The sequence below is a fragment of the Peromyscus leucopus genome, chromosome 22, assembly GCF_004664715.2.
Source record: "Peromyscus leucopus breed LL Stock chromosome 22, UCI_PerLeu_2.1, whole genome shotgun sequence".
Classification (NCBI taxonomy): domain Eukaryota; kingdom Metazoa; phylum Chordata; class Mammalia; order Rodentia; family Cricetidae; genus Peromyscus; species Peromyscus leucopus.
The window spans coordinates 8,061,415-8,163,510 of record NC_051081.1 but is presented as its reverse complement, the minus strand read 5'-3'; the positions used below and the strand labels follow the sequence as shown (position 1 = coordinate 8,163,510).

Sequence of the window (102,096 nt, the reverse complement as noted above, 5' to 3'; positions counted from 1 at the left end):
TACACAACCCTTAGACCTTACTGTTGAACCCAGAGTCCCCCCAGACCACCAAGAGACCGAATCCAGTGCAAAAGCAAAGAGTCTTTTACTATTACGAGTTAACTTGGGACTCTCCGCACGTCTGACGCAGCAGCAGAGCAGGAGAGACCCTGAGCAGCAATGGGGCAGGATTTTTAAAGCAAGGGAGGCTTGGGGTCTACAGACTACATAGGAACAGATTCAGAACTGGTTTATGTGAGTGGCAATTATGTTAGTAATTAATTGCCTAGGGTTAGTTGGGGGTTACAATTATCCGTTTTGGGGCAGGTGTGGACAATTCCAGGCTTTGTCCTTGAGCTGCCATGGAGGCTGGCTGGCCTGGCATGTACTGACTGTGGGGTCTGCTCAGTGGCCCAGGCTTTCATATTGACCCATGCACGTAGCTCTAAGTTGGTGAGGGGTCCCAGACAGTAAACCACTGGCTGAACCTTGAGTAGTCAGAGCACGTGCAGAAAGGGAGCTACAGCAAGGACTAGGTCTTTTGTTCACGGCCCTCCCAGAAACTGCTTGCTCAAGTCTCAGGAAACTGAAATTGAGGCCTGATCTCTGAGAAAAGACTGAGCGGCCTGTTATGGCGTCTGCTTGGTCCTTTCATTCACTTTGACAGCGACAGCCCTATGTTGGTTCTTATTACTCAAAAGAAGTTTAGCAGCTTAGGGTTGGGGCTAGATAGGCTAGAAAGCGAGGACTGATCCGGCTCCAGAGGCATCTCTCCTCCAGGACACATACCCCAACCCTGTCTCCTTTCTTTCTTCTTCCTCTTCCTCTTCTTTTTTAAGACAGGGTCTCTCTGTGTAACCCTGGCTGACCTGGAGCTTGCTCTGTAGGCCAGGCTGGCCTCGAACTCAAGAGATCTACCTGCCTCTGCCTCTTGAGTGCTGGGATTAAATGTGTGCACCACCTTGCCCTTCCCAAAGTTTCTTTTTTTTTTTTTTTTTTTTTGGTTTTTTGAGACAGGGTTTCTCTGTGTAGCTTTGCGCCTTTCCTGGAGCTCACTTGGTAGCCCAGGCTGGCCTGGAACTCACAGAGATCTGCCTGGCTCTGCCTCCCGAGTGCTGGGATTAAAGGCATGTGCCACCACCGCCCGGCTCCCAAAGTTTCTTTTTGCTTCTACAGATGGTCATTCTATCTACTCAGGTCCCCCAAAAGAAAACCATTATTTTCCACTGCTATCCTGTAAACAAGGCTCCACAAGGAAAGACCAGAAGGGCTCCAGGAAGTATCTTCTTTACTCACAGTTCACAAGGAACCCCACACTTAGATCAGATATGCTCCTAAGTTTAAATACCACTTTCACTGTTCGTGTGCAGCCCAGGATACCTCGGTCCCAGGAAAGGAGGGAGGGAAACCAGAGGAGGCAGAAAATGTCATTCTGGGACTTCCACATCCCTAACTTTCCTCCTTCCAGTATGAAAATCTCCCTCCTCTACAGGCTCAATAGTGGACAAACCGTCACCACAGTCAATGGAACCTTTAACTTGTGGTGTCCTTCTGAGAGATCACCTCTGACATTAGCTATGTGGGTTTGCAGAACACCAATCAGTTTTCAAACACAAACCAGGTACCTTACAATTCAGTTCTGACAAAACCCAGATTTAAAACAACAACAAAATCATTAGGGTTCCACCACACTATTACTACTGCAGTCCAAAGCATGCTTTCCTGTGTCTAGACACCACAGCCTCCTGCCTCAAGGCACAGAAGGATGATGCCCTAGGTCAGAAAAATGGCTCGGCAAATGAAGACCCTTGCTGTGAAGGCTAACAACCTAATTCGACTCCCCGGGCCCACGCGGTAGAAGGGGGTTGATTCTCATGGTTGTCATCTGACCTTCATATGACCTTCACATGTGCTCTGTAGCATACGTGAACCCCCACCCCCAGTAAATTAAAACATAATAAATCTGAAAAGATGTATTCTTTTTTAAAATTTATGTGAGCATAGAGGTGTGCTTGTGTGCATTTCTGTGGACTACCTGTGGGCAAATGCCTGAGGCAGCCAGAGGGTATCTGATGCCCTGGAACTGGAGTTACAAGCAGTTGTTAGCCACCATGGGGTGCTAGGAACCAAATCCAGGTCTGCTTTTAAAAGATTCTTTTAACAGCTGACTCATCTCTCAAGTCCCAGTTAAAAAATTTTTTTGAAGATGGTATCCTGAATAACCTCATTGGTATATGGTCATCTTTGTCTGAAAGAAGCATACAATAGTCAAGATACTCCTTGGGAAATTCCACAAGTTTTGGTGCTCTATCCACCAGAAATTGGGACTAACACCAAGTATTATTATTTTTAACTATATTACCCAGATAAATTCTCAAAATCATTTTAGAACTCTGAGAGTTGGAAATTTAGACTACCTAAGTGAGTCTCTCTAATTTTGTTTATGTGTACAAGTTATAGACAAACCTCAGATTCTACAGGGGCAGTGCTGGCAAGTTTTATAACAACTTGACACAAGGCAGTGCTGTCCTTTTCTAAATGGTGGCTGCCTTTTACGCCACCGCTGTCTGAATCAGCAACTGCAACTCGGCCGTTACCAGCAGCAGTTAGGCTGCCAGGGCTGTAGCTGGAGGGAAATCTGTTCCCTCCGGCCGGCTCCAACTCCTCCAAAGCTATGAAGAGAGCTTAAGTAAACTTCTCCCTCTAAAGAACTCAAGATTCAAAGGTTAAGGTAGAATTCTGCTCTTCAGAGAGGCTGAATAGGAAGTAGCTCACCTGCTCTCCTTGCTCGTGTCCTCCAAAAAGCCCCCATGTTTCTCCTCACCTCTCTTTATAAATCCTTTTTCACCTAGCTCCTCCTGTCAGCTAGTTGCTGACTGAGCCTCCTGACTGAAGGGCAATTTTATGAAATCAAACACATCTTTGCATCATTAAACAAATGTTCCAGAGCATAAACAAAAGTAACACATCTTGAAATAATATTCTACAACATTTCCCCCTTTTTGTCTTAAAAAAATGAAAGGTTTTAATTTTAACATAGTAAGACTGTACACAATAAGAAAAACTATCAATAAGATTACATTCACAATGTAATAAATTCCAGTTAATTTGTATTTGGCAACTTAAAAGAAAGTACTCCATTATCTATCCTATCTTAATGAACTTAAAGTTTTATACCTAATTTACTCTCTATCATAACTAAGGAAAACTGCAACTTTAACTATCTAGTCTCCAACTGTATCAAAGACCCCAGAAGGATAATATTATTTGAGTAAACAAAAAGTGCATTGTAAACAACTTCCAAAATTCTAGTAACAACAGAGACATCGGACTTCCTTGACAATCAAAGTTCTTTCTGCAACATTGGGACGTCCATCCTCAGCCTATAGGCCTAGAGTATCTGTCAGAGATTTCTATGAAGCAGAAAATTTGGACTGTCTTGCCTTGTTTTGGCAAAGTTTGTCACTTTACTCTGTGTCCTGCAAAATATCTAATAGACTCTTCTGTGAAGCAGGAATTTTGAAGGACTGACCTGTCTTATTTTGGCAAAATTCAACAGTCTTTTCCCTTATGTGTCCTGCATGTCCAGTCTGCACAGCCCATTGTCAGCAGTCAAAGGCAAGAACAGTTTCTTTGCCTAGTGGCTAACCTTGCCACAATGAAAGCAAACTCCATAAGGAGTTTCTTCAATGCTCGTTATCTCTGAAGTAAATTGTTGCTGCCAGGAGCAGATGAGTCTCATTGTCATGAAAACCCCTAAGTTAACAAAACATTTTTTTTTTAAGATTTATTTATTTATCATGTATACAGAAGAGGGCGCCAGATCTCATTATTGATGGTTGTGAGCCACCATGTGGTTGCTGGGAATTGAACTCAGGACCTCTGGAAGAGCTGTCAGTGCTCTTAACCTCTGAGCCATCTCTCCAGCCCCTAACAAAACATTTTAAGTGCCATATTCTGTACATCTTTGAAAGATCTGAAGACCATCTACCTATCTAAAACACATCTCTATATGATCTGGAAAGCATATCTAACTTATCTACAAATTTGATTATTATAAATGGCTAACTACTAATCTATGTTTCCTGATTGTCCTATATAGTTTATAGTAACAGTTTTTTTTTTTTTTTTTTTTGGTTTTTCGAGACAGGGTTTCTCTGTGTAGCTTTGCGCCTTTCCTGGAGCTCACTTGGTAGCCCAGGCTGGCCTCGAACTCACAGAGATCCGCCTGCCTCTGCCTCCCGAGTGCTGGGATTAAAGGCGTGCGCCACCACCGCCCGGCCTATAGTAACAGTTTTTAAAAACAAGAATTTTACCTTACATTTTTAAATAAACTGATAGGTATAATACCATAAACAAGAATAGAAATATGTATACATTATATTATAGCAAAAACACCCTTAAATTTGCATCAATATACAACACCCCTTTAAACAAGAGTAAAAATTTATATACAGTGAAAGAAAAATAACTTAAAATTTGTATCAATAGACTATATTTCCCTAAATGATAACAAACATCCATAGCCCACCAAATAACCAACAGTAACCCACACCCAATTCTCAGGGGTGTGGGTGTAGTTTTCTCCGTACTTCTCCCTGCTGTTTGTGGACAAACTATCTTAGTTCCCAGAGAGAAAACTCTGAGATAATGACCAAATGTCCTGGGAAGACCAGCAGTAAGCTTTTCTGATAGATATCACCTGTCAAGTTGCAGGAGGTCTTGCCTGATCAAACCTGATCCATATTAACCCTGAGGGAATCCACAGCCTCTCATCTCCTGTGGAAGCAAATCTCCAAAGCATTTTTTATTTCCACTTGATAAATATATTCTTTGACTTTTTAAAAGTTAAGGCATTCCTAAAGTATATATGCTAATTTATTTCAACATTCCCTCTTTCAATTCCAGGTCTCTTTGCATCTGTCCTTTGCTTTCCAACAATCAAAAAATTTAGCTGGGCGGTGGTGGCGCACGCCTTTAATCCCAGCACTCGGGAGGCAGAGCCAGGCGGATCTCTGTGAGTTCGAGGCCAGCCTGGGCTACCAAGTGAGTTCCAGGAAAGGCGCAAAGCTACACAGAGAAACCCTGTCTCGAAAAACCAGGAAAAAAAAAAAATTCAAAATCAACACAAAACCATACAGGATCCAAACTACCTGTGTATTTCCCATCTCACGTGGCTTTTACTTTGATTCTCTCTTTAAAGACTTCATTTTATAAACTATTCATTTTTCTTTTCTATGACTATACCCTTTTCCTTTTCTTCAGCCTACGCACATTGTTAAATACACTGTAACTTACTTAGAGGTTTTTCCATCTGTACCTCTTTTATTATGTATCTTCAGCTGTTTTAAACTGCTAACCTACACCTAGATTCTCCTGGAGTGGCTCTCAGCTGGCTCCGCCCACTTCTTGGGTCTGAAAGCCAAGCCTGAAACTCTGCCAGTCTGGGGTTTGTCTGACTAGGAACTACATTCAGCCTTCCTAAATCTCTAGAATGCTGATGCTTGCACGGTGGCAGGTGTTTTTACTTACTTTTTTGTTTCTGCTTAACATACTCGCTGCTCACGGGCTTACTGACTGGCAGAAACTGTCTGGCAGAAACTCTTAAAGGAGCTGTATACTCTTTTTTTTTTTTTTTTTTTTAATTCAGCTTTCTTAAGCCCTGAATGGAAATAAGAGCCCAAGTTGGAACACCGTAACATTGTTATTTGCTTTTTATTCTTTGGGGGAGGGGGGACCTGCCACCCAGCTCCCAAATAAATCCCACACAGAGGCTTATTATTTATGAACACCTGGCCTTAGCTTCCTTACCTTAAATTACCCCATCTACCTTTCCCATTCTCTAACTTCTGTAAATCTTACTCTTACTTTGTGGCTTGCTATGTAGCTGGAATCCTCCTCCTTGTCGGGCTACTTCTCGATCTCCTTTTCCAGATTTCTCCCTCTATATATTCTCTCTGCCTGCCAACCCCACCTATCCTTTCTCCTGCCTTGCTATTGGCCAGTTCTTTATTAGACCATCAGGTGTTTTACACAGGCACAATAATACAGCATCACGGAGGTAAACAAATGCAACATAAACAAAAGTAACACACCTTAAAATAGTCTACTACAAGGTAGAGTCATCTGAAAGGAGGGAACTTCATTTGAGAAAAATGCCTCCATAATTCCAGCTGTAAGAAATTTTCTTAATTAGTGACTGATGGGGGAGGGTCCAGCTCTGGGCTGCTCAAGAAAGCAGGCTGAGCAAATCAGTAAGCAGCACTCCTCCATGGCCTCTGCATCAGCTTTCGCCTCCAAGTTCAAGCCCTGCTTGAGTTCCTATTCTGACTTCCTTTGATGATGAACAGCAATGTGGAGGTGTAAGCCAAATAAACCCTTTGCTCCCCAACTTACTTTTTCGTCATGGTGTTTCATCACAGCAATCGTAACCCTAACTAGGACAGTTACCAAATAAAGACTATCCAGCAAACATCCCCAATGGCAAGCAGAGCCACAACCACGGAAACTATAGCATCTCTAAGTACACCTGCATGCTACTCTCATTCTCCCCAGTGCTGTGTAGCTTTTCTGGGCTCTCAACACTCCTGTGGTTGTTCCAAGCAGCTGGAGGTCACATGCATGGGAGGGCAGCTCCATACTTTTTTGCTTTGTTTCTTCTTTTATATATTATGTATACAGTGGTCTGTCTGCATGTCTGCCTGCAGGCCAGAAGAGGGCACCAGATCTCATCATAGGTGGTTGTGAGCCACCATGGGTTGCTGAGAACTGAACTCAGGACCTCTGGAAGAGCAGTCAGTGCTCTTAACCACTGAGCCATCTCTCCAGCCCTATGCTTTATTTCTTACAAAGTTTCTCCTTGAACTTGGAACTCACATTTTTTTTTTTTTCAACTGGGTTGGCAAGCCCGCAAGCCTCAGAGATCCTCCTATCTCTACATCCACAAGTGCTCTGGCTATGGGCTTGCATGAATGTCAGGGGGTTTTGTTATTATTTTTAGATTTATTTATTTTATCTTATGTGTATGAGTTATTTTTTGTTTCTGTTTTTTGTTTGTTTGTTTGGTTGGTTGGTTTTTTTGTGTGCGGTTTTTTGTTTGTTTGTTTGTTTTTGTTTTTCAAGACAGAGTTCCTCTGTATAGCTTTGTGCCTTTCCTGGAACTCACTCTGTAGCTCAGGCTGGCCTTGAACTCACAGAGATCCGCTTGCCTCTGTCTCCCAAGTGCTGGGATTAAAGATGTGCACCACCACTGCCTGGTTGTATATCAGTGTTTTGCCTGCATGTATGTATGAGCACTTTGTGCATGCCTGGTGCCCATCGAGGTCAGAAGAGAGTGTTGAACCCCCTAGAACTGGAGTTATAGATTGTTGTGAGCCTTCATCTGGGTGTTGGAAACCAAACCTGGGTCCTCTGCAAGAGTAAAAAGAGCTCTTAACTGTTGAGTCATCTCTCTGACTTCCCTGACTTTTTTGTTTGTTTGTTTCTTTTTTAAGTGTGAGTTGTTACCTAAGCTTATTGGGCAAGTTATCCTCTTAACCCTCTACACTTCTTTCTAAGACATTTTATAGAGATTAAAGTTTTTGAGGGGCTCCTGTGCAACGTGAAGTGACTAGATCAGATCGAATTGGCAGCAAAAAAAAGCTCAGGTTTATTGGTGCTGCTATGGGGCGGGCGAGGTTCTCAGGTCCTAGTGCACTGGCCCAGAGAAGTCAATTGTGAGACCCAAGAAGTCAATTGTGAGACCTTACACTCCTGGGCAAAGGGACAGGTGATGTGTCAGGTAAGAGCTGGATTTTTTTTTTTTTTCACATAAGATTCTTGTTCGAGTGCCTGGTGGTCGTTCAGGAGGGAGACTGGAGCCATAAAGAACTCAGTTTTGACCCCATTTAGGTAATGGGGGCTTCACAATGGGGGAGGGGCTGTAGTGATGGGGAGTGTGGGTCTTTCCAGCCTGTTTCATGCTTGTCTTTTCCCCTAGCTGTCCCAGCCTAACATTTTGCCAACCATTAATCTTTTAAGAAAGCAAAGGTGCCACCAAACTGTGATGAACAAAGGCTTAAGAAATGTGAACTGCCCTTCCCATCGGAGGTCTGTGATTTCCTAGTTCGTGATTCCCAACAGGTACTCTGTGCGTTAGAGATTTATGTAGTCTCTTCACTTTTTCCTTTTCATACAGTGCACACTGGCCAGAGGAAACAGATAAAAATTATTCAGATGCTTTCTCTGAGGGGCATCTCCCAAGAGCTTCTCTCTTTAAGAGCAACCAGGAAAAGCCATCTTGGATTTCCTAGAGTCTTCCTCGGTCAAGTACAAAAACAGACTGCGTTACAGTGAATGATTTCAGGCTTACTAGGAGAAGAATGCCAGGCTGGAGAGATGGCTCAGCGTCTTAAGAGTGCTGGCTGCTCTTTCAGAGGTTCTGAGTTCAATTCCCAGCAGTCACATGGCAGGTCACAACTGCCTATAACTCCAGTTTCAGTGAATCCAACACCCTTACAGAGACATATGCACAGGAAAACACTAATGCACATAAAATAAATTTTTTAAAAAAGGAGAAAACTGCCTACAGAACAATGTTTGAGGCTGTATGTAAGATTTTGTCAGATCATTTACCATTTATTTATTATGTCTAGTATTTCCCCTATTTGGAGTTGAATATGGATTGCATACATAAACATCAACTATGTTTCTATCTCCTAACTGAACAATTGAAAAGGAAATTAGTAAAACAAAAATGTTTGCATTCCTAAATCATTTTCTTCTTGCACCACTGCTGTTGGGAGCTGACCAACCCAAGAACTTCTGTTACAGGCGGCTGTCTAACCTGGGTGCTGGGAACTGAGCTCGGGTCCTCTGGAAGGGCAGCACATGTTCCCTACCACTGAGATCTCTCTCCAGCCCCTGATCTGTGGCCTTTAGCGTTATGTGCTCTCTTTCTTCTTGATCCTTCCCCTCTCTACTTCTGGCTCTTTCTTGTGAGTGGTATTTATTTCAAGTTTCAGATCCAGTTGTTTATAGCTGATAGTTACTAAAAGACAACAGACTTTGCATCTTAAGTTGGGATTATACAGTCTTTTTTTGTGACTCAAAGAGTTGTTGCCTTGAATTTCAATATCTAATAATTGAGCTTTATTTCAATATTTAATAATTGGCCCCGATGTCTCCACCCCGCTGGCTTAGCTGGTTTTCTTTCCCTTTTGTTTTGTTTGTTTGTTTGTTTGCTTGCTTGCTTGCTTCTTCAAGACAGGGTTTCTCTGTGTAGCCCTGGTTGTCCTGGAACTCACTCTGTAAACCAGGTTGACCTTGAACTCACAGAGATCCTCCTGAGTGTTGAGATTTATACAGACCACGACGATGATGGACTGGCTTCTCCTCTGTAAATTAATAATCAAGATCCCAAGTCTACCTACCCACCACAGGCAAATTTGATCTGGACATTTCCTCAGTTGAGACTCTCCTCTCAGATGACCCTAGGCTTTGATGGGTCCTAGGTAGGACACATTCTTTTTCTGCAAACTGGCCTGTGCATCTCCGTTGTTTTGTATGGTGCCTGGGTGGAGAAAGAGATTTCACTCTTTTCTCTGCCAACTGGATTCTTTTTTTGTATTAATATCGATGTTTCAGTCTCCAGTCCTTATTCTCTGGCCATAGTCTCACTGGAAAAAAATCTCCTTTTACTGCTTTTCACTATTGCTTGTCTCTTTAGTTGGAGTACCGAGGACTAGTGGCCCAGGCTCCTACCTACCATAATGAGTCTAGTAACCACTGGAAAGGGGAGGCGCCTCCTGCAAATGCTGGCCACAAGCCGCCGCTCCACCCCCACCCCAATTTCCGGTCCTGCTCAAGGACACAGAGGCACTTGTCTGGCGTGGGGGGCAGAAAGGGAACGCAGGTGCCTGCAGGTGGCAGGCTCAAACAAGTACTGGTCACACAAGCAGACAGTAGACAGTCTGGTCCCAAAGACTATGATGGGAGCCCCACGCAGAGGCAGGCGCAGGAAACCACAGGCAAGTTCTAAGCATCCACCATGAGGATGGACTGGCTCCTCCTCTGTATGTGAGTCAAGCCGCACATTTGATTGTCCAGTCCCCACCAGGGAGAGGCGGAAGACTTGGGACTCGCTTTTACCCAAGCGTTGGCTTGGTGAATTTTAATCCTATTGTCTCGTCCTGTTTACTGGGGCAGCGGTTGTTGATTCCATCTGCTTCATCCTCGCTGCCAGAGAATGGCGACTGAGACACCATCTCTTTTTGTTCTAATAACTGCATTTAAACCCTGTAGATTTTATTTTGTTTTATTTTATTGTTTCAGGAGGGTCATGGAGGGAAATGGAAGGCTTCAACAACTTGGATAGTTTGGCGAATTTTACTGATGCTTCAAAGAAACCAGGAGAGATCAGGAGGTTCCTGAACATGCTCTGCGCTGTCAGCAGGGAGTTTGTTGTATGAGTTTTTTGTTTTTGTTTTCCCTGTAACGGGCTGGAGGAACCTAATGTTTCTCTGTGTAGATATATCTCCATGTATTATGTCATGACATTTTTCTTATGGCAGATAGCCTACAATCTCTTGTTTGCCTATCTCCTACCCATAAGGTTTTGTGAGTTCGGTCATTGAAAAGGAGAGCCAAAAATAGAAGTTAAAATGAACAAACAAACAAACCAGGTGAGGCTGGGTGTAGCGGCTGGTGCGCGCCTTTATCCCAGCATTTAGGAGGCAGAGGCAGCCTGGTCCACAGAGGGCGCACAAGACAGCCAGGACTACACAGAAAAAAACAAAACAAAACAAAAGCTCGTGTGTATGTGTAGTGGGGGTGGGGGGATGAGTTGAGGAGGGGGAGGGGTAAAGAGACGATTCGGATTAAAAGTGATTGCTGCTCTTGCAAAAGCTCTGAGTTTAGCTCCCAGCACCCGCATTGGACAGCTCAGTCACCTGTAGCTCCAGCTCCGTGGCATCTGATGCCTCTGGCCTTACATGCACAAACCTACACGCACACACACAGGATTTAAAAAAATATATAACAAAAAGCGGGCAGTGGTGGCGCACGCCTTTAATCCCAGCACTGGGAAGGCACAGGCAGACGTCTCTGTGAGTTCGAGGACAGCCTGGTCTACAGAACTCGTTTCTGTAGAGGTGGCTCAGCCGTTAAGTTCACCGTCTGCTCTTCCAGTGGACCCACACAGCAGTTCACAACTGTCTGTAACTACAGTTCCGATGGATCTGATTCTCACAGACAGAACACCACCACACATAAAATAAAAATTAGAAAAAAAAAAAAAAACTTTCTATCTCTGGGCTTTCTAAGTAAACTCTATTTAAAAAGAATAAATAAACCTAAAAAAAAAAAAAAGGCACCAAAGGGCCTGGTGAGAAGCTCAGAGGGTAAAGCTTTGGCATGCAGCCTGATGACTTGAGTTTCTTCTCTGTCACTCACATGACGGGGGAAGGAGAGAGCTGGCATCTGACCTCCACACACATGCCATAGCACACACATGTATCATACACAGTCACACAAAAATAATAATACAATTTTTTAAATAAAATATTTAAGGACACATGCCAAATTAAGAGACAGGAAGTTTGCCCAAGTCATAGAATTCTGGTCTCCTGGGCCCTGGAAAGACAGCTCAGTGGTAAGAGGACTGGGATTTAATCCCTAACACCAACATGGTAGTTCACACCTGTCTATAACTACAGTTCTAGGGGATCTGGCATCCTTACACAGACATACATGCAGGCAAAACATCAACACACATGAAGTAATAATAAATAAATTCATTTTTAAAAACAAGGAATTATGTTCTCCTGTGTCATGTTTGAGAGCTGTTCCTTTAATTTATAATCTGTAGCTAGTAAGGGGTCCCAGGAGGGGAGAGCTTTCAAATAATGTTATAAAGGGATAAGAGGGAAATTAGAGTAAGAGGATTAAATAGGATGAGGTAGGCCGAGAAATGGATGGAATACGGGAGGGAAAGCCAATGCTGAAGACCTTTTGAAGAGCCACATCAAAACTACTGCTATAGATGCTTCCTAAAATATATGTGCTGTGGGATGGTCTGTATGTCAAATCTATTGCTCTGATTGGTCAATAAATAAAACACTGATTGGCCAGTGGCCAGGCAGGAAGTATAGGTGGGACTAACAGAGAGGAGAATTAAGGGAACAGGAAAGGAAAGAGAGTCACTGCCAGCCGCCACCATGACCAGCAGCATGTGAAGATGCCGGTAAGCCACGAGACATGTGGCAAGGTATAGATTTATGGAAATGGATTCATTTAAGCTCTAAGAACAGTTAGCAAGAAGCCTGCCACGGCCATACAGTTTGTAACCAATATAAGTCTCTGTGTTTACTTGGTTGGGTCTGAGCGGCTGTGGGACTGGCGGGTGACAAAGATTTGTCTTGACTGTGGGCAAGGCGGTAAAACTCTAGCTACATATATACATATATAAGAGTCACTTAATAGAGTTAGCACATAAAAGACAATAGCCCAACTTAACATCATAATCTACCCCAGTACCAAGAATGAGTTACATCATTTTGAGCCATTGGCCAAAGGGGACCCACAGACATCATCCAAGGATGAAGTAAATTCTGAGTGCTTGTGAGAAAATTCTTAAAAAACAAGAGTCTTGTGACCTCAGTTTCTTCAAAACTCCAAAGTTGTTACTGGAATGTGTTTGTGTGTCCCTCCCAGGTGCAGCAGACAGGAGTGAGTTTACTTCAGGTTATTCATTGCAATTGGCTACAGTTATTTGTTTGTGTGACTCTATGGAAAAACATGCTTTTGCCATGTGCAGCGTGTCCTTGTGATTGTATACAACTAGATCTCCTGAGAACTTTGCTCACATTACTGCTCTTAACCCTCAGCATATAAATTATCTGATGCTCTGAATAAAGTTGGCTATTGTATGAGGCTTTAGTCTGACTCATTTTTAGGCTCCATTCTACCAGATTCCACTGCCTTTAGAGCAGTAAACAGAACCCTAAATGCTGCAGGCTCTTGCCAGTGCTACTGGTTACCCTCCTGATAAGACCTTATTGCTGAAGACATCACATACTATGTAAAGGAAGATGGAAAAATAAAACTGTTACTCAACCTGAAGCTTCATCCCCACTGGCTACTAGTGTTCATAGTGCTGTAAGATGTGATATATGCTGCTAAGGAAGAAATTAATCATCCATCTCACCCAGCTCTGCACCCTTTGAGCCACAATAGCGACCTGCTTACAAGGCATGTCTGCTGGTACAATAGTAGTGTGAATATCATAGGAGTAACCAACCATTTTTTGGTTGGATTTAAGTCATGCTTCATGAGATGGAACTCTTACCTGAAACCATAAATAAGGCCAAGAACCTGATACTAGATATGTCATAGGCTATATGAAGTAGTGGAAAACCACTACTATTATTCTGATAAATAAATATAGCCTAAGACATATTGTTATAACCATAGATCAGCTACACCCATAGCTCAACCCTCATCAGTGAAGATGGCAATTAACATAGAGATCCACAACTAGACAGTGTGCAGAAAATGTGAGACTTGACCCCTCAGCCCTAAGTGGGATGTTGTTGTCACACCCTGCCCTTAAAGATTATGGTGGTTTGAATAAGAATACCCCATATATTTGAATACTCCAGCTCATGGGAACTGTTTAGGAAGGATTAGGAGGTGTGACCTTGTTGGATGAGGTGTGACACTGGAGGTAGGCTTTGAGTTTCAAAAGACTTGCCCATTCCCAGTAATTCTCTGCCTTAGCTCCATCTTTCTTGAAACTCCTGAGCCATGAGAACAAAGTGGATGAAGAAGTGAATGTACAGCCTGAAGCACAAGACAAGAAGATGAACAGGTTCAAGCAGATTGGTGTGTGCTGAAGGAACAAAAATAAGGGATGCTGAAGGCTGGGATACTGGTACAAGTTGTTGGACTGTGTGCTACTGTTGGCAATAAGTCTCAGTGGATCTGAAACATCAGCACCTACTCTCAGAGACCACCTGAGAGACTGTGCGCCTTACAACTAAAACAGTTCTATTGGGGGATTTATTAAGGTAACTCCACGTAGTTAAAAGGAGGTTTGTTTTAGGGGTAACTTACAGCTAGTAAAGGGATTGGTTATAGGATCCAGGAGAGGTGAAGTGAAGTCCAGCTGGGTTCTCTGGAGAACTCCACTTGGTCTACCACCCAACATCCAGAATTACCAAGGACTAAGAGAGCTGGCACATCTGGATCTCGGGTCTTAAGGGCTCCTCTCTCAGCCCCACCTCTGGGTCAGTTACCAGAAGCCTCACTGGGAGTAGTACTTCCAGGTCAAAGCTGGAACAGCTACCTACTACATCTTCCCCTTTTGTCTAAATAAGAAAGTTCTAACCTAATACAAAACTATATACAATAGGAATGATTATCAAATATTGTCCAGGAGTAATAAGGGATAATGATATAGATAAGATGGAACTACAACCAACACGAACAATTATAAACAAGAGACACATACTAAAATCCAGAGAAGTCTGGAGTATAGGTAAATGGCATGTTACAAAGATCATTCCAAAAGGTGTCCTATCCTAAGGAACCTAAATCTAATTTAGAACTTATTATGTTCTAGCTAAGATACAAGTAGGTTGTAACAATAACTGTTAGTCTTCAGTTCCATCAAAGACCTGAGAAGGAATATAATAATACCTGAGAAATGGGAGAAGGATGCAAGCAACTTTTGGGAGTGTTGTGAGAGTAGACAGAGACAGCTGGCAGCCTGGACAGTCACCTGAAGTTTCTCAGCATCATTGGTACATTCAAATTGGCTACAGGCCTAGAGTATCTGTCAGATCATTTTACTGTCAGCAGTCGAGGCAAGGGCAGTTCTTTGGCCATTAGGCCATTTTGTGCCAAGGTGAAGACAAACTTCCAAACGGAAATGTCTCAGAAGCCCAACATTCTCTCAGGGTCAGATTGGTGCTACCAGGAGCAATTGTGTCTCATATCAACAGAATTCCAAGTTATCAAAACATTTAAATGCTATATTCTCCAGGTCTATGAGGTGTTTGAAGATTACCTATTCATCTGACATATGTTTCTGTAAGTCTGGAAAACCTAACTAACATAACTATAGAGATGACAAGCATCGGTGACTATAAATTTGTAAGTCTTATCTACCTAGATAACCTAAGGACTAAGGCTTCACATAAGGGTAAACAGTCTGTAAGCAAATGTACAGTAAAAGGACAATGACCTCAAAATTGTGACAATACACAAAATAGCTAAAGCAGAGGTAGGAATGTATAGTACAATATGCAATATGACAATAATCCTAAATATATATCAATATACAAAATATCCTAATCAGAGGTAGAACATACATACAGTATGACAAATGTAAGTTTATATTTGTATTAATATACAAAACATCTCAAATAAGAGTAGAAATATGTGTACACTACAACAAATATGGTTCTGTATTTGTATCAAATACAAATTATCTGGAATAAGAATATAGAAATAGTTTACATTTGTATCAACATATAAGAATCCATAACAGTGCAATTTTTCTAAGGCTGATATATATTTTTCTCTTTTTTAGCCTTACACAGCTGATCACTTCAATAGTTTATTTTTGTTAATGATAAGAATATTTTCTCGCTGGGCGGTGGTGGCGCACGCCTTTAATCCCAGCCCTCGGGAGGCAAAGCCAGGCGGATCTCTGTGAGTTCGAGGCCAGCCTGGGCTACCAAGTGAGTTCCAGGAAAGGTGCAAAGCTACACAGAGAAACCCTGTCTCGAAAAAACAAAAAAAAAACAAAACAAAAAAAAAAAAGAATATTTTCTCAGTAAAATCAGTCATTTAATTCTGTACCAGTGAATGATAAGATGGCATTCGTTCTAGAAAAGTGAACATTATCTTGGAATCTCAATAGGAAAGTTAGTTCACTGGAAATTCACTGATTTTTTTTAATAATAGAAAACTGCATCCAGTTCTTTCCTATTTCAAACATACCGGTACTTTAACACAGAAAATCCCGTTTTCACATCTCTTTGAAGGGTATTACAGTGAAAGGGGACACACGGATTGCAGGTGCACCTAGTGCAATGCTGAGTAGTGTGAATGTCAAGAGAAATCAGCTTTTGACACAAAGAGAATCAATGGTCACACTAATTCCACATGATTTAGATGACTAAAAGCAAAGCACAAAGTACAAGACTTCCCATTTCTTGTTTGGCACATATATTAATAAATTTTCAAACATCAAATAATTTAAGATAGATACTATAACCAATAGATACTAAAACCAACTAGCACAGTAATAAAATGCCTAACGGTTATGAACATCTTAAGTACTTAATTCCCACATGACTTCTGTAACCAAACCTATCTTCTGTGAGGTGTGACCTGTTCAAAGCATCATCTGTTTCAGGATTTCCCAGAATTCATTCAGTATCCCCCGAAAACCCATGTTGAAGCACAGTTCCTCACTAAATTTGGTGGGTCTTCTGATGGGCTTCACTTATGAGAATACATGTATATACCCTTCTCACAATTTTGAAAAGAATGGAAGGCCCTCGTACATGTCAGTTTTTAATTTTATCCAATCATTGATCTTTTGAAGAGTTGTTTTTTCTTGACTTAATATTTTTGCAACTTTTTTCATCTTTGGTCCATTTCTTTCTATATATTTCATCCCTTCAGCTGCAGCTGGTCCAGCTTTTCATTTCGACTTTCATCTAGGGGTATGTTTTCACACATGGCAGGATTGAATCTAAAATATGTATCAGGAGGTAAGAGACCATCCAGCATTATATGGAATATATATATTCCTCTGTATCTGTAGCACTGCTGATAACATTAGAGAGCTTGGTCTTCAGGCTTGTGTATGTTGAGGTATTTCTCACATCACTCTCATACCGTCCTGTGCCCAGGGATACTTATACACTCTAATGGTGCATTAGGCCAGATACATTTGCACTCATGCATGGCCAGAGCTGAAGGGTTATTCAGAAGCAAACCTCCATCTTGATGAAGATCATTCCCCAGCACGTATTCTGCAAAGTAGCCTGGAGCAGCTGAGGAGGCTCTAATGGCTTGCCACATTTTAACCTGACAGCCTCCTAAATAGTGAGAGTTGATGCCAGGAAAATGACCATAGTTTCTGAACACAAAGGCTTTGGGTGTTAGTCCTCTGTTTACTACGGTACTTACAGCAGCTACTTAGGACATTTTGGGTCTCTCGCTGTTTCAATCATTAGTGCAGATCCCATTCTATCACTGTGCTAACACCGCTGATGTAATCAAAGAGCTGATGAATTGGCTTCTGAGTAAGTTCAACCAACTTCCGCAGAGTCTGAAGAGCAACCACACCTCTTGTTCCTCCACTGTCAAACGTGAGGATGTGGATTCCTCTGCTAAGGCTGATATTTTAATTAATTAGTTTACTAGTATATACAATAAATCCAGGCATTTGGAGTTTGCACGTGAGTGCCAGATATTGGGGGATTTATTAAGGGAGTATATTTTGGAGGGTAACTTGCAGCTAGTAAAGGGATTAGTTACAGGATTTGGAAGAGGTGAGGTGCAGTCCAGCTGGGTTCTCTAGAGAACTCCATTCAGTCTACCATCCAGCATCCAGGATCACCAGGAACCAAGAGAGCTAGCACATCTGGATCTCAGGTCTTAAGGGCTCCCCTCTTGGCCCCACCTTAGGGGCAGGTCATAGGTAGGCATGACAGCTACTGGAAGCCTCACTGGGGGTAGTACTTCCAGGTCAAAGCTGGAGCAGCTACCCACTACACAGTTCCTGTTAGCCCTCTGGCCTGGGCCTGGGGCATTCCGAACTCGTTCTTTTCTCACTTGTGGCCAAGTACAACTCATGTACAATAAATCATCTTTCTTACTGTCTCAGCTGAAGAATCGAACAGGAAAAGAAAAGTAATTAAGGTAGAGATCTATACAGAAGAGGCAGTGGGGTGACTGTAAGAGCCAGAGGTGGTCAGTGACTTCAAGGAAACAGTTTTTCCAGACACAACAGGGCTGATGCACATAGGAACTCAGAGAGACTGTGACAACTTGCAAAAAAACCTGCATGAAAAAAAAAAAAAAAACAAAAAAAAAAACTGCATGAGCTCAATCAAGCCACACGAAAATCCCAGTACAGAGAAGGGGAAGTCGTCACAAAGTATCACCCTGTGCAAAGAAGCTATTTGCAATTAATAGTTGCTGGGAGAGGGAAAAATCGTATTTCTTTAATGGAGTGACACTGGGAATATCAATCACACTCCAGAGCAGACTCCATACATGGGAGCAATTGGCCCACACACATTGGACTCCGCCATTGATTGATTGTGTGTGTGTGTGTGTGTGTGTGTGTGTGTGTGTGTGTGTGTGTGTGTGTGTTGGGGCTGTTGGAAGAGGTGTACTTTTGAGGGGGAGGTTGGGTACTTTTATTTTTATTTATTTTTTATTTTATTATGTTTTGTGTGTGGGTGTGGTAATTTGAAAGAAAATGGCCTCCAAAGGGAGTGGCACTATTACGAGGTGTGGCTTTGTTGAAGTAGGAAGGGCCTTGTTGGAGGAAGCGTGTCATCATGGAGGTGGGCTTTAAGGTCTCATATATGCTTAAGCCATGCCCAGTGTCTCAGACCACTTCCTGTCTCCTGTGAATCAAGATGTAAGAACTCTCAGCTCCTTCTCCAGCACCATGTCTGCCTGCATGCTGCCTTGCTTCCCACCATGACTATAATGGACTAAACCTCTGAACTATAAGCGAGTCACCCCAATTAAACATTTTCTTTTATAAGAGTTGCCATGGTCATGGTGTCTCTTCACAGCAATAGAAACCCTAACTACGACAGTGGGGGGGGGGGTTGCCTGCATGTATGTTTGTGCACCAATTGCATGCTTGGTGCCCTTGAAGGCCAGAATAGGGCATCGGGCATCAGATCTCCTGGAACTGGACAACTGTGAACCTCCACATGGTTCTGGAAATCAAACCTGAGTACTCTAGAAGAGTGTCAAATGCTCTTTACTGAGCCATCTCCCCAGCCCCAATCCTTAAATATTTATCCATCTGGGGCCATCAGAATATCTTCTGTAGTGACATCAAAACATGGGCTGTAAATAAACTTACCAAAGAGGAAATGTAAAAGTAGAAAGTTTATTAAATATACTCTATGACATCCACAGCCAATTTGGTAAGCACAAATCATATTAAATGAGAGATGGTGGGGATCTTTTATAACAAGTTAAGGGGGATTATTTTATCTCATCTTATGGGTAACTTGATGGGCGTCCATACCTGAGGGGCCAGAATGACTTCTTTTTTTTAGATTTATTTATTTATTTATTTATTTATTTATTTATTTATTTATTTATTATGAACACAGAAGAGGGTGCCAGATCTCATTACAGATGGTTGTGAGCCACCATGCGGGTGCTGGGAATTGAACTCAGGACCTCTGGAAGAGCAGTCGGTGCTCTTAACCTCTGAGCCATCTCTCTAGCCCGACTTCTATTTTTAAATTTATTTATTTTTACTTTATGTGCATTGGTGTTTTGCCTACATGTATGTCTGTGTGAGGGTGTCAGATCTTGGAGTTACAGACAGTTGTTAGCTGCCATGTGGATGCCAGGAATTGAACCCAGATCAAAGTGTAACTGGCTCACGAAAATGTGACTGGAAGAACAGTCAGTACTCTTAACTGCTGAACCATCTCTCCAGCAGCCCCCAGAATGGCTTCCTAATATCTTATAAGTGGTAGGGTTTTCATACCCACCCATCTCTCTTGAGACTGCCCATTTGAGCAAGTTGCCATAGATCATTGAAAGTGAGGCTCAGTGGTTCTCAACCTTCCTAAGGCTGCGACCCTTTAATACAGTTTCTCATGCTGTGGTGACCCCAGCCAAAAAAATTATTTTCGTTGCTATTTCATAACTGTAATTTTGCTATTGTTAGGAGTTGGAATGGAAAGATCTGATGTGCAAGATATTTAATATATGACCCCCCCCCCCCAAGAGGTCTTGACCCGCAGGTTGGCAGGTTGAGAACCGCTGTTCTAGCTGTTTGGAGTAATATGTCACAAGTTGCTGAGTCAGGCTGCAAACACTGAGGAAACAGTTGTTAAAGTGGAGGAATTTTTCATTTTCTTTTTGGAGTTTTGTCTCTACAAATCTCACGTTCTCTGTGTCTTGAGTAATCTCATTCCTTTGTTCGTATTTATTGTTTGAAAACAGATTGAGAAATTATTTGTAAGAAAGACTTGGATATTTGCTTCATTCCCCACTTCTGAGAGGTGATAATATTAGGTCCTCTGGTCTATCCCAGAGATTTCTGAAGTGCCTTAGGCAGTCTTCTCTGAGGACATGAGCGGTCTCCAGAGACAATGTGAGATTCTTTAAGGTCACCGGCAACCCACTTTAAGGAAAAAGTAGCAGGACTTCTTCCCTGAATAAGTATCTGCAAAGCCAGGTTAATCTGCGCTTTAAATGCAGTTTTCCCCAGGTAGGGCCAGGTGCTCTCCAGAGTAGTAAGCAGGGCCAGCTGTGAAATCGTCTGCTGGGACTCTCAATGACTTCAACTTGCGAGGAAGGAGATGCTTCCCCTGCCACTCAGGATCCAGGAGGCGGGCGCACGGATTGTTGGCCTATCAGGGAGAACATTTGGTGGCTGTGTGAACTGTCCAATGAGGAGTTTTGGTCTTCGGTGACGGAGGCCGCACAACATTTGGGGTGCCATTGTGTGTCCCCGCCATATTGTCGTCCTGTGTCTTTGGCTGAGGCCCCCAGATTTCTTCCCTCGGTATCTGCATCCTCTTGTCTGACTGCAGGAGTCTCAGGAGGACATCAGAACTCCGGGTCTCTGAAAATGGTGCGTGCGGCAGGGCGTGAGGAGGAGGCTGCTGCCAGCGGAGGCGACAGTGGGGACGCGGCCTCCCGGGGCAGCCGAGTCTGCGTCTGTGACTCACCGGGCTCCGCTGGGCAGCGCTGCCCGGGTCCCGCTGGGTGGAGCTGGGTCAGCAGGCGCAGTCGCGGTCCTGTCCCTAGCTGAGCGCCCAGTGCCGCAGCGTCTCGGGTTACCTGGGCGTCCGCGTCTTTGCAGTCTGGGCGGTGTAGGCGGAGAGTCGTGGGGATACTTGGTTTAGGGCTCCTGTGCGCGAGGGGGTTTGGGGGAGGGGAACAGCCGCGGGGTGTGGTGATCCCAGGTTCTGTGCACGTTGTCAGAAAAGTAGGATACCATTATATCCCAATTTACTTAATAACCAGTCATTTCACAGCCTTTGTCGGTTTGTTTGGTTGGTTGGTTACGATTTGACGAGTACACGACTATCCTTGCGAGCTGGCCATTGGCAACCGCGATTCTTTTATCTCAATCTTAACCACTAATGTCAAGAGGCAGGCAGGTTACACATGAACATTTCTCACAATGATATACAAATGTGCAGGTTACTGAATGTCCAGGAAATGGTTAAAGAGACTGAAGACAATGAGAGGTTCTCCTCGGGTTGGAGGCAGTGAACTGATTAAGACTTAGCAAGGAGGATTCAGACAGAGATGTCCAATGCAGGTCCTGAGCGCAGGCTGTTGGATGGGCTGTTGGAAGTGAGCTGAGGTCCGTGGCAGGAGAAACTGCACTGGATCTGGAGTCCTGGTGCTGAGGCAGGGGTCCTTCCCTGTGATATGTTTCCTGTCCCTTGACATTTTTGTGAGCCAGTTACACTTTGGATAGTCTCAGGCAGGGTTTACATCTGATGACGTTGATGAATTAGTTTTAGTGGGCGTTTTTTTTTTTTAATGATTTGATTTATTTTCAGATGTCATTATTGAGATAAGTTATCAATTTGTGCCTTATGTGTTTTGTTGACATTGACACTCAGAATAAACCAGTGCCGAGCTGTCACTGTAGGCTTGGCACAGCCAGAAAGCTGGTAGTGCCCACAGTTCGCAGTAACTCAGAGCAGCCCCACTCAACCCTGTCTCTTTCATTTCACTGGCATCTGCTTTTCCTATGAGTCTCAGCTTCCTTTAAATCCCATGACCTCTCTCCTTGGTCTAAGGATTCTTACAACTCTAAACAAATGCCCAACTTTCCAAGTCCTTCTGACGTTGCCAGACTCACAAGAAAATTCAGACATCCATGTGCACAGGTTGTTCGAATTGATCCCTATCATAATGTTATTGGCCTGAGGTTGTTTTTAAACATTGTTTTGTTTGTAAGATTTTACTTATTTATTATGTATAGTGTTCTACCTGCATGTATGTCTGCATGCCAGAAGAGGGCACCAGATCTCATTGTAGATGGTTGTGAGCCACCATGTGGGTGCTGGGAATTCTTAACCTCTGAGCCATCTCTCCAGCCCCTCTAAATGTTGTTATCACATGAAGAATCTTCATCGAGTTAGGCCATGACTGTGTGTGAATGGAGTATTGCAATAGGATGAAGCCCTGCGTGGTAGGTTTACAAGCTTCCGGATGGTTGGGCTAAAGAGGAGTGTCTCTTGTAGGGAGTTAAAAACAGTGGTGAATAAGGACAAGCAGGAGCAAATGGAAGGTAGGAGAGCCTGGCAAAATGGAAGGTTCCACAGTTGGCTACTAGAGAAAAGTTTTTCTCTGAGGTCATCATGTCTTTAGGGTTAGAATCAGGAACTGGTGTGTGCTGGCCCAGGCTGGGGTAGGTCAATGATCACAGGCCTACAGCAAGGAGATACACTTAAGGAAAATCTACCCAGATGTTTCTACTGATAAATTCAGGTATACAGTGCTAAGGGAAAAAGTGGGAATTTTGAAGGCCTTGTTTGGATTAAAACTTGAGGGTGTTTCTAATAATGTAGTTCCCTAGATCACGAGCACAGTCAGTCATGCAGTAATAATCATAATAGAAGTAATAATGATGACAATTGTAATACGAAGAATTATGTGAATATAGCCCTTAACCAGGATTGCAATATTTGGGTCAAATTCAACCTTTTCATGTGCTCAATTTTGTACCCACAGTGCTGTTCTATTCAGAATATAATGTAGAAAAGGGCTTAAGTATTTGTGGTTCATATGTGTGTCCCATGTAATGGAGCATGTGGTCTTTGTCCTGTACTTTGGCACAGCACTTCAAGAACTCTTGGAGGTTCCTATGCAATCAGTGTAGATGTAACCAATCGTCTTATTAAAATAAGAAACACAGAGCCAATGTAAAAGAGAAAGCTGAGAGGTCAGAGCTCAGAGCTAAAATCTTACCTCCTGCAGTGCTCCTAGCTTCCCCGAGAGAGCTTCTTCCTGTTTGTCTGTCTTTAAATAGTCTTTCTGTTCTGCCTTCTCATTGGTTGTAAACCCAACCACATGACTGCCTCATCACTGCCTGTAAGTACTGCCCTCCAGGTCTTAAAGGCGTATGTCTCCAATACTGGCTGTATCCCTGAACACACAGAAATCTACCTAGCTCTTCTAACCACCACGCTTTTGCTATGGCTCTAATAGCTCTGACCCCAGGGCAACTTTATTTATTAACATACAATTAAAATCATATTTCAGTACAAATAAAATATCACCATAAATCAGAGTGTCTTTGTTTCTCCTAAGCCCCTGTCAGGCAGTTTCTGAATTTCCGTTGGCAGATGAGCATGTATGTAATAAGCTTAGTGTTTAACGTTTTCTCTATTAATGTGTATGGGTGTTTTGCCTGCCTGTTTGTCTGTGTACTACGTGTGTGGCTGCTGCTTGTGGAGTCCAGAAGAGGGCTTTGGATTCCTTAAGGTGGAGTTGCCACGGAGGTATTGGGAATTGAATCTAGCTGTTCAGGAACAGCCAGGGCTCTTGACCACTGAGCAATCCCGCCAGCCCCAGTATTTAGCTTTTTGATTGGAGGTTTCTTTGTGTAATTGTGAGCAAAACAGATTGCTTTGCCTGGATGCTTCCCTCTTGGTAGAGGTTTTTTTTTTTTTAAATAAAATATTGGGTTATTTAAACGTTCTAAAATTTTCTTTTGTGATTAAGTAGGTGATAGCAGTTTACGTGGTTTGTAGCTGAGTGGCTAGAATGATGAGGCCTGAAGAAACCAAGAGAAAGGTTGCAGCAAACCGTTTGTTTCACACTAAAATTCATTGTGCATATGCAGATCAGAGGAGTCACATTCGGGTGAGTGAATGTGCTGGGGTCTGCTGTGTCCTCATCCCCTTTGGATTTGCATCCAGAGGAACACAGTGGAGTGAGTATGTGCGTGTGAGCATGTGTGCATGAGTGTGTGTGCAAGTGTATATCTGTGTGTGTATGTGTATGTGTACACTCCTTTTAGATTTTCATGTGTTTATCACTAATCAGAGTATTACCTGCTTTGAATTTGGAGTGAATTAATATTGCCCTATACACAACACTAGTATAAGGTTGAAACTTGTGTGTTTGTGAGTTGTGGATTCTTTGCCTTAATCTCTTGTGCGTGTGGTGGAAGATAAAGTGAACTAGAAAACTGGTCCATGCTATGTATCACTTTCAAGATCCAGTGAACAGAGCTAGGAATTGAATCCAAAAACTGTGTCTTATTTAGAGAACCAGCAATCTGAGAAGACAACAGATTGACATCCCAAAGATCTGTCTTTCCCAGCAGGTTATGTAAGAGCAAGGAAAGAAAGGCAGTGGATGGTTTCATAGTTTACTCTTGCCCTTCTGGGCAAGGAGGTCAGAGTTGTCTCAGAGATTTATGGTGTTGGTGCTGTTTTCCATATCCCCTCCTCTCTCTGTGTATGAGGTTGTCTCTTACATCAAGGCCACCCAGTCTTGAATTCCTCATGTGTCACCCTCTGGATTACATCTAAATCAAAGGTTAACTCAGTACAGAAATGGTTAGCAGTGTGTAGTGTGTGTGTTCTGGGCTACTTACCTGTGCATGCACAGATTCCTTTTTGCAAAATGAAGTACAGGTGTGCTCTTCTAACACTCTATAAAGTGTCCCCATACTGCCCCCTGTTAGTAATAAGCCTTCTATCCTTAACAGCTGTTTCATATGGAAGATAGTTTCCTGCTGCTGTGAATCAGGTCAGCTGTTCGCTCAGCTTCTTAGCAATAAGGGATTCTTTGGCAGAAAGCTGAGCACATCAGAGTATGCCATATACAACAGCAGCCAAGAAGGATAAGAAATAGGAAGACTTGGAAGCCTTCTCTGAGGCAAATAATACTCCGGAGATAGGAAAAGACATGTTAACAGTGAAAAAACTCTCTTTTTTATATTAGAGACTACTAATTTAATTATTAATATATTAGAGTCAATTAACTGATTGATTAACATATTAGAGTTAATTAATATGTTAGAGTCTAAAGACTGCTTTAACTTTTGGTTTAATCAATCAAGTATTGTCTATCAAGTTAGAAGATTCTTTAAATTCTTCATGAGCATGGTATGTCTCAGTCAGTAACAAATAATCTATCAGAGTCTGCTTTCAAGCATATATTACTTATAAAAGACTATCTAACATGTGATTAAGCTTTAGATAAATTTAAAGTCTGCCCAAGTTGGGCATTGAATCCCAGTACTCAAGAAGCAGAGTCAGGTTGTTCGCTGTGAGTTCCAGGCCAGCCTGATCTACAAAGTGAGTTTCAGGCCAGCCAGAGCTACATAGTAAGACCCTGACTCAAAATAAATTCTGCCATACAGAGCAATCATAATTTCTAAAACAGTTCATTATTTCTTGTGCATGAGGAGGGGGTCTGTTTGTCATGGCATGTGTATGTAAGTTAGAGTAGAGCTCTCTGGAGTCCATTCTCTCCTCACATCATTTCCCAGGAACTAACTCGAGTGTTTACCCAGTGAAGCATCTCACTGGCCCATACCCAGATTTTTAACTTTTAATTCCTGTTCTATGATAGTACCATCAGTTTAAGTATAGTAGTGAGGGCTCAAACTAAACACACTTTGGGGGAACTTACTATTACTCTTAGCAGGACAGTGTGCAGGACTCGATCCTAATGAAGATCTCTCTGTTGGCACAGTACAGCCTCCGTATTTGATGAAGTGTGTTCATCCTTTACACATTGTCTAAGACTTGAGCCCTCCAAGCCCTGTGGAAGCATGAACCTGAAGGCAAGACTTGAAACAGAGGCCACAGAGTGCTGCTTACTGACTTGTTCATGGCTTGTTCAGCCTATTATACCACCAAGGACCACCTACTAAGGGTGGCATCACCCACAGTGAGCTGGACCCTAACATGGCAACCATTAATGAAGAAAATGCCCTAAGACTAGCCTATAGGCAAATTTTGTTGAGGCATTTTCTCAATTAAGATTTCCCTTCTGTGAGAGCCAAAGTTACATTTTACGGTTTTGTTTGTTTTTGTTTTTGTTTTCGAGACAGGGTTTCTCTGTGTAGTTTTGGTGCCTGTCCTGGATCTCACTCTGTAGACCAGGCTGGCTTCAAACTCACACAGATCCGCCTGGCTCTGCCTCCTGAGTGCTGGGATTAAAGGCGTGTGCCACCGCCACCCGGCTACATTTTACGTTTTAATTACTATGCCTTGGAGATTCATGAAACAAAAATGCTTCTGATTAGCAAGCCCCTTGCCCAAGGACAGGCAGTTCCTAAAATTCTGGAGGCTATTGTTTTGGGGAGGTATCAAGCCTAATGTTTTCACTCCCCTAAACGAGTTTGTTTGACCCATCTGTACCAGATGTGCTAGATCACATGTGGGCAGGAGGTATGTAAGCAGGAAATACGTCATGATGTATGCTTGCCCATAATTGGGCCTGATGGGAAATATAATGAATCTTAAGCCTTTGCAAAACTTGATTCTGGGCCATTTTCCAGGAATCTGGGTATGGACCTGGCCAGAGCCCATCTATGTGGCTTAATTAAAGCTTGCTTCAAATTTGGCTTCCAACAGTGGTAGCTGTCTTGCTCTCCATCGGTAGGTTTAACACTTCCCAAATGTGTCAAAATTTGCTAACCAGCACATTTAGCTTCACTGTTACCTGGATACTTTTCTGCATGCCATTTGGAGGGATAATCTCTCTCACAAGTGCTTCAATTACTTCTGTTGTCTTTGTAGTCAGACCGGGAAAGGCTTCAACCCACCCTGACTGAAAATGTCAGCCCAGATCAACATATATTTAACACCCTTGATCCTGGTATTTGAGGAAGGTTGACATGTCAAACCTTGAGTGGGTATTGACCCTGTTAAATGATTTTATCTTAAAGATTTTATTTTTAGTTTGAATCATGTGTATGAGTGTGTACACATGAATACGGGTGCCTGGGGGGGCCAGAGGTATCAGGTCTCCTGAAACTGGAGTTATAGGCCAGACATAGGTACTGGGAACTAAACTTAATATTGGATCTTCCTTCTTTTTCTCCTTCCTTCCTTCATTTCTTCCTTTCCTTTTTTTCCTCCTCCCAAGGCAGAATCTCTTTTTGTAATCCTGGCAGTTCTGGAACTCCCTGTGTGTAGACCAGGCTGACTGTTAACTCACAGAAATCCTCCTGCCTCTGTCTCCAGAGTTCTGGAATTAAAAGTGTGTGCCACCACTCCAGGTCGTTTTTAATGGAACCACCTCTCCATCTTTGTTTCAAATCCTTCTTCTTTTCTTTTTTTCATGAGTATCAGTCTTAGGACTGTTCTGTTCCTTTTGTACAACATCAGATACCCTTGGGCATGTGATCTGTGACTTAATGTAATTAGTTAGGGTGCCTCTCCCCAAAGTAGACTCATGAAATGGCCTAACTGCTGGTCTCACCAAGTGGGTGGAAGAAATACTGTTTCTTTCTGTTCTTATGTCTATAATCAGTGGGCTTTGGGCTTTATTTTATCTATTGCTGAGAACCCTAAAAGTAAAAGTTTGTTTTTCGGAGACAGGATTTCTTTGTGTAGCCCTAGCTGCCCTAGAAATATCTCTGTAGATCAGGCTAGCCTGGGACTCATAGAGATCCACCTGCCTCTGCTTCCCAAGTGCTGGGAGCAAAGGTGTGTGCCACCACTGCCTGGCTAACAGTGAAATTTTAAAGTGAAGTTGAAGCGTGCAAATACTCGCTGTATTCTTTTGTAGTTTTTCTTAGTGTGTGGAACAGACTGGCTGAGACGATGAACAGCTATCATTCTGACCCTGTGGAATTAGGAAGTAAACTTTAATTATAGTAAACCTAATCATATGTATGCCAGCTTTCTTTAAAGTTTTACTTGTAACAGCTCTGGCTGTCCTGGAACTGGATTTGTAGACCAGGCTGGCCTCGAACTCACAGAGATCTGCCTGCCTCTACCTTCTAAGTGCTGGGACTAAAGTCATGATCCATCACAGTTTGGCTAAAGTTTTACTCTTATAGATCTCTAAAAAAAAAAAAAAAGTTTATTTTATTTGTGTGTGTGCTCGCATGCGTGCGCGCGCGCACGCATGCATGCATTCATACATGGAGGCCAGAGAAGGGTCACTCAGAGCTGGAGTCCAGGCAGTTGTGAGCTGCCTGGCATGGGTGCTGAGAACTGAACTCGAGTCCTCTGAAAGAGCAGCAGTGCCCTCAATCACTGAGCCTTCTCTTCAGTTCCTCTTACAAATCGTTTTGGGAACTCAAGCCCTTGGTGACATATTTAAGCTTTGGTGTTTTCTCTCACTTTTTATTTCCATTTTGCCACAATCCTTTACATTGGAGATGGGGGTGTGGATACCACCTAAGCTCCTTTCCAATTTTAAAGCATTTCCCCCTTTCTCCCCTTCATAGTCTCTGTCTGCCTGTCTGTCTATCTGTCTGTCTATCTATCTATCTATCTATCTATCTATCTATCTATCTATCTATCTATCTCTATCTCGTCCTCGCTGTCTCTCACTCTTTCTGGCTCTCTGGCATTCTCTTTCTCTTATATGGGCAGAGATGCAGTTTTTTTCTCTCAGCATCTCTGATCAAATCCATGTATAAGGAATCCATAGATATGATGGCTGAAGGTATTGGAGATGGAAGGTCTGCTTATTAGAAGTGTTGGAGTTGTTGATAAAAGCTAGAGGAGGAACAAGCAGGACAGGAGGAGTCCTACTATAGTTTAGTGCCTTCTTATAGCTTTCCCACTATTTGAAGGTCGTGCTGGGGCCTGTCAGAGCTGACAACCAAGGAGCCGGTCAACTGCTGATACAAGGTTTTCACAAACTAATGAAATCTTCCCAGCTAGACTCTGTCTGGCCTCAAAATCTTATGGTCATAGTCATAAGGCAACAAAATGAGATGCAAAGAAGTCTGCATTAAAAAAATAGGGGTAGGGGGTTGTTTAAAAAATTGTACATCCCATTTTTCTTTAACTTTTACCAAAATATATATCATACCTGTAACTTAAAAAATTATTTGTGTTCATTTTATATGTATGGGTGCTTTGACTACATGTATGTCTGTTCACCATATGTGTGCCTAGTGCCTGTGGAGGCCAGAAGAAGGTGTTGGATCCCATGGAACTGGAGTTACAGGTGATTGTGAGCTGTCATGTGGTGCTGGGAACTGAACCCCGTCTTCTGGAAGAGTCGAAAGTGCTCTGAACCACTGAGCTATCCCCAGCCCCCGGTACCTATAAGTTTTAATAAGACTTTTTTTTGTAAACTTCATGGTTCCTTTTTTAAAATCTTATTTTTACAGATTTTAAAAGGCATTTCCCCTCTAATAAAACACCCTTATTTTGGGTAGATGGCTCAGCAGATGAAGTGTTTGCATACGTAGGACCTGAGTTCGGATCACCAGAAACTCAGGCACGTCTCAAGCCCCAGTGCTGGTGGGGTTGGTGTGGAGGATGGTAGAAGGGTAAATAAAGCAGGCAGTGGTGGAGAGACCCTGGACGCTTGGTGGATTCCAACTCTAGATGGAACTCGTGCTAGGTTTAGGGAGAAACCCCCTATTAAAAATGTAGAAAGTATTAGAGGAAAACAATCTAAGCCAGCTTCTGGTCTCTATACATGCATGCATGGGGCAAGTGCATTAACACATACATGTTCACATACATACATACACTACACCACACACACACACACACACACACACACACACACACACACACAAATTTAAAAGGTCAGAGTACAATTTTGGGGAGTCAGGTTTTGTTTTGTTTTGTTTTTCTAATATGGATTCTGGAGATTAAACTTGGGTTAACAGACTTCCATGGCAAGTGCATCTCTCCAGCCCATACATGAAACATTTTTTACCAAAGAAAAACAAGAATGAGCCAAGGTGAACCAGAGTTGGAGACTTATTTATTTATTTGTTTGTTTGTTTGTTCGTTTTTGTGATGGGGTCTCTCTATGTAACCCTGATTGTTCTAGGACTTGCTGTGAAGACCAGACTGGACTTGAATTCACCAAGATCTTCCTGCCTCTGCCTCCCAAGTGCTGGGGTTAAATGCATGCACCATAACACCCAGTTGGAGATTTATTAAGAGATAATTTAAAAAATAGAACACAGGGATTATTAGAAAGAGAGACTCCAAAGAAAGAATAAGACATGGCCAACTGTAGATACAAGCATCTCAAAGGAGAATGTCAATCAATTGCCTTTACAGTGGATATATGTAGAATTTTGGTGCTTTGAAGTTACATGTTAAGAAACCTGTACCTCCTCTTTATTAATACATTTTATCTTTGACAATTTCACATACCTAAATGATGTATTCTGGTTATTCTCCCCCACAGTGTCTCTTATTCCTTTTCTTCCTGCCATCCCTATTTCTTCCTTGCAAATCTCTTTTTCATAGGCATTGTTTTTTATTTGTTACTGCCCCACAGAGTTTAATTGAGGCCATCTGTGTGACTCTGAATTTGGAAATAACCATCTGGGTTTGGTGGGCTTACCAATGGGTATACAAGTAGACACAAATATGTTCCTCTTCTGAGAGTTCATGATTGCCATGGTCCACCATTTCTTAAATTGTATTTCTTATTTGTGTGTACTTATGTGTGTTTGCTTGTCTGGATATGCATGATGTGGGTACAGATGTCCACGGAGGCCAGAGAGATCCCCTGGGACAGGAGTTACTGGTAGTTCTGAGCTGTCTGATGTGGGTGTTCGACCCTCTGCAAGATCTACAGGTGCTCTTGACCACTGAGCTAACCTATTCCCCTAGCCCAGACCATTTTAATATTCCTAAACAAATGTAGTTTACAACAATGTTAAAAGTTTTTAAAACAATTCTTTTATAAATAAAGCTGTAAGGTGGATTTATGAAAGGTACTGTCTAGATTTGGGAACAAGAAGGAAGTACTAAAAACTGAAAATTATACATAATTTTTATCATTTTTGCACTAAGTAAGCACAATGTATTTATCGTCTTTGACAAGATTATCTTTAGATAAAAATATTGCCTCTGCATGCAAGTATGGCTTTATTAGTATTGCCTCTATTTTCATGTTTGTTTACTAGTACTGTGGATTATCTTTAATGAGTTCCATTCAATTTTTATTTTATTTATTTATTTTCTCTTTACTTATTTTTTGTTTGTTTTGAGACAGGATCTCACTATGTAGCTTTGGCTGTCCTGGAACTCACTATGTAGACCACACTGGCCTTGAACCCAGAGAAATACACCTTTGTCTCCCAAGTGCTGAAATTAAAGGTGTGCACCACCATGCCCAACTTTTAGTTTTTTAAATTAAGAGTGATCTATAAGAAGCCAGGTACATGCTCCCAAACATTTTTCAGTGCATTCACTAAAGATACACTAAGGTCCCTAACAAGTTGTGACAAGAGATTAAATTGTATCCACTAAGCCAGATTTTTTTTAAGACTCTTCATGCAAAGAATGTGTTTTCCAATCACTAATTTCTGATGACCACACAAAAATACTGCAAATTTTCCCTGCTAAATTTCTGTCTAGCCTCAAAATCTTATGGTCATAGTCCTAAGACAACAAAATTAGATGCAAAGAAGTCTGTATTTAAAAAACAAGGGGCTGGAGAGATGGCTCAGAAGTTAAGAGCATTGACTGTTCTTCCAGAAGTTCCTGAGTTCAATTCCCAGCAACCACATGGCAGTTCATAACTATCTATAATGAGATCTGATTCCCTCTTCTGGTGTACAGGCAACCATGCAGACAGAACACTGTCTACATAAAATAAATTAAAAAACAAAAGTAGCATATGGTTGGCATCAATTCTTTGGAAAAGCCATACCATTCTTTAGAGTTAGAGTAAAGAGGAATTCTTCCCAGTAGTAGTTTCCATACCACAGGAGAGATAGAACATTTTTTTTCCAGCCTGCATAAGATTATGTAGTCTCATGACAGTCATTGTTGACTCTCTTGTTGGGTATTAAGTAATGCAAAAGTTGCTATAAAAATGTAGGGGGATCTGTGTTGTAGAAATTTTCAGCACAAGAGGTAGTCTCATTCTGATTTTGCTTTACCAGATATCTCCAATCTGCTGTTAGAATTGCTGTATGAAAAATCAGCATGTATATGAAATTGTATGTATAAGGACGTGACTTGAATACATGTGGAACATAGCATCATATCAAGTTCTGATGAATTAAATCTAAATCTCTAATACTGTAAGACTCACCCTTTCTCTTGGAAATATATGTGTGTGTTTTTAGGAGTCAGTGACCTTTGAGGATGTGTCTGTGAACTTCACCCTGGAGGAGTGGGCTATGCTGGATTCATCTCAAAAGGATCTCTACAAAGATGTGATGCAGGAAAACTTGAGGAACCTGGCCTATATAGGTAAAGATGACATTATTTTCTTACTTAGTCAAAGAAAGAACAAGTGTTTTTTGCTTATCAGTCCTACTATATGAATTAGATTATGGAAAAAGAACACTGTGGGTGAATATGTCTGGTGGAATCACTTTATACTGTGAATTTGTGAATTTAGATAGAATCTTTTTTTCTCCTGTAGAAGTAATCCATTTTTCTTGGTTTGTATTCTAGGAAACAAATGGGAACACCAAAACATTGAAAATGAGTATGAAAATCTCTGGAGAAAACTAAGGTAATTTGTAAGGAAACAGCAGTGTTCCTCGGGACTCTTGGTGGGTTGGCACACTTTACAAAGCAGTAATAGATACAAATAAATCTTGTTCCAAACAGTTTTAATTTCAACAAATCTTCTCCAAAACTGCTTACACATTAACTTCAGCAATCAGAACATCCTAGTATTAGTAACAGCTGGAGCATCGTAATATCACAAATAATACTTTATCATATTCATATATACTATCTTTACTCTATATTATTTAAAATGTTATATTGATTTATCTCCAGGCTTTGGGTATGCATTGTATATGAAATAAAAAAATTTAGAATAGGATGAATGTCATAATAGATATATACAAGTATGTTAGAATCCAACATTATTTTAGTCACTAGTACATCAAAAATGTATACAGTATTAAGTATTGACAATGTATTTAAAGGTAATATAGACATTCAGCATTTGCCTGTAATGAAGACAGTGTTGCACAACTACACACAACTACCTCTGTTTTTATTGTAAATGTCCTTAAACCATGTTGCAGAACATTTAATTCAAACATTTTTGAAAATTATTACAGGGGATATAGTTAACACTTCTTGTGATAAATTATTAATAAACACGTTTTTAGTAATACACTTTTTATTTTTTGTAGTAACCAGTTGTTGGAAAGACTCTGTGAATATACAGAAGGTCATCAGTCTGCAGCAGAAATCTTTAACTGGACTCCAGAGTGTGTTCTGAACCAGAAATCGTGTCCAGGAGTTCCCACATATGAAAACCATGTATATGGAGAAGTGGTTATTGGCCACTTATCTCTAAATGTCCTTCCTCATCCTAACCCAGGACACAAATCATATGACACTCAGGAATATGGAAAGGAGTTGAATAAACATAGGGAATTTGGGAACAACATCTCCAGTTCTACCACAACCTTCCAGAAGCATAAAAGAATTCACACCAAGGAGAAACCTAAAACTAGTCACTGTAATGAAGACATTAACTGTCTCACATCAGGTCAAAATGATGAAAAGACTTCTACGGGAGAAAAACACTATGAATGTAAGCAATGTGGGAAAGTATTTACTTCTTCCAGTTCTTTTAGAAGGCATGAAGAATATCACAGCCGAGAAAAATCTTATGTTTGTAAGCAGTGTGGGAAAGCCTTCCCTTTTCCTAGTTCACTACAAATACATGAAAGAATCCACACAGGTGAGAAGCCCTATATGTGTAAACAGTGTGGGAAAACCTTTGCCCGTTCGAGTTCTCTTTTAACACATGAAAGAATTCATACTGGAGAAAAGCCCTATGTGTGTAAGCAGTGTGGGAAAGCCTTCACTGATCGTAGTTCACTCCGATTCCATGAAATGATGCACAGTGGAGAGAAACCCTATAAATGTACGAAATGTGGTAAGGCTTTTGCTTCTTCAGGTGCCTTTCGAAAACATGAACGGACTCACACAGGAGAGCAACTCTTTGTGTGTTTGCAATGTGAGAAAGTTTTCAGTTGTGAAAGTGCTTTTCGAACACATAAAATAATTCATTCTGGAGAATGTGTATGTAAGCAATGTGGTAAAGCCTTTACTAGTCACAGTTCAGTTAAATACCATGAATTGATGCATAGTGGAGAGAAACCCTATGTATGTAAGCAGTGTGGAAAAACCTTCAGATCTCCTAAACAAGTTCAAATTCATAAACGAACTCACACTGGAGAAAAACCTTATGTGTGCAAGGAATGTGGGAAAGCTTTTACTTTTCTCGGTTCCCTTCAATACCATGAATTGATTCATACTGGAGAGAAGCCCTATCTATGTAAACAATGTGGGAAAGCCTTCAGGTCTTCTCGTCAGGTTCAAATACATGAACGAACTCACACTGGAGAAAAACCATATGTATGTAAGCAATGTGGAAAAGCCTTCTTTTCTTTGTATCATTTAAGAAGACATGAAGTAATTCACAGTGGCATGAACCCCTACGTTTGTAAGCAATGTGGGAAAGCCTTCAGTTGGTTCAGTACCTTTCACAGTCATAAACAGACTCACACTGGAGAAAAACCCTATTTATGCAAGCAATGTGGCAAAGCCTTCTGTAGTCGCATATCATGGAGAAGACATGAGAAAGCTCATACTACAGTGAAGCCTTATGCATGTGTTCAATGTGGAAAAGCCTTTCGTTCTCCTAGTTACCTCAAAATACATGAAAGAATCCACACTGGAGAGAAACCCTTTATATGTTCACAATGTGGGAAACCCTTCCGTTCTTTTCGTTATGTTAAGTCACATGAAAGAAGTCACACTGGAGAGAAACCCTTTGTATGTACAGAATGTGGGAAAGCCTTCAGTTATTATAGCTCTTTCCACAGACATAGAAGAACTCACCAGACAGGAACCTTGAATTCAGAACTTGAAAAGTCTTCATAAGACTGCATTCAAAGAACTATAAAGTTAAACATGTGGAACATCTTTTGATCCTATTCATGGATTAAGAAAGAACATGTTTGGACAGGCATAGTGTGGCTTACCTTTAATCCCAAAATTTGAGAGACAGAGGCAGGGAATATCAGAGTTCAAGGCCAATCTGTTTTATATATTGATTTCCTAGTCACTCAGGGCTACATAGTAAAACTGTTTCAAAAAAAAAGAAAGAAAAGAAAAAACATATTTGTATGTTTGACTAGAAGAGATGTCCAAATATGAACACGTGTGCAAATACTTCCCCAATAAAATCTTTCCTTGTCAAAGCACAAGGAACTCAGTAGCAGCAAATAGTGGGACAGTCCTTTGAAAAAATTTCATACATTAATTTCCATAAATGTCAATTATGTGAAGGACTGAATACAAACTTTTGTTTGTTTTAGAAAATCCAATATCTAAAGAAAACTTTGTAAATATATTGTACTTATTGGAATTTATTAGCGATTTGTTTCTGTTTTTCAGAAATAGTCTTGCCATGTAATCCAGTCTGGCCTTGATCAAATTATCTTCCTGTTTCAACCTCTAGAATGTTTGAGTGAAAGATGTCTGCTTCCACATCCAGCATTGGTAGTTCATTCTTAAAAGAACCTTTTTGGACTCCATGCTTCACATTTTTGCTTTTAAAAAAAATCTCTTTTTAAAACTATATGTATATGCATGTTGTCTTTGTGTGAATTTGTGCACATTCATGTAGTGCCTGCAGAGACCAGAAGGAGATCTGATTCTCTGGGGCTAGAATTATAGGCAGCTGTGAGCTGTCTCATGTGGGTGCTCGGAACTGCTCGGAACTGAATCCTGTCCTCTGCAAGACTATTACACACTCTTAACCACTGAGCCATTTCTCCAGCCCCTGAAAATTATCTTTAAACTGAGTATGTGAAGTGAAGGATTGCTTAAGTACAGGAGATGGAAACCAAAAAGGAAAAAGAAAGAAAAGAAGGTAAAGGTACACTATCATTACATTAATTTAGTAAGGTTTCTTAGAGCAATAGTGCATACAAGTTTAATGGATGAAATCTTTTTGCATTAAATCAGGTGGTTTTTTCCTTTTATTTTAATTTCTGTACATTCACTGATGAGTTTATAGTTATTTGTAATGCCAGAAGGCTCAAAAGAAAGTCTTGTTTTCAAGCCCTTGAGATTATTGTATCATGGAAAAAAATGAGTTTTTGTGAATATTGAGATTTTTCCCTCTTAATTCATATGGCAAGCTCTTACCATTTTTTGTAGACTATCATTCTCTTCCATGAACAGAACTCATTTTCATATTATATATTTTTGTTTGTTAACTTTCTTCTCTACCTGATGTTTTTTTTCCTAACATTTCTTGTCTCCTTGTCCTTTAAATTATTTTCAAACCACTTGTAGATTAACAAGTGTTAATTCTTAGTCTACTTAGAAGGTAGGTATAAATGTCACTCTATAATCATAGATCACATCACATTTACAAGCTTTCCTAGTTTTTCATGTCACCAGCCACTTTTATTGTACATATATGACTAATGTTTTTTTTCTCATGTAAATGTTATTTTGATGTTTGTATTGTTGTACCATTGATTTTTATTGTAATTTCCCCTCCAGTCACTATACTAAGAGAGATGTTGGTATTTGTGGCCTTTTGCCAAAGACTGTTAGTACCATGTAATAAATTGTACTAAATCTGTTTGTGCACAGTAAGCCAGTATGTCTCATCAGTAAGAACATTCCATGGATATTCTGGCAGGATTGGTGTTTAACTTAAAGGGATTTATGGGGTTGCTTAGATATAGTTAGGTGCCTCTATGTTGGATGTACTGAGATGTGAGTAGAATTCTATATTTGGTAATCATAGGAATTATTACTTGGAAGGCCTCAAATAATGACATGAAGAAAATTTTAATTCATGGAAATTACTGCTCACATTAGTGAAGAGAGGTTGCTTGGCTCATTTTCACGATTCAGAATGTTTTATACTTGGTCAGTTTTACAGGCAGCCTTACAGAGTGTCCTTTCCTTTTGTCTTAGTTATAAAGGAGCAGTGTCCAGTGGTGTAAGCATGGGACACATGCCTTCACAGCAGCAGATTCGGCTTTGCTTTGAACACCAGTCTTCTGGGCCAGTTTTTACTTTTCTGAGTTACTGTAGCAGCACTACAGTATTTCCTCTAATATACTGTTTACTGCTCTTCACAAATACAGATGTTCTTAGTTACCCATTTGGTTATGTTCTGATAAACCCATAGGAAGGGGTAAATATAGCAAGAAATTATACTCAACCTAGTGAATGTTAAACCTTAGACTAGTCATTTTCAGGACTCTTATATTTAGTTCAGATTGGGGGAAGTAATTTCTGCATATTGTTTCTTCTTTTAAATTAAAAAAGGTATGTATTATGCAAAGTAATGGGTTTTGCTATGATACTTTGATACATGTATACTATGTACTTTGATTCTTTTCACCCATTTTTTACCTCTTTCCCTCTTCCCTCTGCCCAGTGGTTCTCATTGCCTCCAAAATAGAATCTTTTTTTTTTTTTTTTTTTTTTTTTTTTTTTTTTTTTTTTGAGACAGGGTTTCTCTGTGTAGCTCTGGCTGTCTTGGAACCCACTCTATAGACCAGGCTGGCCTTGAACTCAGAGATCTGCCTGCCTCTGCCTTCCAAGTGCTGGGATCAAAGGTGTGTGCCACCATACCTGGCTCCAAATAGACTTATAGTTTCATGTCTCTCTCTTGCTAAAATCTCTAGTCTGTATATGCTAAAACATACAAGCTGTTGGTTTGTGAAGTTCAAGGCCATTTGGTCTATAGAGTGAGTTCCAGGACAGCCAGTGTCATGCAGAAAAACCCTGTATTGAAAAACAAAAACAAAAAACCAAAATAAGAATTGAAAACAATTTAAGGAAGGAAGCCTGTGTTTTCCATCAAGATTTAAGAAGGCTTGTAGTCCCTAATGGAAGGAAAGCATGGTGAGAGGAGCCTTAGCTGTGTGACTAGAAACAAGACAACTGGCTGACCATATTGCCTCTATAGTCAGATTGGTGCTCATCTCATGTCCCCACCCTCCATCCCTTCATTCAGTCCTGAATCCCAGAGCTTGAAATGGTGCCACTTATATTCAGGATGGGTCTCCCTGAAAACACCCTTCATAGACAAAGAGGTATGTTTCCATGGTGATTCTGTATGCACTCAAACTAACTAATGAAGATTCACTATCACCAGAGGTGATATGTATGAGGAGGTACCAGAGGTGTGCCAGAAGATCGGTACTCATCTGTTTACTTCTGGCCCCAAACTCCTTACATCATCCACTATTGATATAAAAGAGACTTCAAGATCTAATGGCCTGGTGGCTATCTTGCCCCACTCCAGCAGGCTCCCCTCCTCTCTCACCTGGCTTGCTTCACGAGGCTCTTGCCTGTGTCCTGCTTCTGCACTGGCCTTGAACAATGCCTTCATCTCCCAGACTGCCTCTAAACCTGATCTCCTTGCTTCAAGAATTCTGTTATGGGGGCTGGAGAGATGACTCAGTGGTTAAGAGCACTGGCTGTTCTTCCAAAGGTCCTGAGTTCAATTCCCAACAACCATAGGGTGGCTCACAACCATCTGTAATGAGATCTGGTGCCCTCTTCTGGCCTGCAGGCATACATGTAGGCAGAACACTATACATAATAAATAAATCTTTTTAAAACAAATTCTGTTACACAGACAGAGTAGGTTTCTTACACTGGTGGCTCCGATGTCTACACACCCCTCTCTGCTACACCTTCCAGGCAGGACCTGCTGCTTGTCAGGAAGCCTCATCCTGGAACTGCTACATGGAGTTTCCAGGTGTGTCTTCGGGGGCCCAGAGCTACCTGGAGACCCGCCATCCCTGCTGCTTCCTAGTGACACTATCTGGAGCCTCAAGAGTGACTATAGAAAATGATTGAGAAACCAGGAGGGCAGGCGAGAGGAGTAAGACAGTCAGAGGTTCAAGGACATCATCCACTACAAAGCAAGCTCTGTCTGAAACCCAAGTGACCCCGGGAGTCAATGGTGGTGGGGGTGGATTCAAGAGATGCTTTCAAAGGGGTAAGCAGAATATGTAAATCCCCAGGTGGAGACCTGACAACCACCAGCTGGGGAAAAGGAAAACTAGAAGCTGAGCAGAACGGAGAGTTCTGTCCTTTTCCGTGCTGGCCTGCTTACCTAGAAATAGCTGCAATCTTTGCATTGCCAAAGAATAGGCTTCTGCCCCATTTTAAAATCCAAATGAAGTGTCTTAGCGCTTTCTCGATTTCGTACGCGAACACAGAAGTAGAATGGAGGAGCATCCTAGCAGTGAAAGGATTTTGAGTCACCATCCTTGTCTCATGACCCTGTGGATGTTGGCATGAAGCATGTCAATAAGCAAGTGGGCCGAGTGGGGGCACATTGTGACCCTTCAGTGGGGTGGCCTTGAAGTGTCCTTTGGTATGTTGCTCAGCTACCTCTTGGAAACACTCGACTTCCAGCTGGTCAGAATTGCTCCCCAAGAAGTGCTGATTGTGAGGAGCTGCAGAGCGTGAGGAGGAAAATGAAGCGGGAGGCCAGAGACAGGCGGAGCTTCTGGCCCCGCTGGGGCATAACCGTCTTAGAGGTGGTGTTTTGTGGAGAGTGTTTTTATCGTGCAAGGTCTTCCTGTATGCGTGAAGAAAAAAATCTATGAAGATCAGACTTAAAGTAAAACTCTTTGGGGATAGGTAGTTCCTTGGATAAAAGGTTTCTGTGAGTGACCATTTAGGTGAAAATCTTTTTTTTTTTTTTTTTTTTTTTTTTTTTTTTTTTGGTTTTTCGAGACAGGGTTTCTCTGTGTAGCTTTGCGCCTTTCCTGGGACTCACTTGGTAGTCCAGGCTGGCCTCGAACTCACAGAGACCCGCCTGGCTCTGCCTCCTGAGTGCTGGGATTAAAGGCGGGTGCCACCAACACCCGGCCTTAGGTGAAAATCTTCAGGTGACCTACAGAATAATGTCTCTTTGGCAAATTTGAAGGTTTGGGGAGTCACAGTTTCAAGTTTGGGGTTGCGCATAGCAGAGAATACCACCACCACCACCACCACCACCACCCCCACCCCACATTCTTATGTGTCCTTGACCACTTTCCAGTGACCTGCTCCTGCGCTCAATTTCAGTGTTAACTCTGGCTTTTGAACTTGAGAATGTGATCTTGAATTTCAACAGCCTGCTTATCTGAGTGTGTTCAAATGTTTCCTTTGTTTCCTCTTGATTCATTTTTTAACGCAGGCACCTTATAATTCTGCCAAAGGTAGACAGTGCTGACAGGCCAGTAACGCGCAGGCTGCAGATGAACTTACAAAAAAAAAAAAAAGAGACAGAAGTAGAAAAAGTTTGAAGTGTGCAGTGCTACAGCCACAGCCGGCTCCCTGATGTCATTGTGTTTGTGAAGGAATGCACCCCCCAACCTCAAGAACAAGGAGGAAAAGGAGAGAGAGAGTGTGAAGGAATGCACCCCAACCTCAAGAACAAGGAGGAAAAGGAGAGAGAGGGTGTGAAGGAATGGACCCCCAACCTCAAGAACAAGGAGGAAAGGGAGAGTGTGTGAAGGAATGCACCCCAACCTCAAGAACAAGGAGAAAAAGAGAGAGTGTGAAGGAATGCACCCCCCCCACCTCAAGAACAAGGAGGAAAGGGAGAGTATGTGAAGGAATGCACCCCAACCTCAAGAACAAGGAGAAAAAGGAGAGAGAGGGTGTGAAGGAATGCACCCCAACCTCAAGAACAAGGAGGAAAAGGAGAGAGTGTGAAGGAATGCACCCAACCTCAAGAACAAGGAGGAAAGGGAGAGAGTGTGTGAAGGAATGCACCCCAACCTCAAGAACAAGGAGGAAAAGGAGAGAGGGGGTGTGAAGGAATGCACCCCCCAACCTCAAGAACAAGGAGGAAAAGGAGAGAGAGAGTGTGAAGGAATGCACCCCAACCTCAAGAACAAGGAGGAAAAGGAGAGAGAGAGTGTGAAGGAATGCACCCCAACCTCAAGAACAAGGAGAAAAAGGAGAGAGAGAGAATAAGAGAGGAAAGGAAGGAAGGAAAAGGAGGGAGGAAGGGAGAGGAGAAGGAGGGAAGGGAGGAAGGAACCACTCACTTCATCTTTGGGCTGGAAAAATGACTCGTTGGTTAAGAACACTTTCTGCTCTTGCAGAGGACCAAAGTTCAGATCCCAGCACCCACATCAGGTTGCTCACAAACAACTGTAACTCCAGCCCAGGGGATGTGATACCCCCTTTGGGGCTCTGCACAATCCTACACACGTGTGCACATACCCACATACAGAAACACGCATACACTATACACATATGTAATTTTCTAGGCCTGGTGGTGAATGCCTTTAATCCCAGCATTGTGGAGGCACAGGTAAATGGATCTCTGAATTAGAGGCCAGCCTACTCCACATAGCAAGTTCAGGCCAGCAAGCGCTGTATAGTGAGACCCTGCTTCAAAAATATTTTATTTTCAATTCAAAAGAAGGAAAGAAGCCACACTGGAATTTGAATGTTCTAGAAAGGTGATTATAGCTTCAATGACTGGAGAGGTTAGAATGTTGCAGGTCCTAAAGCTTAATTATAATTTGTCTTGGACTGTCTTTAACCCTCTTGTTAGCCATTTTTTGCCCACTTCCGGGTTGGGCCTAATATTCTTGTGGTTATCAGGTAAAATCTTTTTAAGATATTAATTTAGCCCGCTACTTGCTTCTACCAACCAGAAGGCTAAGCATGTGGTCAGGGAGTCTGAGACATGTATTAGAAATGTCCCCATTTTCTGTAATCTGTCTATCCAATGTTTCCACCAATATATTTCAAGTCTCTTAACTTTGTAACTATAAAACATCACGATACTGTTACCACATTGGAACATACTGCTGGGGTAATTTATTTTCAGGTCATGGTCACTCATACTTGGCTCCAGAATAAATGATCTCTTATCCCCCCCCCCTTTTTTTTTTTTTTTTTTTTTTTTTTTTTTTGCCCTCACACATTGCTGAAAGGGGTGGAAGTCTTTTTTTGTCATTTTGTTTGTTTGTTTTTCGAGACAAGGTTTCTCTGTGTAACAGCCCTGGTTGTCCTGGAACTCCATCTGTAGACCAGGCTGGCCTCGAACTTGGAAATCTGCCTGTCTCTGCCTCCCAAGTGCTGGCTAGAAATCTTTTAATTAATTATTTTACTTTATGTGCATTGGTGTTTTGTCTGCGTGCACGTCTGTGTTAGGGTGTTGGATCCCCTGGAACTAGAGTTACAGACCGTTGTGAGCTGCCATGTGGGTGCTGGGAATTGAACTCAGGTCCTCTGGAAGCACAGCCAGTGCTCTTGACTGCTGAGCCATTTCTCCAGCCCCTTTTTGTTATTTTTGTCTCTTCCCCCACCCCCAGCTGAGGACTGAACCCAGAGACTTGCGCTTGCGCTTGCTAGGCAAGTGCTCTGCCACTGAGCTAAATCCCCAACCCCAGGAGAAGTCTTTTATAGCAATGGAGTGTGAATTTAGTCATCTCACAAACCACTTATGTAAGGTCCATATTGTTAGATATGACCAGATATCTCTGAGGTCCCACCCCTCTGCAGCCGCCTCTCTCTACCATCAATGCTGATGCTGTTCTCACTGCTACTGAGGCTTGTTTGACAAGCACCCAACTGTAATTCTGTGATTCTCAGTCCCTCAAGGGAGTTGAGGGAAACTGACAAGTAGCCTGATGTGATTCTGTAGTTCTCACTGTAAGGTCTTGATAGGATAGAGGACACTGGAAAAGTGATTGTTCCTTGAGACCACAAGATTTAGTGCCAGAGAGAATATGGTGTGGTCTGTCTCTAAGTTCCTTGGCCTGTCATTGTCTAATCCAGACACCTGGGAGTTTGAGTACAAACCCAGCCTAGCTGCTGAACTAACCCTGCGGCGGCACCAGGTACATCAGAATCAGCTCTGAGAAGCAGGTTATCCAAAATGGAGTTACTTTGTCTCCAGGACTTAGCACTTCCTTCCTCATACCTGGGTACCAGAGAACCAGTTAGAGTCACAGACATATTCTTGGTAGGGAGCCTGCCAGTATCTGGAATACTGCCGGAAAAGTGGTCTGACTAGCCTCTGGCCGAAACCTAACACCCCTACAACTAACTCCTCAGGCAACCAGATCCTAAACCAGCAAGGATATACATTCCTTCGAATGATATGTCCCTCACTTCCCTCACATCCTCTAAGTCATGCATTAAGGAGACTTCTTCCTCCAAGTGCAACCTCTTCTTTCCCCACACCCTTAAAATAGATATCCTTGCTCTTTCTGAGTAGTCCCAAGTTATTTTCTTTCAGGTCCCACCATTCTGTTTGACATTAAATCTTGTGTCCCTGTCACTAACCTGGCAGAAATGAATATTTTCTAAAAAGATGCCTTAGTTTTAACAGTATTAAAACAATGAACCCCAACCAGGCGGTGGTGCTGCATGCCTTTAATCTCAGCACCCGGGATTCGGGGCAGGTGGCTCTCTGACTTCAAAGCCAGCCTGATCTCAAAAAACCAACCAAACAAACAAACGAAAACAAACAAACAAACAAACAAAAAAAACCCAAGAAATTGGAATTTCTTCAGGAATCTCGTGTTGGGAGAAGAAAAGCCTGGGCCAACCAGAGGTGGAGCTTTTCTCTCCAAAAATACTTCTCTTCTCTAAGAAAGAGATTGTCATCCCCCTAGATATGATGACAGTTCAGTGATGGATGGGATCGCACCTCATCCTGGACTGCTTAATGTGTCCTGGCCCTCTGTTTAAACTTCCATCTCACTGTAGTAATCCCAAGATGGACTGTTGGGGGTCTCTGGATGTTTTTGGTCCTCTTTCCAACATGGCCATATTGCATAATTCTCCTTTTTCTGCTTTTTACTATTAATAAGCATGTTTTAAATGTCTTCACAAGGCTGGGTGGCTGAACCGGGCTTCAGATAGAGACTGTGACCTCCAGTTTAGTGACAGCCACCAAGAGCAATCTGACTTGGTGTCCCTTTTTGAATCTGATCCTTACATATATCTGAGGGGGCGGGCTGAATTGTGTAGCACCGGTTGTCTCTCCAGACTGGCCATTTGGAGTTATGTAATATTGTGCTTGTAGAAGACAGCAGAAGTCATTGGGTCAGGTTAGGCTTGGTCACTGTTAAAGTATGGGGACTTTCGCAAGTATGTCTGCCTCTTTCTGTCTATAAATTTCACTTTCTCTATGCTTTCAATAATTGTGTTCCTATATATATGTGTGTGTGTGTGTGTGTGTGTGTGTGTGTGTGTGTGTGTGTGTTTTCTATGTTACTGACTGAATATGGGTAGGTAGAGAAATCTACTTCATTCCAAATTTCTGAAGTGTGATATATCAGTCTCTCTTTTATTCCAATGAAACCTGGTCTGCCTTTTGTTTTCTATGATGTGGTGGGCTGTTGCCATAGACACTGAATCTGGAATTCCCTGAGCACATCTGTAACCCCATTGGAAGGGGAGGAAGCAAGAATTGCTCGCTGAGTTAAGTGCCTAGTCAGGAAAGCCGGGACAGGCTCTTCTTATGCCCTTTTCCCCTAGTGGAGCCAGTGTGGGTCCAGAGGAGTAAGCTCCTGCCTGGAATTCCTGATCTGTATCTCACTCTGCCACATGGGTGTGCTCCTCCCGTCACTTAAGCTTTAAGAGGCGGGTTTGCGGCTTGATGGCCAACCAGGCAAGTTGTTTTGGGATGCATGTCCAATGAAAAATCCAGGCATTAGGAAGATGGCCGCTACATATCACTGAAACATCCCTTTTTGTCCCTGCTATATTTGGGATCTGGGTTCCTCCGACTGGGGAGGGACTCTCTAGGTTTCTCCCGTCCCTTTCAGCCTCCCCTCCACTGACAGCAGGAACCCCAAGAGGATACCAGGACACCATGTCGCTGGAAATGGTTCGTTCGGCCGGGTGTGGGAGTGTGGTGCAGCTCTAGTCTGCGGATGAGTCTAGACTGGCTCTGATGAGCCTCGGATGAGCGGGGATCCTCCTGGGTGGAGCTGGGCCAGCAGCCAGAGCCGCTGTCAAGTCCCTGCTGAGTGCTCAGTGCAGCGGATGCATCAGTGCCTCCGCAGTGCCGAGTCTCCGCAGACGGGGCGTGTCGTGGAGGTTGGTGGAGACCAGGTACACAGGTTGGGAGATCCTACACCAGAGGAGAAAAGGAGTGTGGTGACCCCCGAGTCCTTGTGTGTGTTATGTCACAAACATACAGGGACGTGTTGTGTCTTTTTACACTGTCACGATTTATTAAATAGCCAATAAATGCTTTTTTCTTGCCTGCGGTTTTCCACGTAAGCCTGATTTTGCTTACTCGCAGACCGTGGGCAATCACAGCTCTTTTATTCCAGTCGTAATCACTAATATTAAACCATACGTTAACACTTCACACAAAAATAAACCAATGTGCAGGTTGTGGAAGGGCTAAGTGTTAGACAGGCTTGGGAGCCCAGAAAGCTTTCCTGAAGTCCAGGCTTTGAGCTAGTGCAGGAACCAAGAAAGGTCTGTTGGGGACCGAATAAGTCTCATCAATCAACCGTACAGGAGAAATTGCGCTGAAACCCAGGACAAAGGCAGGGGTCCTTGCCTGTGGCTATTTCCCGGCTCGTGACAGCTGACCCTGTAATCATTGTCACGCTTCATACACTCTGGTCTTGGGGTGCTCTGGCTACAGCTCAGGTGAAGGGGTTGCTTATAGTGCCGTTGACAAGCGTGCGCTCTGGTGTTTTTGATAAAATTTGGTATGATTTCAGGAGTTGTTTATTGATGCAGTGAGTTTGTGCCTCCTGGTATGCTGGCAGATAGTGGCTGTTTGCCCTTTCTAGGGTCTTATGCTTAAAATTCCAGTGAATCAGGTCAAAATTGTTGCTTAATAAAATGGAACCATTCTAGGCTTGGCACAAAAGCTGATATTCCCTACAGCATAAATTAGCCACGAGCAGTCATCCTCTTTTTATCATCCCATGTCTCATCCATCTCAGTGGCACATCTGCATTCCCAAGGAGACTTTCATGTAGTTCTGGTCTTCTTCCATTGCTGTAATAAAACACTCTAAAAGCAGCATCGGGAAGGAAAGGGTGGATTTGGCTAATACTTCTAGGTCACAGTCCATCACTGAAAGAATTCAGAGGAGAGACTCAAGCAAGAACTTGAAGCAGAAATCATGGAGGAACACTACGTGCTGGTTGATTCATAAACTCATGCTTAACTAGCTTTCTTTCTTTCTTTTTTTTAAAGATTTATTTATTATGTATACAGAAGAGGGTGCCAGATCTCATCGCAGATGACTGTGAGCCACCATGTGGGTGCTGGGAATTGAACTCAGGACCTCTGGAAGAGCAGTCAGTGTGCTTAACCTCTGAGCCATCTCTGCAGCCCAACTAGCTTTCTTATACTCCCAGGACCACCAGCCTAGGAGAGGTGCCTTTCACTGTAAGCTGGACTGTAGGGTGCTGGAACTATCCAGACAATCCTCCCTGTGGATTTGATTCATACTCATTTGATTCAGATAACTTCTCAATTGAGATTCTCTTCTGGGATAACTGCTGACTGTGTCAAGCTGGCAGTTAAAGCTAACCAGAATAAAGATTCCAGGCAAACCTTCCTCTAAGTTCCCTGACCTGTGCCCTTAGGCCAAGGATTCTTAGGACTGATGATGAATCCCAAGTCCTCTTGACGTTGTCAGGCTAATGGAAAGGAAGATCCACATGCACGGGGTCGATGCGGTTGGCCTCTATCATAATTGTTATTTGGTTTCTTTCTAAATGTTGTTTTAAAATGGAAAGTCCTGAGAGAAGTAAGCCATGACAGTACGTGAATGAGGTGTTGTGACAGGGAAAGCCCTAAGTGCTGGGTCCGCAAGCTTCCCTACGGTGAGGCTAAAGAGAACTGTCCTTAAACAAGAGCAAACAAAACATAGGAGAGTCTGATGTGCTAGGGGGTGCCACACTTAGCTTGTAGATTAGAACAGTTTTCTCTGGGGTCATCCTGTCTTTTGGATTACTGTCAAGGACTGATGTGAGCTGGCTCAAACTAGCAGTGGGTCCATGATGACATGCCTAGAGAAAGGAGACACACTTCAGGAAAATCTGCTGCCTAAACAAGCATTTTGTGTGTCGTCCAGTTCAACTGTTAACTGTTGAGGCTAAATGTGGGAATTTGGAAAGCCTTATTCTGGGTTTCTCTGAGTAGCCTGTATTTATCTGTCCAGATAAATATATTATTTCCCAGAGCTAAGGATATCAATCAGGTTTGTTCTTGTATGGATAAACACTCCCTGCAATTTTTTTGACTGTATTTATTTATTTATAACTTTATTTTTTTAAGACAGGGTTTCTCTGTGTAGCCCTGGAACTTGCTTTGTAGACCAGGCTGGTCTTGAACTCACAGAGATCTGCCTGCCTCTGCCTCCTCAGTGCTGAGATTAAAGGCATGCACCATCACTACTTGGCATAGACTGTCCTTATTTTAACTGTTGTTAAGAGCTCCAGAATTTGAAATGTATAGATTCTCATTGCCTTTGTTTCTAGTTTTCCTTAATGTGTGGTGAAGTTTGTCTGAAAAGATCAGCATCTACTAACATCTGACCATAGATGATTAGGAAATAATCTTTAATTATAGCTAACTTTATCGTGTATACCACATTCAAGTTTTATCTCTAATAAGGATTTTTGTATCTTACTTTTCCTCTTTGTGACATATTTAAGCTTTCTGGCTTTGCCCTCACAGCTTTAAAAAATGCATTTTTTGTTATTGTGGGTGTGCTTGTGAATTCAAGCATGTGCATGCCAGTCTCCTAGTGGAAGCCAGAGGACCACTGTTTAGTCACTTCTCTCCTTCCACACTTATGTGAGTTCCAGGGTTCAAAGCCAGGTGGCCAGGTATGCAGGGTGCGCACCTTTAGTCGCTGCACTGAGCCATATTGCCGATCCACGCACTTCTTCTTCCCTTAATTTATTCATTTTTATTCCATCAGCATTGGTGTTTTGCCTGCATGCATGTCTGTGTGAGGGTGTCAGATCCCCTGGAACCGGAGTTACAGACAGGTATGAGCTGCAATGTGGGTGCTGGGAATTGAACCCCGGTCCTTTGGGAGAGCAGCCTGTGCTCTTAACGGCTGAGACATCCCTCCAGGCCCTCTCCCTTTCTTTCTTTCTTTCTTTCTTTCTTTCTTTCTTTCTTTCTTTCTTTCTTTCTTTCTTTCTTTCTCTCTCTCTCTCTCTCTCTCTCTCTTCTTTCTTTCTTTCTTCCTTCCTTCCTTTCTTCCTTTCTTTCTTGTCTTCTTTTTTGTTTTTTGTTTTTTGAGACAGGGTTTCTCTGTGTAGCCCTGGCTGTCCTGGAACTCACTCTGTAGCCCAGGCTGGCCTCGAACTCAAGAGATCCGCCTGCCTCTGCCTCCCAGGTGCTGGGACTAAAGGTGAGCGCCACCACTGCCCAGCAGCAGTCCCTTTTTGCTTTAACATTTTTTTTCCAAAATTATATCGTCTTTAAAGACCTTTTTAAAAAACTTGATTTCTTTTTGTCTTTCAGAATTTAGAAAACATTTTTCTTAAAAATATAACTTATTTTTAAACATGTATTTTATTTTAAATTATTAGTGTAAGTGAGCACTTGTAAATACCCATGGACTCTACAAGAGGGCATTAGGACCCCCGGAGCTGAAGTTACAGGTGGTTGTTGTTGGAATACTGTTCTAGGATGGAGTCATGTGAAGAGATTTCTGAGTGTTTGTGAGAAAACTCCAAGAAAACAAGTCTTGTGGCCTTGGTTTCTTCAAAACTGTTCTTCAACTGTGTTTTTGTGCCCTTCCCAGATGTAGCAGACAGGAATGAGTTTACTTCAAATTATTCATTACAACGGGCTACTGTTATTTGTTTATAAGCCTCTATGGAAAATAGATTTTTGCCATGTGGAGCTGGTCTACCACATGCCGCTTATCCTTGTGATTGCACACTTTACTCATGTGAATCCTCTTAACCCTCAGAGTAAAAATTGTCTGGTGCTATGAATAAAGCTGGCTATTGCATGAGACTTTAGTCCCCCTCATATATGGGCTCCGTTCTCCCAGGTGCCACCGCCTCTAGAGCGGTGACCGTTGTGAGCCACCTGATGTCAGGGCTAGAAAATCAACTCAGGTTCTCTGTAAGACCTGTGTTCTCAAATGCTGAGCCATTGTCCAGGCCTCACAACTTCATATTTTAATGAAAATCCTAGAAGCTCTACATTATATGCCTCTAAAACATGTTAGTCATCCTTAAGATACATGATTAATTATTTATTCATTTATTTTTTTCAACCAACTTTAATTAACCAACATGTTAAAGATTTAAGTTATCCACCAGGCAATGGTGGCGCAAGCCTTTAACTCCAGCAATTGGGAGGCAGAAGCAAGCAGATCTCTGTGAATTTGAGGCCAGCCTGAGCTACAGAGGAAGTTCCAGGACAGCCAGGGCTACACAGAGAAACCCTTTCTCAAAAACAAAAAACAAAAAAAGATTTAAGTCCTCTTATAACAGGTAGTTAGAAAGTGTTTTTGTTTAAAAAGGACTACTTTTTAGTTTGGCCTGTAAAGCAACAAAGAAGTAGTTAGAAAATTCTAGTATCTCAATCTAGTTTGGTATCCATTGCTTTTCTTTGGGAAAGTTGAAAGCATAGAGACAGCCTTTGTCTTAACACTAGATGTCTTAGATTTTAGAGCTGCAGAGCATGAACCATTTCCACATGAGACCTCGCCTGAGGACCAGTTAATTCATAGGAAACAATAAGAATCTTTTTTTTTTTAAGATTTATTTTTATTTTATGTGTATTGGCTTCTTGCCTGCATGTATGTATGTGCACCACATGTATGCCTGGTGCCCTTGGAAGCCAGAGGACAATGGATTCCCTTGGAAGTGGAGTTACATACAATTGAGATCTGCCATGTGGGTGCTGGAAAGCAAACCCCAGTCCTCTGGAAGAGCAGCCAGGGCTCCCGCCACCAAGCCTGATATCACTCCAGCCCACCGACAACAATCTTTGACCACCTTACACACTAAGAACTGAGGTAATGACCACAGAAAAGAGACCAACCATATTGGTGCATACCTCTTTGCTTCTGAACTTCTTCCCATTAATAGAAACCCATGTCATCTCCCAGAAAGCAGATTCATATCACCAGACCCTTTTTGTTCTCCCAGGCAGAGCCACGTTGATGTATAGAGCTGGTCTTTCACTCTCAGTGTCTCTGTCGTGATTTCCAGAATCAGCGTGCTGAGATTTAAAATTCTAGCCACATTATGAACTAGGAAATACTTGGACTAATTTAACTTACTCATCTTATGAGCCATTCTGTTTTTGCACATACAATATAAAAATGTAAGCACGTGTAGACAATATTATATTCATATAGCCATACATAAAGATGGTTTAGATAGAAACATTTTACTTCATTTATGTAGACTTATAATTTGTGGGTCCTAAGCTAGACTACTAATTTGAATTTTTTCAAAAACTATTTTATTATTTTACGTGTATAGGTGTTTTGATGCATGTATGTCTGTGCACATATATTATTCTTTTTGACAAGATGTCTTTTTTGCTTGTTTGTTTTGTTTTTTCAAGACAAGGTTTCTCTGTGTAGCCCTGGCTGTCCTGGCACTTTGTAGACTGGGCTGGCCTCGAACCCGCAGAGATCTGCCTACCTCTGCCTCCTGCATGCTGGGATTAAAGACGTGAGCCACCCCCACCCCACCCCCCAGATCAATCCCTTAAGAAACATACTGTGTCTCATAAGCACTCTTGGCCTTCTCAGTGGTTGCTGAAGTTTCCTGCGGGACAACTCAACCTGAGTGGGGTTCAGGCCTGTTTTCCGTTTGCCACTCACTCTACAGTGTCCCTCAAATCCTTCCTGTCTTTTTGTCCTATCTCACTATCTTTTCCTTTTTTACATTAAAAAAAATCCCTTACCTCTGGATAAACCTAGTTCCTAATCTCACGTCCTTCCCCACCTAAAATCCTTTACCTTATCTTTATACTGGCATCCTTTTAGCATTTCTCTTCTAACCTTCACAGAATGACTACTTAGGCCTCTTTGAAGATATTCTAGTTTTGCCATACATTGCTTGGGCATTGGTGCCATGTGACATCCCCCCCCCCCTTAATTTTGTGTCTTTCACTTCTTTGAAGTCAGCACTGTGTGGATGGCATGGCCAAGTTTTGCTGCAGAGGGTGGAGCCTCTGAAGCTCGCAGGCAGCCTTGGTCGGGTGCAGTTTTGTACTCAGACACATTTCCTACTGTCCTAGCGCAGCATCGGAGGACTTGCTTCAGGGGTGCTGATCTCAACTACCGCTCCTTTCTCAGACTTCATGTCTCCAAAGTTCTCACAAGCATGGCCCCTGAACTCTCTTTGAATCAATCATTCAGGGGATTTTCTAATCAAAAGTTCAAAACACTTCTCTATTCCTCCTGTATAAGTCAAGGTTCTCTAAAGAACAGAACTGATAGAATGGACACACACACACACACACACACACACACACACACACACAATTATAGACTGTGGTCCAGGTAGTCCAACTGTGGCTGTTTCCTGATGCAAAGTCCAAGGATTCAACGATTATTCAGTCCATGAGAATGGATGTCAGTTGTCCTAATCTGGAGCTGGAGTCCCAGGGATGTCCTAGAGAGCTGCCAGTTTTTGGTCTACATTAGAATCCCAGTGGTGTAGGCTTCAACACCAGTGAAGGAGTGCCTCAGGAACAGGACAGATGAGCTTCCAGTGAAAGTCGGGTAAGCAGGTAAAAGGCAAAAGCTTTCCTCTTCCATGTCCATTTATGGGGACTGATGCCAGATGGCGTGGCTCAGATTTAAGGTGGGTCTTCCACCTCAAATAATCCAACCAAGGAAAGTCTTTCACTATTTGTGTTTCATTTAATTCTGGATGTAGTCAAGTTCACAACCAAGATTAGTCATCATAAGTCTACCCCTTATCAACTTTAATCACAATCATCCCCTTATGACTGAATACATTAATAAAAGCAGTCAGGCAGTAGTGGCACACACCTTTAATCCTAGCACTTAGGAGGCAGAGGCAGGTGGATCTCTGAGTTAGAGGACAACCTGGTCTACAGAGCAAGTTCCAAGACAGCCAAGACTACACAAAGAAATCCTGTCTCGCCGGGTGGTGGTGGCACATGCCTTTAATCCCAGCACTTGGGAGGCAGAGGCAGGCGGATCTTTGTGAGTTCGAGGCCAGCCTGGTCTACAGAGAGAGATCCAGGAAAAGCACAAAGATCCACAGAGAAACTCTGTCTCGAAAAACCAAAAAAAAAAAAAAAAAAAAAAGTGAAAAAAAAAAAAGAAATCCTGTCTCAAAAAACCATAAATAAATAAATAAATAAATAAAATAAAATAACAAAAACAATAGCCAAGCCATAATTACAACTAACATGATATAAGTATCCCATATACAACCACAAATACAATTATATATTTTAGAATAGGTGGCAATATCTTTTTTGTTGTTGTTGTTGTTGTTGTTTTGTTTTTTCGAGACAGGGTTTCTCTGTGTAGCTTTGCGCCTTTCCTGGAGCTCACTTGGTAGCCCAGGCTGGCCTCGAACTCACAGAGATCTGCCTGCCTCTGCCTCCCAAGTGCTGGGATTAAAGGCGTGCGCCACCACTGCCCGGCGGCAATATCTTTTGAAGGGCATTCTTTTAGTGTCTTAAAACTTAAACATGATAACCACTAGCATTATCTTGATGTTACATTACATGATAAAGTCATAGAAGAAAGAAAACACAAATATCTGTTTAATATATTTATATCTATGCACAACATATTGTTATCAAAACAGGACAGAAACACTCAAGTTTATTTTCATTTCTGTGAAGAGACATCATGACCAAGGAAACTTAGAGAAGAGTTTCAGAGGGTGAGTCCATGACCATCAGGATGGGGAACATGTCAGCAGGCAGGCAAGCCTGGCATTGGAGCAGTAGCTGAGAGCTTACATGTTGTAACAACAACCACAAGGCAGGACACCAACTGAAATGGCATGGGCTTTTGAAACCTCAAAGCCCACTCCGAGTGACACACCCCCTCATACAAGGCCACACCTTCCAATCCTTCCCAAATAGTTCCACCAAGTAGGGACTAAACATTCAAATATATGAGCCTATAGGGGCCATTCACATTCAAACCACCATACCTCCCCAAACCAGTTTTAAAAAGCAAAGAACCACATAGTCCAGGTTACAACAGCAACAGCCACAGTTCTCAGTACCAGTTTTTGTCTTAGTTCATTTTCTTGTTACTGTGGTAAAATGCCCTCGAAAAAGCAGGTTAAGAAAAGAGTTTTTTTCTCTGGGTCCCAGGTCAAAAGTACAGTCCATCCTAGTGGGGCAGTCAAGAAGCACCTGGTCACATCACCTACAACCGAGAAGCGGAGAATGCTGAATTAATGCTAGCGCATATCAGGGATGCACACAGTTCACGAGTCCCTCCCTGGGGAGCAGTTCTGCCCATAACTAAGGTAGCTGTTCTCACATCAGTTAATTAAAATAACCTTTCACGGATCTTCTCGAAGACTAACTTTGATATAGACGACTACACTTAGGTATGCCCAGAGTTTTGTCTCCCAAATTTTTCTAGACTAGGTCAAATGACAATTAGCGCTAACCACACTTCTTCTTTTTTTTTTTTTTAATCTTCCACCACACTTCTTTTTTTATTTGTTTATTTGTATTATTTTTGTTTGTCAAGACAGAGTTTTCCTGTGTATTGCCCTGGCTGTCCTGGAACTTGCTATTTAGACCAGGCTGGCCTTGAACTCAGAGATCCACCAACCTCTTCCTCCCAAGTGCTAGAATTAAATGGTGTGTACCACCCTTGCCTGATACCATCACACTTTTAGTAGTTGTAGAATTTCATGCATGTCTATGAGAGAGCACATGGTAGCAGGAGCTGTTTATTTTTTCATTGTTCATTGCATCCCCAAATAAAAATGATAATACTAATTTATTAGAAAATGAATTACCCTTAATCGGTCCTGTATAAGTTCTTGTAGTGTATTGTGACAAAACTCCTGAGAAGGGAATTTAAGAGAGCAGGGGTTTATTCTGGATTTAGTTCAAGGTTACAATCTATCATATTGAGGGAATCTTGATAACAGGAGTTGGAGGCAGCCGCTCACATTGGTTGAATCTGCAGTCAGAAAGCAGAAGGCAATGAATTCCAATGCTTAGTTAACTTTGTCCTCTGAATCCACTTTCCCGCAGCCTAGTGAATGGTGCATCCCACATACAGGGTAAGTCCTTCTGCCTAAAATGTAAAAGATAATCCCAGACATACATAGCAAGAGTCTTGTCTACTAGGTGAGTTTTAGATTCTGTCAAGTTTAAAATCAATAGGTACCATCAGGTCTTAAAAAAAATAAAAATGATTATTTTGTTTTATTTTATGTATATGGTTGTTTTGCCTGAGTGTACATCCATGTAATGCGTGTGTGCACCTAGTGCCTGCAGAGACCAGAAGAGAGGGTTTGATTACCTGGAATTGAAGTTGCACAGTTGTGAGCTGCCTCACGAGTGCTAGAAATCAAATCCAGGTCCCCTGGAAGAGCAGCCAGTAATCTTAACTGCTGAGCCATCTCTCTGCCCTTACATCACAAGTCTTATCAAATTATTATTTAAGAATACTCTATGAGAAAACAGGTACACACTTCTAAATGTTGTTTATAGTGAATCACAGGGGCTATATTCAAGTCCCTAACAAGTTGTGAGAAGAGTGATTCAATACTATCCACTTGTCTTAGTCACTGTTCTATTTCTGTGAAGAGATACCATGACTATGGCAACTCTTATAAAAGAAAACATTTTTTTCTTTATTAAGAAATTTTCTACTGCCTCTACATACCACCCACAGATCCCACCTCCTCCCTCCTCCCACCTCCCAGCCTAATCTCCCAAGCCACCCCACATCCCCACATCTCCCAAATCAAGGCCTTCCATGGGGAGTCAGCAGAGCCCAGCACACTGAGCCTAGGCAGGTCCAAGCCCCTTCCCACTGCACCAAGGCTGTGCAAGGCATCACACCACAGGCACTGGATTCCCAAAAGCCTGCCCATGCACCAGGGATGGATCCTGATCCCCCTGTCTGGGTGCCCCCCAAGCAGTTTGAGCTATGTCCAGTCCCATGGGGGATCCACAGCCACTAGTCTACAGTTCATGAGTTTCCTCTAGTGTGGCCAGTCATCTCTGCATGTCTTCCCATCGTGATCTCGACGTCTCCCGCCTGCAGAATCCCTCTTCTCTCTCACTGATTGGATTCCTGGAGGTCAGCCTGGTGTCTGGCCATGGATGTCTGCTTTTGCCTCCATCAGTCACTGGACAAAGGCTCTATGATGACAGTTAGGTTATTCACTAGACCAGTCACCAGAGTAGACCAGTCCAGGCACCCTCTGGACCACTGCCAGCAGACCAAGGTGGGGTCATCCTTGTGGATTCCTGAGAGCCTCCAGAGTACCCTGCCTCCTCCTATTCCCATGATGTCCTCATCTATCATGGTATCTCCCTCCCTGCCCTCCCACTCTGTCCCTGTTCAGTTCAACCTTCCCATTTCCCTATGTTCTCATTCCCCATACCTCACTCCCGGCCACCCCCCCACACACACACACACCCAGTCCGCTCATGTAGATCTCATCCACTTCTCCTTTGCTGGGTCATCCATGTGTCCCTCCTAGGGTCTTTCCTTGTTAACTAGCCTCTCTGGAGCTGTGGGTTGCAGTCTGGCCATCCCTTAAAAGAAAACATTTAGTTGGGAGTTTGCTTATAGTTTCAGACATTTAGTCCATTTTCATCATAGTAGGGAGCTGAAGCAGTAACTGAGTGCTACAACCTGATTGGCAGGCCTGGAGGCATGGGGGGAGGAGGGGGGAGGGAGAAGGAGGGAGGGACAGAGGGATGGAGAGGGAGGAGAGGAGAGGAGAGGAGGGGAGGGGAGGGGAGGAGAGGAGGGGAGGGGAGGGGAGGGGAGGGGAGGGGAGGGGAGAGGAGAGGAGAGGAGAGGAGAGGAGAGGAGAGGAGAGGAGAGGAGAGGAGAGGAGAGGAGAGGAGAGGAGGGGAGGGGAGAGGAGAGGAGAGGAGAGGAGAGGAGAGGAGAGGAAAGAGACTGGGCCTGGCAGGGGCTTTTGAAACCTCAAAGCCCACCCCGGTGACACACCTCCAACAAGGCCATATCTACTCTAAGAAGGCCCCACCTCCTGATCATTCTAATCCTTCTCAGTCACTCCCTAATGACTAAGCATTCAAATATATGAGCCTATGGGGACCAATCTTATTCAAAACACCATAAAGATTCAACATTCAGAAAATACAGAGTCTAGCCAAATAGTTTCTCTCTGGTAATGCCATGGAAATGTAGTGTGGATTCTGAGAGAAAACAATGATATAAAAGTCACATACGCTTGGCATCAACTGTTTAGGAAAGCTACATCATTTTTATAGTTATATAAGGAGGAATCACTTTTAATCACAGGTCCCAGATACCAAGAGAAATGAAATATTTTCCTTTAGCATTTGTAAGAATATGTAGTTTTGGTATTGGATTTTCTTTTTCTTTTACTTTCTTTTTCTTTTTTCTTTTTAGTTTTTCGAGACAGGGTTTCTCTGTGTAGTTTTGGTGCCTGTCCTGGATCTCGCTCTGTAGACCAGGCTGGCCTTGAACTCACAGAGATCTGCCTGGCTCTGCCTCCTGGGGTCTGGGATTAAAGGTCACCCGGCAAAAGTGATTTTACAAGGCTTTTTTTTTTTCTTTCTTTTTTTGCTTTTCAAGATAGGGTTTTTCGAGCCGGGCGTGGTGGCGCATGCCTTTAATCCCAGCACTTGGGAGGCAGAGCCAGGCGGATCTCTGTGAGTTCGAGGCCAGCCTGGTCTACAGAGTGAGATCCAGGACGAGCACCAAAAACTACACAGAGAAACCCTGTCTCAAAAGAAAAGAAAAAAAAGAGTGTGGTGACCAAGACACTTAGACAACTTGAACATATATGGAACACAGTGTCACAATAACTTCTTATGAGCTCTGGATAGCTGGTACTGTGAGGTTCATCCTTGTGGAAATATACGTGTGCTCTTTTAGGAGTCAGTGACCTTTGAGGATGTGGCTGTGCACTTCACCATGGAGGAGTGGATTATGCTGGATCTATCGCAAAAGGACCTCTACAAAGATGTGATGAAGGAAATATTGAGAAACATGGTGTCAATAGGTAAAGACATAATCATTCTCATAATAAGTCAATAAAAACAAAAGTGCTTCTAGTTCATCATTGTTGCTGCATGTACTGAAATATGGCAAAGAAACATTTAGATATACTTACCTGACAGGGGAGACACCACAATCAGGAAGGTGGTCTTCCCAAAGTGATACTCATCCATTCCACTTGTTATGTGCTCACTCCTGTGCTTTCCCCAAATGCAGAAAACTTGACTGTATAATTTGTGGTAGCAGGAGACTGTGTTCACACTCTGTCCTGAAAAAAGGGGGGAAAGAAGAGGGTAAATATGTGAGATGGGGTCACTTTATACCATGAATTTAGTTGGAATCTACTAATGTTTTTACTATAATATCATGATCCATAATGATTTGCCTTGATCTGTATTTTAGGAAACACAAGGAAACACCAAAAGATTGAAAATGAATACCAAAATTCTGAGAGAAAACTAAGGTAATCCAGTTTCCTCAAAGCTTATGGTGTCATGGGACATTTTACAAAAAAGGTAAAAGATACAAATATATCAAGCTTCAATCTGAGTTGACCTCAGGAAATTGTCTCCAAAACTGCCAGTATGTTCCACATCATCAGTAAGAACATCTCAGATATTCAAGCATTGGAAACAACTGGAGTATCATGATGCCAGCTTGTGATACTTTATCCTACTTTATATTTTACTCCATATACATTATAGAAAATGAAATGTCAGTTTGTCTACAATCTTGGGTATCAGGTGCATATGAAACAAAAATAAGATTACTCTTTTAGACTGGAATTAATAATTGAGATAACACATATAGGCAGGTGTGGGGCCATACCTTTAATCTCAGCACTTGGGAGGCAGAGGCAGGTGGATCTCTGATCTAGAGACCAGCCTGGTGTACTTAGTGAGTTTCAGGCCAGCCAGCACTTCAAAGTGAAATCCTATCTTAATAAATAAATAAGTAAGTAAGTAAGTAAATAAATAAATAAATAAAACAAAAAGATAATATAGACATTTGTCTTGGTTAGGGTTTCTATTGCTGTGAAGAGATACCATAACACTGGCAACTCTTATAAAGGAAATCATTTAATTGGGTCTAGCTTACGGGTTCAGAGGTTTAGTCCATTATCATCATGGTGGAAAGCATGATGGCATTCAGGCAGACAAGGTGCTGGAGAAGTAGCTGAGATTCTACATCTGGATTCACAAGCAACAGAAAGAGAGAGTGTGACACACTGGGCCTGGATTGAGCATCTGAAACCTCAAAACCAGTGACACACTTCCTCCAACAAGGCCACACCACACAATGGTACCATTCCCAGTGAGCCAGTGGGAGCCATGTTCATTTAAACTACCACAACATTCAAGTAGTTCAAAATGCAACATCATTTTCATTATCAGTATTGTGAATCAAATTGTGCACAATATTGAGTACTGAAATGTGTATTTAAATGTGAAATATACATTTAATGTTTGTCAAGCACGGAAACACTATAACTTCTCATTGGTTTATTATACTATTGTTTTTTTATTATAGCTACCCTCAAATCATGCTGCATAGCATTCGGTCAAAATATGTTCAAGATTCTTTTTTTTTTTTTTTTTTTTTTTTTTTTGGTTTTTTTCGAGACAGGGTTTCTCTGCGTAGCTTTGCGCCTTTCCTGGAGCTCACTTGGTAGCCCAGGCTGGCCTCGAACTCACAGAGATCCGCCTGGCTCTGCCTCCCGAGTGCTGGGATTAAAGGTGTGCGCCACCACTGCCCAGCAAGATTCTTACGGTACATAGAACCAGTATTCCTACTGGTAAATCATTAATAATCAAACACTTTCATTTCTTACAGCTGTCAACTGGTAGAGAAACTACATGACTGTAAAGAAGGTCATAAGTGTGCAGAAATCTTCAACTTCTCTATGGAAGGCACTGTGAACCATAAATTTTATCCAGGAGTACACATATGTAAAAGAAATGAGTTTGTAAATGTCGTCATTGGCCATTTAGCTTTAAGTGTCCGGCTAAAACCTAGGCCAGGGCAGCAATCAAATGGAGTTCAGGAAGGTGGAAAGGAGTTGGATAATAATAAGGAATCTGAGAAGACCTCCAGCTCTCCCGCCTCTTTTCAGAAGCATGAAAGTACTGACACTGGCGAGGAATCTAATAAAAATAAGCAGTCTAATGAAGACTTAAGCCTTGGTCAAAGTCATGAAAAGACTACGGCTGAAGAAAAACACCATGAATGTAAGCAGTGTGCGAAAACTTTTACTTCCCTCAGGTCCCTGAAGGGGCATGAACATCATTACCATGCAAAAAAATCCTTTGCATGTAAGCAGTGTGGGAAAGCCTTCCCTTTCCCCAGTTCCCTGCAAGTACATGAAAGGATCCACACTGGAGAGAAGCCCTATTTGTGTAAGCAGTGTGGGAAAACCTTTGCGTATTCCAGTTCTCTTCTAAGACATGAAAAAATTCACACCGGCACAAGTTCCCATAAGTGTCAACTATGTGGGAAAACCTTCACTCGTTTGAATTCTCTTTTAAGGCACAAACTAATCCACACTGGCGAGAAGCCCTATGCATGTAATCAGTGTGGGAAAAGCTTTTCTCGTTCTGCTTCCCTTCAAAGACACACAAGAATCCACACTGGAGAGAAACCCTATGTATGTAAGCAATGTGGGAAAGGATTCATCACTTCTACTTATCTTCAAGTACATGAACGAACTCACACTGGGGAAAAACCTTATGTATGTAAGGAGTGTGGGAGTGCCTTCATGCTTTGGACTCAATTTCAAAAACATAAAGTAACTCACAGTGGTGTGAATCCCTATGTCTGTAAGCAGTGTGGGAAAGCTTTCACTCGTCTGGGTTCACTACAAATACATGAAAGAATTCACACTGGCGAGAAGCCCTATGTGTGTAAGCAGTGTGCAAAAGCCTTCTTGTCTTTGAATCAGTTAAGAAGACATGAAGTAACCCACAATGGCATCAAACCCTATGAGTGCAAACAATGTGGGAAGGGATTTGTATCTTCTACAACCTTTCGAAGTCATGTAAAGATACACAGTGGAGATAACCCGTATGTGTGTTCACAGTGTGAGAAAGTTTTGAGTTCTGACAGTGCTTTGCGGAAACATAAAATGATTCACACCGGAGAGAAACCTTGTGTATGTAAGCAGTGCGGTAAAACATTCACTCATTTAAGTTCTCTTCAGTATCATGCACTGATGCACAGTGGAGAGAAACCCCATGAATGTAAGAAATGTGGGAAAGGCTTTAGGTCTCTTAGCCACCTTAAAAAGCATGAAAGAACTCAACACTGAATAGAAACTTTATGCATGTAAACAATATGGGAAAGCCTTTACTTATTCTCATTGGCATAATGTTTACACATTTTAAATGGCTGGGTTGCTTTCGCATAAGCAACCTCACTCTGAAGGTAAGTCTACCAATGTGTGAAAGCCTTCTATCATACTGATTTCTTTTTTTTTTTTTCCCTACTGATTTCTTAAAAAACAAAAACAAAACAAACTTGAAACAGCCACAATGGAGGGGAACTTTTTTTAAAAAAAAATAACATGGAAATGATTTTTGTACTAAAAGTTTTCTTCAAGTCCATGAAGGAAGTCACACTAGAGAAAAGCCCTAGGAATGCAGGTGACGTTTAAATCTTTGCAGTCCCAGACCATGGCAAAGACATGCCGCAGATTATACTGCAGAAAACCCTTTGCATGTCTGCAGTGTAGAAACCCATTACTTCTTCCCTGCTTCCTTCAAATAAGTCAACTAGAGGGGACTAGAGAGATGACTAAGCAGTTAAGAATGCTGCCTGTTCTCCCAGAGGACCTAGGTTCAATTCCCAGCACCCACATGGAAGCCTACAATTGGTTCTAATTCCAGTTCCAAGGGATCTAATGTCTCAGTGGCCCCTGTATGCTCATGGTACACAGACAAATTACTCATGCAGGCAAATTACCCATATTCATAACAATTTTTTAAAAGGTCACACTGGAGAGAAACCCTTTGTATGTAGGCAATATTGGAAAGCCTTCCACTACTACTGTTCCTTTCACAGACATGAATATGCATGTAAACAATACCTACCATAGAATAACCTTAAATACAGATTTTTTAAAATTTAGACTTATTTATATTATTTCACATGTATGAGTGCTTTGCCCTCGTGTATGAATGTGTGCCACATGTGTGCAGTGCCTGCACCACCATGAAGAGGGCCTTGGAACCTCTGGAGCTGGAGTTACAGATGGTTGTGAGCAGTCCTGTAGGTCCTGGGAACTGAACACAAGTCCTTCGTAAGCACAGTGAGTGCTCTTAACCACCGAGCCATCTCTCCAACCCAGGAGCTAATTCTAGACTTCTATTTCCAAAGTTTGCTTTACAAAACAAGCATAAGCCAAGTACGTGAGATGAGATGACAACTTATACCCATGGAATGGAGACCGGTCAGACCCACATTTGAAAAACAAAACAGCTGTAGAAAGTACACTATCATGAAATGGTTTTGTAAGGTTTCTTTTTTTTTTTTTTTTTTTTTTTTTTTTTTTGGTTTTTCGAGACAGGGTTTCTCTGTGTAGCTTTGCGCCTTTCCTGGAACTCACTTGGTAGCCCAGGCTGGCCTCGAACTCACAGAGATCCACCTGCCTCTGCCTCCCGAGTGCTGGGATTAAAGGCATGCGCCACCACCGCCCAGCGTAAGTTTTCTTAAAGCAGCAATCTATAGTTTAATAGGTGATGTCCTTTTGCATTAAATTGGGTACGTGTTTCTACTTGTATTATAAATTGTGTAGGTTCATGTAATGGACTGACATTTACTTGTAACATGTCAATATGCATAAATGCTTTTTTTTTCAAAAATTGTGATTAATTAAAAATGACTTTTTGAGAATATTGGACTATTGCACTGCTTTCATATGCCTAGTTCTGGCCACTTTGTACTTTTATTCTTTTTCATGAACAAAAAAAATTTTGAAATGTATGTATGTATGTAAGACCATGTGCTGTATGCATATATGTTTGTGTGTGTGCACATGTGTGCACATATGTCCGTGTTCCTACTGAAGCCAGAATAGTAATATCAATGGGTGACCTGCTTTATCACTCTCTGACTTATTCTCTTGAGAAAGTGTCTCTTACTCAACTATGAATTAATCTAGCAGCCCGCAAAATCCAGCAGTTTACCCCTCTCCACTCCCCATAGGGCTGGGTGTATGGGCATGATTGAAGCCATGGTTGACGCCATTCCCAGCTTTACATGAGTGTCAAGGATTCAAACTCAGGTCCTCAGCTTGCAAAGTGCTTTTACCCACTGGGCCATTGACTAAACCCTTTAAACCATATTTCTATTGATTTTGTATTGTTTCTGTTTTGCATATGTTTATTTTTCTCTCTTTGCTGTTTATTTTCTAGCATTACTTTCTTGTATGTCTGTGACGGTTGGTTTTAATGCCAACTTGCCACCAATTAGAAACACCTGTGGGTGGACCCTCACTGGAAGAACTGTTCTGATTTTCTTGATTTTTTTTTTTTTTTTTTTTTTTTTTTTTTTTTTTTGGTTTTTCGAGACAGGGTTTCTCTGTGTAGCTTTGCGCCTTTCCTGGAGCTCACTTGGTAGCCCAGGCTGGCCTCGAACTCACAGAGATCCGCCTGCCTCTGCCTCCCGAGTGCTGGGATTAAAGGCGTGCGCCACCAACGCCCGGCTGATTTTCTTGATTGATGTGGGGAGATCCACCCACTTGTAGGCTGCACTTGGGGGTCCAGATAAAAAGTGTGGAAGGAAGAGCATCTTGCCTTCTGCTCACTTGTCTATTGCTCTTGCTACCTAGTTCATGTGCGCTGCTGCAATTGATGTTTACTTCATCCATATCAAACCTAGTGTTTCCAAACTCATTGTGGCTAGGGAAACACAGTGCTTCAGGAAACTTCTAGGCACCTTGTGTCAGACTGGGACTGCTGAAGCCTGTCCATCCACACACTGACCCTCCACCCACTCACCCACCCACTGGCCCTCCACCCACTCACCCACTCACTCACCCACCCACTCACCCACCCTCTGACCCACCCACCCACTCACTCACCCACCCACTCACCCACCCACTCACCCACCCACTGGCCCTCCACCCACTGACCCACCCACTCACTCACCCACCCTCTGACCCACCCACTCACTCACCCACCCGCCCACCCACCCTCTGATCTACCTACTCACTCACCCATCCACCCACTCACCCACCCTCTGACCCACCCACTCACCGACCCTCCACTCACTCACCCACCCATCGCCCCTGAGCGCTGAGGCTCCAGCCTTAAGGACCTAGGAATGACCGAGTTTTCAGCTCTCCGGTCACTCTGCTTTTGTCACTACTTTAAAGCTGACTCAATTCCATTTCTCTAGAGATGTAGTGTCCTTTTAAGGTTGAACTATTTTAAATTTGTTCTGAAAACCTTTTTTTTTTTTTTTAACTAGTAAGCAAGATACATATATTTTAATTATAGATCAGGTCATGCTTACAAGTTTATTAAGTTTGTGTTGTATGGCACATGAAGGCCTCCTCCATCTCACAGAGATCCACCTGTCTCTGCTTCCTGAATGCTGGGATTAAAGGCCCAATAGGTTGTTTTTATCAATGGGACGTGGAGGTAGACTCCTGATTGCCAAAGCTTTGCTCATTGCTGGAAGGAAGCACAATGTGGAGGACAAACTTAGGCTTGAGGATACTGGATAAGATTGGAAGGAATGAGTATCCATATACTAGGCTTTTTCTTTTGGGTCACCAATCAGCTCCAAATTATGACACAGAGACTTATTACTAGTTTTGAATGCTTGCCCTAGCTTAGGCACATTTCTTTCTTTCTTTTTTTTTAAAGGAAGGTTTTAACTTTTTTTTTTTTTTTAAGATTTATTTATTATGTATAGAGTGTTTTGCCTGCATGTCTGCCTGGAGGCCAGAAGAGAGTGCCAGATCTCATTACAGATGGTTGTGAGCCACCATGTGGTTGCTGGGAATTGAACTCAGGACCTCTGGAAGAGCAGCCAGTGCTCTTAACCTCTGAGCCATCTCTCCAGCCCAGGCACATTTCTTTTAACTGAAATTTAACCTTTTTCTCTTCATCTACCTTATTAACTTTCTTACTTCTGTACATCTTACTTTCACTGCTTCGCTCTGTCTGTCTGTCTGTCTGTCTGGTGTCTTCCTGGCTTCTAGCCCCAGGCATCTCCCTTCTTCTCTCCTTCTTCCTCTCATTCTTTCTTCTTCTCTCAAGCCTAGATTTCTCCTCCTCTTTATTCTCTGTCTTCCAGCTCCGCCTATCCTTCCTCCTGCCTAGCTATTGGCCATTCTGCTCTTTATTAAACAAATCAGGTACCTTAGGCAGGCAAGGTGAAACAAATGCAACACATTTTTACATTATTAAATAAATGTAGCATAAACTGTGTACTTTACACAGTTAAAGTAATATTCAAGGCTGGCCTTAAACTCACAGAGATCCACCTGGCTCTGCCTCCTGAGTGCTGGGATTAAAGGTGTGCGCCACCACTGCCCGGCCTAAAAGAAAGCATTTAATCACAGGCTTGCTTAGAGTTTACAGGCATGGCAGGGAGCATGCAGCATGCAGACAGACATGGTGAGAGTTTGGATATTCTCATCTGTAGGCAGAGAGAGAGACTCTGGGCTTGGCATGGGGTTTTGAAACCTCAAAACCCACCGTTACTGACAAGTTTCCTCAAACAAGGCCATGCCGCTTCATTCTTCGAATCCTTTCAAATGGTGCCACTTCCTGGTGACTAAGCATTCAAATACGTTAGCCTATGGGGGCCGTTCTTTTCAAAGCACCACATGTATTAAACATAGGAGACCAAAAGCGAACGTTTCACACACATTGCTTTTCTGTCACCCAATGTCTGCTCTGTTTTCACACCTAACACTAGTATTCCACATTTGCCAACAAGTTGATATCTCACAATTCCATGGAAACATGACACTACTTGTATGTAGTTCTGACTCCAGAGGCTTGAGTTCCAGTCTGCCAAGACAACCCTCATTTCAGATGCCAGCAGAACTCATATGTGTCCAGCGAACACTGTTCAAGCCACTAATCCACACTGGGTTTGTGGAGGTTTAGTAACCAAAAGAGGCTTTAGTGCAGCAGTTCAGCTTGTGGGTCCTGACCCCTTTTGGGGGTCAAATGACCTTTTCCCAGGGTCACATATCAGATATCATTATGATTCATAACAGTAGCAAAATTACAGTTATGAAGTAGCAACGAAAATAGTTTTATGGTTGGGGGTCACCACAACATGAGGAACTGTATTAAAGGGTCATAGCACTAGGATGGTTGAGACCACTGCTCTAGTAGCTTTGGAGGAGGGGAGAGGGGGTGGTTAACACAGAATGAGGAGAGGTTGGTGACTCCGCTTGGGGGTCATGAGGTGCTCTGTGTTAGGAGACAGGTGCTAATGTCAATAATTGTGTGGTTGCTTCCTGGGGAGACATTACAAACTTCCATTCAAGCCAGATAGGGCATAGGGAGGAAACCAAACCTACCAAGTCTACCTCGGTGAACCCATGAGCTTCCAGTAGTGATTTACAGGAGCACGGGGGGGGGGGGGGGGATGCAAATTCATCTGCATCACTGCAAAGCACACCCCAGCAGAGATCAGGGTTCGGGAGAGCCGCATCATGCTGCTCCTCGCACAACCTACAAGCTTCTCAGAGCCAGAATCTTCTTTCCCTAACAATGGCGTCTTGTGCACTCTGTAACTTTCTGACTTCCCTGGGCCTCGTTAAGTTTCACGAGAATGAGTCTCATGAGTCTCCTTCCCCTGCCCAGGGAAAGAGATTTCAGTTTGCAGGAAACAGCCACGGGAGGCAACAGGCCTCTTACGTGCTCACTGTTTGTTTGTTTTTTCAAGACAGGGTCTCACTATGTAGCCCTGGCTGTCCCGGAAATCACTCTGTAGCCCAGGCTGGCCTCGAACTCACAGATATCTTCCTGCCTCTGCCTCCCGAGTGCTGGGATTAAAGGCGTGCGCCACGACACCCAGCTGTGCTCCTGCACTTTTGCTCCTCCTCATATGATGTCACTGATTGGAGGTAATGTTGGAGATGGGGCCACAGATATCTGATTATTTTCCTTCGTGTAGGCTGATAATCGGGGTACAGCTGATAACCAGGATACAGGGCCACAACAGTCAGTTCTCAAGAGCTTGACCAGTAATGAATCTCTGTAGTAACTTCTCATTGCAAAGAAGTTTCCCTGCATGAAAGAGGTAGAAAATTGGTATTTTTTTAAATATAAACACCAATTTGTGGTCAGCATTTTGACAGGCATTTCACATTTTTACAAATAGCCATTGCTTCCTCACTGGAACCTATCACCATGGGCTCTTGCCACAACTACAGTACCATGAATTCTCTCCTGTCGGTGGAAATTTAAATGCAGTTTGTTCTATTGGTAACAACCATGCCACTGCTGTTTTAGTGGGGACAGCTTGCCTGGCACGTTGGTGTTATAGCACACACGGCGGATACTGAGGAGTACTGTTGCCGACAATTCTTTCCCATAGAGCACATGGCACCTTTCTGAACTATGTGGGCCTGTCAGCAAGGAGGCAGATTCCCAGCTCCTTCTCAGCTCAGCTTCCCGTGTGCTATAACTGAGTGTGTTGTTGTTAACAACAGGGTCTTGGTCATAGACTTTTGGGAGTGCAAACAGCATCATTGACAATAACCGCATATTCTTTGGCCTTTGGGCCTCGATAACTGACAACTTCTAAAGAAGTCTCTCATCACTGGCCCTGTGATTTCATTCAACAATTGTATGACTTTTGGACAGTGTCCCCACGGATACCCACACACCACTCCCACCTCCACCTCAACTTCCACCCTGTTGTGGAATATTAAACTATGTAAAGATGTGTTGCATTTGTTTCACCTTGCCTGCCTAACGCAACTGATTTGTCTAGTAAAGAGCTGAATGGCCAATAGCTAGGCAGAGGCGGGACAGGCAGGGATGGAAGAGAGAGGGAAGAAATAGGAGGAGAAATCTAGGCTTGAGGGAGGAACAAGAGAAGAAGGAGAAATAAGAGAACAGGGAGAAAGAGAGGGACATGCCCGGGACAGAAGCCAAACATGGAGACGACAGGAAATTAATATATACAGAAAGAATGCAAAGTAAAAAGTCCTGAGGCAAAAGCTAGATAAAGAGAAACAGGTTAATTTAAATTCAAAAAGCTAGCCAGAAATAAGTCTAAGCTAGGCTAACCATTCAAAACTAATAGTAGTCTCTGTGTCATGATTTGGGAGCTGTCTGGTGGCCCCCCAAAAGAAAGCCTGGCACAGATCCCTTTTATTTTAAACTTTTTAAAAAGTTGTTATGCTTTAGTTTCCAAGAAATAGAACTAATTCTTTACTGTTATCAATATAGCAACAGATGAACACACATGAGTTTGGAAATCAGTAATTCACTGCATTTTCTATATCTTTTAAAATTTATTTTGATTTTATGTGCATTGGTGTTTACCTGTATGTATGTCTGTGAGAGGGTGTTTGGTCCCCCGGAACTGGATTACAGGAGAGTCCTGAGTTGCTCGTGTGGGTGCTACGAACTGAACCCAGGTCTTCTGGAAGAGCAGGCTGAGCCATCTCTCCAGTCTCTTATTGTAAACTTTTAGGTGCTCATTTTACTTTTCTGCAAGATGGTTTAAAATCTGTAAGATACAGGCCTGGCAGTAGTGGCACATGCCTTTAACCCCAGCACTTGGGAAGCAGAGGCCGGAGGATCTCTGTGAGTTCAAGGCCAGCCTAGTCTACAAAGACAATTCCAGGACAGCCAGAGCTGTTATACAGAGAAACCCTGTCTGGAAAAACAAAACAAAACAAAAAAAATCTATAAGACACAAAAAGGTTAGTATTATGTTAAAGAAAAAAAAAAAACCTACTACAGAGGGTACCTTGGCTCACCATTATCCATCCCAAGTATCAGTTGGTATTGAATGCCTAAGGGAATACTGAAAAGAAATGCTTGCCTTTAAAGAACCCATCATTTGTATTAAATGTGTACTCAAGAAAGCTATGCTTGGGGGATGGAGAGATGGCTCATGGTTAGAAGCACTGCTCTTGCAGAAGACTGTGAGTCCCCAGCACCTGCATCCTGCAACTCACAACTGTAGTCCCAGGGAATCTGCCACCTATGGGCACTGAACAAGCGTGCATATCCGCATAGGCACACAAACACATACACATAATTACAAATAAAATCTTAAGAAAGCAATACTGAGTAGAGCGGCATGGAAAGAGACAGTTCCTAATCCACCACTCTATAAACCACAGTCATTTTTCCTTGAGCCATTTATCTCATCATCTTTAGGTGCTGGAGAGCCAAAGAGGTACCTGGACATGACCCTATCACCAATGGTCTTGGAGGGGTCAGTTTGTGTTTCTTAGCAAGTAATGGGCCCAAGATGTTAGCCAGGGCCATGCCATTTTGGAAAGAAACTCAATTTTGATTGAATTGGAACAACTCTGTAACTACAGTAATCCAATTTCCAGTACTAAAGTAATTTATTTCTCTAGATTATTGCTGTCCCTGCTCCATGGACCCCAGATAATGGCCAAACAGGATTAGATCCATCACTTAACATTCTTTAACTGACTACTCATTGGCTACTTCTTCCAATGGGCAACTGCAGGCCTGAAAAGGAGACTTTTAACAGCCTTCCTCACTATCACTTTTCAGCCCTATAACCACCCCACTGTTAGCAGATAGAAGAGTTCTGATTGTTATAGAGTCCCTCTTTAGACTTTTCCCAAATAAAGACCTTCCCTGTTGTCTTAGTTAGGGTTTCTATTGCTGTGAAGACACAAAGCAACTCTCAAAAAAGAAAACAATTAATTGTGTTTGGCTTACAGTTTCAGATGTTTAGTCTATTATCATCATGATAGGATATAGCAGTGTGCAGACATACATGGTGCTGGAGAAGAAACTAAGAATTCTACATCTTTTTAAAATTTATTTTTATTTTATGTACATTGGTGTTTTGATATGGGTATTGGGACCCCTGGAAATGGAGCTACAGACAGTTGTGGGCTGCCATGTAGGTCCTGGGAATTTAACTTGGGTCCTTTGGTGGTGCTCTTAACCCCTGAGACATCTCTACAGCCCCTGAGAGGTCTATATCTTGATCCTTGGGCAGCAGGAAAAGACTGAGCTACACTAGGCCTAGCTTCAGCATCTGAGACCTCAAAGCTCCCTCCCACAGTGACACACTTCCTCCAACAAGGCCACACCTACTCCAACAAGACCACACCTCTTAATAGCGCCACTCTCTATGAGCCAAGCATTCAAACCTGTGAGTCTGTGGGGGGGCCATTCCTATTCAAACCACCACACCTGTCTTAAGTCACTCATTCCCTTGTTTGTCATTCTGTGAACTACTGCTCAGGCCTTAAATATTTTCAGAAGTGAATAGCACCTCATTTTCCTTATTACTAATATTTTCCCCTAGGATCTCCATCTCAACACAAGTCTTTCCATATTTGATTTTGAATAACCAGGAGACTCCTCATTGTCTGCTTTGCTGTCCTCCCAATGCTCCTCCTTTACTTGTGTTAGCATTTTAGGAACAGTTTGTTCAAATGATTCATCTGTTTCCTATCTTATAATATCATGTCACACCAGGAACTTCAGCCCCAAGATCTAACTCAGTGAACCTCTTTGTTAGGTCTCTTATGAACACAGCCCATGTGACCAAGTGAACTGGGCAACAAATACCACCTGTGACGGCCATTCTTGGTTGTCAATTTGACTACATCTGGAATTAACTAAAACCTAGAAATGGAGGGCACACCTGTGAGGGATTTTTTTGCTTAATTTGAAGTAGGAAGATCCACTTCTATTCCAGATCTTTGAGTTAGGAAGACACACCTCTAATCTAAGCCCGCCTTCTGCTGGAAGTCTATATATGGACATGGAAGAAGAAAGCTTTTGCTTTTTCCTGCTCGTTCTTGCCTTGCTACAAGTCCATTCCTTCACTGGCATTAGAGCCTACTTCTTCACGATTTCATCATATACTGAAGACCAGCTGAGACATCGAGACCTGTGGACTGAACAACTACGGGATTCTGGGAATTTTTGTTGACAGCCAGAACACAGCTATTGTGGAATTAGCTTGACTGCAGCCTGTAAGTCATTCTAATGAATCCCCTTTACACACTAGAGTCTAGAGTAACCCTCACTAATACAGATTTTGAAACCAGAAATGGTTCTAGGACAGCAGAAGTATAAGGATGAATCTGTTAAGTATCTGAAACAGGTTTTTCAATTTGCCAACACCCACATTACCAAAACCTCTCCAGTTACTACAGCCTCTACTGAGAGCTTGGATTGTACTAAAAACCCACGTGTGAACTATTTTTTTTTTTTTACAAACTTAAGGAGATAAATGCATTTGATTATCCTGACACACCAACGGTAGACGTAATGGATTTGTTGACTTTGTGTATGAAACTTTTGACAGTTTGAGGAAATAAGGGAAATGATGATTGTGGTTGGTTGCTCTTAGCATCTCTGGATAAGTTGATAAAGGATAGGGGTGAATATAGTGATAAAAGTGACTGCCTCCACATGCACCCACACAGTCTAAAGGCTTCTTAAGTGTGCCCTGGAAGAGAATCTTCTATCAACCACAGTGCCCAAGTTGCAGAAAATCAAACAGAAGCCCTTATTATAAGGTTGGCTGAATTACAACAAAACTTCAAGCCCCAGCCTTGGAAGGTGTCAGTTGTTATAACAATAGTAAGGGCTAACAATTACTAACAATTGGTAAAGAATGGGATCCTATAACTTGGAATGGGGATGTGTGGGAGGATACTACTGAAGCTGAGAACTTTGAACCCTCAGATTCCCTAAGGGTTTATCTCACCTGAGGAAGTTGTACCTCACCTCCACCCCTTTTCGCCTTTGGCTGAGGAAATGACAGGCAAGATAATACTGATGTCCCTCAGGGCCCATCTATAATCAGACTCAAGGCAAAGCATGCTCCTACACAGAAAGTAGAAAGTGTAGTCCCTGAGGAGGTGTCCTGTACTACTAAAGCACTTAATGAGTTTGGTGATTCATTTAAGCAGAAGTCTGGGAATATGTGCAGGAATGGATTTTTAGGGTGTGGGATAATGGTGGAAGTAACATAAAACTGAATCAGACTTTTATTGATATGGGCCCACTGAGTGGAAATTCTAAGTTTAATATAAAAGCTTACTTAGTTCAAAAAGTATGTTTGAATGGTTGGCTGAACCATTTGTCAAAATGTGGCCTACTGAAAAGAAGTTGGAGATGCCTGATACCCATTGGCTTAGTATTGATGAAGGGACTTTAAGGCTCAGGGAAATTGAAATGCTAGAGTGGCTACACTGTGTAAAACCTAATCTTCCACAATGGGAAGGTCCAGAAGACATGCCCTTCACTAATCTTACACACACACACACACACACACACACACACACACAATGGTGAGAGGGGCAACAGGACACTTGAAGAGCTTTGTTGTCACCCTTTTCCTTGTGCCAGACTTTAGAGGTTTAGATGCTGCTGTTCCATTAGATGAGTTAAATGCAGTGAGTTTAACAGGGCCCCGAGGTAGCAGGGGCCAAGTGGCAGCAGTGAATCACCAAAGGCACCAAAGGTGATCATAGTTATCGTGATGGGCAGCATAGACAAAACAATGTCCATAAAGGCCTAGCCCGGTGGTTCTCCACCTTCCTAATGTTCTGACCCCTTAATACAGTTCCTCATGTTGTGGAGACTCCCAAACATAATTTTCAATGCTACTTCATAACTGTAATTTTGCTGCTTTTATGAACCATAATGTCAATATCTGATATGCAGAATATCTGATATGTGATCCCTGTGAAAGGGTCATTCGACCCCCAAAGATGTCATAACCACAGTGGCTGAGAACCACTGTGCCCTACCGTGTAACGGTCAGCACAAGTGAATTTTATGGTGGCATTACTCATATGGACCTTTGGTACTAGCTAACCAATCATAGTGTTTTCAGGAAAGAACTAGATAAGAAGCCTACAGAGTTTTTGTTTGATCTGTATAAGGGAAAAAAAAAAAACCCTCAAACAAACGAAAGGTCACATTGCATTGTGGCAAAAGGGAATCTCAGTCCATGAATCACTTTCCAGACTTGAGCCAGTTTGCAGACCTAAAACCACTTTAATGAAGGGATGGCGAGGTTCCCCCGAGGAAGGACCTTGATAAATACCTAAAAATTTTGCTGTTAGCCTTTCTTCAGTCCTTCCCCAGAGGACCTTTTACAAGTGTAACTGTACATTGGGGAAAGGAAACATCAAACTTTCTGGGGTCTATTGGATACCAGTTTAGAAGTAATGCTAATTCCAAGAGACCACATAAAACATTGTGGTCCTCCAGTTAAAGGGGGGCATATGTAGGCCAGGTTTTTAATGAAGTTTTGGCTGAAATCCAACTCACAGTAGGTCCAGTCATTGAGTCCCCAAACTCATCCTGTGGTTATTTCCCCAGACCCAGAATATATAATTGGGATAGATATGCTGAGAGTTGGCAGAATTCTCACATTGGTTCCCTGACCTGTGAAGTGAGGGCTATTATATTTGAAAAGGCTAAATGGAAGCCTTTAGAGTTTCCTCCACCAAGGAAAATATGGAATCAAAAGCAGTATTGCATGCCTGGAGGAACTGCAGAAATTAGTGCCACCGTCAAGGACTTCAAGATGCAGAGGTGGTTCCTGTCACATCTCCCTTTAGCTCTCCTATCTGCCAGTGCAGAAGAAGGTAGACTGTGGAGAACGACAACTCAATCAAGTAGTGATTCTGATTGCAGCTGCCATACCAGATATGGGGTTCTCACTTGAGCAAGTTAACCCATCTCCTGGCACATGGTACAGAACTAATGATCTAGCTCTTTCGTCGTCGTCGTCGTCGTCGTCGTCGTCGTCCCCCGTCCCCCGTCCCCCCCCCCTCCCCGACCGCCCATACCCGTCCAAAAGGTCTGCCAGAAGCAATTTGCTTTCAGTTGGCAAGGCCAGCAGTATACCAAGTGAATAGGAGGTAGCAACCACTTTGGACGCACTAGTAACACACATACATCAGAGGATGAGAAATAAATCCAACCAATATTCAAGGGCCTTCTACCTCAGTGGGATTCTAGGGGTTCAGTGGGGAAGGGGTATTCAGGCCAAAAGCTATAAAACTGTTGAATGAAATCACAATGCCAACGAGGAGAGACGTCTTTAGAAGTTGTCAGTGAGTGAAGCCAAAGGCCACAGGATTTCTCCTTTGTCTGTTCTTGTGTTTATGCTCTGTTGGAATTTGTAAGGCATTTGTAGCCTGTGTGTGTGTGTGTGTGTGTGTGTGTGTGTGTGTGTGTGTGTGTGTGTCTAAAATCATTATTTTTAATTGTCTAAAATTTCATCTAATTCACTTAATTTGGAGGCCATTACTATGTATCTTCTGGTGGAATTGTGTTGCCTTAGTTTTTCACATTTACTATAGTTTTGCATTAAAGCTTCTTTTATTTTGGGTTAAATCATTGGTTTGCTGTGTGTGTGTGTGTGTGTGTGTCTGTCTGTCTGTCTGTCTGTCTGTGTTTTATCACATTGCTTTTTTCAAATGAAACTGTTTGCAATTTTCAGGTTGTAGCAGGATTAAAGTTTTGTTTAACTCTGCTCTATAAAGTTTGGGCTACCAGAATAAATGGGAAATAGTGTCTGTAAAAATACTCCTATCCATGGGTAGGCCCACTATGAAAATACATTAAAATAAATGACTATCTAGTAAAAATTATCGTCCCTCAAATACCAGTCATTTTAGAAAGTGGAAGAATATTACGACTTCTTTTTGCATGTGTATCAGTTACATTAGGTATGAATAGAAAGGAAAAGAAAAATAAAGGTGATGATTATTCCTTTGCTGATGACAAACAGTAGACAGGGAAAAAGTAAATACAAGGGGGCAGTAGGGACATGAGAGGGGAGAGGAGCTAATTTTGTTTAGAAGTAGAGAGATAAGTAAAGAAATATAATCAGATAACCTGAAGCAGTCCCAGCCATTAGGAGACTGAGACCAGAAACTTTAAAAACCAGTTCAGCCTGTGTTCTTGGGGCAAGTCTCTGAAAAGGAAAACAATACGGAAAAAAAAAGAAGGGAAAAGAGCAGACGAACAGGACACAGCTGGTCTGCTAATTTGGCAGTAGATATTAAGTAAGACTTTTATAAATTCAAAAGAGAGAGAGCTGGATGCGGGGAGTGGGGGTGGGGTCTGAAATATAAATGTAGGGAGCTGGAGAACTGTCTCTGTCTGTGGTGGTTTAGAGTGCAGGACTATACTCTAATAATAATAATGTACCCAAATTCTGTATGGGCACCCATAGTCAGCAGCTTGTAACTCCATCTCCAGGGATCCAGTGCCCCCTTCTGGCCTCTATGGGCACCTGCACGCATGTGGCAGGCACACAGACAAACATAATTTTTTTAAAAAATTAAATTCTTAAAAACTGTGGATGCCATCTAGTCAGCTTGCTGGTTGCAGCCTCAGCTTTCCTTTCTCTGCTCCTGTCTTTCTAAAAGATGACTTTAAATACCTCTATCTGCCAGCTCTCCAGATCTTGCTCCAAGTCTGCACGTTGACTCACTGCAAGAATCTCTTGTCTGCTCATTACTTCTTCCCTGGCCTCCTACAATGCCTTCACCACTCAGAGCAGCCTTTCAAATCCAACCTTCTCCCCTCTTCAAGGCTTCCTTTCTATCGTTTACCCTTTCTTTGCGAACTTAGTTCTACATCCCCAGTCAGGCTGGTGGCCCTGAGAGCAGGAATGATTGCCCTTGAAGTCACTGTGGAGTTTTCCAGGTTTATGTTTAGTGTCATGGAGCTCCGTTGAGACCTGCCCAACCCTTGCAATTCCTGAAGCATCTTTTTTTTTTTTTTTTTTTTTTTTGGTTTTTCGAGACAGGGTTTCTCTGTGTAGCTTTGCGCCTTTCCTGGGACTCACTTGGTAGCCCAGGCTGGCCTCGAACTCACAGAGATCCGCCTGCCTCTGCCTCCCGAGTGCTGGGATTAAAGGCGTGCGCCACCAACGCCCGGCATGAAGCATCTTTGATATGTTTTGAACATGTCAAAGTGTCCCTTCATTCCCAAAATGTTTTGCTATAGAAATGACTGTGTGGGGTCAATAGTGGTGGAGTGGGTTCAAGAGAAACTTTCAAAAGGGTGAACAGAATGTGTAAATTGCCAGGCACAGAGAGACCTTGGTAACAACCATCCACGGCAAAAGGAGAGGGAACATTAGAAGCTGAGCCAAACAGGCATAACTCACATCAGACTTATTCTTTTCTATGCCATTTCTCACGCATACACATAGAATTTAGCTGACATCTTTGCCTTGTTAAAGAATAGGCTCCTACTTATTTTTAATTCCATGTAAAATATAGTTTCACTCCTTTCATATGTAAAGCTAGAAGTAGAGTTCGGGGATCTCACGGTCAGATTAGACTCCAGGAAAGCTTGTGCTCCGATTTGAGATTTGGCGCCACAGTCCACGCTAGAGGATATTTTTTCTGTCATTTAAGCATTAGGAGGCGGGCATGTGACTCGCTAGCCAATAAGAAAAGTTGCTTGGCTGCCTAAGCCGTCCAATGAGGCTTCCAAATGTTGGGAGAGGGCGGGTCCAGCAGCGGGGATGCCACTTCCCGTCCAGCCATTTTAGGCGTTTGTGTCTTCTCCGGAGAGAGCCCCGCAGGTTGTCCCCAGTGTTTGTGTCTCATCCGCTGATCACAGGAGCCGCTGGCGAACACCAGGGCACCCGGCGACTGAACATGGTGCGTACGGCCGGGCGTCCCGGGTGTTGGGAGGAGGCGGCTGCCAGCGGAGGCGACAGTGGGGACGCGGCCTCCCCGGGCAGCCGAGTCCCCGGGCGTCTGTGACTCACCGGGCTCCGCTGGGCCGCGCTGCCCGGGTCCCGCTGGGTGGAGCTGGGTCAGCAGGCGCCGCCGCGGTCCTGTCCCCTGCTGAGCGCCCCGTGCTGCGGCCATGGCCTCCGTCGGCATCCGGGCACCCGCAGCCTCGCGACTCGGCAGCCTGGGCGGTGGCGGCAGTGTCGTGGTGAGACTCGGGACTCCGGGGTTCGTGTGTGTGTGAGTCTGTGTGTGTTTGGGGGGGAGGGGGTGCAGGGTGTGGTGACCTTGGGTCCTGAGCGTGTTGTCAGAAACAGAGGGACAAGCTGGTGTGTTTCCGGTGCCAGAATTTTTCGGATAATAAACAATTCCCCAAATTATGTCTGTTTCGTTGTTAACAATTAGCCAAGTATGCCCGGGTTTGCTTGCTAGCCAGCCAGTGGCAATCACAGGTTCTTATATAACAATCTAAGTCCTAACATTAACTGGCGGATAACATGAACATTTCACATAAAGATATACAAATGTGCAGGTCACAGAGTGGGTAAGAGCTAAAGTGGTTGAGTTTGGAGTCCGTTCTGAAGTAGGAGGCATAGAGCTGAGACAGATGCAAAGGACAATCTGTAGGGAACCAAAAATGATGTCCTACCAGTGCAGGCACAGATGTCAAATGTATATGCAGTGTGCATGAGTAAGTCAATTTAAGTTGGCTGGGTGTCCTGGGCAGAAGAAACCGCACTGGAGCTGGAGTCCAAGGACTGACTCAGGAGTTCTTCCCTGTGGGTAAGGCTCCTGACAGTTGCCTGCCATCCTTTGTCTTGGGGTGGTCCTTCTAGTCTATGGTCCCAGGTGAGGGGGTTACATGCGGTATGGCTAACAAGCTGATTTGTGTGGTGTGTCTAATAAGATTTGGTATAATTTCAGGTGTCATCGTTGATGTCAATTTGTCTCTCCTGGTGTTCTGGCAGATACTGGCTATTTACTTGTGTAAACAAGCCATATTGCCTTTCTTTTTTTGGTGGTGGTGGGGGCTCTTATACTTCAACTTGGAGTAACTCTGGTCAAGGTTGTTGCTTAATAAAATGGAGTCCTTCTAGGCTTGACTCTGCTGGAAAGCAGATATTCCCTATGGTATAGAGTATCACTGAGCAGTCTGCCCTGGCTTCCTCGCTGTCTCTCCTTCTCAGTGGTACCTGCTTTTCCTATGAGTCTCACAGATTCCAGGAAAGTTTCCTCTAAATTCCATGACCTGTGTCCATAAGTCAGTGAATCTTAGCACTAGCAGTAGGCCCTGAATTTCTACCTTCTTCTGATATTCCCAAACTTGTTGGAAAGGGGGATCCATATCCATGGAAGACTGGAGTTGGCCTCTATCATAATTGCTAGTGTCCTCAGATCCTCAGATGTTTCTAGACATTGCTTTTTGTTTTAAAATTTTATTTATGAATTATTGTTGTATACACAGTAATAATACATAGTGGTGGTGGTGGTGGTGTGTGTGTGTGTGATATCCTGCATGCTACAACTTGCATTTTGGAGGTCAGAGAACAACTTCATGAAATGCATTCTCTGTTTTACGTGGGTTCCCAGGATTGAGTTCATGTCACCAGGCTCATGCAGCAAGTACCTTTACCTGCTGAGACACTTTTCCAGTATCTACACATTATTTTAAAAGGCAGAGTCCAAGCCAGGCGGTGGTGGCGCACGCCTTTAATCCCAGCACTCGGGAGGCAGAGGCAGGCGGATCTCTGTGAGTTCGAGGCCAGCCTGGGCTACCAAGTGAGTCCCAGGAAAGGCGCAAAGCTACACAGAGAAACCCTGTCTCGAAAAACCAAAAAAAAAAAAAAAAAAAAAAAAAAAAGGCAGAGTCCTTCTAGAGGTAGGCCTTACTGTATGTGAACAGAGTTTTGCATTAGGAGAAACCCCTAAGTGTTAGGTCTACGAAGTTCTCTATGGTTACCCTGAACAGGGCTTTTCTAACTCTTAGGGAGGACGGGAGAAAGCAAGTTTATACAGAAGTTAACAGAAGGCTCTAGAGTTTGGTGTGGTGATATAAGGTGGCACAATCGGTTCTTATTAGAGCCCTCAATTCTTTTCCTTATACATGCTGGCTGCTTTGTCTAGACTGTCAGCTTCTGGCACCCACCTAGACTATACATTCATTAGTCACTTGGGCCAGAGGGGAAGACTGCTGCCGATGAATGAATGCCAATGGGCCTGGACCCAGGCCTGCCCATCCACTCATCTTGCCAGTTTGAGTGACTGCAAAAGGAATGTAATGTTAGGATCCAACTATTGCTTAGGAAATAACATCTCCAGCAGCCTTCCCCTTTTACAGATATTGACAGCCACCTTACTTAGCGATTGTCTGAATCGCTAGCTAACAAACTTGCTGGGATTTCTCACCTGGAGAAATGAGCTTATATCAAAATGGGTACTAGTGGCCACACTTCCTGCTCCCCATCCCCCTTCACTGGCCCACAGGCTCCTCTGACTCTCTGGCCTGGTAATCTGAGAGTCTGCAGCCTGGATCCTGCTTTGAAACCAATTCCATCCCCAGAAAGCTGTAAGATCACCTCTTCCAGGCAGGTCCACATTCCTCTCTCTAGAGCTCAGGCCGTGCTGTTGCCCTTCTGTTTGCTCCAGAGAACCTCATGGGAACATTCCCAACAAGAACTAAGAAAACAATCAGCTAGAAGACAGACCAGACAGGTAATCACCCTGGCCAGGACTGTTTCTGTGTACAACTTGTGCTTAATCCTTTCTCTTTTTTAAATTATTACAATTTTTAAAAATAGAAGTATGTGCCAGATGCCCAAAGCCAGATCTGGAATTACCAAACCCTTTGATTTATTCTCCCAGAAAGAGCCAGACTGACTTAGAGAGCTGTTCTTTCACTCTCCGTCCTCTGTCTCTAATTGGCATATTGGGACTGCTGGCCAAACTTAATCTGTCATGATTACAAGAGCAGGATGCTGCGTTTTAAATTTTTTAGTTACATTATGAACTAGGAAATATTTGGACTAATGGTCCTAATTTCTTTTGTTATGATTTATTTATTTGTAGTTTATGTGCATTGGTGTTTTGCCAGCCTGTATGTCTGTGTGAGGTTGTCAGATGCCCTGGAACAGGAGTTACAGACAGTTATGAGCTGCCATGTGGGTGCTGGGAATTGAACCTGGGTTCTTGAGAAGAGCAGCCAGTGCTCTTAACCACTGAACCATCTCTCCAGCCTCTGTCTTAATTTATGTGAGCACTTATTTCTGATGAGCCAATTTGTTGTCATGCATACAATATAAAAATGTAAGCATGAGCCGGGCGGTGGTGGCGCACACCTTTAATCCCAGCACTCGGGAGGCAGAGGCAGGCGGATCTCTGTGAGTTCGAGGCCAGCCTGGGCTACCAAGTGAGTCCCAGGAAAGGCGCAAAGCTACACAGAGAAACCCTGTCTCGAAAAACAAAAAACAAACAAACAAACAAAAATGTAAGCATGAGTAGACAGGATTTATACTTATATAGCCATACACAGATTTAAATATAAAATATAAAATGTTACAGTATTTATTTAGATTTAACATTTGTCAGTCATAAGCTAAATTGTTCATTTAATTTTTTTTCTTTTTTTTTGGTGTGTGTGTGTGTGTGTGTGTGTGTGTGTGTGTGTGAATGTCTACTAAGCATGATTAGATGCTCAAGATGGCTAGAAGAGGGTGTCAAATTCTCGTGTGTTTGTGTGTGTGTGTGTGTGTGTGTGTGTGTGTGTGTGTGTGTGTGTGTGAATGTCTACTAAGCATGACTAGATGCTCAAGATGGCTAGAAGAGGGTGTCAGATTCTCTGGAGCTGAAGTTACAGGTGGTTGTGAGTGGGAACCAAACTAGAGTCTTCTGGAAGAACATGAGGGACTGACTCTTAATGACGTAGCCAATTCTTAAGCCTCTGCATATTCTTTTCTATCATTATTAAATGGTGCTTCCAAAATCTGTACTTTTATAGATACATCTTTAAATGTAAGCAACATAGAAAATTTAAGTACTTTTAAAAATGTGTATTTGTTTATTCTTTGAAAATGCCTCACATGTGTTCAATGTATGGATTATGTCCATCCCATGATTCCCCCTTACAGTCTCTTCACAGACCTACTGCACTATACCTGCCTACCAACTTTATGCCCTCTTTAATCCACTGAATTTAATTAGTGTTTCCAGTATGTTTGTGGGAGTGGGATCATCCTAGCAGGAACAACATCTCTTTTTTTTTTAAGTATTTTTTTAATTAATTAATTTATTTATTATGTATGCAGAAGAGGGTGCCAGATCTCATTAGAGATGGTTGTGAGCCACCATGTGATTGCTGGGAATTGAACTCAGGACCTCTGGAAGAGCAGTCAGTGCTCTTAACCTCTGAGCCATCTCTCCAGCCCAGGAACAACATCTCTTAAGAAAACAAATTCTCTCTCCTCCAACAGCAGTTAACCATCAATAGCTCCTCTGTTGGCCCCTCCCCATTTATTCTGAAAGTTTGACTAGTTTGATCTTGTGCTGTTCTTATTCAAGCAACCACAGCTGCTCTGAGTTCATGCATGCAACAGCCCTGTTATGTCTCGAAAGCATGATTCCCAATAGTCCTCCCTGACTTCTGGCTCCTACACTGTTTCTTTCCCCCTCTTCCATAATGATTCTTGAGCCTCGTGGGGAACAGGATACATTTAGAGCTAAGCTTTCCACAGTCACTTATCCCTGCATTTTGATTAATTGTGGGTCTCTGTATTAACTCAAGAAGAAGCAAGCTTCTTTGATGAGCATTGAAAGCTACACTAACTAATCTATTGCTATAACCGTAAGTATTTGGAAGGCAGTTTGATACTCTGTCTATTTAGCAGAATAATAGCATATGTTCTCCCCTAAGACCTGTGACCTAGACAGCTGTGGGGTTCTATCTTGTGGAGCAGGCTGTGAATTCAATCAGAAAGCAGTTGGTTGTTACCCATTACATTGATGCCACCATTGCATCAGTGGGCATGTCCTGCCAAGCAAGTAAGTCATTATATTATAGCTTGGAGAGTTCATGGCTGGTAAGATTTTTTCCCCCAGCAACCTACACATCACCTTTGGCGCTGTGAAAGCTAGCCAACAGAGATGAAGATTCCATATGAGTACCAACTTGATTTCTCCATTTCTTGTGGCTCCAGTATGAGGTGTCTTCAGCAATAGGGTCTTACCATCAAGTTCTGGTGGGTAACCAAGAACAATAGTGATAACCTGTATTGTAAAACTTAAGTCTTGAAAACATAAACTCTCCCCTGATTTCTAAGCAGGCAGTAACACATTGGTTTTCAAATGACATTTTTGTTTTTATATTCCTACATTGGCTGTCACAAGAAACTTGGAGAAAACTTCTAGTTTTGTTTGTATCATAGAGGAGAGAGAACATGCATGCAAGTGATCATATACTAACAATGCAATTATATGTTAGAATTTATCTGAAAAATGGAAGCTATGCTATTTTTACTTTTTGTAAGACATAATTCTTTTTAAACTTACATGGAGTAAGCTTAGGTATCTGCTGGAGGTTACGAGTTCTTGTGGCTGTATCTTTAGAAAAGGCAATTAAACTGAAACCTATTAGGACTATTTTGGAGCAAACCAATATAAAGGCAAATTGGAGATATACCAAGAGACTTTTTTTTTTTTTTCTTTTTTTCTTTTTTGGTTTTTCGAGACAGGGTTTCTCTGTGTAGCTTTGCACCTTTCCTGGAGCTCACTTGGTAGCCCAGGCTGGCCTCGAACTCACAGAGATTCGCCCAGCTCTGCCTCCCGAGTGCTGGGATTAAAGGCGTGCGCCACCACCGCCCAGCTACCAAGAGACATTTTAAAACAGATATTAGCACAGATTATTAGAGAGATGTCCAGGGGTTAAACTAGGCATGGGCTTCTCAAGAGAGAGTCTCAGGTAAGTGTCCTTACAATGAGTATATATGAGATCTTGGTAGCTTTCAAGTTATATTTCCAAGTACTATGAAGATTTACACCCTCTACCAACTTTTTAAAATTAAATTTAATGTTATATGTATGGGTGCATTTCTGGCATGTATCTGTACCACATGTGTGCAGTATCCAGAGTCCAGAAAAGGGCATGGGATCCCCTAGAACTGGAGTTGTTAGCCACTGTAGGAGTGGTGGGAATCAAACCCAGGTCCTCTGGAAGAGCAACCACTGTTCTTAACCTCTGAGCCATCTCTCCATGCCCACCCCCCAATTTCTTAAATATTCCTCATAGTATATTTTACAACAGGGTTAAAAGTATAAAGAATTTCCTTTTGTAAACAAAATTGTAAAGTAGATTTATGAGGTTTGTTTAAATTGGCAATGAGGAGGCATTATCAGTTCTGACCCTATTTAGCCCAATTCTCTTTGATAAGATGTCATAAAGAAAACACAATGTTTCTATAAGCAATTTTGGCTTTGTCATTGTTGGTCTTTCCTGAACCCCACCAGCAGGAATGGCAAGCCAGACCTTGAATCAATGGCCTAGTTTCTTCCCCATACTTTCTCTCGTAGGCCCCAATAATTTCCCGTCTTTCTCACCATATCAACCCAATAAAACATTCACAATTTAAAATCCTTTCTCACTAAAAGCCTTTACATTTCTATTACACTTTTTACTAAAAATACATCCTTAGAGCCTATGAGTTGACTTGGTGGGTAAAGGTATTTGTCACCAAGCTTGACCACCTTAACTAGATCCCTGAGACCTCATGGTTGAAGGAGAGAACCACCTCCTGGAAGTTGTCCTTGCAACCCCACAGGTGTACTGTGGTACTGGAGGTCCCTCTCCCTTCTCTCTCTCTCTCTCTCTCTCTCTCTCTCTCTCTCTCTCTCTCTCTCTCTCTCTCTGCCCCCTGCCAGACATATCAATAAAAATAAATAAATGTAACGTAAAACATATGATTAACATTTATATCTTCTCCCTGCTGGATTATTTTTCTTGTTTTTCAGTATCATAAAGACAGGGACAAAACAAATAAAGTGACCTATTAAACAGGAGTTACCACTCAATTCACATTTATGATATGACGGAACAAATGAAGATTTTCTTCTTATGTATAAGGCTTTGTCCCTTGCTGGGCTTAGACAGACTTTGTCACTTGGGTTTTTGTTGTTTTCTCGTGTTTTTAGTTTACTTTTTAAAAAACTGAGTGTTGTGTATGTTATATGCTGTGATGTGTGCGAAGTCAGAAGAGAGCTTCAGTTCTCTTCCTGCAGTTTGTGGGTTCTGGGAGTCACACTCAGGTTGTCAGACTTGTCGAAGGCAGCTTTACCCACTGACCCACCCATTTTGTAGGCCTACTGTGTTGTTGTTTTGATTTGTTTTTGGTGTTGGTGTTGGTGTGTGTGTCCCAAAAGTCTTGCTTCAGGCTTATTTATGGCATATAGAGAGTAACCTTAAATTCCCCTGTACACCAGAAGAGGGCACCAGATCTCATTATGTACAGCCATGTATGGTTGTGGGCCACCATGTTGTTGCTGGAAATTGAACTCAGGACCTCTGGAAGAGCAGCTAGTGCTCTTAACCTCTGAGGCATCTCTCCAGCCCGCTGGGATTATTTTTGTCCATTATTTTAGTCAGGCTGACTGTGACTTTGAAGACTGAATATTTGATTATTGTCCATGAAGAAGAGGGGAATCTACTGCATGTTCCCATGCTGGTACCAGTTTATCTTTGCCTTGTGTATATAGATGTGATTTTTGTACACAAGATGTGATTCTGGTACACCATCTCTTCTCAATAGTCTGTTCTTCTGTTTCAAGATTGCTGAGTAAAAACTGATTTCTTTCATTCAGTGTATTTGTCTGAGTCGATAGCTTAGTGCTGTGATTATTGTATCAGTCTTTTGTTTATGTTAGGCAAATTTTATATTCTTAATAATAAATAACTGTTGGACATTGATTTCAACTACTTTGATAAAATAGACTTATATTCATTAGTTTTTTTTCTATAGGTATGATTAAATAAAAATCTGACAGGCAAGCTAAAGGAGAAAGATCTGGTCCACAGATTAGAGGACAGTTTGCCTTGGTGGGGAAGTAAGGTAAACAAGCAGGTGAAGTAGATGCTCATGCCATCCAGTCAGGAAACAAAATGATGAATAAATGCTGATTCTCAGGTCACTGTCTTCATTTTATATAGTCTAGAGTCCTCTACCTAGGGAATGATCCGACCCGCAATCAAGGTGGGTATGCCTACACCAATTAATGCAATCAATATAATCTCTCAGAGACATTCTCAAAGGCTAACCTCAGTCTAGATACCTCTCATGCGTGCACATGGAGGCATGCCTCTTGGATGACTCTGGAGACTGTCAAGTTGATAATATTAACCATCACAACATTAACATTAACATCCAGCCCTTGTCAGCTTGACTCCCAGACTTATCATCACTTTTAAGCCATAACCTTCGGCCCCTTATCTCCATAGACTGATGACCATGTTATAATGTAGTATACATTTATCCCTACACCAAAACCTCCCCATAGTCATTAAGCATATTTAAACAGTTGGAGATTCCAAAGTATCTTAACTGTGAGGTCCTATAAAATGAAGTTACATATATCAAATATATACATTTACTTATTTACTCATTTATTTTTATTTTATGTGCAGTGATGTTTTGCCTGCATGTATGTCTGTGTGAAGGTGTCAGATCTTCCGTAACTGGAGTTACAGACAGTTGTGAACTGCCATGTGGGTGTTAGAAATTGAACCCAAGTCCTCTGGAAAAGTAGCCAGTGCTGAGCCATCTCTCCAGCCCTGCATAATTCCAAATATATAATGGCCCAGAGCAAACATTCCTGTTATAAAATGGAAGAATTGGGGCAAGCTATGGTGGACCAAAATAAGATACAAATCCAGCAAGGCAAACATCAAATCCTACATCTCTGTCCCTGACATCTAAATTTGATGAAATTGACTACATTCCAAAGGGTAGGTAGCACCACCACCCAGAACTGCTGCCTGCATCACATATCGTCTGTGTCTTGGACTGGACTCTGTGCCTATAGCTGTCCTTGGCAGAGAGCTGTTGTTAAGGTCCTGGTATCTCTAGTATCCTGTGGTCTCCAATAGACTTCACCTTCAGAGCTCTACACATTGACTTCTGAGGCCCACTTGGCAGGAACTCTTGACTCTCCTAAAAGGTGCCTGACCTCAGCTGTTCTGTATGACCTCCCTGTCTGACATCCTTCATTCCTTCAAAACTAGTACCATGTGGATGCCAGTGCCCAGTTCTACAGCCACCTCAGGTTGGAGCCTCTGGTTTTGCCCTCAGGCCATCGTTCTTCTTGTTTCATTGTGCCCTAATAGGTTTTCCTCTAGTGACGCTGATGTTTTTATCAGGTACAGCTGCTCACAGACATGGCCCATTAAGCCCTGCTTTTGGCATTCAAGGGCTTTTCTAACCCAAATACCAAATTTTTCCATGTTCCTCCCACAAACAATGCCTAAGATGGTCATTTTATCACATAAACAGCCCCAGTATAGGGTACCAGTTTTCTCTTTCCTGGTTGCTGGGTTAAAATACCCTGGTGAAAGTAACTGGATGAAGGATTGGCTGAGTTACGTGGCAGGGAGGTCAGGGTGTCTGGAGGTTGGATTAGCTGCCCACATGACCCACAAACAGGAAGCACAACCTGATGAATGATACTGATGCTTAGCTCCTTTGTTCATTTTATACAGTTCAGGATCCCCCTGCTCAGGAAATGCTACCACCAACACTTAAGATGTTTGTTCCCACATCAAGTAATCTAGATAATCACAAATGTACCAGGGGCTTGCCTCCTACATAATTATACATTCTATAAGGTGACAACCTTAACCACCACACTTCATAAAAGTTTGTTACAGAATGTACAAGATTTTGTACATGTCTGTGACAGGTGACATGGTGGCTAGTTAGAGCTGCTTCTAGAACATGTGGCATTCTTGTTTCATTGTCTACTGACATTCTCCAATAAAAATGGAAATGTTAATTTATTAGTACAATGAATTGCCCATAATCAGTACTGTCTTAAGTTTTGTGTTTAGTTGCTGTGACAAAATTCCTAAGAAGAAATGTTTTGTTTTTAAAGATTATTTTGTTACTTATTTGTGTGTGTGTGTGTGTGTGTGTGTGTGTGTGTGTGTACACACATACACGCGTGTATCTCCCCTCCCCAAGAGAAGCCAGAAGGAGGCATTAGATCCTCTGGAACTGGAGTTACAAGTGGCTGTGAATTGTGTGATATGAGTAGAGTTTCTGTTGCTGAGGTAAAATACTATAATCAAAAGCAACCTAGGGAGGAAAGTGTTTATTTCAAATCACAGTTCCACATCATAGCCCATTACTGAGGGAAGTTAGGGCAGGAACTCAAAAAAGACAGGAACCTGGAAGCGGGAGTTGATGCAGAGGCCATGGAGGAATGTTGCTAACTATCTTGCTCCCCATGGCTTGCTCTGCCAGGACCACCTGCCCAGGGGCGGCACTATCCACAGTGAGCTGGGCCCTTCCACATCAATCATCAGTCAAGAAAATATATTGCAGATTTGTCCATGGACTAATCTGATGGCAGCATTTTTTTTTTTTTTTTTTTTTTTTTTCCTTTTTTGAAACAGAGTCTCACTATATAGCCCTGGCTGTCCTGGAACTCACTGTGTAGACCAGGCTGGCCTCAAAACTCACAGAGATCTGCCTGCTTCTCCCTCCTAAGTACTGGGATTAGAGGTATGAACCACTCTGCCCAGCACTGGGAGCCAATTTTCAATTGAGGTTACTTCCAAAACAGTCTAGCTGGTGTCAAGTTGACCTAAAACTAGCCAGCATACTGGTACTCACAAGAGCAGTGAGTGCTCCTGATCCCCCAGCCATCTCTCCAGTTCCCCTAAGAAGAAATCTTTGGGGAGGATAGGCTGTTTTGGCTTACAGAGCATCATGGCTGGGAAGGCATTGCAGGAAGATCTTGAGGTGCCTTGTCACACTGGGTCTCTGAATAGATTGGGTTCTAACCTGTGTCTGATGAGCACTTACAAACATTACAAGAATTCTGAGAGAAAATAGATACTGTAAAAGTGGAGTGTGATTGATATCAACTGTTGAGAAAGCTACTTCTTTCTTTACAGTTGGGATGGGGGAGGAATCCCTCTGAATAGCAGTTGCAGACACCAGAAGTAGAATTGTCTTCTGCATTACTAAGAATGCAGTCTTGGGACAGCTGGTATTGACTGCGTTTGCGACATTAGACAATCAGAATTCATTGTAAATGTTGAACCAAAGTACAAAGAGAGGTTAGCACAACCTAGCTAAACAAGGATGGACCTATCCTGTTGTTGCCTTACCAGATAGCTCCAATCTACTGTCAGAATTACCGTGAGAGATTCTTAGTGTGTATGAAATGTGTGATGACCAAGATAAACGCACATAGAACATTGAATCTTACCAACTTCTTATGAGTTAAGATTAGCTTTCCAGTACTGTAAGACTCACACTCCTTGTGGAAATGTATGTGGACTCTTTCAGGAGTCAGTAACCTTTGAGGATGTGGCTGTGAACTTCTCCCTAGAGGAGTGGGCTATGCTGAATCCATCCCAGAAGAACCTCTACAAAGATGTGATGCAGGAAACCTTGAGGAACCTGGCCTCTATAGGTGAGTATGTCATCATTCCTTTAATCAGTCAATCAAGGAAAAAGTGCTTCTGTGTAAGTTTAAGTATGGTAAAGAAACATTTAGGTGAATATGTGAGATGGATCACTTTTTTAATTTTTATTTTTATTTCATGTGCCTTGGTGTTTTACCATGGGTGTTGGCTCGCTGGAAATAGAGTTACAGACAATTGTGAGCTACCATGTGGGTGCTGAGAATTGGACCCGTGGCCTCTGGAGAAGTCAGTACTCTTAACCACTAAGTCATCTCTAGCCCCTGTGAAAAGGATCACTTTTTACTGTGAATTTTGCTAGAATTTATTAACATTTACTATGATGTCATAATTTATAATGATTTCACTTGGTTTGTGTTTTAGGAAACAGTTTAGAGCACCATATCATTGAAAATATATACCGAAATTCCTGGAGAAAACTAAGGTAATATGGACCTCAAGAGACAGCCCCAAGAGTTGTGTGGTTGCACATTTTCCAAAGTAGCAAAAGACACACGTATATCCAGTTTCAAGCTCAGTTACTCTTAGGAAATTTTCTTCAAAACTGGAAACATTAAATATCAACATTCTGAAAACATTATATGGTTTTCAGTACTGGAAATAACTGGAACATCACGATCCCTGAAGTGGTTTGTATCATATTTGATACATACTAACTTTTCTCCATACAATGTTATTAAAGTTTAAATATTAATTTATCCATAAACCTTACATATAAGGTATATATGATACAAAAAGCAGGTATATTTTTAGGCTTGGACTAAATATCAAAATTTCATTGTGGACTTTGGAATTAGTTCATGTAAAATGATTGTGGTCATTTGTATGGTGCATCAAAATTGTACAAGTATTGAGAATTAAATACATTGTTTTTGTTTTACAAATCCATTTTTATTGATTTTTTTCATTATTTTAGCTTTATGAAGGGTACAGTCTCACTTGGATTCTATGTCCAGTGGCCTTTGCAGCAAGTTTTCTTGACAATTTGGCATGAAGCATGCCACTGTTTGGAGCTAAATTACCTTCCCCAGATTATTGCTGTTGGTGTTTTTCTTTCCAGGGGTCACTGTGTTGTTTTTCGAATAATGCACATAAACACATTACTACCTAAGTAGAATTTGGTTTCATCTTGGTCATGAACTCCTTCAGTTTTAAGAAGAGCCATGTGCTTTCTTTGGTTCTGGAGATCTCACTTATTATAGCCAGCAAAAATAGTCTTGCACCAACAGCCTTCCAGACATACTTGCTTTTTAGAAGTCCTGTTTCTAGCAGGCCTCTTCAGGTGCCAAGATGGCATCAAGAATTGAAATACGTATTTTAGTGTGACATAAGACATGTTTGCTAGACATGTCGATGGTATAACACAACCACCCCTGAATACCACTGTTTTTGTTACAGTTGTCCCCAGAGTCTCTGAGAGCATTCAGGCAAATGCCTTTAAAAGTTCTGACAGCATAGAACTAATGTTTCTACTGACAACTAGTTAATACAGTATCAGTGATGCACATTTGCTTTCTTACAGTGGTCAAGTGGTGGAGGGACTCTATGACTTCAAAGATGATCACCAGTGTGCAGAAATCTTTGACTTCACTACACAGAGCATTGTAAACCAGAACCCCTTTCCAGGAGTACACATATGTGAAAACAGTGGATGTGCAAGAGTAGTCATTGGCCATTTGTCTCTAAGTGTGCTCCTTAAACCTGACACAGAGCATGAATCATATGAAGACCAGGATTATGGAAAGGAATTGTACAACAGTGTGGAATTTGGGGCCGCCTCCAGTTCTCTCCCATCGTTTGAGAACTATGAAAGTACTTACACTCTAGAGAGACTGTATAAAAGTGAGAATTGTGATGAAGACTATAGATTTGGTCAAAATCTTCAAAAGACTTTGACTGAAGAAAAGCCCTTTGAATGTAAGCAATGTGGGAAAGCTTTCAGTTCTTCAAGGTACTATCGAAGGCATGAGCGACGCCATCGGGCAAAGAAGTCCTATATATGTAAGCAATGTGGGAAAGCTTTTGCTTTTCCCACTTACTTACAAACCCATGAGAGAATTCACACTGGGGAGAAGCCCTATGTGTGCGTGCAGTGTGGGAAAACCTTTGCTCATTCTCGTTCCCTTAAAACACATAAAAGAACTCACACTGTTAGGGACCTCTTTGTGTGCAATTACTGTGGGAAAACCTTACGTCATTATAGTTCTCTTCAAATTCATACAAGAATTCACACAGGAGAGAAACCTTATGTATGTAAACCATGTGGCAAAGCCTTCATTACTTATCGTTCCTTTCGAATACATGAAAGAATTCACACTGGAGAAACTCCTTATGAATGTAAGCAGTGTGGAAACACCTTCATGCGTTGGATTCAATTACGAAAACATGAAATAATTCACAGTGGTGTGAAACCCTATGCTTGTAAGCTATGTGGGAAAAGCTTTACTTGTTCTGGTTCCCTGAGAACACATGAAAGAATTCACACTGGGGAGAGGCCTTATGTGTGTGACCAGTGTGGGTATAGCTTTACTCGATTGAACTCGCTTTTAAGACATAAAATAACCCACACTGGCGAGAAGCCCTATGTGTGTAATCATTGTGGGAAAACTTTTCCTCGTTCTGCTTCTCTTCAAAGACATGTAAAAATTCACACTGAGGAGAAACCCTATGTATGCAAGCAGTGTGGGGTTGCCTTTGTTACTTCGACTGAACTTCTAGAACATGAACAAACACACATTGATGAAAAACCTTACGTATGTGAGCAATGTGGGAATGCCTTCGTGCTTTGGAGTCAGTTTCAAAAACATAAAGCACTTCACAGTGTCCCCGTTTCCTATATTTGTAAGCAGTGTGGGAAAAGCTTCACTTCTTCCAGGTCACTGAAAACCCATGAAAGAATTCACACTGGCGAGAAGCCCTATGAGTGTAAGCAGTGTGGGAAAACCTTCCTTTGGTCTTACTCCCTTCAAAGACATGAAAAAACTCATGGTGATGGGAAGCCCCATGTGTGCAAACAGTGTGGGGAAGCGTTCACGTATTACAGTCATCTTCAGGTGCATGAGAAAATACACCTTGATGATGAACCCTATAATTGTAAATACTGTGGGAAACCCTTCTTTACTCTGAACCATTTACATAGACATGAATTACTTCACACTACCATGGATTCCAGTATTTTTTAATAATGAATTAGAGAAAAAAAATTTTTTTTGGCTTGGTAGCTTTCAAAGACAAGCAAAATCACACTGGGGGCAAAACCTGGATTTGTGCTAGCAAAGTGGAAGAACCTTTTGCATTGTTTCATTGAAACAAACATGAAGCGCCACAATGGAAAGAAACATTTTTTTTTTTTAAAAAAAATCAATGTGCAAATGGTTTTTGTGTTTAAAGTTCCTTGAAGTACGTGAAAGAGAAACAAGCCTATGACTGCAAGTGATGTGGTGAAGCCTTCTGCAGTCCCAGATCATGGAGGAGACATGAGAAAGCTCACTCTAGAAAAACTTACTTGTATATGTGGTGTTGTAAAAAAAACCCTTCACTTCTTCCCCATTGCCCCTGAACACATGGAAGGAGTCACTGTGGAGAGAAACCTTTCATATATAGGCAATCTTGGATAGTCTTTAGTTATCATCACATCCTCTCACAGACGTGAGAGAACATACTGTAGAGAAACCTTAACAATAGGATTTGTGAACTCTTCATTATCATCCTGATAGCACTCACGAGAATGTACATGGGGAGAATTCCTATCAATGGAAAACTGATATGAACACCACTTGGTTCAGTTAACAGATAAGGAAAGAACCTGATATGAAGTGCTGATTTGCTTGAAAGAGATGTTCAAGTTTTCATTTGGCACACATGGAAACACCAGATGAAAACCTTTGCTGTTGAAAAACATTGAAAGTCTAGAGCAGTAGCAAATATAGGAAAAGTCTTTTGAAATCTTTTCATATTTGATCTCATAAATGTCAGTATTATGAAGGACTGAACATATTTTTTTTTCTTGTAGCATGCTCCAGGAAATGCACACTGAAGAGAATGTTATCAGTATAGTATTTTGTATTTATTGGAAATTTTTCAGGGGCTGATAGGAATGGCTTAGCGTTGAGAGCATTTGCTACTCTTCTAAAGGACCTGCATTTGGTTTTCAGCAACAGATCACAGGGCTCACAACTGCATGTGACTCCAGTTTCAGGAGATCCAATTCTTCCCACACACATGTGACATAGGTTCACATGTACACATAAAAATAAACTTTAAATTTTTTTGTCCCTGCCCCCTGCCCAAAAGCTTTTGCTGTGTATCCCAGGTTTCCCTGGAACTGGAAATCTCCCAGGTTCTAGCTCTTGAATGTTTAATGAAAGGTGTCTGCTTCCACATTCATTATCATTGGCTACTATTTAAAAGTTCATCTCGTGACTCATTTTTAAATTTTACTCTACAAAGTAAGCATTAAGCAGAGCCTTGTGTTAATACGGAATGGCAGCTTAAACCCATGAACTGGAGACCAGTAAGACCTACGTATAAAAAATTACATTAATAGAAAGTGTATTTTATTAAATTATTTTGTGAGGTTTCTTAAAGCAATCATGTATTAGTTTAATGAGTGATATCTTTTTGTATCAAATAAGGTAGGTGCTTTCATTGTAAATTATGTTGGAATCATTGGTGAATTGATATTTGAAATATGCCAGTCCACATAAATATCTTTAAAAGGCTTTTTAGTATTTGTGTGTGAGTGTGAGAGAGAAAGAGATAAGAGAGTAGGAATGTGCCAGTGGAGACCAGAAGATGGTGTTGTATCCTTTGGAGCTGGCGTTACAGGTATCTGTGACGTGCATGATGTGTGTGATGGGATCTAAATCCTAATCTTCATGGTAGAGCAGTAAGTACTCTTAACTGCTGAGCCATCCCTCAAGCCCCTGCATAAATGTCTTGTTTTCAATCATGTTTAATGGGTGGTTAAAAATATGACTTTGTGAATATTGGAATAATCCTATTGGTTTCATTTGGCTGATTTTGTGTATATGCTCATTTTTCATGAAAAAAAAAACACTTGTGCGTGCATGAGTGTGTATGTTGGAGCATTGCTTATGTGTTGATGGTATGGTTTATGTATTAGTGGTGTTCACAATGTGAGCAAAGTAATATATTGGATGTCTTACTACTCTGTTGCTATGTTATTCCCCCAAGACAGGTCTCACTGACCCTAGAACTGGACAGCCAGCCAAGAACACCCAGCAGCATTTCTTGTCTCCTTACTCCCCATAGTGCTGGGTGTACAGATACACTCATGATTGCACAGCATGTGGTCTTACCCATTCAGCCACCTCCTCAGGCCTAAACTCCTTTTAAATTGATTTTGTCTCTTGTGTTTATGTTTTTCTCTGATGTGTTCTCACAATCCTTGAGTACATGTTCTTTTAACTTTGAAGTATTTTCAAAATCCTTTTAGAATAGCAAACATTAGGGTGTGTTTAGTTTTGTTTTATTTTTCTTATTCAGACAGTAGGTGTAAGTATATTGTAATTATAGGTCAGATTACTTTGCCAAGTTGGCTTATTTTTTACTTTTGAGAATTTCATGTATACAATAAAAGATGATCATATGTACCCACTATTTCTCCTTCCAGCTCTCCCTATATTCTCCCTCATATCCCCCTATTAACTTTATGTCTTTAAATTACCCATTAGGTCTAGTTAGTATTGCTCATACATGCATGGGTATGGGGCCATCCACTGGAGGATGGGTGACCGGTAGTTACATTTTCACAAATGATTCTCCACACCCCAATAGCTATTCACTGCCAGTAGCTTCTTAGTAAGGGCTGGGGCCTGGAGATAATCTACCCCATCTATACTGGGATTTGGGCTTGCTTCATTTTATAGGTCTTGTGCATGCAGTCACAGTTGCTATGATTCTAGTAACCATGCCAAACCCCCAGCATTTCATAGCAGTCCTCCTCACCCTTCAGTCCTTGCATTTTTGTTGCTTCTTCTTTGGCTTTCCCTGAGCCTTGATGGTGGTAGGGATCATTATAGCTCTCTCATTTAAAGGTGAACATTCAGTCTGTTCTTGTCCTTTGGCCAGTTATGGATCTCCATTGACATCTGTCCACTGTAAAAAGAAGCTTCTCTGACCAATGTTGAGAGTAGCCAAGGTCTGTTGATGCCAGGAGCTGAGTGATTAGAAGAAACTTGGGTTTTGCTTTTGGTATTTTGTTTTGTTTTGTTTTGTTTTTGAGATGATGTCATGCTACATAGCCTTAGGTAGCCTGGAACTTTCTGTGTAGGCCAGGCTGTTGTCAACTTGGGCTTAGTTTTGTTTTATGTCAGGAACTGTTATTATCATATATGTGTGATTATGGCGTTTCACTGTATAAATTTTGCTTTTCATGTATATTCCTTTTCATTGTGATTTCTCTAGTCATTACACTAAAGGATATGCTGGTATTACTGCCTTCTTGCCAAAAATATGTTCAATAAATTCTACTAACTCTCTCCATACATGACAAGTGAGTGGTTCATCTGTAAAAGCATTCTCCATAGAGTTTCTGACAGGACTGATGTTTTAATTTAGGGGGTCTTACAAGGATTGATTCTTAGTTAAGTGTCCCCCATGCTGGATGTACTGAGGGGCAAATGTAATTCTGCTCTTGTAATCAAAACAGCAGTTACCCAGAAGACTGCGGTACTGGAGTAAAAGGAGATGTAATTCATGAGATGTGCTAGTCAGTTCATCAGTGAGTATGAGGTACTTCCATATCCAGAATGTTTTATGGTTTTTCAGCTTGCAGATGTTCTTGGAGAATACCTTTCTGTCATAGTCATTAAAGAGCATTTCTCATTGGTGGAGACTTGTGACGTCCTTCAGTGGCCTTGCTGTGTGAGGTGAACTAGTGTTTGGGTCCTTTATGCATTTCTTAGTTCCTATATAAACACTAATGTTGAATATGATGAATGCAGTTATCCACAAGTTCCTAGAGTTTCCATAGGGTTACATTATGATAAGCCCATAGTAAAATGAAAAATACAAGAAAAACACTTTACATTCAACCTAGTGATCACCAAACCTTAGACTAGTCTACGGTTTTTTTTTGGGCCCATTTATATCTTCCTAAAGGTAAACATTTAGGAGGGTTTCTTTTTCTTTACATTTAATTTAATTTTTTTTTTTTTTTTTTTTTTTTTTTGGTTTTTCGAGACAGGGTTTCTCTGTGTAGCTTTGCGCCTTTCCTGGAGCTCACTTGGTAGACCAGGCTGGCTTCGAACTCACAGAGATCCGCCTGGCTCTGCCTCCCGAGTGCTGGGATTAAAGGCGTGCGCCACCACTGTCCAGCAACATTTAATTTTTTTAATGTTTTAAAATTGTTAGTGTTTATGTTGGCATAATTACAGGTTTTGTAATGACATTGTGACCCAAGTTTTTATGTACTTCAACCATAATCACTGTCTCTTGTTACTGTCCTTCTCCCCAGTACTCCTGTTCTCCCTAACAGACTCACTTAGGGTTTCATCTCTCTTGTTTGTTAAAGTCTACATTCTATTCTGTATATAGCAGCACCATTTGGGGCTGAGAGTCATTTATAGTGATTTCTAGTTCCACTCATTTTCCTGCCAAGTTTCCTGTTAAGTTCTTAGACCTAGTATAGTTTAAACTTTATGTATGCCACATTTAAAAAATTTTAGTTTATCTATTGATGGGCACATAGGCTGATTCTGTAGTTGAGTACTATGAGTAGTAGCATATGAACCTGTATACAAGTATGCAGAGTATAATCTAACTTAGTTTCCTTTTGCTATATACTAAACAGTACAGCAAGATCAAAAGATCATATTTTGAGTTTTTGATGAAACACTACTATTTTCCAGAGTGACCATACTAACATATATTTCCAGGAACAGCCCTACATTCTCACCAGCTTGTGTTTTAATTTGGTTTCTTGATAGCTAATCACACTGGGGTGAACTTAATTGTATTGAGAATTTTCATGATTTATTGGCAAATTGTACATTGGTACTGATTGTTTCCCTGTGTATTGATTCAGTTACTTGTTGGTTTGCAATATAATTTGTGTATGTGTGTGTGTGTGTGTGTGTGTGTGTGTGTGTGTGTGTGTGTGTGTGTGTTTTCTCTATGTTAAACCCTTGAAAGATAAACGAGTGTCCAAAGATATCCCCCCCCCCCCATTCTGTAGCTTTTTCCTACAGTTGTTTCCTTTTTCTGTGTAAAAGCTCTTTAACTTCTTGCAATGATTCAATCCCATTTATCTTTGGGGATTTTTGTTTGTTTGTCTTTAACATTGCTTCTTGCTATGGAGGCCTGACTGGCCTGGAGTTTGCTGCATACACCAGGTTAGCACCTATTTTACAGTAGCCTTTCCTGCCTCTGGTTCCTGGGTGTTAACATTGTAATCATGAGCCTCTAGTGCCCATTCCCTATTTCCTATTCTTCCTGTAAATTATTAGATTCAGAATGCCATTGTCTGTGCCCCTAGCTTCATGTATTCTTTAAATTTCCTCTTTGAATTTCAAGTTTTTTAGCCTTATGTTAAGGTCTTTGGTTCAGTTTGAGTTGGCTTTTGTACAGAATGCTAGAGGGATTTAGGGATATTCTTGTACATATGGTATTGTTTCCTTGTTGAAGAGGCCATTTATTATACTGTACACGGTTTGGATGCCTTTGCTGAAATCAGAAGGTTGTGGCTACGTGGTTGTTCTGGGACTGTTCTCTTCCATTGCTCTACCTGTCTGCTTTTAAGTTTCACTGTCTCATTTAAGTTGAATGTTGTGTTAACTCTAGCTAGCATTGGTCTTTTTGCTCAGTGTTGCTTTGACTATTTGGGGTATTTTGATTTTCTTATAATTATAGGAATGTGTTTTCTATTTCTATAAATAATGGCATTGGAGGTTTAATGGGGAGTGTATTGAGTCTAAAGAACACTTTACACTTTTTCATATTATAATGGTGCTGAATTGAGAGCATAGGAATGTTCCCCATTTTCCAGATCCTTCAATTCCTCAGTGTTCTAAATTGTCATTATGTACTCCTTTCACCGGCTTGACTAAGGTTATTCATAGGTGAATTTGACTTTTTGTCTTGTAACTTATTTCCTAAGCTTTTGGAAGATGATTTTTTTCCCTTGATTTTTTGATCACCATTTTCATTGTCATATAAATAGCTACTGATTTTTTTCTATACTGACTTTATTGTACTACTTTACTGAAATAGTAAATCAGCTGTAGAGTCTTTGGTGTATGGGTCTTAAAGAATATGACCATAGGGTCTAGAGATGACTCAGTAGTTAAGAGCCCTGGCTCCTCTTCTAGAGGCCTGAGGCCTGGTTCCCAGCACCTACATGGCAGCTCACAACTCTAACTCCAGTTCCATGGAATCCAGCTCCCTTTTCTGGTCTCTGGGTACCAGATATGTGCATGGTACACAGACGTACATGCAGGCAAAACAGCCATACACATATAATGATTTTTTTTAAAGACGATCATACTGTCTGTAGAGATTTGGCTTCTTCATTTCACATCTCTTTCTTTCCTTGTGCTCAAGATTGAACTGAGGGGCTGTGTATAGTAGACAAGTGAACTACAGCCCCATTCTTGGATCCTTTCCTTTCTTTTCCCTTATTTTGCCAGCTGAGAATTCAGGAGATGTATATAGCGGTATAGAGAAGTAGACTCCTTTGTGTTATTCCTCATTATTTTAGTTTTCCTGTTTGGTATAATCTTGGCTCTAGTTTTGTCATTTATAACTTGTCACAGTGAGGTGTGTTCCTTTTTCTAGGTTTTTCCAGACTTTATCATCAAGGGATATAGAACTTTGGACAAAGTCCACTTCTCCGTGTATTACAGTGATAGGGAGATTTCAGTCCTTGGACATCTATGTTCTCTGTTACATTTACTGATTGCTGTCTGTGGAAACATGCTTATATGCAAAGAATGAAATCAACCTGAACATAGCTTGTGGTATTTTTAATATGTTGAGTTTGTTTGGAAGTATAATTTTGAGGGGTTTTTTGGGGAGGAGGGTCTGTTTTCATCAAGGAATTTTTTTGTAGTTTTCTTCATTGTTGAGTCCTTCATGGTTTTGCTATCAGGGTAATACTACCTTCCAAGAATAAATTAGTGTTTCTTCCCTTTATATTTAGTGAAATAGTTTAGGAAGCTTGAATTCAGGAGTGAATTCATCAAGTCCTATGCTTTCCTTTGGGAGACAAAATTCATTTCTAACTTAGTTTTGTTGCTCTTTTTTTATTTTAATTTTAATTTTATTTTATTTTGGTTTTTTGAGACAGGGTTTCTCTGTGTAGCTCTGGGCGCCTTTCCTGGAACTCACTCTGTATTCCAGGCTGGCCTCGAACTCACAGAGATCCGCCTGCCTCTGCCTCGTGAGTGTAGGGATTAAAGGCGTGCACCACTGCTCAGCAGTTTGTTGCTCTTTTACATTGTTCACATTTCCTTGATTTATTTTTTTCTTCATCTGTTCATTTTGCTATTGATTAAGAATTTTATACATGTGCATAATGCATTTTCATCAAGTCCACCCACCCCTGTTTCTTTCCTTCTAATTCTTTTTCCTCTCCATTTGCTCTCTATTTTTTAACTGATCGAGTTAAATGCTGCCAGTGTATACAAGGGTGTAAAGCTATCTTTATTGTGGCATGAATGTGCAACTGTCCTGTTGTGCAGAACACACTCTTTGACTACAGTAATCCATTGGCTCTGGCTTTTACAGTCTTTCTGCCCCCTCTTCCATAATGATCCCTAGTCCCCTGAGAGAAGGGATTTGATATAGATAGATGTCTTATTTAGGGCTGAGCCCTCCAAAGTCTCTTATTCTCTGCATGCTGACCAGTTGTGAGTCTGTTAATTGCCATCTACTGCATAAATGAATGAATGAATGAATAAATAAATAAATAAATAAATAAATAAATAAATAATAACAAAACAAAAAAAGTTTCGTGATGAAGGTTGAAAAAGAAATTTATGGGTGTTAAGATACCCAAAGGAGTTGGTTTTAGCACCATGTCTGTTTAACAGAATAGTAGAAAGTTCTCCCCCTTCATGGTGCTGAGCACGAGTACCATCTGTGGGGTGTGTGGAGTGAGCCTTAAATCTGGTCAAAACGTGGTTGGTTATTCCCGCAACATTCATGCCATACCCATGTCCTAGACTGATCATCACTGTAGATCAGAGGGTCTCAGCTGGGTAAGGTTGCTGTGTCGTCTGTCTTCTCCCCTGGTAGTAGGCACAGCACCTTCCAGCACCATGGTGGAAGCTAGCAGTAGGATGAAGCCTCTAGGTCAGTAGAAGCTTGATTTCTTCATGCTCTGTGACTCAGTATGTGGTGTCTGCAGTAATGGGGTCTTGCCATCAAGTTATGTGTGGTAACCAAGGACAATAGCAATAGCCTATAATATTGGGGAGGATGTCTATGGGACTCTTACCTTTTAACATAATTTTGATATTTCATAAATGTCTTGAAACTATTCTTGATTTTACAGTTTATTGTGATATAAATTTTCAAACTAATCATTTTCTGGATTTTATTTACTGTGTAGTATAATGTCTCCCTTTTCAACTCTAACATTCATATGAATAAAACATAAGATAATAAACAATGAAGTACTTAATTAAAACTTTGTAAATATTATGACTGCCTGAAAGTTGTGTAGGGAGCAGCTATAGGGTTGAATTTTTTTTTGAGTGGCCACCCTTTCTCGGTGTATTTTTTGGTGGTGCAACTGACTTTGAGTCACCCATACACCTGTAAGTAACCCCTCATTAATACTCCTGTAAGTAAATCTCAATAAAATCATTGTTCTCCGAGTTGGTCTTTGGTGGGATCATTACTTTGGTGTGACACTGTTGTAAGTGGCCATTTGTTCATGTCTGCCCTGGAACTGCCATATTGTGTTCTCTAGTGGAATCTTCCAAGGAGAAAAAAATGGGAGTCCAAGTAGGACCCTCTTGCTGGTCTGTCTTTTAAAGCTGTCACATGGCAGCTGAGGCCTACCCCGTCAAATGTTAGGGGTTAGGCCTGTGTGATGGCAAAGCATAAAGACACTTGCCTGAAGACCTGAGTTTGACTTCTGGAGACACATTGTGGAAGAAAAAACCCCCTCCTGCAAGTTGTCCTTTCACCCACCTCCATTCACACAAATGTCATTTAAATGGTTTTCAAAAGTCAGTTCAGCCTAGGAGCATCTTCATTTAGAGCTTTCCCTTTTCATGTTCAAAGCCGCTGTCAGAGCCCAGACCCCAGCATACTTTCTGACTTGCCATTTTCATCTTCTTGAGCCTTGCCTACATCAGTTTTAATACCTAACAAGAACAAATGTCCAGGCGTCAAGGTATTGCCCCAGTGTTTCAGTGAGTGGAAAAAAGTAAACTGAGCACTGACATGCCACAGAGGCGGCAAACAGGAAACCGAGCATTCTGCCTACCAGGCTCTGTGCCTCTCCACCTCCCCCAGACCAGGTTTCTCTGTAAACAGCCCTGGCTGGAACTCATTCTGTAGACCAGGCTGACCTTGAACTGCCTCTGCATCCTGAGTGCCGGGATTAAAGGTATGTGCCACCAACCACCCAGCGGGCCTCTGTGCCTTTTAAAAAGCACTGTTACTATTAAAGCAAATGAGGAAGGAGAAGATGGGAATCTGACTATGCCCAGGATGTGGGCTCAGGTTTTAGTCTCAGTCACAAACTGTGTGTGTGCCAGGGCAGCAGCTTCAGAGGGGTCAGTAATCACTGGCTGCAGGCTTGGATTTATAAACTGTCACAGTAATACTCAGGCCAACTCATCCATAGTCCATAGGTCCCTTCTCAAGGTGGTACCATGTGGGAAAGCCAATACATAAAAGCCCCTGCTGTCAAGCCTGATGACCTGAGTTTGATCTCTGACCTGAATGGTGCACAGAAAGAACAGGCTATCTCAGCCGGGCGTGGTGGCCCACGCCTTTAATCCCAGCACTCGGGAGGCAGAGCCAGGCGGATCTCTGTGAGTTCGAGGCCAGCCTGGGCTACCAAGTGAGCTCCAGGAAAGGCGCAAAGCTACACAGAGAAACCCTGTCTCGAAAAAAAAAAAAAAAAGGACAGGCTATCTCAAGTTGTCCTGTGGTGTCTGTGCTCAGCTATGGCAAGTGTATATGTGCGTGCACACTAAATAAAACAATTTAAAAGAAAATTTTGTCATGCTAATGGTTCATATGAACTTATGTCCCTTGGTCCCTACTGATTAGGAAGTCTTTGTCTCAGGGGAGAATGGGTAGTTATATTTCTTAGTTTCTCCACTCCAGATTGACTTAATCTGATCCTATTTGTCCCAGAATGTGAGAGGCTCATTCATTGTGTAAAGTTCTCCTGAATTCAAACCATTTAGATGCAGGGCATTCTCTGAGTATCAAAGTTTCCCAGAATCGGACCACACAGTAAGACCTTCAAGACTGGAGAAATGGCTCAGCTCAGCCTTTACAAATGTTTATTGCTTGTCTGGAGGAACATGGGTGTGGTTCCCAGCACCCATATCCGTTCACAACTGCCATAACTTCAGGGTCAATGGATCTGGCACCCTCTTCTAGCCTTGAAGAGCATCTACATGTATGTAGCATATAGATACACATATACAAATGAAATTTTTTTTAAGACAGCTATCATGATTTTTCCTTTTTTTTTTTTTTTTTTTGTTTTCTTGAGACAGGGTTAATCTCTCTAACAGCCCTAGCTGTCCTGGAACTTGCTTTGTAGACCAGGCTGGCCTTGAACTCAGCGCAATCTGCTTGCCTCTGCTTCCTGAGTGCTGGGATTAAAGGTGTGTGTCACTACACCTGGCTCCCTTTTTGTGTATTAAAGATGTTTTTCATTCCTTGCTTCTACCTCAATCCCTTCTTATGTGAG

General features: G+C 42.0%; 3 protein-coding genes and 1 non-coding gene across 4 annotated transcripts; all 4 read left to right on the top strand.

Annotated features, from left to right (window-relative positions):
- The first annotated feature begins 20,613 nt into the window (after window positions 1–20,613).
- On the top strand, window positions 20,614–35,446 carry LOC114680869 (zinc finger protein 709-like). The gene is made up of 4 exons (XM_028854041.2): window positions 20,614–20,824; window positions 32,477–32,603; window positions 32,811–32,871; window positions 33,509–35,446. The coding sequence occupies exons 1-4, from the start codon at window positions 20,822–20,824 to the stop codon at window positions 35,271–35,273; spliced, it is 1,956 nt and encodes a 651-aa protein (XP_028709874.1). The 5' UTR covers window positions 20,614–20,821; the 3' UTR covers window positions 35,274–35,446.
- Window positions 35,447–45,038: 9,592 nt separating this feature from the next.
- LOC114680873 (zinc finger protein 14-like) lies at window positions 45,039–61,367 on the top strand. Its single transcript, XM_028854044.2, has 4 exons — window positions 45,039–45,234; window positions 57,448–57,574; window positions 57,973–58,033; window positions 59,404–61,367. The coding sequence occupies exons 1-4, from the start codon at window positions 45,220–45,222 to the stop codon at window positions 60,872–60,874; spliced, it is 1,674 nt and encodes a 557-aa protein (XP_028709877.1). The 5' UTR covers window positions 45,039–45,219; the 3' UTR covers window positions 60,875–61,367.
- LOC114680879 lies at window positions 57,678–57,841 on the top strand. The gene has a single exon (XR_003732828.1). It is a non-coding gene; the product is annotated as a U1 spliceosomal RNA (small nuclear RNA).
- A 14,861-nt stretch (window positions 61,368–76,228) lies between the features above and the next one.
- On the top strand, window positions 76,229–93,243 carry LOC114680877 (zinc finger protein 136-like). The gene is made up of 4 exons (XM_028854050.2): window positions 76,229–76,426; window positions 88,051–88,177; window positions 88,551–88,611; window positions 89,710–93,243. The coding sequence occupies exons 1-4, from the start codon at window positions 76,244–76,246 to the stop codon at window positions 91,367–91,369; spliced, it is 2,031 nt and encodes a 676-aa protein (XP_028709883.2). The 5' UTR covers window positions 76,229–76,243; the 3' UTR covers window positions 91,370–93,243.
- The last annotated feature ends 8,853 nt before the right edge of the window (window positions 93,244–102,096 follow it).

Bases quoted from the DNA above. Each gene is read 5' to 3' on its own strand.
- LOC114680869 (XM_028854041.2), top strand. The intron at 32,604-32,810 runs GTAAAGATGACA...TTTGTATTCTAG, and splicing joins GAGGAACCTGGCCTATATAG to GAAACAAATGGGAACACCAA. The intron at 32,872-33,508 runs GTAATTTGTAAG...TATTTTTTGTAG, and splicing joins AATCTCTGGAGAAAACTAAG to TAACCAGTTGTTGGAAAGAC.
- LOC114680877 (XM_028854050.2), top strand. From the start codon at position 76,244: ATGAGGCTTCCAAATGTTGGGAGAGGGCGGGTCCAGCAGCGGGGATGC. The intron at 76,427-88,050 runs GTGCGTACGGCC...GGACTCTTTCAG, and splicing joins GCACCCGGCGACTGAACATG to GAGTCAGTAACCTTTGAGGA. The intron at 88,178-88,550 runs GTGAGTATGTCA...TTTGTGTTTTAG, and splicing joins GAGGAACCTGGCCTCTATAG to GAAACAGTTTAGAGCACCAT.
- LOC114680873 (XM_028854044.2), top strand. The intron at 57,575-57,972 runs GTAAAGACATAA...TCTGTATTTTAG, and splicing joins GAGAAACATGGTGTCAATAG to GAAACACAAGGAAACACCAA. The intron at 58,034-59,403 runs GTAATCCAGTTT...CATTTCTTACAG, and splicing joins AATTCTGAGAGAAAACTAAG to CTGTCAACTGGTAGAGAAAC.